This window comes from Cavia porcellus, unplaced genomic scaffold (assembly GCF_034190915.1).
Source record: "Cavia porcellus strain 051 isolate PalLab524CR breed Dunkin Hartley unplaced genomic scaffold, mCavPor4.1 scaffold_7, whole genome shotgun sequence".
NCBI lineage: Eukaryota > Metazoa > Chordata > Mammalia > Rodentia > Caviidae > Cavia > Cavia porcellus.
Window position 1 is genome coordinate 23,234,837 of NW_026947490.1, and position 136,697 is coordinate 23,371,533.

The following is a 136,697-nucleotide window of genomic DNA, read 5'->3' on the forward strand; positions in this document are numbered from 1 at the left end:
CAGATTTAACTAAGATCAGTCATGGTAAAACAGTATAAGTTATACGGGCTCCAGATTAAGTTAATGGGAAATTAAGGATGATTGCTGAACTACATCCTGTTCTTTTTGGGATAGCTGTCTGTGCCCTCAGATCTAGTACAACTAGAAAACTGGGACAGAATATAATCTAAGCAGACTGGTGTAAGTACTGTGGGTTTTGAATCTTGGTACACTATTAAGAATACCCGCTGCCTTTTTTAAAGACCATCCCTCCCCTTTCACTCCCCCAGGGTGTTCTGTGCATTCTTGGGTCTCACCACCTCCCTCAGTTTTTAGATTGGGGGGCCGCCTGCTACTTACCTAAGTGGTTCCTGTAGTGGTCCCCTCCTGGGCTTGATCTCAAGTTGCATTCCTTTACCTGTTAACACCTGTCTTTCCCACCTATCTGCAGGTGCTGGTCGAGTGGCCCCTATTACTCTCTGCTTCCCTGTCACACAGAGCATTGTTTGCTCATATTTGATTTTCGGTCTGTAAACCCTTTTTCAGGTTACTTATATTTCCTATAAAGAGCATCTCGGTGGACCCTGCCTCCTGATCTACTCTGCCTGTGTTTCTCTCTTTTTTCTTTTAGTGTATCAAGGCCATCTGTGTTAGACATTATAGCCAACTTTGCCTCATTTCTGTTGTGCCCTTTTTCTGCCATTAGTTGTCTGCTTTTCTTCTTCATTCTGTTTTCTGCTCCACACATTGAGGCCTCTCTGCCACTGTTCTTGGAATCCTGGTAATTTTCTCTCTCTCTCTTTAGAATGTCCTTCAGTATTCTCTACAGGGTTGGATTGGTGGTTGCGAATTCGCCCAGTTCTTCTTTGTCTTGGAAGCATCTTGTTTCTCCATTAATTTCTACAGACAATTTTTCAGGGTACATCACTCTGGGCTGGAGGTTAATTTCTTTCACGGCTTGGAATTCTCTGCTCCCAGCTCTTCTTGACTTGATGGTTTGGGTCAAGAAGTCTGCTATTATTCTGATGGGCCTTCCTCTATAGTTTATCTGTTTCTTGCCTCTAACAGCTTTTAATATTCTGTCCTTATACTGAATTTCTGGGATCTTGATTATTATATTCCTGAGTGTAGCTCTGTTTTGTTTGTAGGTGGCTGGAGCTCTATATGCCTCATTGGGGAGATACAGAATATTTCTCTGCCTCGTAATCCTGGAAAGGGTGACAACTCCCCAAGGGATGGCCACTCTGTTTTGTAGCCTCTGCCTCCCCTCTAATTCAGTCACAATGGGAAACACTCCTTCTCGCCCTCTAAAGACACATTACTGCCAGACAGCCTGGCCACAAGCTCAATAATGCCCTCCACTGGCCCGAGAGGGGACCTTGTATTATGCCACCCTCTGCGACCTGAACAACTTCTGCTACCGTAATGGCAACCTGATGTGCAGGCCCTGGAGCTCCTCCCTCCATCCCCAGGCCTGTGAGGTGACCCAAGCTCTTTGGCCCACTCCACACTGCCCTCCCACAGCACGGAGCCCCTTCCTGTTCTCTGTTGCCGTCTCCTCCTTCCTTCCCCATCACCCCTTCTCCCTCCTGCTCCTCCTCCACCCACCGTCGCCATTTTCCCACCTGCCCATCATCCCCATCTTGTGCCCCCTCCTGCTTGTTCCTATCTCTGTCCCAACCTCCTCCAAAATGTCACTCACCCCCACCTCTGCTTCCTGGCCACAAGGGGACAGGCACTGAAGACTTGGTCCATGCTCGTGTCCTTTGTGCCCTTTTTCCATTCCCATATCTCACAGCCCTTAGCAATCCACGTAATTACGTCAAAGAGCTCCGACTTGTGATTCATCCCTATGATTTCCTAATAGCTGTCTTTGCTTTAATAACAGGTTCTCCTTCCACAGATACAAGAGGTTTTATGCCTTCTGATATGCATTTCAAGAGATCTCTGTTAATTGACCTACAAAAGGATTCCCACTTTTTTTTATATTTATACTTTTGGATGTAAAAATGATAAAAGAATTATTACAATTCAAATTGGCCAGATATATTTAAGTGCACTCTGTGTGAGGTGTTTGTCTGTTAAGCTGTGTATGTTTCTATGTCTAAATTATACAGATTGTCTACATATGTTTCTTTGCCATATGTATGAAAAGCTATTTTTTTATTAGAGCTTCACAATTTTTCCTTTCCAATTTGTGGATCATTAGCTCAAAATTTAAAATGGATTTTACACCTAAAAGCATGCTTCCACCTCAGTAGCCAGCTGGTCAAAATGATGCTATAGCTGGGCATTTGGCTCAGTGGGATAAGCACCTTTCTGGCAAGTATCAGCTTGTGAGTTCAACCCCCAGTACCAAAAAAATGCTATGGTTGGTTGTGTAAATTTAATATATACTGTCATTTATCTCTCATGACTTAAGAGTCTCTCATTGTTCAAAAATAATATGTAAAATAATATGTTGTGATTGAGTTTTTTATAAGTCATTTAAAAATTAAAATTATAAAGATAATTAAACAAAATCCCTTGGGGTGGGAAGAGATTATTGGATAGAACTTCAATAGATAAATAAGAAAGCAGCTGCCTGAGAACATTTAACCAGTTCTTGCTCGTTAAATGGAGGCCCCAATGATCTCCATGGCCTTGTGTATGTACTGTAAAAGTATATCATTGTAATATGTTCACATTGGCCATCACCAAAAGAAACCACACAGCAAGATTTTTGATGTTAAGATGCTCTGATACAAAGATTTCATACGCCTATGACAGATTGTTGTTAACCTCATTGAGCATTAATATATGCATGCTTCCACATGTACCGGTCTTCCAAAAATGTAAAACAGAGATTGACTGACACAGTTTTGTTTCAGATTCAGACCACTGCCTGTAACAGAAGCTTATGAGATGCACATCCTACTAAAGGTCAGCAGGTTAGGTAAAACACGTCTCATGGGTTAGATAGGGATGATTAACTAAAGGGGAATCTTATGTCAAAATGTAAATGCAAATTGTTACAAAGTATCACAGCTGTCATGCCACAATATTATGCATGGTCTTGATTTCAACCTTTCTGTGAAAAATACAAAACTGTTAACACTCTACAGGGATTTAAGCACTAGAATATCCAGGATTGATGGAAATAACTATACTCACAGGGACTTCAGCTCAGTGGCACAAGTGCAAGCCGGACAAATGTGAGATCGTGAATTTGATCTCTAGTATCAAAGGAAGAAAAAGAAAGAAGAGTTTATTTTCTGTTCTAAGGGGCTTGATATTCAGATAAGATAGTACTGTTAACCTTACTGCCTTATTACGCTGAAATGTTAATAATCACTTCTTCTGGATTTTCAAAAACTGAGATTTGGGGATCAAAACTAAAGAGACAAATGGGGTAGGAGGACAGCCAATATTTTGGCTGCAGCCTTCTGAGGTCACTGAGGAGCCAGGATATCGGAGAACCTCAGCAGCAACATCCCATAACTCTGTGAGGACCTGGTCTTCTGATGCAGGAGACTGCGGAACCACAAAGGAATGTGATGCGATATATACAGTATCTCAGAGGGTCACGCACATGGCTCTGCACAGCGCCTCCCTTCAGCACCGACTTCCGGTTTCTTCCTGCAAACCCGAGGAGCTAACACGTAATCTTTCACACTAGGCGGGGGTTGCTGGTTCTCTGTCCCATGAATCCCATAAAACCACGCTCCAGCCTGGCAGGACGGAGAACAATCACGACAGGATCTTCAACTGGGTGCAAGCCTCCAGACCAGAGGCAATGATTTCCCAGAGCAGGAAACTTTGCATCCCCAGCCTCCTAAACCCCAACTGCTGCTCAGCTGTGCTATGCAGACTGGCCTCTCTGCACCCCATCTCTCTGCACAGTGCAGACGGGCTTCCAGGCCTCCTGCACAGCCCAGCTCCCAGCGCTCACGCATCCTGCGGTTCTCCCTGTCACTCATCCTCCAGCCACTCCTTTGGGCACCAGTTGACATCTGTGTTAGGCTGTGGGTCAGGGCTTTTGTTTATAAAGCGTCACCAGCTGCCGCCTCAGGACGCTTTTGCCCCCAAAAGTATAAATATGTTTTAGAGTATTTATTCTCACCATGGGTTGCACTGAAAGTGGTAAACCGGAAGTAACGCACTGGAATTCCATAACGTTTCCAGGGATTACAAAACTGAACTTTCTGGGCTGTGAAGAGGACGAGAGAGAGATCCCTACGCTTGTTACCACTCTCTGGCTCACAACTCCAACAGACTGAGAATCCTATGGAAAGGCTGCTTTGTTCTCTGTTACATAAATCTAACTCCTAGATTGCTTACTGGTAGGTACTTCCTCGGCGTGGTAGCAAAGCAAGAGCAAAGAAAGGAAATAGTCTTTATTTGGGGCAGAGGAGGGCTGCAGTAGACTGCAAGCGCCCTGGGGAAGGCACAGAAGCCCTGAGCTTTATCCAGGTGGAAGGGGGTGGAGTTAAGGGGCGGGCAGAGTGACGTTCTGACAGCTGATTGGGCGATGTTGGCGCCCATAGGAAAGCTGGGGGTTTAAGAACACAGAGGTCAGTGTTGAAGGGCGGCGCTGTCCAGTGCCGTGTGGGGCGGGCGCTGGGCTGAGCCTGGCAGTGCTTCCCGTGTGCGAAACCCATGATTCACCTTGAGCTGCCTACAGCTAAGGTAAAATCGACCCTCCCATGGGTAATATGTCTAAACCTCCCAGGAGTGAAAGGAACACAAGGACTCCAGGACGCAGGGAATGCCAGAATACCTGCCATAATACTTCTTCAGACCACATGGGATCCTCACAGCCTAAAATATATCTTTATTTTCATGCAAGCCCAGTGCAGGCTGACACTGCAAACTGGGAAAACTGTCTCTGTTCCTCAGGATGCAGAGGAGTAAAGGGAGAAGAAGAACACAGTTCCAGTCAAACCATGTGTGTCTAGAACGGGACAAACCAAACACAGTGCAAACCCACTTTCTCCTCTATGTTTTGTCCCAAGTGGGATTGTGTCCTAGACTGAAGCAGATCCAAAATGGCCTGTGGACTCCCTCTGCTTAGTCCAAATTACTGAAAGGGAACTTGGACCCCTTATAATACACTATTCCAGAGCCTCCCGTTAGAGCAGTCATCAGGTTGCTGGATAAAAGTCCAGGTAGGCGGATGGAGACCGGACCCATGGCTTCTTTCAAACCTCACACAGGTTTGGGCAGTCCATCAATCCTTTTCCACGTAAAGATAACCTCCCTGGATGTAAGAAAAAGAAACAACTCCAGTCATATGAAGGGCCCTGCTGTGAAGACTGATGCCAGAGGACCAGGTCTGGAGCTCAGCCAGTGGGTGCTGCCATTAAGGTGACTTAAGGTGAGGTCTGAGCTTCCATGTGTAACTGAGGAAGTTGGATCTGCAGGCGGCCTGGGAGACTAGTGATACCTGCATCCAGATTCCTATGAAAGGTGCCATGGGAAGGTGTTGGGCCTCCCCTTAGGAACCCACATGGTTAACTGGGGTGGGAGTGATGCACATGGAAAGGTCACCAGCACCCCAGCTCCCGTGTCTGCTGTCCCGAGCTGATGTTGGATGAGTCAGCAGCCTGCTGCCTTAAGGGCCCCAGTGACTGTGAGCCTGTGTGACATCAGTGAGATCTCAGGAGCTGTTCAGACACAGTTTAGAGACAGCTCTCAATAGTCCGGGCATTTTGGATGGGTGAGTTAAGTTGACCACAGTAGTTGTCACTGTAGCTGTCACATAAGGAGTATCCACAATACACTTTGTACCATGACTGTGTCAACTTAATTTGTCACCAGTAGTCAACGTGGGTCTGCAGGTTGAGCCGCCCTCCCACAGACTAAGGCAGAGTCTTTCTGTGTAGTTCAACTAAGTTTCACAATCACTGTGTGGCTCAGGTCAGCTTTAAACTGCAGGGAATTCTCCTGCCTCAAATTCTCAAGTTCAGGGTTTACACACATGTGCCAGCACCACCTCCTGGGCTCCCCTTGTCACTTTCTGGGCAGCTTACCTCACTGTAAGGAGCTGGGTTCCAGGTCCCCCTTCTTTCTTAGTTTTTTATTTTCCCATTACGAGGGGTTAAACACAAGGAGTACTGAACTATGTCCTCAGTCTGTTTACATTTTATTTTGGAATAGGACCTTACTAAATTGCCCGGATGGACATTAACTTGCAGTTCTCCGGCCTCAGCTTCTGACTGGCTAGGATTACAGGTGCGCACCATCGCACGCTTCCTCTCTGCCCCTGTGTGCTGTGTGCTCTTCCCGTACAATCTTCCCACTGCACCAGAGAGACTTGTTTAGGGTGAGAGCTCTCAAATCTTTACAGCTATAGAAGGTTTTCCACATCAAAGCCACTGATCAGAGACAAATAGGATCTTTTCACTCCACTAGCAGCTCAGTCCAAGAAAAAACTTCTTATAGAAAGACTCAAAGTCACTTTGTAAACCTCAGAAAAAATTTATACTAAGGCCACAAGAGGTGTCCCCAAAGTGGGTGTAGAGGTGGCCTTCGGGATTCAAAGGCCACTCCCAAGGATGGTGTAAGAAAGGAAGGTCTGACTGGGCATTTTGATGGTTCCAGGTGCACACAAATAATCCCAATCCTTGGGAGGTTGAGGCAGGCAGATTGTCAGGCATTTGAGATCAATCTGAGCTGCATAGTGAATTTAAGGACAGTATTATAGCTTGTGTCTCAGTGTTTCCCCAAAACCTCATGCAAGTCACAGATGGAGCTTTTCAAAGGTGACCGGGTCTTGAGTTTGTGATGCTGAGATCAAGTGTATGTGAAAACAAAACCAGTCCACTGAGGGGCTCGGCGTGGTTCTGCGTAGGAGTGAGCTTGCCCCTCCTTAGATGTGAGCGCTGCTGGCCTTGGCAGCCTGGACACAATATGCCAGGCAGAAAGAGGGCGCCTGTGTGTGATGACTGACCGCTGCTGTCCCTTGCATTTTGCTGTCCTTTTCTTCCCTTGGACCATCTCTTCTCTGCGGTGCCCCCCTCTGTGCCACCTGCCTTTGGGCCGTCAGGTCATGGGGTGAAACAGCCCCCAGGTGTCAGCCAATAAAGCTTTCCTGCTTCCATTTGGGTGCTGGGTACTTTGTCTCAGCAATAAGAAAAGTAACTGAGACTGCCAGCTTGAAATATGCAGGTAGACCCAGTGTGACAACAACAAAACCCACCTTTCCCTGCTTTTTTTTTTCTTTTTTCCTTAAATAAAATTAAAAAAAAAAAAAAAAAAAACCCAAACAAACAACACCAAATCAGGGGCCCACCGCAGGCAGGCTGGTAGGGGACTGGAGGAAACAGCCCCAGAAAAGAGGAGAAACCTCCAGAAGTAACTCCTGCCCCCAGCCCAAACGTCACTGAGTAGAGCTAGGCCTGGTGGACTTTGGTAACTTTCCGTAGACATAGGGGCGGGGCGGAGGCGTGTCCCGTGCTGCCAGCTCCAAGGCCCAGTAGATCTTCAATAGCTGACCTGTAGCTGCCAGCATCTCTACCCTGCAGGTCCCAGTCTGCAGAGCAGGAGCTGCAATGGAGTCCAAGTGGGATGCGCTGAGCACACTGGGGGCCATCACGGCCGCCTGGCTGCTGCTGCGGGGGACCTGGGGAGTGGCCCGCGCTGTGTACGTGTACCTGCTGCCCCAGGTCCGGAGGGGCAATGCTTGGCTCCGGGCACAGGGAGCCTGGGCAGGTAAGGGACCCGGGGTTCTCCTGAGGCTGTGCGGGTGGGGGCTGCAAGGTGGAGGACAGGTGACAGCTGACCCGTGGGAACCCCTCCTCCCAATACAGACAGTGGCCAAGGGACTCGAAGAAGCAAGAGAGCAAAAGGCTGGTGCTAGCAGGACAAGGGAGGCACAAAGTCTCCAACGCAGTCCAGGTGAGAGGAGCAGGTGGCAGAGAGGAGCCAGGTCAGAACAGGGGAGACCCCGCTGGTCACCCGTAAGGAGCACAGCTTACACGGGCCAAGCTGAGAGCCCAGCCCCAGAAGGCTGAGTCAGGAGCAACAAGTTGAGACTGAGGCCAGCCAGGCTGCATAGAGAGGCCCTGTCTGGAAAAATCGAAAGTAGTGGCTGGGACTGTGTGCAGATTCCAGGGGACAGCGAAGGTAATGAGCCCTAGCAATGAGGGCTCCGGCTGGAGCAGAAGTACCCACTCCAGGAGGGACCTCATGGAACTTAGGATGGGTCAGGACCCCCCAACAGGACCCACAGCGGGGAAGCTGCCCACCCTCTGCCCCCTCTTCTCTCTCCTAGTGGTGACAGGAGCCACCAGCGGCATTGGCAAGGCCTACGCACACGAGGTGAGTGGGGTGGTGGCTTCCGTGCTGATTTCCCTGTCACCAGCTGCCTGGGGAGAGCTAAGTGCCCCCTCACCCTCTCATCCCTCTCATTATTGCCTGGTTCATTCCTTCAAATCCTGTTTATTGACCACCTACTCTGTGCCAGGCATCTTCCTGGGCCTGGGGATGCAGCAGTGAGCACAAGAGAGTTTTTGCAAGAGTGCAAGTCCTGCCCTCGTGGAGCTTATCCTCCAGCCAGGGCAGAGGGGCATAAGCAAGGTCCGGCACATGGAGTGAGAGGTGGTGGTCAGGGAGAAGGAGACACTCAGGAAAGAGGATGGATCCCATCATTCTCAGGCTTGTGAAGCAGGCCTGAGTCCTCTTTTGTGAGTGGCGTTAGCTGTGCTGTCCTGGCTGCCTCCGTGTGCTGAAGCAGCTCAGAAGGGTGAGCATTTGGTGATGGTGACTGGGGGGAAGCCAGGAGTTCCACGGTGGCAGATCCAGCGAATGGGGTGGGTGAGGCAGTAGGGCAAGGGCTCCCCGAGTCTGCCTTTCCCCTGGATGGCACCCAGAGGGGCAGACACTGTATTCCTCCTCACACCCTGAGAGCCATGAGAGAGGACCTCCAGGGCTCTTCAGAGAGCAGCGGGAAGGCTGGGGTGAGTGTACTGGCAGCCAGGGGGGCACTCTGGGGAAGGCATTTTTACAAATGTCATCCTTGGCCTGGGATTTGTTCATACCTTATCTGTAACCATATGTCATGTGTGGATAGTGTTTGTTTGTTTTGTTTCTTTGTGTCTCTCATGGAGCCTTGTTTCTGTCCTTTTTTTGAGTCACTGTGTAGCTCAGGCTGACCTTGAACTCACTCTGTAGCCCAAGTTGGCCTTGAACTCTCAGAGATCCTCCTCCCTCAGCGCCCTGAGTGCTGGTGTTACAGAAATCCACCAGCACCTGGAGCAGTGTTAGCTCTTATTTTTGATGTTCTGCTCTGTTCTGCATTATTCTGTATTCTTGTGTTTTGTTTTGATGTGTTGTCTGTTTTTGACACAGGGTCTTGCTATGTATTTCAAGCAGGCCTTGAGCTCACTGTGTGGCCCCGGATGCTCCAATGCACAGTGATCCTCCTGTCTCAGCCTCCTAGTCCTTGGATTACAAGCATGGATCCTTATGCCCGGCCTCCTCTTCTGTTTCTGATCTCTATGCCCTTTCTTTTTCTTGCCTTCTCAAACTGACACGGAACCCAGTATGCTGTTGGAGAGGCTGTAAGAATGGCTATGTTGCATGGCTTTAAAAAGTCAGCAGGAGATTAGTTTCTTCTGTGACTGGTTCGTTTGGTAGGGGCTTTTCCGTAGGGAGGGCCCTCTGTACCTGGCTTCCTGAGGGTTTTCTTTAGGGATAGAAGTAGATTTTTGTGAACTCATTTTTTGTATCTTATGGGAAAATTGAGAGTAAATGACATTGCGGGATCCCTGTCTGTCTCTGTCTCTGTGTGATGACCAGAGTTAACCTCCCTTCCTCTCAAGAAGACAGCATGCGTTACTAAAATAAACTGGAGAATTTATTCTTCCTCACTGAAGCTTTATGTCTGCTGTCCAACACGTCCCCTTCTCTCCTCAGCCCTCAGCCCCGATTAACCACTCTCCTCTCCCCACGGCCAGAAGCTCAGCTCCCGCTGAACTGAGATCCTGCAGTGTTGGATTTTCTGTGCCTGGCTGACCTCACCTAACATAATGACCTTCGGGCTCCTCTCCCATGACGGTATTAGTCAGCGCTGTGACTGATGGACAACATTCCTGACACCCAGAGCTGAGAGGAGGAGAGATTTTTTTGACTATGGTTTCAGTTTTCTGGTTTCTTGCTCATTTCTGTTTTGAAACAGGGCTTCCTTTTGCACTCCAAGTTGGCCTTGAATGTACAGGGTAACCCGGGTGGCCTCGTGGTGAGCCTCCTGCTTCAGCCACCTGAGCGCTGAGATGACAGGAGGGCACCACTGTGCCCAGCTGGCTCCTGGTTTCCTGTGGGTCAGTGCATGACTGCCTGGCCCCAAAGCAGGGACAGCGTGGTGCGAGGGCCTGGGAGAGCAGAGCTGCTTAGTTCACAAAGGCTGGGAAGCGGAGCTCGGGGACAGCATCCACCAGACAGCAAGGGGCCAGGGACGGATATGGGGCGGAGTCACACCTGGGTGGCCGTGCAGACACACCCAGGAGTGTGCTACACCAGTCCCACATGTGGCCCCCAGGACACTTAAGGTGACTTCATTAACTTTCACCCCCACATTTCATCTCTAGTTAACCTGGCACCCAAATTCATCTCCTTAAACCATACTTGTCTCCAAATAACCCCTAAATTAGTAATTTCACCTCACACAGGGGACTATGCTGTGTGCAGCCAGAGCAGAGTAGTCCCTTCCCCAGAGTCTCAGCAGTCCTCGCATTTCCTATAAGTGCCAGTCCAAGGTCCCTGTTGAAAGCTGGGCAGGCTGGCACATGCCTGGACCCCAGCACTGGGAAACTGAGTCAAGATCACTGCGGATTTCAGGCCACTTGGGCTATGTCCTGAGTTCAAGGCCAGGCTGAGCTGCTAGCCAGGTCTCATCTCCAGCAAAGACAACACCACCAAAGCAAAGCCTCCTCCGACACTCAAGCACTGAATCGGTGTAAAATCGAGCATAGGTTACGTAATCTCAAAGTACAAGGTCTCACAGTGAACATATCCATTTCAACCAGGATTAGAAGAGGCTTGTTTAAAAATAATCAGACCAAAGCAAGACCAAAACCCAGCTGGACAAACCTTAAGTTCTGTAGCTCTAGAGCTGGTGTCTGGCGCTCATGGTTTTGAGATGTGAGTTTAAGGGGAGGGCTTGGGAGCAGCCTCAGCCTAGGGCTTTGTGGGTTGCTGCCCACACAACCTCTCTCTCTCTCAGCTGTACTCAGGATCTGCAGCTGTCCTTGAAAGATGTCTCACATTCCTGTCCCACACTCCTGTCCTCCAGCTCCCTGGATCCTGGCTTCCTTCCTACAGCTTCATACCCTGCCCTTTCAGGGCTCACTGCCTGGTCTCCCAAGCCTTCCTGAGAAACCTGGATGAAAACTCCCCTGACTCCACAGCTCATTCTGCATGCACCTATATCCAGCACAACATGGATGAAGTCTGCTTAGGGCAGTGGCCAGGCCCCCTTAGACCATGGCTGCAGCAGCCTCTAAAGGTCTAGATGGCTGATTTACAGTGAAAGAAGCCCTGGTTATAGGGATCTATCAGAGGAAGAGAGTCAGGATAAAGGACCTTTTGTTGAAATTCTGAGTGACAAGGCAGACATGGTTAGCTGCCTATGCTGATGAGAACAACCTAGACGGCGGGATGTGGTGCACAGGGGGACAAGAGCAAAGCTAGAGCATTGTCCTGGATCTGGCAGGAATGGAGGGCACTTGAGTGACCAGTGGAAGAGTGACAGCCACACATAGGCAGACTGCACAAGTTGGTTGTTAGCTGCAACCACTGTGCGCCATCACTGTGTGGGGACCAGTCTGTCCCACCCACTGCCCTGCTCTGTGAGGCCAACAAGGAAAGGCTGGCACCATCCTGCTGGTGCCAGTCACAAAGTGGGTGCTGGGCAAAGTATTTGATGAGTGAATGAAAGAATGAATGAAAGCTCTTGCACCATTAGCCTCTCAGATCCGTGGAGCTCTTGAGACCCTGGGGCAGAGCCTCCTTCACAGCTGAGGGACATCAGTCCCACCTCATGTCACCCTCAGAGTCCAGGCTGAGAGGGACAGTCAGGCACTGAGTGCACATCCCTTCCCCAATCACGTGTGTTTTCTAGCTCAGCATCAAGTGGATGGGGCTTCAGGGCAGAAGGACTAGAAGGTGCAAAGGCCCAGGAGCAGAAAAGGCAGGGGCTGCTGGGTGGGACCCCAGGAGTCAGGGCTGTGCCTGGCCTCTCACAGAAGGACACGTCAGGCGGTCCAGCTGAATATACCTGTTTTGTGGGTTTGTGGCAGGGTCCCTGGGGAGCCAGGGAAGGGGCAGGGTTGGGTTCTGGCTTTGCAGAGAGACCTCAGTGGTGGGGTGGAGAGTGTGGGGGAGGGGCTGAGCCGGGGGGGGGGGGACCCCAGGCCCTGTGGGTCACCAATCCTGCAGCAGGGAGCAGGTGCTCGCTAGGAACGTGGGAGTGAGGGAGCATAAAAACAGGGTCAGACACCCAAGTGGTGACAGGCAGAGTCTCCCTAAGACTCTGGGGGCCCTCAATCTCCTACGCAGATATCACCTCAGTCTGCCCACTGTGCCCAGAGCTGCCCTGCCTGGATTTTCCTCCTCCTCCACTTCTCTTCTCCTTTGTGCAGCTCTGTGACCCCGGGGCTCTAACAATGAGAGTCAAGATCAGGACGGAGTTAACTTTTGCTGACAGGGTGAAGGACAAGATGTGGGAAATAGTCTGGAGTAGTTGCACATACCTGGAATCACAGGTCTCTTGAAGGCAGAGGCAGGAGCATCCCAACATGAAACCAGGACTCAAAGACTGAGGGCCTGTATCTGAAAAAATAAAAAGGCTGACAGTGGAGCTCAGTGTGAAGGCCCTGGGTTCACCCCAGCTCCTGGTGCAGGGCTGGAGGGGTGCAGGCCTGATTAAGTGACTGAATTTCTGCAGCTGGCCAGGAGGGGGCTGGACATAGTCCTTATCAGTAGAAGCCACAGCAAGTTGGAGCAGGAGGCCAGGGAGATCGGTGAGTGCACAGCCTTTGAGGAAGCCCTGGGCTCCCTGGGCTGGGGTCAGGGGTGTGCCTGATGGCCGGAGGCTGCAGCTGGGAACACTGGAGCTGGGCAGGGACAGGGGCAAGGGCAGGGGCAGGGGCAGGGCCTGACCCCTCCCGCTCCCCAGAGCGGCTGCACGGCAGGTCCACGCGCATCATCCAGGCCGACTTCACCGGGGGCTTGGAGATCTACGGTGCCATCGAGGCAGGACTGCGGGGCCTGGAGATCGGAGTCCTGGGTGAGTCACCAGCCTGCTTCGCTCATCCGGAGCGCGCCGGGTGCCCTCCTGTGCCCACCCCGTGTCCCCGGGCTGTGAGGGACGCTGTGCGACCTCTTGTGCAGTGAACAATGTGGCCATGATGTACGGAGGCGGCGCCTCAACCTTTAGGAAGCTGCTGGACCTTGAGGACCTGGGCCAGGTGAGTCCGGGCTGCTGCGGCGCTCTGCTGCCCTCTGCTGGACGGGACGCAGAACACACCGGCGTCCCCAGCGCCAGTGCCAGGCTGCTCATTGCCTTGGCTGGAAAACTGTTTACAGCAAACACACTGTTTGTGCTTGAAAGAGGGGACCTTTTGCAGTTCTCAACCTGTACAACTGTAGGTTTTGAGCCTGGTTCTCACCTTTCATATTCCCGGGTGCTGACTGTAAAAAGGAGCCACAGGGGAAAACCAGAATGTGGATTCTCTAAATGAGGGGAGAGGAGAGATAGGAGAAAAAGAAAGAGAAACAGATAGACAGACAGGGAATGGCAGTGTCCTACATTGTCTCTGTGTGTGTCTGTGTTATTTACTGGACACTGAACCCAATGCCTTTGTTGCAGCTCCATCTGAAGCCCTGTTTTATTTTGAGACAGGGCCTCTAAGTCACTAAGGCCTCAGGCTGGTCTCGAACCTGTAGTCCTCGTGCCTCAGCCTCCCTGACTGCTACAGTTACAGGTTTCAGCCACTAAGTCTGGCTGCTTCCTAGTCAATTTTGCAATCAGCAAGCCTGTTCTCCAGCCTTAGTCTTCTCTTTGCAGTTGAGTCTGTCTGTTCTGCGTCCTTTGCGGTTTGCTAGCGACTGTGTTGAATCTGCAGCTCAGTGGGGAACAGCGGGCATCCTGACACCAGGAAACCTCCCGCCCCAGGAACACCGCGTGTCTCGCATCCAGCTCGGTCTCCTCAGTATGTTTTAGCGCTGTGTTCTGGTCCTGGGCTCTGCACGTCTTTCACCACCTTGAGTACTTTTTTTTCACTATTGTAAATGAAATTATGTTAATTCACTCTGTCACCTGTCTAGGGCCGGTGCATAGCAACACAGAAGACTTGGTTTGTGTTTTGTGGGAAGGTGAAAGTTTTTTGTGGGTTTTTGGGAGGTTCTCACTACATAGTTCAGCACGGCCTCAAACTCGAAGTGATTCTCTGGCCTCACCCTCCCAGGTGCCGGATTACAGCTGTGATTACATCACCAGGCCTGGACTTCTCACTTTCATGCCTTATGTTACTAATTTCAATCTTTTCTTTTTGTCAGAGAATCACTCTTCTGTTTCACTGTGTCTCTGTTAATTCCTCTCTTGTATTTTATTTGTATGATCTTGTATGAATTTTCTGTCTCCCGAGTTGTAGAATTCTCTTCTAGTCTAATGTGGCCCTTACAGTCACTATGTTTCTTCCCTAGCATGGCTTTTCTGAGTCTCATAATTGTGCTCTGTGGCATGTTAATTTTATTTTATTCCTTGTCATTTTATTTTTGTGGTTCTCTAAGTGTCTTCTCATTTCTGTGTGATTTTCTGTGATCACTGGTTGTTTGAGAGCTACTGGGGAGTTGCTTATGCATCTAGGAATTCATTCTTTTCTGAGATACGTGATTTACAAATATTTTCTACCATTTGGGGAGCTACTTTTTTCTCTGTTGGTTGGATCCTTTAATATACAAAAGCATTTTTATTTTGGAGACAAGGTCTTGTTATATAGCCCAGACTGGTCTTGAACCCGAGATAATCCTCCTTGTTCAGCCTGCTGAGGGCTGAAATAGTAGGTGTGTGCCACCATGCCTGAGCAAAGTTTTAAATTTTATTTGGCTGAGGTGGCCCATGCCTGTAATTCCAGCATTCTATGAGGCTGAAGTAGGAGGATTTCAAGTTTGAGGCCACACTGGGGAACATAGTAACTTAATGACAACCTTTTCAAAATTAAAAAAGAAGAAGGAGAAGGAGAAGAAAAAGAAGAAGAAAGAGGAGGAGGAGAAAAAGGAGAAGGAGGAGAAGGGAAAGAAGAAGAGGCTGGTACTGTAGCTCAGTGAGAAGGCGCTAAGTTGAATCCCCAGTGACACAGGCACACACCCCATACATGCGTGCACACACACACACACACACACACACACACCGGAACAGGCTCCCACCTGACCCTTCCTTTCCCTTGCCATGTACATGAGGGCTCGCATTCTCCAGCAGCCCTGAGTATGAGCCGGGTAAGTTATCTGTGGCAGTGCCAGCATGGGAACAGCTCAGTGCCCACCCACACTGACTGGGTAATAAAGCATACTGAATTCACATGGTGGAAAATTCCAGCAGTGAACCCCGGGGCCCTGTCACCCACAGTGGGAACAAGTCTCACAAATGCTATACCAGGAAGTCACCATGGTGAGGGGGTGAGGGCTCCAGGGGGCCCCTTCCCTAAGTCACCCGGTGAATGATTCTGGCTCTGTTGGAGTCAGGACACCGTCACCAGGGGAAGGGGCTCGGTGGGGATACAAGGGGTCCCCATCCGGCACAGGTCAGTATTTCATTTCTTCATCATGTCGAGGCTAAAGATTCATCTGGCCTCTTTTTTTTCTTTGAGAAAGTCTCAGTATGTACTAAAGGCTAGGCTTGAACTCAGGGGGACCCTCCTGCCTCAGCCTCCTGAATGCTGAGATTACATGTGTCACCACCACACCTGGCATATGCTCCTGTTTTAGAGTAAAGATTAGTTCACTTTGCTATGTATACATTTTCCTTGGTTTTTGTTTTTGTTTTCTGGTAGTAGGGATTGAGTGAAGGGGTGTTCTACCACTGAGCTGCACCCCAATCCTTTATAGTTTGACACATGTTCTCACTGAAACCACAATGTTGCCCGGGCTAGTCTTGAATTTGTGATCCTCTTGCCTCAGCCTCCCGAGTTGCGGAGATTTTGGCAAGCAGTATTCAAGTAGCTTTGAGCATCCTTGTGTGTGGGAATCTTAGGAGGCAGCTCATTGCTCCAAGTGGAGTTGAGAACTCCAAGGACGGGAGGTTTTTAAATTCTAATCAGAACTATTATTCTTAACAGTATATGTTCTAAATTTTAAAAATAAGAAAAACAGACAGACCTAGTGTCACATGCCTGTAATCCCAGTCCTGCAGATGATCTTGTCAAGACAACCTAGGCTACAGAGTAAGTTCAAGGCCAGCCAGGACTATATGGCAAGACCCTGTATTAGAAAGAAAGAAAGAAAGAAAGAAAGAAAGAAAGAAAGAAAGAAAGAAAGAAAGAAAGAAAGAAAGATTAAGCTAGGAAGACAGGAAACGTGGGAGGTGTGGGGGCTTGGGAAGCAGGTGGTGACGGGCTCCGTGTTCATCCCCAGAGTGTATCAGATATCATCAACTGCAACGTGATGTCGGTGGCACAGGTCAGTGGGGCCGGGAGGGCCGGGTCCAGTGGCACTGAGGCTGCCACCACCGGCGGTCTGCATCCTGGGAGCGAGGGTACCCAGGTCAGCCCCTGAGGGGACTGGGACAGCGCCTGGGTGAGGAGGGCCAGAGAAACACAGGCGCCTCCTCTTCCCACAGATGGTCCGCATCGTCCTGCCCCAGATGGTCAGCAGGTGAGAGCCGCTTGCTGTGGTCACGTTGGATTCCCCAACCCCGGCCTCCAGGCTGCCCACTCCCTACCCTCTGGGTTTCCAAGTCATCAGCCCAGGCTGACCTGGAGCTCTTCACCCTCCTGACTCAGCCTCAGGGCTCCCGGGATTTTGGGCATGCAGCACTGTGCCAGGTCGCAGTCCTCCCTCTCCTCAGCCCTTTGAGAGTAGGGTTCCAGCCGAGGGAGGGACAGTCACCCCGCCCCTTCTCCCGCGGGGCAGTGACCCTTCCAACACAGTTCCCTCCTCCAGGGGCAAAGGTATCATCATCAATGTGTCCTCCGTGACGGACTGCAGGAGCACCCCATTTCTTTCCCTGTACTCAGCTACTAAGGTAACAGAACCCCCAGACCCCAGGCGGAGGCGCCATCTCACCCCCAAGTGTTCCCGGACCCTGTGTCCTGGTGGGGAGATTGGGGTGGAAAGTTCGGGGGGTGGGCGCGGGGGGGGGGTGCCCTCCCTGGGCCGAGGTTGGTGCTCCTGGGTCCTCCTCTTCTCCCCCCCCCCCGCAGGCCTTTGTGCGAACCTTCTCGGAGGCGGTGTGTGCAGAGTACTTTCCTCAGGGTGTCACCATCCAGGTGCCCAAGGGATTCGCGGAGGTTCCAAGGACCGGGCTGGGGTAGCAGCTGTGGAGGAGAGGGCAGAGGAAGCAGGGTCAGAGAGATGTGGGACTCGGGGTTCCGTGGCCTAGTGGAGATCTGTGGGGTGTGTGGTCACACAGTTGTGGTCTCATCCTCACGGGGGCCGGGCCTGAGCATGAGGTATTGGGTCTAGATATCGGGAGGGGGATCTAAGTCTTAGGAGGCGGGGTCTGTGCCCCAGGGGACGGGGTCCAGGTCTTAGGAGGCGGGGTCCAGGACTCAAGGGCGTGTTTGGGTGGAGTCCAGTCCCTTTGGCAGGTCTACATTTGGAGCCCAGTCTACACCTTTGGTTGGGGCCTGGGTTTTGATGGAGGTACTTAGGGCAGGTCCACATCTAGGACAGCGAATAGGATTTGGGGTGCGAGACCCAGCTAACAGGACAGGTGGCTGGGTCTCTGGAAAGGGACAGCACTGTTTCTTGGACCCCTTGTCTCCTGTCCTGTAGACTGTGAGCCCCGTGTGGGTCTCCACAAACATGACCTCCAATGGGCGGACAAGTCGCCTCGTGAAGGACGCCGACGAGTTCGCCCAGGAGGCGCTAGACACACTGGGCCTCTCCTCCCACGTCTCTGGCTGCCTGAAGCATGCAGTGCAGGTGCCTCTCTGGCGGGCACTCCCTGCTCGGGCTGGGTGGGGAGGCGCAGGGGAGGCTGGGCTGACTCTGCCTCTCTCCTGCCCAGAGCTTCCTGCTGCCTTTTATCCTGCCCGCGTGGTTACTGCACAGTCGCTGGGTGATCAGCCTTCTGTCTGCAGGAAACAAGTCCAAACTTTTCCCTTCAGTTAAACCCCGGGGAACTTAGTGAAGATGGGTCCCAAGGTCTCCCGTGGGTGTAATGGAGCAGCAGGCTGCTGGACACCGCGCTCTGGGTGCCAGGGCAGCCTGGCTGTGCTCTGGCAGAAAGACGCAGTTTTCCATATGAGCTGTGGACAGCCAGACAGCCACCTGGTGATCTTTTTATAAAAGTTGTAGTGATTGTGCAGCCTAGAGAATATATCAAAAAGTCATAAATTACATTCATTAAAGGGGTGACTCTTATGTGGCTTTCTTAATAAAAGTAACTGTAGAACAGAGCCCCTCACTCCATATAAACACCTTTTCCTTCCTTCAATCCATCATGCACAATATAAACTTCAGCGAATCCGCACTCCCCAGGTAAAAAGGGACATGGAAAGGCTGGAATTCAGGGCCCAGTTCTTTTCCATCTTCTGAGCTTTCAGTCTGGGATTTTTGGTTTCTGAGACAGGGCCGGCTGTGGAGCCCAGGCTGGCCTCCACCTCACCCTGACCCTCCTGCTGAGCCTTCTGAGTGCGGGGATTACAGGTGGGCACCACCATGCCCTGCTTGCTTTGCATCTTGGGAGTGGGGAAAACCTAAATATTGAAGATTTAAAGCAACAACAAAAAGAGCCACTAATAAGCATTCACAGTGCAGGCTGAGTTAGCTGGAGAGTGCACTCTCCCTGCGGGGACTTTGACAGGCTCTGGAAAGGCAGATGGATGAGTGATGGGGAAAACCAGATGGGGCGGTGTTGGTGGTAGAATCTAGGTGGCCACTGTGTAATTTCTTTGGCTCTTCTGTAGCTCTGTAATGGTTTCTAATAAAGTGCTGGATGAGCAGGTCCTGGTGGTGCACAGCTGTAATCCCAGAACTGGGAAGGCTGAGGCAGGAGGGTTGCCACAAATTCAAGGCCAGAGTTGATACATAGTAAGTTCAAGGTTAGTCTGAACTATATAACAAGACCCTATTTCAAAAAAAAAAAAAAAGGAAAAAGCTAGGGGAAACCCAAGAATAATATAATATAATTTAGAAATCTACTGAAACTGCTTTAGAAATTGCTTAAGAAACTATGATTCACTCCAATATGATTGTGCATGCCCACCATTCCAGCACTCTGGAAGACTGGGAACTTCAGGGACTTAGCAAGATCCTGCTGCAAAATTTAAGTTAAATTAAATTTTAAAAGAGCTAGTGGGCAGGCATGGTGGCACCCGACTGTAATCGCAGTATTTGGCAGGCTGAGGTGGGAGGATCACTTTCAGTTGGAGGCCAGCAGGGCTCCATAGTGAGTGCAAGGCCATTCTGATCTGCATAGTGAGACCCTACCTCAGAAAGACAAAAAGTAAAAAAAAAAAAAAAAAGTAACTTTAAATACACAAAAGGGCTCAGTCTGCTCCCTCTGGTTTCAGTCCCATTACAGAAAAGGACCACGCTGTAGCAAAGTAAATGTTGGCAGAATCTCAGAGAAGATGTTTACAGTTTACATCATATTCAAGATGTTTGTCTCCTTAATACTTGAAGGACTTTTTAAATGATAAAGAAAAAGACCAAAGTCCCAATTTGTTTTCAAGACCCAAGAGAGCAGATAGTTTTAGAGAAAATCAGACAGCTATCCCTACCCGTTATGGAAAGCGCTCAGCCTCACTTGTGATGGAAACCTCCCCAGGCTGCAGTAGGGGGCACGCATGGCGTGGCTGAGGGCCTGGACCTGATGCCCAGGACAGGAGAAGGAGAGGAAAAGGAGGAGGGGAGGGGTGAGGACCCGGATGAAGACTATCTAAGGGTAGCATTGTTCACCCGTGGAATTGGCAGAGACTCCCATGCCTGAGGAGAGGCTCCAGTGCACTGCTGGGGCCACTGAGGCAGGAGAGTAGGGCAGGGCACACTCCCTGGAAAGTCCTAAGAACCCAGAGGACATGCACAGAACACAGGACCCAGGCCCCGCCCACTCCTGAGCCCTGAACCTGGAGCCAATCAGAAAGCGGTATTCTCAGTCCTCATTTGCATCTAGCTGGAGCCAAGAGAGCCTTCCACCGTGTGGATTCAAGGTGGTGGGTGGATGGGCAAATTATTGCTGAGACAAATGCCCCTGTGGCTTACTTGCATGAAGGAAAAGCTGATCCAGGAACTTTGGATACCAAAGAGCGATTCAGTAGAGAGCCCGGCCTGGTTGTGGGGATCTTCTTTCCTCAGCCTCCAAAGTGCTAGATTACAGATGTATGCTACTGTGCTCCGCTTTGTCCTGTAGAGTTTCCAAACGTACACCCTTGCCACCTGTTATGTATGTCCTGTCCATTTCTTTGTTCAAAATACTAAGAATCTGGAAAGGATTGTGCTTCCCCGCTCCCCCCCCCGTGCCCACCCCCATCCCTTCACCCCTACAGCTGACAGTGACACAGTCAGGTAACAGCATACCCTTGATGAGAAAAATCAGCAATACAGTTGAGCATTGACTTTTTTGGCTTCTTCCTTTTCTATAGTCCTAGGGATATGAATCCAGCGCCTTATACATGCTAGACAGATATTTTATCACCAAGTTACATCCCAGCCCTTTGTCTTTTTCTTTTTTATTGGTACCAGGGATCGAACTCATGATCACACACTTGCAAGACAGGCGCTTATGCCGCTGAGCTAAATCCCCAGCCCCCCAGTCCTTATATTTTATCTTGAAACACTGTCTCACTAAATTGGCTAGTCCTCGAACTTGCAATCTTCCTGCCTCAGCCTTCCAAGTAGCTGGGCTGACAATCAAGCAACACTATGCTGTGTTTGCTTTTACCTCTACAATTTGTTTCCAAGGACATATTCTAAGCTTCCACCTCACAGAGCACCTAAATGTAAGAAGATGTTGGGCAGAGTTGGGCATGGTAGTGCATGCTTATAATCCCAGGATCTGGGAGGCTGAGGTAGGAGGATCACCATGAGTTCAAGGCCAGCCTGAGCTACCTAGTGTGACCCCGTCTTGGTGGATGGAAAGGAAGCTCATATCTTTTTCCTGGAGGACATTGGAGAAAAGTAGATTTTTATTTTTAATTCATTTTATTGTCAGTACAAGGGATGAAATTCAGGGACTTTGCACTGAGTTGCATTCCCAGCCCTATCTTATTATTATCATTATTATTATTATTAATTTTATTATTGATTTTAAAGTCTCTTGCTGGGCTGATATTTGCAGTCCTCTTGCCTCAGCCTCCCAAGTGCTGGGATTTCAGGCATGGGCTACCTACCACACCAAGTTTAATCGAGTACTTTCCGATAATGCCATTGTGTCTTCTCTGTGGATTTATTAGCTGCGCCTCTTTGTCTGGGGATTGCTTTTAGACTGTAGTCTGTGTCTTTCCCTGAGGCCGCCTGCAAGGGGCGCAGCCAGCTCCCACCTGGGGTGAACTTGTCCGTCTCTCTCCTCCCCCTCTGGCTCTTCCCTGCACCTGCACATTAAAGGCCGCAGTATCGTCGATTCTTTTTGTTTGAACACATTTCTCTGAAACAGATATGAACAAGACAGCAGCATGTGGAGTCACCGGACGCCCTTCCTAGGCCCGGGGGCTTTCTGTAACCCTTGCCGTGCAGTTCCGCTGATGGTACATTCCTTAGCCTTTGCCATGTCTCAAAGAGCTACTTTGGCTCTCACTTAAAAATTTTTTTAACTTGTGGTGAAATGCACGCAACATAAAAATTATCATGTTAGGCCAGGTGTGGTGGCTCATGCCTGTAATCCCAGCACTCGGGAGGCTGAGGCAGGAGGATCATTTCGAGTTCAAGACCAGCCTGGGCTACAAAGTGAGCTCAAGACCAGCCTGAGCTACATAGAGAGACCCTGTCTCCAAAAGTCAAATATATATATATATATATATATATATATATATATATATATATATATTACCATGTTGCCCTCTTGTTCATGTATTTATTCTTGAGCCAAGATCTCGCTATGTACGAATCATGACTGACCTTGAACTTGTTTAACTGCCCGGCCTGGGTTCAAATTTAAACCCTCCTGCCTCAGCCTCCCAAGCACTAGGATCACAGGCCTGTGGGTCACCACATCCACTCATCATTTTAACCTTAAGTGCTGGATCAGTGGCCTTAATATCCGCACACTGTGGTACAACCAGCACCACATTCCATCTCCGGAGCTCTTTTCTTCCCACCAAGCTGAAAGTCTGTCACCAGCAAACACTCAGCTCTACCCCTCCCGTATTAACTTCCGGTCTCTATGAATTTTACCACTCTTGGTTCTTCATAGAAGTGGAATCACGTGAGATTTGTCCCTTAGGACTGACTTACTCACCTAGAATAACAGTTTTAGGGTTCATCCATGTATATTGTGTGTCAGAATTTCCTTCCTCCTTAAGATGGAATAATTTTTCCATTGTACAATTATATTCCAATTGCAAACAATGTTATTAATGGAATATTATTCAGCCTTAAAAAGGAAGGAAACCTTGAGATCATGCTCTTAAGTGAAACAAATGGGACACACACATGTAAATACTGCATTGTTTCTCTAGTGTGAGAAACCAAAAGTGTACATAAGGACCAAAGTGTATAACAGATATTGTGAAATAGGAAGAAAATGTTCAAATGGGGTGGGGAACAAGAAAAAGGTAGGGAGAAAGGGAGGAAGGGAGAGCTAAAAATGAGAAAAGAAGGAATAAATGAAAACAAAACTTTTGCAAATGAAAGGAAGAGGAGTTAAAGGGAGGGGAGGGGAATGGGGAAAAAAGAATCAAGATATATCACGTTCAGTTACAAATTCCCTATGATGAATGTGGCATTGTGTGCACCTCAAATGTACTGATAAACTTAATTAATTTGAAAAAGGAAGAAGATGGTAAAGAGCAGAGTGGAGGCCCCAGGTGAGACCAGACTGATTTGATGCTGAGACTAAGAACCTCCCAAGACAGAGGGTCCTGCAGAGGACTCCAGTGTCCCCTGACCTCCGGAACTTTCTAGAAGGGCTGCAGGGAGAAGTCAGGATTGGGGGCCTTGTGTGAATGCATGGCAGTACCCCTCTCTTCCTTCCAGAAGGTTCCTTCCCCAGAAGAGTGGCTTCCCCACAGCATGAAGTGCTGATCACCCTGCTGGGTTGGGGACCCTCTGCAGCAGGCTCAGGTCTCTGTACACCAATGTCCCCTCCCAGTGCCATCCAGTCACCTCCAGCTCCCAGCTCTGCTTGTCGATTGGCTCAGCGTGGCCCCCACCCAGGGTTCTGACCCCAGGCTGGCCTTGAATTCATTGCAATCCTCCTGTCTCAGCCTCCTGAGTGCTGGGATCGAGGGATACAACACTGCACCCAGCTCTAACATTTTTTTTTTTGGGGGGCAGGGCTGAGTTTGGAACCCAGGACCTTACACGCCAGGCAAACCACCTTCCCACCCAGCTCCAGCCAGCCTTGCTTTCACATATTTTGTTCTTCAGGTAGGAGGAGAGCTGGTCCTTTTCCTGCACCTGGGCCCAAAGTGAAGTCCAAACACTGATTAGAACCAGGAGACATGGCCAAGGCTGCCCGGGGCCCCCTAGCAAGTGCGCCTGCAACTTCCTAGCGACCTGTATTCATGTCCCAAGAAAAAGCTTTTTAAAGGTTTTAATCTCAGAAGCCACAAGGAGATGAAATGGAATATTAAAATTGTATTGAATTAATCTTTAAAAAAAGGCAGGAGAGGAACCAAACGAGCACAGAGAAAGTGTGAGATAGTGAACACACCTGTAGTTATTTCCACAATTACAGGTAAGGGTGAGGCATTATACACTCTGATTAAAAGGCAAGACTGGCCAGCTAAATAAAAGAGCAGGACCCGGCTGGGTGCTGTTTATAAGACTAACATAGCTGGGCGTGGTGGGGCATGCCCGTAACCTCAGCACTGTGGGACGCTGGGGCAGGAGAATCCCAAGTTTGAGCCTGGCCTGGCCAAGCTGATGCTTTAAAGAGACCCTGTCTCAAAATTTAAAAATAAATAAATAAAAATAAGAAGGTCTGGGGAGACAGCTCAAGACAAAGGCCTCGGGTTCAATCTGCAGTACCATCACCACCACAACAACAAAGCTGAAATATTACCGAATATTTTTTCTGACCATAACGGAAATCAAAAACATGAAGCCATCTCAAAAAACCACAAGAATTTGGAAAGTAAATAACCCAAGAGAGCAAAGAGGAAGTCAAAAGTAGGTCTGTAAGATTGAATAAGAAAGAAAGTATGTTGAAATACGGAACATGAGGGAGAGGAACCCTTAGAGGGACCCCAAGAGTCTGAAAGTGCTTCCGGTAAAAAAGAAGGGGGCTGGGGGAGAGTGGGCAGAGGCTGCCCGATTTCAGCAGGCCGGAGGCTCAGTTCAGGCTCCTCACAGCGCGGTTATACGTCATATTTCACTATGTAGCCCAGGCTGGCCTTGGGTTCACTGTGGGGCCCAAGCTGGCCTGGAACTCACAGCAGTCCTCTCCTCCTGTATCAGCCTCCCAAGCGTTGAAATCACAGCATCTGCCACTACACCTAGTGATTTTTGTTTGTGCAGAAAGAGGAAAGAAAGTGAGAAGGAGGAACAGAGAGGAAAGGAAGGGAGAAACTGGTAAAAGAAAGGTAAGTTAAATCCAAAATAAGTACAAGGAAATAATAAAGATCAGGGCAGAAATCAGTGAAATAGCCCTCATAGCCACTAAGAGGGCATCTCGGTGGCCAAGCACACGCTTAGCTCACTGAGTGCCCTGGGGCATCTCCAGCACCACTGAGAAACAAATAAATAAAACCCTGCGCTTTAAAATAATCTGCTGCGGTGTGCGTGCATGCCTGTAATTCTGGCACACAGGAGGCTGAAGCAGGAAGATCAAAATTCAATCCTGGTCTGGACAATGCAATGAGAACCTGTCTCAGAATAGAAATTTACTACAACTCAGATGTGGCTCCATGCAAATGTCCTGGGTTCAATCTTGGGTGCAAACACCAACACTGCTCCCAGAATTTTTTCATCCTAAACAGAAACCCCATACTCGTTCAGCAGTGACCCCCACCCCCTACTGCCCCAGCCCTCAGCAGCATCTAATCTATTCTCTTTGTGAATTTGTTCCAGGTACCTCCTAGAAATAGAATCACACAGTATTTGTCACTATAGAGCCCACGCTGGCCAGGAGCCATCCCGCCTCAGTTTCCCTGTGCTAAGATTACAGGCACGCACTGCCATGCCCGGCTCCATTTGTTTTTCATATTCTCCAGGGACAAGAATGCAAACATAAAAAAAAGGGGGGGGGGAATAAAAAAAAAAAAGAATGCAAACATACTGCAGATTAGCAAAGCAGAGCCAACCGCATACAATCATGAGAGGGCATCACCTGGACATGGAGTTTTACCTTAGAAGTTCAAGGTCATTTGAGCAATTAGGAAGCTAAGTAAACATTTATCTCACTAGCAGAATAAGGACAAAATAGTTTGCAGAAAAGTCATTTGGCAAAACTCACACTTCTGATAAAAATTCTCATCAAACTAGAAATGGAGCAGATCTCCTTTATCCTGGTACAGAGCAGCTATGAACAGCTTAGAGTTAGCGGGAACAAACTAGAGACTGAACGCTGGGCAGAAGACAAAGATTCTGCTTGGTTCACCCTTGTTATTGTTGTTGTTGTTACTGCTTTGATTTTTGAGACAAAATCTCGCTATGTAGCCCAGGCTGGCCTCGAACTCATGGCGATCCTCCTGCCTCCGCCTCCCAAGTGCTGAGATTACATGTGTACACTACCACACCTGGTAAGATGTCTACTCTTAACCCAGGATGCATCACAGAGTTCGGCCTGTGCCACAGAGCAGGGAAAGCTTGCACATCAGGCCGGAAAAAAGAGCATAGTCTTTGCTGGTAAAAGACAGAATAGTTTATTTAGAAGTCCTAAGGAAACTCCCCCAAAATACCCACAACTAGGAGTAAGAAGTGAATACATCAAAGTCACTGGACAGAAAGTCAATTTATAAAATGGATTTCTTTATATAAAAATAAATGATAAAATCAAATTCAAAAGGCAATATAATTCACAATATAAACCAAAAAATATAAAATGCTAGCAAACTTAACAGGAATTTTGAGGGGGAGTTTTTTGGAGACAAAGTCTCAATGTGTAGTCTCGGCTGGCTTCAGACTCACCAGGATCCTCCTGCCTCAGCCTCCTTCCTAAGTGCTGGGATTGCAGATGGGCACCACCATCCCTGGTTTAACAGGATTTTTATAATGAGACTTGTAACACTAAATGTGACTGTTATCGACAAATTAAAGATCTTATGAAATAGTTTTACTTTATTCTTAGATCAGAAAATGTATGGCCATCCTCCTGCCACAGCCTCCTAGGTGCTGGCATGTGCCACCACCCAGCGGCATGTATCCATCAAGGGACTTCTGCATTATGGTGGGATGGAGGAAGAAATGGTGTGAAGATGTGACCGGCGGTTAGGTCCCCTAGTGAGGAATGCACAGTCCTGTGGGAAGCTCTCACAGCTGTGCCATTAAAGACACAAAGCTGAAATAGCCAGCATGTGGCAGCGGAGACTCACTACCGCACCCGAAGCATCCGAGTGCCTTCCTGTGTGTTTACCAGATGTCTGTAAAGACATTTTTAGACTCTCCCTTTTTTTGCAGTGCTGGGCAAACACACCAGGTGCTCACACATCAGGCGGGGGTTTTACCCTTAAGCCACACCCAGCTGTAAAGAAATTTCCAAAATTCAGAGAACAGGAACAAACAGGGCCCCTGAACACTGACCCACAAGAGGATGCAAGTGGTCCAGGCAGGGGGTGAGCTCATAGCAGTCACCCCTTCCCTGGGAAGCCCCTGATTTCCAGACTGGTCAGGACCTCTGGGCCTCCCTGTACCCTCTGAGTTGCCCTGTCCAAGCTAGACCACTCTAGGTGATGGAAACGGCCCTCCCACCAGACCATCAGGCCCGTAAAGGTAGGGACCAGCTTTGAAGGTCACCACAGTGTCCCCAGAACCACCTCACGGAAGTCTGAGGACTTCTGTGAAGAGGATGGATGGGAAATGGAACGGGGTGGTGAGTGGACAGAACAGACGAATGGGTGGGTGGATGGATGGATGGATCAGTGAGTGGACGGATGGATGGAATGCATGAGCAGGTGAACAGATGGATAAAGAATGGATGGATATCCAGATACCTGAGTGGGTGGATGGGTGGGCGGATAGATGAAACGGATTCAGAGGAATAGAAAGAATGGGGGCACAGAGGGATCCTAAATGGGGGACAGGATGCAGAGTCCAGAGTAGGTGAGATTTCAGAGGCATAGAGAGGTAGTGAGGCTCAGAGGAGCACATTAGAAATAAGGGGGGATCCCCAAGATAGGGGCAAGGACCCAGGAAGGGAGGTAGAGATGGGGGAGGGGCCTCAGGGGACAAGTTGGGGTGCAGAGGGAGGTGGGGCCCGGCAGGGCGTCCAGGTTCATGGATGGGAGTGCAAGTTGCAGAGGGCCCGGGCACAGGCCCTGCTTGTTCCTGAACTGGCTGTGAATCACAGTGAGGCACAGGTGTCGCTGGGTACACAGCCCACACCACTCACCTTGGAAAATGACCTGGGCTGACCCACAGCCATCAGAAAGCCTAAGGGACCCAGAGGTGTCCAGATCCTCCCTCGGGCTGGGGATGGGACTGGGAGGCCCAGCGTGGAGGCATCCCAGCCTGCCCCATGCTGCTGTTTTCCAGAATTTTCTGTCTTTTAGATCCTAGCTACAGCTTCACCCTAGGTCCCATCTTCCCCACCCCCACTTCGGGCACTGGGGATCGAACCAAGGGCTTTATACTGAGTGACACCCCCAGCCCTCTTTTTTATTATTTGAGACAGGATCACACTAAGTAAGTTTCCCAGGCTGGACCCTAACTTGGAATCCTTCTGCCTCAACCTCCTGAGTCCTGGGATTACAGACATGCTCCACCGCATTTGGTGATGCTTCCTTTCTATCGTCAAACCACGGTGTCTGCCATGTACACATGTCCCATTGTGTTTGTCCCCATGTCCATTGGTGAGCTCTGCAGTTGTGTCCACTTTGGGCCCAGTGGGCAGTGGTGGATGGTCTGAGTCCATGAGCTGGCTGGGTGGAGGTCTGAATCCCAGCCTCGGCCTCCAGTATACTGAGTTCCCACAGGTGCCCAACCTCCCAGGGCTGCACGAGGAGCCTCTCCTCCTTGGATGGGGGACAATGACATGAGAGGCTTGGCATTTGGGACAGTCAGCCAGCACTTTCCCCAGAACAGCCACCTTGGAAATCTGTCCCAGAGCAGAAAAGGGTGGAGTTGGGATTTGAACCCACATCTGAGTCCAAATTGCTGTGAATCATCTTTCTGGTGCTTTCCATGGGGTCAAGACTCGTGGCAAAAGTCCACACCCGTGCCCTTGCCAAGGTCCCTGTCACAGGGAAGGGAGGCTGCTGCACCAGCCAGGACGTCTGGGGAGGGAAATCCTGCCTAGCCCTTGTCAGGTAAAAGACTTCCTATCTCTGAGCCTGAAAGTTTGTTAAGTGAATCCATGTGAACACGGTACTTGGTACTCAGTAAGCACCTAACTAATGCAGCCGTTAGGGTCTCGCATACCCCACCGACAGCTGTGCAAACTGAGGTGCGAAGCAAGGTAGAAGCTTCTCAGAGGCCCACGCTACAAAACACTCATGCTAGCTGCAAAGTGGAAACAACCTAAATGTTGTTGTCTACATGGTGAGTTCAAGGCCTGCCTGTTGGTGAGACCCTGTCTCAAAACAGTACAGAGAGAGTCGGGCGTGGTGGCTCACGCCTGCAATCCCAGCACTCGGGAGGCTGAGGCCGGAGGATCATTGCAAATTCGAGACCAGCCTGTGCCACAAAGTGAGCTCAAGGCCAGCCTGGACTGGATAGAGAGACTGTCTCAAAAAGACAAAAAAAAAAGTAAAAAGAGAAAGGAAGGAGGTTGGAGACAGGGCTCAGTTGGTAGAGCACCCTGGGATTCAATCTCAAGTATCACAAAAACATAAATAAAAGTAAGAATTCTTACACAGGGCTGCGGATGTAGCTTAGTGATACAGGCTTGCCTATTTAAAAAGAAAGGACTACTGAATGGTTCACTTTATTTATTCGCATTTGGGTTCTTGACACAGGTCTTTCTGTGTAGCTCAGGCTGTTCTTGGGCTCACGATGTAATCCAGGCTGGCCTCATACTCAGGGAGATCTCCTGCCTCAGCCTCCGGAGTGCTGGGATTAATAGGCTGGTGCCAGCACACTTTACTCCAGTGATTCACTTTAAGCAAATGGGTTCTCTGTTATGGAAATCATATTTTGATAAAGCTGGGTTTTGGGGGTTTTTGGTACCAGGAATCAGACTCAGGACCTTGTGCTTGCCAGGCAGGCGCTGCATTACTGAGCTATGACCCCAGTCCACAAAGCTGATTTTGAATGAGGGGTCACAATCTGAAAAGAACCCAGCAGATTACACCTGTAATTGTGCAAATTCCTACAAATCCTCTGCTGTTGTGCATATCAAAGACGCTGGAAGCGTCACCTTGCGGGGTAAAGCACAAAGACCAAAGATTGAAGATTGAAGATCGGAGGCTGATTCCCCCACGAGGAGAGGAATGGCAGCCCAGAGAGGGCCAACTTCCAGCCCAGGGCCACACAGCACAGCCCCGAGGCTCCACACGTGGGTGCCTGTGTGCGTGAGCTTCCAGCCACAGCCCCAGTGCTGACCCCTGGCTGCCTCCTCTTTCTGACTTCTCAGGGAGAAGAATAAAACACAACACAGGCCAGGAAGCATCCATCATGTGCTGTCCAGCGGAGGCCGGAGGGGCAGGGGTCAGCAGGGAGGTGACCTCCAGGTCTCCATGGGGACCAGGATCCGGCGGGGCTGGGGGTGAGAGCCTGAAAATTTTCCCACCCTGAGATTTTCCTGTGTCAACCCAGGAGGGCGCCCTGGATGCCACCGGCCCTACCCCCAACCTCCTTCCTCTCTTGACTCGGCTTCCCGCTGAGGATGGATGAGGAAGCCATGCCAAGCAGGAGCCCCCAGGCCCAGAGAAAGAGGACAATGTGACAGTGCCTGGCTCAGAGTGGCCAAGGCCCTGCCTCAGAGCCACACAGCCCCAGGGACCTGGTGCGAAGGGGCAGCTGAGAGCTTCTGGCCCTGTGCGGCCAGTGCTGGACCCAGGCCCGGCTGTGGGCGGTGAGGAGCGCTTGGCCCAGGGCCCTGTCCCCATCCTTCCTCCCCCACATGTGGGACTCAGCCCTTCCTAGTGTTAAATAGAAACCTCTTTATTCTAAGTATCGAACGTTCCTTAATACATTGGATCTGGGCCAGACCTTGAGGTGAGGGGGAGGGGGGCTGGGATATTTCTGTCCAGCCTTCCAGAACACCCGCCACCGCCATGGCCACCACCATCTCCACCGCCACCCTGGACCACGGAGAGGGAGGAGCCAGGCACAGTTCTGTGGCCTTGGGAAGTCTCTGCTCCCGCTGGCCTCTGTGTCCTTCTGTAGGGAAATTTGGGGAAGGGCAAGATGAACACTAAGGGTCCTGCCAGGCAAGGCTCTGTGTCCCAGGCACGGAGTCTCGGGGCAGAGGGCATCAGCAGCAAGTTGGAGACACCGAGGCACAGGGCTGGGAGCCGTTCAGCACTGGGCCCGGGGCCTCCGCGGCAACGGGGGCCGAGCACGCAGGGGCAGACAGGCCAAGCTGGGCCTGGCCAGCCGGGAGAGAGGCAGGCGGCCCAGCACCAGAGGGAGGCCAAGGCAGAAGGCCGGGCGAGGCACGGGGATGTCGGCGAAGAAAGCGTGGTCCCGAGAAGGCGGCAGCGCCCCGCCTTCGGACAGCTCCAGGTCCCGGGCCACGGCCAGGATCTCCTGCCGGGCAGCTGTGCTGTGCAGGCCTCGGATGTCAAGCAGGGCTGCCACGTGCTTCCGCCTGGGGACAGAGGACCCGACAGGTGCACGGCAGTCCTGGACCCACCTGAGCCCCTTTGTGCCACGTCTTCCCTCATCCCGGAGCCGGCTGGCCTGCCCGGATCCTCCTCTTACAATCTACTCCAGAGCCTTCCCCTCACCAGCGCTGGACCCTTTGCACCCCAAGTCTCAGCCTGTGATTAAATTACCCTTCAGTCTTCACCCCCAGTTTAGCTCAGTCGTCTCCTGACTTCCGCCTGGGTACCAGCACACCTACAGCACACTACAGCAAAGCCTTGGCCTCCCTCCGCCCTTTCCCACACGGCCCGGCCCGTGGTCACAGCTCAGGCAGAACGTCAACCAGCAGGAATGCCGGCACCCTGGGGACACCGTGGCTCTGAGATCCGGGCCTCCCAGAGGGTGACCCTGTTCCCCTGAATCAGACCTTCAACCACCGCCCCCCTCCCCAAGCCTAGAGCTGCTCCTGCCTCCGTCTCCATGCTGGGGTTTGTCCCCTGGTCTGGCTGCTGTCACCAACACCACCATCAGGCAGGCACAGATGGCAATGCAGGATGATGGTCCAGCATACAGTACTGGCTTTCCAGCCAGCCAGCTGCCTGGGTTCAGATCCCAGCACTGACCCTTGACTAACTGACAGCCACCTGCTGCAGGTGAGTTATTTGCATGTGGTTTCCAAAGTGGCTTGGATTTGACCCCGTAAGAGGTCGGCACACGAGATGCTTATTGACAGCTGGCTGTGATAAAACACACATGCAAGCCCAGCACTCTGAGAGGCTGAGGCAGGAGGATCCAAAGTTCAAACCTAGCCTGGGCAACTTAGTGAGACCGTGTTCCAAAATTTAAAAAAAAAGGAGCTGGGGATGTAGCTCAGGGTGAAGGCTCTGGGGTCAGTCCCCAGTGCTGGGGGAACAGTGCTTATTTAGGATGAAGGGCTTCAGCAGAACTGTCACCAATGACAACGATAAGGAATTCCCCAAGAATCCCACTAAGACATGCTGGTATCCCCGGGGCAGATGAGAAAATTGAGGCTCAGAATGTCACACAGAAAGGAAGCGGCCCTCAAGGGTCTGGATGGTGCCCACCACTGCCCCACTGCATGTGTGCCCCGTGCCCAGCGTGTCCCCACGTCCCCCAGGCTCCCTGCAGGGCCGGCCCTTCCTGCCGGGCAGCCTGTGCCCCCCCTGCCCCAGGCTTCCTGTGACTGCCTGTTTGTTTGTGAGCCCTGGTGGCGGTGGCGGCAGTGGTGGCGGCGGCCGCAGGAGAAGGAGGGAAATCGTATTAATAATGCCCTGGTTGCAGCAGGAAACGGCCGTCAGACACGCTCGCCGCCTACCGCCCTCGCCCAAGAGGCAGGAAACGGGACGGAGGCCAGGACCTTGGAGACCTGGCCGGCAAGCAGTGGGCATCAGGCCAGCTCTCACCTGATGTCAGGGTAGTCGCGCACCAGCACGGCCACCTCCACCTGGATGCTGGGCGTGTCCTCCAGCTGCAGCACCTCGGCCAGGTGTGGCACCACAGCATCCAGCCACGAGGCCTGGGACTCCTGCAGGAGGGTGCAGGACTCAGTCTGTGCTCCGTGCCCTCCCCAAATACCCCTCCACAAGAGGGGGGCCTCTGCCCATCTAGCTCCTGCTGGCCTGTTTCCCTATGAAAAGAGTCAGCTGAACATGTACAATAATCCTGGCACTCTGGGAGACTGAGGCAGGAGGATTCCAAATTCTAGCCCAGCCTGTGCAGTTTAGTGATTTGCTTGCCTCAATAATAACATGACTAGGAATACAGCTGCGTGTGAAGACCCTGGATTAAATTCTTAGTTAAAAAGAAGAAAAGAAGACACTGATTAGAGGTTATCCAGAATCGTCAGGTGCTTGAAGCAAAATCCGTAATATCTTCTTAGTCCTGCAGATAACTGAAGCTAGGCATCCTAAACTCAAAAACTACTGCAAGGTCACAAAATGTGTTGCCATCCTGGGGAACTGGAGAAAGTCTTTGCACTGTGAGCCCTGTCTTAAAACCACACGCAAACCCAGGGTTGTCTCAGAATGTTTCCAAAACAAAGAGGCCAGGGGAGAATGTGAAATAGCCGTACAGCAAGGGCCTTCCGGCCCTCCTGGTTGCAACTGTGTAGCAAAAAGACTTCTCTGTTTCAAGTTTTTGGATCAGGATCCTGAGTGATTGTTACATTTCAGTTTTTTAGGGCATGGGGGGATACTGGTGACTGAACCCAGGTCTTTGCACTGAGCTGCATCTACATCCTGGGCTTGAAGTTGCAGTCCTCCTGCCTCAGCCTTCCAGAATGCAGAGATTACAGGCATGTGCCACCATACCCGTTCTGCATTTAGCTTCAACTATGCTCATAAAAATAACAACTAACATTTATAGGTGGCAGCTTGGCAGGGTACCACCCAAGGGTTACAGCTTGGCTGTAACAGGAATTAAGAGATGGAATCCCCCAACCCCCACAGAGATCTTATTTAGGGGGCTGAATAAAACACCCAGCAGATGCTTTCCTAGAGAGAAAGCAGGATTTTCCGCGCCAAGGGTGGATCAGAGGGTCCTGGGCTGCTGTCCCCCAAAGCCAGAGGGTCAGGTCGCACTCACCAGCCGCCTGAACAGCCGCTGCAGCTGCGCCGCGTCCTCACGAAGTCTCCCTGCCATGCGGCTGCGAGTCCGCGCAGAGCGACAGCGCAGACGCCCGCGGAGCAGAGGCCGCACATACTCCACCAGCGCGCGCCGGTGCAGCTCGGCCACCAGCGTCTGGGGACCCCAGAGGGACGAGAGGGGGAGGTGAGCACTCCTGTGCCCACTACTCGCCCCGCCGGGCCGCAGGCTGACAGGCCGCGCGCAGCCGGTCACAGCCTCCTGTCTCTTCACCTTCTCTCTGGAGGACAGCAGCTGAACCCCAGGGGCTGACGCTCCCCATCCCCAGCCTTCAAGATCAAGAGGGCTTCCAGACTCCCACCCGTGATCCGGTCTACCCAGTGTCGCCCTGACTCTGCCGGCGGATTCCTCCTTCAGGCCGCCAAAGGATGCCCGTTTTAGCCTCCCCCATGGACTCCAGCATGGCCCTGCACCCCAGTTCCCAGGGGCGTGCCCCCCTCCCCGTAGACACCCCCCACACACAAAGTGCACAGGTCTCTGGTTCTGAGGGAGCAGCCGCAGCACGGGCCCCACCTCGGCCCCCCATTGCACCTGGTAAGGTTCGTCCTGCATCCTGCGCAGCGCCAGGGCCTGTGCGCCCAGGGTGCCCACGATGCTGTCCAGCGCCTCGGGGCTGCTCAGCCACTTCCGGCGCATCAACTTGTTGAAGTGCGGCTGGGGAGAGGGGAACACAGAGCACAGCCCGTCACAGCCTCCTGTCTCTTCACCTTCTCTCCGGAGGAGAGCAGCTGAGCCCCAGGGGCTGACCCTGGGGGGGGGGGGGCTCAGGGTCACCGCCCTGCCGTGCCCTGCCCTGCCCTGCCGGGTCTTGCGGCTGGCCCAGTGGAGAAATAAATGGTATCCAGACGGTGAAAATCCACAGCTGGCGGGGGCTGGGACTGCGGAGACCCGGTGAAGGTCACTGCTGGTCAAGTGACAGGAGAGCAAGGAAGCCTCCGATTTTAGATGGACACTTGGGTCTAAAGGCCAGGAAAAGGGTCACTGAGGCAGGCAGGACCATCTGCATAATCCTTCCAGCCGAGTGCAAAGTGAAACCATGGTAACCAAGTTTAGAAATTATTAAGAACTTCAAGACAGTGACAGCAGAGCATTTACCTACCCTGGGCCCTTCTTTTTTGTTTTGTTTTTTCTGTTGTTGTTTTTGTTTTTGTTTTTTTTTTTACAGGCTCTCACTATGCAGTTCAGACTGGCCTTGAACTCACTTTGTAACCCAAGTTGGCCTCAAACTCGCAGTGACCCTCCTGCCTCAGTCTCCCGAGAGCTGGGATCACAGGCGTGAGCAACCACACCTGGCTTCCAACCTTGGGCCTTTTAAAGTACGTGTTAGGGGACTTGGCGACCCAGAAGCCCAGGCTCAGTGTGGGCCCAGACGGGAGCGGGGTGGGCAGGAGGCCCCGCCTCACACCTGCCCTGGCTCCCAGGCCCAGGGAGAGAGCTTGGAGGGAGAAGTGAGACGTGAGAAGACAAGGCTGGAGCCTGCAGGGATTAGCGAGGCGGCTGGCAGAACACAGAGGAGAGGGGAGGAGAGAGGGTCGGAGTCACGGGAGGTGGCAGCCACCCGGGAGGGCGGGACCCGAGAAGAGCCTGCGGGGAGCAAAAGCCACAGCCAGCGCAGCCCTGCACCCACGCAGAGTTCCCCATCCCACGCGGCCCCGGGACCCTTTCCCACACTCGTCCTCACTGCAGTGAGTTTTCAGAACTTCCAAAAATGGGGGTTTTGTTTAAAAAAAAAAAAAGCTGGGCACGAAGTAATCTACAAAATGTTCCCCCTTTTCCAGGCACTGCCCCCCACTGCTGGCCTGACTTCCGGATGCCTGCCTGCGCATGCGCAGAAGCGCCTCAAACCTGCACCCACCTCCTCCGCGGGGTCTGAGCAGGCAAGGCTGGCAGTGCTGTCTGCTCTCCTGCGCTGTCTCTCTGTTTCTCCTTCTGTCCCGGTTGTCTCCCTAATCTCTCTCCTTCTCTCCCTGACTCACCTTATTCCTTCTCCTTCTCTCGCTCTCAACACAGAGTGGTTTATATTCGAGACTAGTTCTAGCCTTGGCCGGGTCTCACTGCCCTGCCTAACCCCAGTCCTGGCTAAACCCAGCCCAGGGTAAACCCATCTCCGAGGCGTGTGGGAAGCATTCAGCAAGTTGAGGTTCTCCCAGTTTCACGCCCTGCGTAAAGGACACGCTAAGTCTGTACCTGATGATATCAAGGAATCGGTGTCCCATTTGTTAGATATAAAATGACTTTGTTAAACACCTGCAATCCCAACGTTGAAGGAGGCCAAGGCAGGATTGCAAATTTGATGCCCACTTGGGCTAAATAATGAGTTTGAGGCTGGCCTGGGCTGCATTTAAGACTTCCCTCCGGGGGGGGGGCTGGGGATTTAGCTCAGCGGCATAAGCGCCTGCCTTGGAAGTAGGCAGTCGTGAGTTCAATCCCTGGTACCAGTAAAAAGGAAAAAGACAAAAAAAAAAAAAAAAAAGACTTCCCTCCGAAAAATGATGTAGTTGGTTATATATGCTTTAAAAAGATTTCTAGCGTGGTGTGGTGGCACATAGCTGTAATCCCAGCACTCGGGAGGCTGAGGCAGGAGGATTGCCAAAAATTCAAGGCCACTCTAGGCTACATAGTGAGTCCAGGCCAGCCTGAACTACATGGTGAGATCTTGTCTCAAAAAACAAAACAACAACAACAAAAAAAGTCTTGTCTTTTGGAGATAGACTGATAAAGGAAATGACAGGATTCTGTGGGGGAAGGCCAGGGGTCGACTCAGTGCAAGCCAAAGGTCCCATCCCCAGAGCCACACAAGAGACAAATAATTGGCAAGGTGGGGGAAGAAGACAAGACAGGCGAGATAACACAGGCTGGCCTGAGCCCTGCATGCGTGGGAGTCGTTGCGTCATTCTGGCTGCTTGGGGTTATGTATGCTTAAAGTTTTCCATAACAAAAAGTTATTTTAGAAAACTTCCACCAATTCCTGCACTTGAAGAGTTACCGTTCCACCAGGAGGACTCAGGTTTTAAATAACATTAAAAAGAGTTGAGGTTACAGCTCAGTGGGAGGGCACGTGCCTAGTGGGCTCCATCACTAGTGCCATGATAAAGACATGAGGACATAGATGGCAGGTGACAGAAAGTGCCATGGGAGATAAACAGCAGAAAGGCAGAAGGAAAGGCCTCCTCGGGCTTCTTTTTTAGAGACAAGTTCTCACTGGGTTGCTCAGGCTGACCCTGAACTGGGCTCAAGCAATCCTCTGCCTCAGCCTCCTGAGTATCTGGAACTACACGTGAATCTGTGTGACGTGGGATGATCAGGGATGGTCTCATTGAGAAAGTGACATTTCATTCACAACGTGAAAGATGTGAGACAGGGACTGAGGGGCATTTGGCAGAAGGACAGTGGCCCAAGAATGGCAGGTGCAAAGGCCTAGGGGCTGCTTGGCTTCAGTGGGTATGCAGGGAGCCGAAGGCTGAGAGGGGGCAGGGCAGGTATGCAGGGCCACAAGAACCAGGACAAGGACTCTGGCTTTTGTTCGGAGGATTCAAAGCAGGGAAAGGGGACCCTGGGCATAGATTTTGGGGACCTCAAGAGGACAAGGCTCCACTCCAGCCTCCACCCACTGATGGCTTTCTGTACTCCCCTTGGCCACCTTCTCTCTCCTTCCTCCTGTGCTCACCCCTGCCCCGTCACCCCTACTCAGCCTTTTTCCCAAACACTGAGACCAGGGCTGAGGAGACTGCAGGGCAGGATGCACCCCCTGTCCCGGGATGGCCCCACCCCAGCCCTTGCCTCACCTGCAGCTCCTGGAACAGCAGGTCGGCCAGAACTCGGTGGCACAGCCGGGTCACACGGTCCAGAGCGCTGGCCGAGGCTTCCCGGGCCGGCTCACTTTCGGGGGGCCCCACCCTGGCCAGCCGTTCTGCCAGAGCTCTGGGGGATCAAAGCAGAGCCAAAAGTCAGGGAACCCAAAGATCTCAGCCCAGCTCCCTGGACCACTGCCCCCTTCCACAGAGATCCGAAAGTGACGAAGGTCACAGGCCTGGGAAGCTATAGAGGCTGGAAAGTGACATGGGAAGGCGGGCCGATGCTGCATGGCTGCAGCCCCAGGACTCAGGTGGCTGAGGCAGAAGAAACCCCACAAGCTCAAGGACATCCTGAACCATACAGTGAGTTCAAGACCAATTTAAATAAACTACGTGGCAAGACGTTGTTTCAAAATAAAGAATTTCAGAGGATGGAGGGGGCGCTCCAGGATTTGCAGGTCAGGGAAGCCGTGGAATGTTCAGGGAAAGGAGGATGTTGAGGGATTGGAGATGTCTGGAGCCCAGGGTTCTGTGGGCTATTGGGAGAGGGGAGGGTCTCCAGGGAGTGGGGGGATGTTGGAAGATGTGGAGATGTCTAGGGGAGTCTAGGGTATTTGGGGGCACACAGGTCTCTGTGTGTGCGTGTGTGCCAGGCGTTGATATCTCTGCACCGAACAACAAGCCCAACCCTTTTAATTTTTTACTGTGGGATAGAGTCTCCATAAATCAATAAATTGCCCAATCTGGGCTGGAATTTTGACCCTCCTGCCACAGCCTCCCAGAGTGCTGAGAATACAGGTGTGCACCTGTATCTCTCTCTCTGTCTCTCTCTCTCCCTGTCTCTCTGTCTCTCTCTGTCTCTCTGTCCCTCTTTCTCTCTCTCTCTCTCTGTCTCTCTGTCTCTCTCTGTCTCTCTGTCTCTCTCTGTCTCTCTGTCTCTCTCTCTGTCTCTCTCTGTCTCTCTCTCTCTCTCTCTCTCTCTCTCTCTCTCTCTTTCTGTCTCTCTCTCTCTCTCTCTCTCTCTGGGGGACTGTGATGAGCCTTTCATTCTGTCTGTGGCTCTCCCCGTAGTCTGCATCTGTGAGATTCTGCCCTGGTCTCTCACTGTTGCGGGGAGGAGCTGTGTTCCCTGGACCCCGCTTCCCCTCACCTAAGGAAGCAGCCTTGGGCCCAGCAGGATGCTAACAGGAGGTGACACGTGTCCTGGAAATGTGGAACCAGTGTCCATCCATTGGGGACTAGTAAACAAATGACAAGCCTGCCAGGCAGCGGACTCCACATGGTTCCAACAGTAAAAGAAATGGGGAATTTTTCTCCGTGGTACGTACTGAGCCCCAGGCTCAGCCTAGAACGTGGATGCTAAGCATAATGGAAACTGTGGACGCTGCTAAGGGGGACAGGGAAGGAGCAGCCACAATGCTCTGTCAAACACAGCCAGCCCTGAGCATCCACAGCCTGAGCATCCACCGTGCTGCCTCTGTGGGCTCCAACCACCACTGACAAAATATTCAGGAAAAACCGCTTCTTTATCAACCATGCATGAATAAATTTGAAAAATGAAATTTAAAATAAATCCATACAAAGACAAAAAGAAAAACAATAATTCTTAGGATCACTGAGTCTGGCTTCTAGATTACTATAATTCTCCTTCCTCGTCCTTCTTATCTCTCTTGGGGTTTTGAGTCAGGGTCTGGCTGTGTAGTCCAGGCTGGCCTTGAACTCACTGTGGAGCCTCAAACTCACTGTGATCCTCCTGCCTCAGCCTCCTGACTGCTGCAATCACAGGTGGGCACCACTACACCTCGTCGCACTTCAATACTCTGATGCCAGTCCTAATCTTCCGTGATGGCACAGCTGTTTCTAGGACTCCGGGATTTCACCGAAGGCTGGCATGTGACAGGCACCTTCCCTGCTTCAGTTCTGTGATCCCCGCCCAGGAACCAACACCCCAATTCGGCTGCTCCCCTGCACCTCCTCAATGCAAGGGGGTTGCCTGTTGGTGCTCTTACCTCAGGGGGGGCCCGCAGTTGACCAGTGCGATGGTCCTGCTGATGTAGGTGTCAGATGGCAACTCCCGGATTCCTGGGTTCTCGTGGAATCGCTCCACGCGCTGCTGGAAGCTGGTGGAGGGGAAGGGACAGCTGGCAGGGTCCACACACTCCCCCACACACACCTCTACCTAGTTTTTTTCCTAGTACTGGGTGAAGTTGAACCCAAGGCACTGAGCTACATCCCCAGCCCTTTCAAAAACAATTTTTTTTTCTATTTTGTGATGTTCTCAGAAGGTCACTTAACTGCCCAGGCTAAGCTCGGTCTTGCAGTCCTGCCTCAGCCTCCCAGGTGCTGGGGGTCCAGGCTCGGGCCACGGTGCCCGGGTCCTGCTCGCCCTACCCTGATGCCCCCTCACCTCTCTGGCAGACCCTAGTCCCTGATACCCAACCCCCCCAGTGCCCCTCTGCCCGTACCTCTGCAGGAACTCCGCCAGCCCCCCCAGGCAGCAGTGTGCCATGCGCTCCCCTAACTCCTGGCTGATGCGGGGTGCTCGCTCCGTGTGCTCCTCCAGCAGCTGCACAGGGCAGGGGACAGGAGGTGAGGTATGGTGGGCTCCCAGTCCCATCAGGCCCGCTCCACCCCGCCCCATCCCCTCCTGGCCAGCAGGTCTCCCTTTACCCTCCACCTCCTACCTCACACACATCTTGGGCCAGGCTGCCTGGCCGGTCCTCCAGGTCCCCCCAGTGTTCCTCGTCCTCCTGCAGCACCCGAAGCAGGGCTGCCCGAGTCTGAGCCTGGAGGGAGAAGGAAGGCAGGCAGCATCAGGGCTGCGTGGGGTCTTTCTCCCTTTCTCCTGCCAGGATCCCCCCCCCCCGTCCAAAGTCCCCTAGCGGTCTAGGTTGTCCCTGACATGACACTATGACACTGAGAGACCAAAGCAGCAGCCCCTGGGTGCTCCTGAGTCTAGGGTTGGAGGCTTCCTCCGTCTAACAGCCACGGACTGGAAAGGTCTGCATCTCATGGCCGAATGATGCCAGACCCTGCCCCTAGGTCCTGCTGAACGACCAGTTTAAGATCATCAGATTCTGGGATAGGAGAACAGCAAAGGTTCAGGCATCTCTGATGCTCCGACCCAAGGGGTGGTCTTCAGTTCAGCAGTGTGTTGAGCTTATGCGTGTTCAATTTTCCAGGTTCTGGAGCAGCAAGGCCCAACACTCAGGAAATGCCACTGTAGCCCAGTGGGGCATGGTGAGCGAGCCACTCTGCTCAGGCATGACTGTGCCCATTCTGATGTCAAACATGTTTACTCTCAGCCCCTTGGGGGCAGATTTGCTTGAGGCTGATGCTGGGAGAGTTTGCACTGTGACTAGGTTCTCCTGCTCTAAGGGACCTTGACCAAGCATCCCTACTCCCCAGGGACAAGTGCTTGGGGTGCAACATGGGATACAGAAGTGACCAGTCTGGGTTCCTATGGTTCTGGCCTTTGGACAGAACTTAGAAGCTCACAGAGGGAAAGGGACAGAAAAATAGTGAAAAGAGGAGAGGGCCCCCCAAAACCACAGTGAGCCTTCTCGCTCTACAGATCACCTCTTGACCCCAAATCACAATGCTGAGTCCCAGGTACCTTGACATCTGTGACGCATTCATCCTCCAGACCCCGAAGAGTGCCAGGAGACAGAAGGGGTCCCAGCTCCCCATTCTCCAGAGCGACCATGTCCACCAGTCCTAGTACCTCCCTGGGGGAGGGGGTGAAAGACAAGGGAGGTCTTGAGGGAGGACTGGGTGATGGGACACATCCTTGTGCCCTCACACCCACTGTTTATCACCCTGGGCCACTCCCTTCCTCTCTCTGGGCCAGCTTTGCTCATCTGAGTGGAAATCTTTGGAATGGTGGCTCCCCTGGTTCCAGCTTTCTGAGTCACCTGATGGATGGTGTCCGGGCAAGACTTCAGGGTCAAGTTCAGTCTTGGTGATCTGACAGAAGGGACGCACCCATGACTGTCTTCCCCAGACAGAACTCCCTTCTGCCTCTGCTCCTCTGCCTTGGTGCCTCCCACCTTGTGCGGCCCCCATACTCTTCCTCTGCCTCTGTATACCTGAGCTGGGCACCCCTGTGCCTCCCAACCCTCACCCCACATTTGCCCATCATATCTGCTCCATCAGAAATGCCATCTCCTCACAAGTTGAACTCAACCCTGTCAAACAGCTCCAGGAAGCTGTCCAGACTCCCTGGCCTGCCTCCTCCTCTGCTGGATGGACCAACATCCTCAGTGACATGTGTGCCCCAATGGATCTATGGGGCTGGAGTTTTCCTGGTGACAACATCCTGACTTTGGTGGAGGAACCACCCATCCCCAGGCTCGCCAAGGTATGGTTCGGGTGTGGCCAAGCCCCTTGTTCCTGGAGTGGACCTGGGATCCAGGGGCAAGCTAGTCACCCCGTCCTGTTCACCAGTCACAGGAGGGGTATGTTTTAGGGTTAGAGGTTCCATAGATTCCAACCCTGGAAAGTCAAGGACCCAGAGGTTCTGGATGCTGCAATTACAGCATCTGAGGAGTCCACAGTGCAATGGTACTAAAACCAGAAGGGGCAGCAGGGTCAGGGCCTAGGACCCAAAGAGGTCAAGAGTCTGTGGGGGAATTGAAGGCCAGCTGGCATTTAGGGTCTAGAGCTGAAAGAATCATAAAGCCACCGTTTTAAGGTTGAAAGCATTAACAGCACTAATGCCCGTAGGTCCAGAGACAGAGCAGGGTAAGAGCTCAGGAGTTCTGAGGCTCAGCAATACCAAGGTTGAGCGTTAGCAGGACAGAGGTCCTAGCAGGGTCCTAACTCTAGGACAGGAGGTGGACATGCAGACTCTAGTTATGTGAAACCCTTGGTCTCCACCAAATGGGTCCACAGCACACAGCTGCCAAGACGGCCCCGGTGAACAGTGCTGAGATTTTGTTTGTTGGCTGGTTGTTTTTTATTGGGTGCTGAGATTTTAGAAGTGAGAGAATCAGTGGAGTCAGTGGTTCTAGGGCCGGAAGGGTAGAGAGTGCTACAGTTGGAAGACTCAGACTCTAAGATGGGAACTGTCTAATGCTCAGGTTCTAGATGCGGGGCAGGGGGATCCATGTGGCTCCGGAAATGGGAGGGTGAGCTGTGCTTAGAAACCAGAATTGCGGGTGCAGATAAGGCCGAGGTTCTGGGCCTGGAATACCCCTGAGGTTCTCTTAACTAGGTGGCAGTGGCCAGCACTGTGATTCGAGGGCTGTGACTATCACCCGTGCACTCACAGGACCGTTAAGGTCAAATAGAGTCAAGGTTCCGGGCCCCAAGGGTGGGCAGTTTCAGGGTTCCTGGGGTCTGCAGCGCTTGGGCTAGGGGTGAGGCTGGGGGCTCGAAGACCTGCCAGCAGCGGTCCCCGCTCACCTGGGGTACACTTGGTTGTGCCAGTACAGCAGCGCATAGCGGTCGGCCAGCGGCAGCCTGCGGCGGGCGGAGGCCCCCAGCCACTCGGCCAGCGCGCTGTGGTAGCCGCGCAGGTAGACGCCGAAGGCGCCCAGGCCGGCGGGGTAGGCGGGGGCCAGGCGGCCACGCACCACAGCCATGTCCTCCAGCAGCCGCGCGCGCAGCGCCTCCAGCTGCCCCGCCAGGCCCCCCGGCGCCCCGGGCGCAGCGGCTTCCAGGCGCTCGCGTGCCGCGCGCGCCACCGCCTCGGCCCAGCGCGCGCGCAGCTTGCGGGCCGCCCCGGGGCCCCGGCGCCCGTCGGCAGCCTCCTCCTGCACCAGCACCTGGCCCAGCTGCGCCACGGCGCCTGCGCCCGCGCCCTCTCCGGGCCCGGGCCCCGCCAGCGTCTCGCGCACCAGCGCCCACAGCTCGCGCTGCAGGGCCTCGTACAGCAGCGCCACGTCGCGCGCCCGGCGGCCCTCGGCCTGGGGGGGCCCCGGGGCGCCGCCGCCCGACGACGCCAGCTCCTCGGCCTCCAGCTCCAGGATGTGCTCGTCGGCGCGCGCCAGCTCGCGCTGCTGGATCAGGCTCAGGATCTCCAGCACTGCGGGGCGAGGCGAGGGTCAGCGCGGGCACCCCAGAGGGCACGGGCAGGGGAGAGTGGGAGGGTCACGGGATCAGGGCTGGGATCGGGCCGGGGACCCCAGGGAGAGAGGCGCAAGCGGAAAGAGGAGTCGAGGAGGGGTGCAGAGAAGAGAAGGGGGCAGGCGAGGGGGTGAGAGATGGGGAAGCTGAGGGCAGGTGACGGGGGCGGCAAGGCCAGGCGTGGGAGGGGAGTACGGGAGGGGACGTCCGAGCCAGAGGGGTGGAGGTGCGGGCAGGAGAGGGGAGGGAAGAACAGGGACGGCACAGGAGCTGGGGAGAGGCCGAGTAGGAGGCAGAGGCCAGCTGCTGCCGAGCAGGTGTCGGGACAGGGAGCAGGTGGGGGCACACGGCCTGGGGCTGGGGACTAAGTTAGGGTTAGGGAGTCGGGATAGCGGCACGAGCGGTGAGAAGAAGCAAGCAGGTGGGGTTCCAGGAGAGGAAGCTGCAGAGGCTGAGGCCGAGGGGGAGATCGGCCAGGTGAGGGAAGAGCGGGACCCTGGTGGGGGTGGGAGGCCAGAGATGGGGTCTAGGGTGGGATGGCGACAGCGGGGAGCTGGCGCTCGGGGAGGTCGGGCTGACCCGGAAAGGGACTTTGGGGTTGGGGAGGCCACAGCAAAGGCAGAAGGAGGGTCCCACGGCCCAGCGTTACCCTTGACACCTCCCCCGCCGCTTCCTCCCTGGCAGAGAGACTGTTTCCTGGCCAGCGCTATTTCTGCCCATCCGTTTCCAGAAGGCGGGGGTTCCAGTCACCCCCTCCTCACCTCCCCGAAGTGCCCTCCCAGTCCCTCGGGACCTGGAGCTGAAATAGCCTCTGGCCAGGATGTGGAGGGCATCAGAGGACAGAGGGGGTCCTGGAGGTGCCTGGGTCACCGGCTGCAAGGTGGGGGTTGGGACCGGGCTGGGGTGAGGGTGGTGTTTTGGAGATGCGGATAGGGCCAGGGTGGCGAGGGATGAGGTTGGTCGGGGACTAAGTTGAGTTGGCGACGTGCGGGGGTGATGCGTTTAGGTGACAGTGGAGGATGGGAAGGAGGCAGAGACTGGCGAGTGTGAGGCCACCCTCGCCCTCAGGGGTCGAGGTGGGAAGGGGGTAGGGCCTGCGGATTTGGACGGCGGGACTACAAGGGGGGAGGGGCTGAGCCCGGGAAGGAGCAGGATGGGACTAGGAGGGGGTGAGGGGGTCAAAGGTGGGTGCTGAGCCTGCCTGGGCTGGGGGGAGGAGTGAGACCAAAGGGGAGGGCATCGCTGGAGATAGGAGAAGCCTTCACAGAGCCAGGCACAGGTGGCCACGAGAGCCAGGTGGGTGGGGAGGAGCATGTGTGTGTCCCAGGACAGAGACTGAGGACAAGGTTGGGGTCCCTGTGGCGTAGGACAGAAAGGGCATTGAGGAGGACACTGAGGTGTGAAGTAGGAATGGCGTTAAGAATGGAGATGGGAGCTGGGCATGATTGCACACGCCTGTGATCCCAGCACTCTGGGAGGCTGAGGCAGGACGATCCGGGAGAGTTGAGGCCAGCCTGAACTGCATAGCAAGGTCCCTTCTCAAACCCCTCTCCCGCAAAAAAAAAAAAGAATGGAAATGGGATGGTGGTATAGGTTGAACTGTATCCCTCCCCCCAAAATATGTGAAGTTTGAACTTGCCAAATTTAGAATCTGATCCTAAGTAGGAGATACAGATCATAGGGTCATAAGCCTTAAACCAGGAAGTCCCATGTTCTTATAAAAAGGGGGAAGCGAGGTACAGAGACAGACACACACAGAAGATGGCATGAAGAGACCCTGGACAGTGCCACTGGAAGATGAAGGCTCAGAGTGATTCATCTACAAGCCAAGGAACATCAGTGCTAGCTGGCAAGCCGGGCATGGTGGTGCACTGTGGTCAGCACTTGAGAGGCTGAGGCAGGAGGATCCCCGTGAGTTTGAGGCCAACTTGAGCCATACAGTGAGTTCAAGGCCAGCCTGAACTACACAGTGAGACCTTGTCTCAACCAAAATGTAAGCAGCCCAGTGGGGACCCCTTCTGTTTCTCAGACAGAGACTCTCTTTCCCCGGTACGTATGTTCTGCTCTTAAAATATAAATAAATAAAATAAAGAGAAAGAAAACATGGCTGGCAGGCCACCAGAAGCATGAATAGAGGGACAGCTGACTTCAGGCTGCTGAATCAGTGGACAACACCTTCTGCTGTCCTAAGCCACCCCTTTAGGTACCTTTGTCACAGCCACCTAGGAAACCCAGCGGGGGGTGCCAGGCTGGGGGGGGGGGCGTCCAGCCCACAGGTGAAGTTCAGGGTGCGGGCCAGGGCTGGGCCTAGGACTGGGAGAGACTGAGGGTTCACAGTGGGACAGAGAAGGACTGGAGATGGAGGAGGAGATTGGGGCTGGAGCTCGAGATTGAAAGTGGGCGCCAGAAGTGGACAGAAGGGCATGGCTGGTGGGGCCGCACAGGGAGTTGAGTTCCAAATCCTGGGGGTCACATTGGAGTTTCACCTGGTGTTGGGCACACAGGTGAATGCACAGTGCAGGGGCTGGATGGGTGCCTGGTGGGGACAGAACCAGCGCTGTGACTCCTCCCGGCTGGGTCAGGGCCCTCACTCACCTGACAGTGGCTCCTTCATCTTCAGGGGCTCTGGGACCTTGGGTGGGGGCTCAGGAGCGGCCTCACCAGCAGGCACCACCCTCTCTGCCAGGGATGCACGCCGGGGCTTGGGCCCCCGCCCCAGCCGCAGGAAGGCCAGTCTCCGAGCCGCGGTATCCCCGGCCTCCTCGTCCCCGTGGGCCCGGGTCCCCTGAAAGCGGGCCAGCAGGCCGAAGTCTGCGGAGCTCCTCCGAATCCCTGGGCCCAGCACTCGGCCCAGGAAAGAGCGGGGTTGCCCATCCCCTGGGCTGTCTGTGCGTCGGCCTGTGGTCCAGCCCAGCCTGAAGGGGCCCAGGCCTGCCAGCTTCTCCAGGGTGGCTCGGCGGTGACAGGATGTTCCATTGGGCAGGGGTCCCAGTTCCCCGTGCTCTTCCTCCAGCCCTGGAGCTTCCTCAAAGGGGTTCCGAGATGACCTCAGGGGCAGAGTCCCTGCCCGGGGCACCTTAGAATCTGTCACCCTCAGGCTCTTCGGGATGGGCATTTTGCAGGTGGGCACCTGGGGGAAAAGAGACCATCAGTGGTGTGAGGGTGGTGGCTCTGCACTGTGGGCACTGGTCTGAGCGCCTAGGAACCCCTTCCCAGTATCCCCATCATCCTGCAAGGGGGCAGCTGCTGTCACCTCCCGTTCGTGTGGCACTGGAGACTGAACTCAGGGCTTTTTTATATGACGCCAGTCTTGCTCAATTGTCCTCCAAGCTTGAACTTCCAGTCCTCCTGCCTCAGTCTCCCGGAGCGCTAGGGTTACAGGTGCACACCATTGCACTGGCCATCACCATCGCCATCGCCATCGCCGTCACACTCGCTTCTTATCCCCGCTTTGCAGATGAGCACATGGGGACCAGGAAGGGCACCAGCATTTGTCTAAGGCCCCAGCATGGCACAGGAGCACAGCTAGGATTTGCAGCCAGACCCATGATTCCGGAGGAGCCGGGATTCTTCCCTGAGCTGAGCCCCACCCCATTACTCCCCACCACGGTCCACCACTGCGTAGCGCCTCTCTGTGTGCCCAGAGTATTAGTGACCACAGTCGATTGTGAAGAAATTGCCTCAGAGAGGAGGAGGCTGCTGGGAGGTGGCACAGCACACTAGGGGCAGACGCCACCTCCTAGCAAACACCTGCCTTTGCCCCATTGTCCCTATCCAGCTGATTCCCTCTCCCCTCTATCCCTCTCCTCTTTCACCCCAGCAGCAGAAGCCCAGTGAGCTGGGATGGAGAGGAGGATGGTGAGGGCCAGGGCAGGATGTTTCCTTTGGGTACCGGGAATCGAACTCGGGACCTTGACTTGCCAGGCAGGCAGGCGCTTATGCCACTGGGCTATATTCCTGGCCCTGGGGTTCCCTTTTGGTGGGATGAGGATTTCTGGAACTAGGTAGAGCTAGTTGGTGCCTTTGTAAGCATACTAAACACCATTGAAGTGCACGCTTCCGAAGGTTTGCGATGGTGGATTTTGTTACGTGTATTTTACCAAAATGCAAACAAATCAAAACCCCTACCAAGTCTACGGCCCACTTCTTTCTCTCTCCAACCATTGGTCCTGTCTTTCCTCCCTTTCCCTAGTGCCTAACCCCGACTGACCCCTGCGTATTCCCCTGCTTACCTCCTCTCTTGTCTCCAGCCCCTTCAGTCCTGTCCCCTTTACTCCACCTTTGAAGACTTCAATATAGCTCCTCCTGTCCTCCTGAGCCTCCCATGGCTCCCTAGGGCCCTTGGACACAAAGCTCAGGGCTCTCATCACAGCCCACGCGACCTGGGAGCTGTGCACCTCACCAGTTCTATCCCGCTGCCCCTCCTTCTGCCTCCAGGCTCCTCTGGGTTTTATGCCCCCCACAACCCCAACTAGGGATTGTTTTGTTTTTTATTTTGACACAGGGATTCACTAAGTTACTAAGTTGTTCAGGCTGAGTTTAAACGTGTGACCCTCTGGCCTCAGCCTCCCAGAGTGCTGGGATCACAGGTATGCACCGCCACACCCAGCTTGCCTGTCTTTGTAAGCAGAAGCCCGTTCTTTGGATTTGGGGACTCAGTCCCAGTGCGCCCTCCTCCAGGAAGCCCTCCCTGACCCTTCCAGGAGTCCTGGGCTCTCCCACCCCAGCCCTGCCTACTCTAGGTCATCTCTATCCTGGGACAGGTCTGTGTCCCACACCAGCATGGGAGCCCAAGAGGGCAGGGCTGGCGCTGTCTCAGCCACTGTTGTGTCCCTGGTTCCAAGCTCAGGACAGGCTCTCTGAGATGGGTGCTAAACAGGAAACAAAGGAAGGAAGGGGCCAGACAGTCCATTCCTTGGGTGGGGAGGAGGGCCAGTGGGTCCTGGGAGAGGTCACCAGGGAGCAGATCACACAGGACCCAAACCCCACAGCAGGCTTGGCTTTCTCCTGAGGCCACTGGAGGGCTGCGTTTGTTTATTAGTTTGCTTGAGGGCTGGGGATGTAGCTCAGCAGGCAAAGCGCCTGCCTATTTGTCTGTTTGTCTGTCTGCTTCGGTGCTGGGGATCAAACCAGGAACTCTAGTACTGAGCTACACCCCCAGACCTACTTCATTTTAAAAAAAGCAGTCCTCTACGCTGAGTGTGGTGGTGCACCCCTGTAATCTTAGCCCTTGGGCTGAGGCAGGAGGATCACAAATTCAAGCCCAGCCTGGGCAATTTAGTGAAAACAGAAACGAAAGTGTTGGGGATGTGGCTCAGTGCAGAGGCCCTGGGTTCAAACCTCTGCATCACCAAAAACCAACAGCGGATTGTCATGGGGCTCGCCTGTAATCCCAGCACTCGGGAAGCTGAGGCAGGAGCATTGCCACAAGTTTGAGGCTCCACAGTGAATTCAAGACCAGTCTGAGCTTCATAGCAGACAGCCTGACTACAAACAACCAAAAAAATAAACAGAGAGTGGGCAGTACACACCCCAGCTCTTATAATCCTAGCTGTTGCTGATGCAAAACTTTGCACTACATGCTTTTCTCCTGTTTCTTTTGTTTTGTGTACACTTCAGATGTACTGCAGCGCCCTGACGCCTCCCCCATCCCACAGCATGCAGCTTTATTCCAAGGGAACAGGCCTCTGCACCGTGCTGGCCACGTACCCAGCAGCTCCGCAGCCCCTGCCTGCATCGACTGGGTCCAGAGATGACGGACTGACCCATGTAGCTTCAGACTCTCCGTAAATGGTAGCATGGCAGCTTGACTTTTTTCTTTTTCCTTCTGCTCAATTGTGAACTTGTGAAATTTACCTATGTCAGTCTGTATGGCTCCGGTTGGTTTGTTTTATGGGCTGCATAGTATTCCCCTGTGTGACTAGGGTAAAACTGAGTAAATAAAATGTCCGAGGCTCACTGGGAGCCACAGGCTGGGCAGGTGAGGGCCAGGCCAGGGCAGTGTCTGAGGCTGAGTGAGGGCTGGAGCTGGCATCAAGAGCACCTCCTTCTGGAGCGACGCACCCCCTTTTTACCCATTTCAAGCTATACGCATCAGCTGTTGCTTCTCAGCCCTTCTGTTTCTAGAAACACCCTCTGACCCTCTCTCCAGTCGCCATGGTCCCCTGCTCCCCAGGGAGGCAGTCACCGGGGCAGCTCTTGCCTGTAGCTCCCCTCCACCTGTGGCTGTGTGTAGTCCTCACCCCCCCAACCCACACGCACCACGCTGTTCACACGCTGAATTTTCTGGCTTTGTCTCCCGACTTCCACAGGCCTCATCCTGCGAAGGACTCCTATGTCCCCCCAAAACTGTCACCACCCCACACCCCCTTCATTGAAAGCTCCAGTTTCCCTTCCACCGAAGCCCCTGCTGCCCAAGTTGGATATGCCACTTCCTCGAGCAGCCCCAGACATCCCCCCAATACACCCGATACCCCCAAACCATGCCCAGTGCTCCCCAAACCTGGCAGGAGCATTTGCCCCAAAGTGGCCCCGACCTCTTTCCCCTTCCTGGCTCCAGCACTCCCCTTGCAAGCTGCCCGCACATCCTGCCCCTCCAGTGCCCTCTCTGCCTCCCAGCGTCGGCCCCTGACTCACTTCCAGGAGCTCCTCACGCCCCTGCGCGGCGCCCCCCCAGGATGTCTCGGCTCCCCGCGCCTCCTCGCGCCTCCCCCCGCGGCCCCTCCTCCCCTTCCTCGCGGCTGCCAGCCTCCCTCCGCACAGTCTGGCCCCTCGCAGTCCCCAGCATCTGTACCCAAACGGTCCCTAGAAACTGCCTGTCCCCAAACGACTCCAGCCGGTACAGCCCCAACCTGGTCCTCACTCCGAGGAACACATCCCGTCCCCAGCCGGGCCCTGTCCAGCTCACGGCGGCCTCCAGTCCCAGCCTTGCCCAGCACCGTCCCTGAGACCCCAGCTCTGCGTCTGCACCCAGCTCTCAGGATGGAGCCAGCACTGGGTCCCTGCGGGCTCAGCTTTCCCAGCTGGATGCCCTGTCTCCCACTGTTCTGTGCCGTCCATAGTCCAAAGCCCCCCAGAGAGCCCCCCTACACTTGGCTGCTCCCCTGCACCGGCCTCGTGCTCCCACCTGCTGCTCCTGCCTGCCCTGGCACCAGCTGCGCCCCCAGGTGCCAGATGCAGCTTCTCCACTGCCCTGTCCGCCCCGTGCCTCCCGGGAGCCGGACTCAGGTCCCTGGGCCTCTTTTCCAAGGGGGTCTGGGTGTGAATCCTCCCGCCCGCCGCCTGCCGCAGCACACTCACCGCCTGTCTCTCTGTCCCCACTGAGGTCCTGTCCCCAGCCTACTTGGGCCAGGACTGCAGCGAGCTTGGGTCTGAGGAGGGAGGGCTTGGAGGAGCACAATTTCCTGTCAGGAAACCCCTCCCTCTCTGGGGCCAGGGGCGGGAAGGACTCATTATCTGTCTGCCCTTTGGGGCAGCCTGCGGTTGGGCTGGGTAGGACAAGGCCCACAGCGCTCCCCACCCTGCTCCAGGCCGGAATCGGCACCCGCCCCTGCCGGCTCTTCACGCCTTGAGAGGTGACAACGCCATCCTGGGAACCCCGGGCAAACACCCCTGCTGGACAGCAGCCCAGAACGGCCAGCAGCGCCAGGCTGAGACCTCCAGAGGGGTCTTCGGAGGAGCGCAGCTCTTTGCAGGGCCCTGCGTTGGAGATGAGACTTGGAAAGCCCGCTGGTTCAGAGGCTGGGGACCCAGAGGGAGTGAAAGAGGGCCGCAAGAAACCCTAAAAGCTCCGCTGGCCCCCCTTCTTTATCATTGCCAGGTCAGCACCATCATCTCCTCGCCCCACTGCTCACCGCCAGTTCCTTTCCAGCACCTTCTACAGCTTGAAATGACCAGGGGCTGTGTTTAACCCTCGCAAAGGGCCTCTGACTCTCCCGCTCCCAGGTCTGGCTCACCCATTACCTTAGCTCCAGGGGCAGTCCAGCCCATAGCAGGTGTTCAGTAAAGCCCTATGCACAGCTGGTCATACTGAGCACACCTGTGATTTTGGGAGGCTGAGGAAGGAGGATTTCAAATTTGAACTCAGCCTGGACAATTTAGTGACTTGGGGAGACTGTCTCCAAAAAAAAAAAAAAAGACTGAACACGTCCTGCCAGGGTGTAGCTGGTGATGCGGGAGGAAGCGGAGTGTGGCCGAGGCTGGGCATGTGGGGACGAGGTGGCAGCACTGGACGTGGGGGTTAGGATCACTTTAAAAGCTGGGTTTAGGCTCACAAGGCCCTTTGGGGTCCAGGCACAGCCTGTGTCCAGCCTGGATCTGGATTGCTGGCCCAGTAGCTGTGGGAACTAAGGCCAGAGGCTGAGGCCAGGAAATAAGTGGGTCAGGTTGTGCAAGGTCTGAAGGCCCCGGGGCCAAATCCTCAGGACAATGGGCCGTGGGGAGGGAGCTCCACAGTCTGGCCAGATGGGAGAGAGCAGGGCTGGCCTCAGCCTCCCCAGCAGTCTCTGGGGCACACTGGGCGCCCAGTGTGCTGTGACCAGTGACCAGTAACACTCAGCGCTGGGTGTAGGTACTCCGGGTGCACAGAGCTACATTCCCAGCTCTTTCTATTTATTTGCTCTGTTTCATTTTGCTTTTTTTGGAGATGAGGTCCTGATGTGTAGTTCTGACCTCGAAATCACCACGTAGCCCAGGCTGGCCTTGAGTTTGTAGTGATCTTCCTGACTCTGCCTCTAGAGTGTTGAGATTACAGATGTGCAAAACCATGCCTTGACATCGATATACACGCACCCATGTTTATAGCAGCACAATTTGTAACAGCCAGATCTTGGAAATAACCCAAGTGCCTGTCAACTGAGGAATGGATAAAAAAAGAGGTGGTATTTTTCTACAGTGGAGTACTACTCAGCCCTAAAGAATAAACTGGAGACTTTTATAGGCAAATAAATGCAACTTGAGACTATACTCATAAGTGAAATAAATAAGACACATGTGTAAACATTGCATTGTCTCATAAGTGTGAGAAGCTGAAAGAAACAACATATGTGCATGAGTATGTCTATGTATGTATATGTATACATACATACATATATGTATATGTCTATGTATACATATGTAAAGAAATAGTTAAGATAGTTACACTACTGATTTATCTGAGTTTGCAGAAGGGAAAGATTTGTGCTGGTGTTATTTGGATATTTGAAGGCAGATGTCTTGTGCTTTGGGTGAATGATTTGGGGTTAATGATGCATGATGTATATACCACTGTTGACCCCACTAACCTGTTTTGAAATTTTATTTTAGAAGTTTTTTTTCATTATTTTTATTTTTCTCCTTGAAATAAAATGGATTTGGAAAAAAAATAATAGTATTAGGGTTTGAACCCAGAGCCTTCACACTGAGTGACATGTTCTTTTCATTTTTTATTTTGAGAAAGGATCTTGCTAAATTGCTAAGTTACCCAGGCTGGCCTCAAACTCATGATACTTCTGCCTCAGCTTCCCAAGAAGCTAGGATGACAGCCAGGTGCCTCAATGTCCTGCTCGCCTTCCTTTCCTTTAATTTTTTTTGAGGTGAGACATCAGTCTTTTATTTTATTTTAGGTACCAGGAATTGAACTCACAACCTTGCACTTGCTAGGCAGGCATTGGGTCACTGAGCTATTTCATTCTAGATTTGTTTTGGTACCTGGGATCGAACTCACAGCCTCGTGCTTGCCAGGCAGACACCTATGCTGCTGAGCTAAATCCCCAGTCTTTTTTTTTTTTTGAGACAGGGTCCTAATATGCAGGTCAGGCCGGCCTTGAACTCTCTATAGCCTAGGCTAGTCTCGAACTTGCAACAGTTTTCTTGCCTCAGGCTCCTGAGTGCTGGGATTACAGGCAGGAATCACCATGCCTCGCTCCAACATATCATTCTTACCCCACAAATTTTGCCTTTTTAAATGTACGTTTCATAAGTCTTGGTGCACTCACAAGATTGTAGAAAGCATCACCACTAATTCCAGAACTTTTTATCACCCCAAAAAGAAACCCTGGACCCAGTATTTACACCCTGCCTGTCTTTCTCCGGGCCCCTGGAAACCACTAACGCACTCTTTGTCTCCATGAATTTGCCTATTCTAGATGTGTCATATAAACGTCTTTTTCATTTCATTGAGACAATCTGACTATGTAGTTCAGGCCGACCTCAAATTTGTGAGGATCCTCCTCCTGCCTCAGCCTACCCAGTGCTGGGATTACAGGCACATGCCATCATGCCCGGCTATGTCACACAAAGAATATCATGTAAATACCTTTGTGTGGCTTTCTCTCACTAAACTTAAGGTTTCCCCGGCCTATCTACTTCGCACCTCCTGCAATTCTTAACCTCCCTCCTTTTGGAAATGGGGTGGAGACTGCGCTGATTGAAAGGGAAGCAGGGGGAGCTCCGCGACTGTGTCCCTGGTGTGCAGAAAGGCAACCTGCTGCCCTCATGTGGTTTCTGAGAGAACTGCAGCAGTCCGCGGAGAGGCTGGGAAGGGTTTGGGGGCGACTCAGCCCGCATCTTACTCCCTTGGCTCCAGCCCTCACCCTGCAGAGACCTAGAGGGATCACAAAGTTTCTAGAATCCCATCCTGAACCCCTCCTCTCGTCCTCCGAAGAAACTCCTCTGGTTTCATTTGCTAAATAATCGCAATAATAAAGTTCTAATCCTCCTCCCCTCAACCCATGAAGCAATTTACATATATACTTCTGGATTTTTTGCATATCGAGGTTGCAGCTTTTATTCTTCGGAAACAGGAAACCATTGTGGTTAAGAGCCCAAGTGCTGGAGTTTGGGAGCAGGTGAGTTCAAATCCCAACCCTATCACTCACTAGCTTGGTCACTTTTCGAGTGTCACTCTTCTTCCTCGGGCCTCGGTTTCTTCTTCTGTGAATGGGTAAGCAAGGATGGTCCCTACCTCACGGGAAAGACCCCATGCTCAGAGCCCAATACAAGAGCCCCCTCCATGAATCCACGCAAATGATGGCCTCGACCTGCCGTAGGCTGATAAATACGGATTTGTAACCTTTGGCAAGTTCCAAGAAGCACGTGACCTCACCAGGGGCAATTTCAAGCACGGGTGAGTCTCTGAAGGCATTTTTGGGAAGCCATACACAGCAGCCCACCCTTCTATAGCAATTTCAGAAGGATACAAAAGATGCGCAGAAACTAAAGATCGCATATAACAGGAAGATGAAGCGAAATGACCAGGACGCGATGAGCGTATAGTACTTTTGTTTTAATATAATTTATTTCCTTGCATGGTTGCATACTTTAATTTTTAATCATGGTCATGAGTAACAACCAGTTCCAAAATTCCTGAGATTTTTAACATTCAGCTTTCCCGAGTTGGCCCGGCACCCTGCAGTTACCAACACCTGGTTTTCAGGCTGGGCTAGGAGGACGAGCAAATCCTCCAGCTGACGGCCAGGGCTCGGCCTCGCTCCGGGCCGGCGTGACTGAGGGGAAAGAGCCCTCAGGCTCCTCCTTCCTCCGCGCACTCCGGGCTCCAACACACGCTGGTCCCCGCGGCGCTGCCGGGGTGGCCCGGGCTGGGTCCCGCCCCGGATCTCCCCTCTCCGGGCTCTTGGTCTCCGTGTGGACTATGGGTCTCTGCCCCAGTCCAGGTCGCTTCTCCCTCTTTCTCCCCGCCGCCCCCTCCTTCTGTCCTTCTCGGCTCGTCTCTGTCCTTCGCCTCTCGGTCCATCTCTTTGTGTCTCTGCCAGCCCCGCTGTCCGTCCCTGCCTCTTTGTGTCTGTCTGCGTCTCTGCATCTCTTGCTGTCTTTCTGCGCCTCTCTGGCTGGCGCTCGGCCTCCGAGCGTCCCCGTTTCGCTCCCCTCCTCCCCGCCCCGACTTCGCCGTCCTGTGGGAACACGTTTCCCTCGGGCGCGCCCGGACCTGCCTCCGCCCACAGAGCCCCCGGCCCGCCCCGGCCTGCGCCTTTAAGAGCCGGCGGCGGGGGCGTGGTCTCCGAGGCCACGCCCCCGCCCTGACGTCCCTTCCTCCGCCGCCGCCCCGGCCGGCTCCGCGCCCCCTCCGCGCCCCCTCCGCCGCCACTGCCGCCGCCGCCGGCTGCCCCCATGGCGCCCCCGGGCCTCCCTGCACCGGGCCACTAGGACCCTCGGCGTCCCGTCCGGTCCCTGGCCCTGCCTGCTCCCGCGGCGCGGACTCCGGCGTCCGAGGCGCCCAGCTTTTGAGCTCGCGTCCCCGGGCCGGCGGGGGGGGGAGGGGACGAGAGGGGACCCCGGGATCCCCGCCCCCCCCACGCGCCCGCCCCTGTCCCCGGGACCCGGAGAAGATGTCTTCGCGGACGGCGCTCGCCCCGGGCAATGATCGCAACTCGGACACGGTGAGTGGGGCCCGGCCCCGTGGGAGCTCGGCTGGGTCGGCGCCGAAACCCGCACCCCGCGAGTCCCGACCCTGCTCCCGACCCGGCTCGCCAGCCCTTGACCCTTTCTGCACTTCCGGGCCTCCCCACCCCGCCCGGGCCGAGCCCTAGCGGCGCCCCTCGCCCGGACCCCTCCGTTCCCTCTGCAGACCGCTTCCGCCCGGTCCTCCAGGAAGCCCCCTCCCCACGCCCGGCCGCTCCCTTCCAGGCGTGCGCGCAGCCCCCTCCCCTCCGGCGTCCGCACCTCGGAGCTCGCCCCTTCCCGAATCGCGGGGCGCCTGACCCCCTAGGCCCGGCCCGGATCCCCTCCCAGCCAGGCCCGCCAGCCAGTCCTCCTTCTAGCCAGTGCCTCAGCGGCTCCCCAAGGGTGCTGGCTTCCCGGGGTGTCTTCCCTCGTGCCCCAGCCCGCTGCCCCTCCAGGATCCGACCGCGGGCAACCTCTCAGGAAGCTGGTGCCACCTTTCCTGGGCCCAGGGCCCTGCCCGGTTCTTCAGGGTCTCTCCACTCCTAGGCCTGGTCCTTATCTGCCAAGCAGTCCTGTCCTTGGATTTCTGCCACCCCAAGGCCCCCCAGATGCCACCCAGGCCCTCTCTGGTCTCTTCCTCTCCCAGGAAGCCTTGGCCTCCAACCAAGCTCCAGGCCCCCAGCCCAGGCTCGGATTTCTAGGTCCGGGACCAGTCTGACTGCAGGCCTCATCCTCCCTGTATCGATCCTCAGCTGCAGGCAAGCCCCCCTCCAGCCCCTTGGCCCTTCTTTAGGCCCCTTTCTCACTGGCCTCCGCCCCTTCCCCTAGTTGTGCAGGCCTCCATCCCTTCTTCTGTCCCAGGGCCTCCCTTCCCTGGCTGGGGTCTGGCCTCTCAAGGAAGCCCCCTCCTCAGCTCCAGAGGCCCTTCTACTGCCAGGAGACTCGCAGATCTGAAGCCCCTGGTCCCACCCTGGCTCTAAGTGCTCTCTGCTGTGGGGTCACTTTGCAGAAGCCTGCTCCTCAAGGTTCTAGGCCCCTGACCTCCCTCCAGGCTCCGCTCTGCACTGTCTGTACTACTCCTTGCCCCAGAAGCCCCTTCCCCCATACTGCCAAGCCGCAGCTCCCTCTCTGCTTCCAGCAGCTCCTAGAAGCCCCCTTCTCTGCCCCATGGGAGGACCTGAGTGCAGGCTCAGGCCCTGGCGGCCAAGGATTGCTGGCCTGTGATCTCCGCTGCCCTATGGCTGTGTCCCTTCCCAGGTTCCCAGCCCCCTGCCCTGTGTTGGTGCCCACAGCAATTCCAGCAAAACCCTCCCCGTACTCCTCCAGTAACTCCTGGTGCTCCTGAAGATCACCCACTGGCCATACCCAGCTCCTCTTCAGCTGGGGTCTGCTCCCTCCCTCAGGCCTTCTGCCAGGCCCCTGCCATGCCCCTTGATCACCTCCAACCCAGATCTCCATTGAGACATTTATCCTGCCCTTGATCTCGCTCCTGAGACCCCCGCCATTGTTACTGTTGGCCAGAAGTTTAATCTGGAGTCTTGAGTGGGACACTTCCCTTGCTCAATCACTAGAGGGAGGTACCAAGTAGGCTATGATCGTGGGTTCGAGTCCTGGTTCTGCATGCTAGTTTTGAGTTGTGTCCTCACCAATTGGTTCTCCATCTCTTAGCCTCAGTTTCCTGCCCTGGAAAGTAGGGGTGATCACTTGAGGCACTCAGAGGGTTACCCTAGACGATGTGGGCGAGGCCCGGCACAGAGGAAGCACTCCTCCAAGGCTGGCGGCTGTGTGACTGTGGTTGTGAGTCAGAAGGCTGCACGTTCGCGGCCTAGGGTTGTCATTAGTTGTGTGAGCTTGCTGAGCCTGCTGGAGTCTCAGTTTCCTTGACTCTCCATGGAGCTGATGATAGCACCTTCCTGCCAGGGACCTTTTCCGGAGATTACAGGTTATTATTGCTATTACTTTAATTGTTCAGACAAACTTGGGTTCAGATCAAGTTTCTGTTCCTCCCTAGCTGTGTGACTTAGAGCCAGTGACCTCACCTCTCTGGGCCTCTGTTTTCACATCTGTGAAATGGGGCTCACCCAAGGACTTCCTGTTCTTTTTGTTGTTAGAGTTTGGGCATTAAGGGAGATTTCAGCATGGGAATTGCTCACCTGGCCTGCCATTCTACTTCTCCATCTCTAGCTGGGTGTCACCTGTCTCCTTCTGGAATCAGAGCTTACAGCCCCTTCCTCTGCTACCTGGTTACTATGGTGATGGCCATCTAGGGGTATGCTTCCCAACCCCAGGTTCTAGGGGGCTCACCAGGGGGCTGCCCGCTCCCTCCATTCCCTAGCAACAAGCCTGGCGTTGGGGCGCCAGCCGGGCAGGAGAGATCCGGGCCAGCTGGTGGTGGTAGCCAATTTTAGCTCCTGCCCCCGGCCCCTAGGGGCTCTGTCACCCACTGCCCCAGCTGGCCCTTGCAAAGGTCTGGGATACACTCCCTGCAGGGGGGTGCCATGCCACCTCTCCCAGACCCCTGGTGCCACCGCCAGAGATTCTTCTGTGTGCCTTTATCTCAGTGGGGATCAGAGGCCTAATCTGCTGGGATCTCCCCACCCCTCCCCTAGGAGGAGGCCCCAGGGTGCCAGCAGCTATGGATTCAGAGTGAGCTCTGTCTGGAGCCAGTCGCCAAGGTTGGAATCCCAGGCCCTCTGCTCCATCCACCCTATGACCTTGACCCAGCCTTGGCCATGGGGGAGGTCTTTGGGGTCCCTGCCTGGCGAATGCACCTCAAAATTATGGACCCACACTGGAGCTTAGGATGGCAGGCATGTGCCTGGTGCCAGTAAGTGGCAACAGTGCAGTTCGTTCGTTACTAGCAGTAACGATGAATGTCTTAGAGACATTGCCTTCTTGTTTCTGCGAATGGACTCTGTGACCTTGACCAGGCACCTTCCCTTTCCAAGCCTCAGTTTCCCATCTGAAGTGTAGAGGTGCAGGCACCTCCTTCCCTGGGCACCCATGAGACTTAACTGCAAGCAAGGTGCTCACTGACACAGGACCTGGCCCGGTTCTCCTGCTGCTTTGTGGAGACAGTGTGCAAACGTGGGGCAGTGCCTCGGAACCGGCCTCAGCGTCCTGCCTATGAAGTGGGCACGTGGGAACAGCATGTGGACTGCACTTTGAATGTGGGTCGCCATCACTGCGAAGCCGCCTGGCACAGGTTCCCTTCGAGGGCCAGGCTTGGCGCTTGGGCTCCCTGGCCTTCTCTGTTCCTGGCCCTTTGTGTCCCACATCACAGCCCTGAGGAGGGCATGGGGGCGGCCCAGCCTGAGCAGAGCCGCGTTGGCTGGGACACTGGCACCCTGGGCCCCAGCCCTGAAAGGGAGGCACAGTCCCTGGGGCTCACAATCAGGACAGGGCAGGTGACCTGCGGGGGAGAGAGGCCCCGGAGGGACAAGACGGCAGGTTCAGGAGATTGGAGACGGGCTGGCTAGCGTGGGGGAAGGCAGAGGGATGGAGGGCAGCCAGGACAAGGCTGTTTCCCATGAGTCTGACCCTGGAAGGCTTGGTTCCAGGCTTTGGAGCAGAATATGGGGTAACAGTGATTGGAGTGTAGTAAGTCCCCCTTATCCGTGGGGAATACATTCTAAGAGCCCCAGGAGCAGCTTAAAACCAAATCTTATATATGGTCTTTTTTCCTATGCATTACTATCTGTGATTAGACTGAATTACAACCCTAGCGTTTTGGTTTTTTGTTTTTGTTTTTTATCCTTTTGAGACAGGGTCTCTCTGTGCAGTTCAGGGTGGTCTTTATAGCCCAGGCTGTTCTCAAACTCCCAACAATCCTCCTGCCTCAGCCTCGAGAGTGCTGGGATCACGGGCATGTGCTACCACGCCCAGCAATGCTAGCATTTTGGGAGGCTGAAATAGGAGGCTTGCAAGTTGGAACATAGCCTGAGCAACTTGGCAATTTAGCAAGACCCTGTCTCAAAGTGAAAAATAAAAAGAGGGTTGGGGATGTAGCTCAGTACCAATGGCCCTTGGTTCAATTCCCTATACCACAGAAATCTGTGTGTGTGTGTGTGTGTGTGTGTGTGTGTGTGTGTGTGTGTGTGTGTGAATTAGGTTTAGTAAGAAATTAACAATAACTAATATGTTTTAGGGCCACAGTTGATGAGGGTAACTGCTGAACGGTGGGGTGGGGTTATATCTGTAAAATCCTGGAGGTGGTCAGCTAGCTGGAATAGAATTGGGGGCTGGTGTGAGGATGAAACAGAATGTCGGGGTCCCTGACGGGAGGGGGTATTGGTCTGGATTGGGGTCACTCTGGATCAGGGCTGAAGTGAACAGCATTGCTGCAGAATCTGGGCCTGCAGGTTTTATTCCTGGAGCCCCTCTCCATAGAGAGATGGAGGGCCCAAAGGGCCAGGTCACAGAACTCTGTGGCTGGAGTTGGACAAGGATCCACAAAGGGCCCGATGGCCAGGGCCCCAAGGGAACTGCCCTGGCCCCCAAGGGTCCCTGGAGCTGGACAGGATGGCTCATGCCCATCTCCCCCGCCAGCATGGCACCTTGGGCAGTGGCCGATCATCAGACAAAGGGCCGTCCTGGTCCAGCCGCTCCCTTGGTGCCCGCTGCCGGAACTCCATCGCCTCCTGCCCTGAGGAGCAGCCCCACGTGGGCAACTACCGCTTGCTGAGGACCATCGGGAAGGGCAACTTTGCCAAGGTCAAGCTGGCCCGGCACATCCTCACAGGCCGGGAGGTGAGTGTGGGGCTCCGGGCTGGGGCAGTGTCACTAGAAGCCAGGGTTGCCCCTCACTGGCTTTGTGACCTCAAGTCCCTGAGTCTCAAAGGTTTTCCCCCAGACAACCCCAGTGGGAGAAGAACCACTGTGAGGGCTCCCTGAAATGTGTGGCAAACTTCAGGTCACATCAGAGACAGGGGTTGCGATTCTAAGAGGCCCTGGGTTTTAAGTGCACCTGCCCCCCAGTCCCCGTCAGGACTTCACTTGCTCAGAGTCCCCCAGTGATCTTGAGATCTAGGCTGGAGAATGACATTATGTTATCACAGGAAGGGCCCCGTGCAGACCCGGTGAGCCAGATAGGAGACTTTAGGTTTACACTTAAAGGGGAAAAGATGGGGGCTTCAGAGTTTCCTTTGCAGCCCCTTCAACTGGAAAAGATGACTAAGGCAGTTTCTCTGCCTCCCGGGGCTCTTTCCGTGCCCTTAGACTGTCTGTGCCAAGCACATAAAAGACACCAGGCCCCAATGCCTTTCTGGGCAAATTCTATTGATCATTCAAATGCTCGGCCAATTCTTTTGTTTTGATTATTTGTTTGTTTGAGAGAGGGTCTCGCTATGTAGTTCAGGCTGCCTTTGAATACACACCTCTCCTCCTGCCTCAGCCTCCCAAGTGCTGGGACTGTTGGCACGCACTGCCACATCCGGTGCCAATTCCTCCAGAGACTAAAAGAAAAAGGTTCACTGCCAACTGGTTTTTATTCCAGTTTAGTCATAAGAACAAACCAGGCAAGAAACAAAATTAAGGCCTGGCATGTCTATAATCCCAGCACTCAGGAGGCTGAGGCAAGGGGATCACTACAAGTGCAAGGCCAGCCAGGAATACCAAGTGAGTTCAAGGCCAGCCTGAACTGCACAGTGAGATCCCATCTCAAAAAGATAAAAAAAAAAAAAAAAATTTAAACCAGGTGCAGTGGCATAGGCCTATAATCCCAGCATTCTGGAGACTGAGGCAAGAGGATTTGTAAATTCAAGGCCAGCCTGAGCAGCTTAATATTTAGCAAGACCCTGTTTCAAAATAAAAAAATAACACACTCAGGAGGCTGAGACAAGGAGGATCACTGTGAGTTCAAGGCCACTGAACTACATTATAAGACCATGTGTCAGAAAACTATAAACAATAAATAAAATAAAACAATAAGAGAAACAAAATTTTGGGCCAGTCTTCCTTATGAACATAGATGCCAAGAAAAAATTTCTTTTTTTTGAGATGGGGGTTCACGGTTGCGCACACTGACCTCAAACCAAAAATTTGAAACAAAGTATTAGCAAATAAACTGGCAAATGGGTTAAAGCAAGCCCTGCGGGTGACAGAGCTGGGTTTGTCCCCAGAATGCAAAGTTCTTTCCATTTGACAATTTATGCATGCACTTCACCATGCTCACAGATTAGGAACGAAACCATATGATCGTTTCAATACTGGCATAAAATGTGTTTGACAAAATTTTTAAAAAATCCGTCGGTGAGAATCTGAGGAAGGCAAAGGGACCTCTCCCCCACAGGGAACCTGGCATTCGCCATATGTGGATCCTGCCTGGGATTCCAGAGGTTTCCAAGAAGCCTAGATCCTAAGGGAACAGGGCCCCCAGGGAGGAGTTTTTAATCCTGTGGATCCAGGGGCCCCAGGGGTGGTTCCAGAACCATAAGGCTGGATTAAGGCTTTTTTCCTTCACAGTACTGGGGTTCTCTATCACTGAGCTGTACCCTCTGCCCTTTCTGTTTTTTGTTTTGAGACAGGGTCTGGCTAATCACACAGGCTGGGCTTGAATGTGCTCTCCTCCTGCCTTGCCCGGCCTTCTGACTGCTTGTATTCTAGGCATGCTGTACTGCATCCAGATGGATTAAGACTTTTTAAAGCCTCTTGCTACTGGAAATCTACAAAGTGTCCAGTGCCTCAGTTTCCCCACTTGGGAACTTAGTGCCTCATTTTACAGCACTAAGAGGTCTCACTTGTAAAGCACACAAACCACAGCCTGACATTTAATGAATGCTCAGAAAATGTTAGCTAGTTACTATTTGCTGTTTCTAGTTTGCACGTTCAAAACAAAGGTGTGGTGGATAAATGAGCTGAGTTTTTCTCCCAAGGGAACCCCCTTGAGATCTTGGTCACCCCTGGCAAGTACAGTAGTGCACACCTGAAATCTTAGCTCCTTTGGAGGCTGAGGCAGGAGGATTACAAGTTTGAAGCCAGCCTGGGCAACTTAGTAACTTCAGGAGATCCTGTCTCTAAAAGGGGCTGGCAGTGTAGCTCAGTAGCAGAGCACCTGCCTCACGGGCACAAGAGCCTGAGTTCAATCCCCAGCACCCACCACAAAAAGATTTCAGTAGGCTTGCATTCACTGGAGCCCAGCAGCAGAGGCGCATGTGCAAAGGCCCAAGGGCAAATCGAGAGCTCTTCCAGGGGGACAAAAGGAGGGCATCCCTGGGCCATCTGAGCTGGGGGAATCCCAGGTCAAAGCCTATGAACCTCGACCTTTTCTTCCCCTCCTATCTCCTTTCCTTCCTCCTCCACCTCTAGGTCGCCATCAAGATCATTGATAAAACCCAGCTGAATCCCAGCAGCCTGCAGAAGGTGAGGCCCAGGGAGGGAGAGCCAGGGAACCAGCCTACCTAGACCCTCCTGCCTAGGCCCAGTTGGGGAGGGGATCCCCAAACCACTCACCATCATTCTGTCTTCCTTGCACAGCTCTTCCGGGAAGTTCGCATCATGAAGGGCCTAAACCACCCCAACATTGGTGAGAAGGGGTGGGGGCTCAAGCAGGCTGCTGACTGGAGCGCGAGGGAGGGGAGAGTCGGGTAGGGACAGGTTACAAGAGAGGGGCCTGGTTTCTCCCGAGTGCTGTCACAGCTGTGTCACCTTGAGCAAGTCACTTAACCTCTCTGGTCCTCCATTTCCTCCTCTGGGATTGAGGTTGATACAAGGACCTGTCTCGAGGTCAGAGTATTTGGGAGAATCGAATAAAAGCATGCAGCTAAAGCCTTCCCTCACAGCTAAACTGCAGCATCTGGTCTGGTTGTTTTGTGTACACACCTGGCATGGTGGCGTGTACCTATAATCCCAGCTCTCAGAAGTCTGAGGCAGGAGGATCCCCATGAGTTTAAGGCCAGCCTGAGCTACATAAGGAGTTCAAGGAGCAGCTTGGACCACATGACGAGAGCGTGTTTCCAAAAAAACAAAGAAAGAAAAAACCAGATTCAGGCTCCTGGCCTCACAGAGCTGACATGCTTGTGAGAAAATCCGTAGGGAAGGTGGCAAAGCGGGCAGAGCAATTTGGAACATCTCGGGTCGGTAGGGAGCCGGGGTGTCTTGGGCAGGGGTGGTGCTGGCGCGCAGAGGGTAGAGGGCTCCGCTCCTCCCCTAACGCTGCACCCTTTCCCTCCCTGGCGTGGCAGTGAAGCTCTTCGAGGTGATAGAGACCGAGAAGACACTGTATCTGGTGATGGAGTACGCAAGTGCGGGTGAGGCCTCCCCCTGCCCCCACCGCAGCCCCGCCCCCATCCCACGTCCCCTGCGCTGACACGCTCAGCCTCTGCCCCGCAGGAGAAGTGTTTGACTACCTCGTGTCCCACGGCCGCATGAAGGAGAAGGAAGCCAGAGCCAAGTTCCGACAGGTGAGGACCGAGGGCAGGGCGCCTGGATGTGGGATGTGGGTTCCCGGGTGCACCTGGGTGCACAGGTGCGGGGCTGGCCGGGTGGGCGGAGACCGGGGCGGCCAGGGCCCCGGAGCAGGAGGGTCAGGTTGGGAGTGGGTGTGAGTTTGTGAGACAGGAGGATGAGATGTGCAGGTGTGCCTGCAGGTGTAAGGCGATGGGGCGGGCAGGGCCCAGGTGTGGGAGGAAGCCGGGGTTGACCAGGGTCGGTCTGGGCTGCTGTGGCTGTCCTGACAGTAAGTGGGGACTGCAGGTCCATATCCAGACATATGATGTCCCGCTGCGAGTTCCAGGTGTGAGTGTTGGGACACCAGAGGTCCCCATGTCTTGGTTCTGAGGTCCCTGAGCAGGAGTCCCGCTGTCAGGGTGTGAGGGTGCTGGGTGTCCCAGCGGAGGTGTCTATCCATGTAGGTCCCACAATATCTACTGTCTTGCAGGGGGTTGTGAGGCCCCAGAGGCTCAGCCTGCACCTAGGGGAGGCCTGGGACCTCAGGCTCAGTGACATGTGGCTTCACAGGCCACCAAGGGAGGCCGAGGGCTGTGGGGCCACAAGTAACCCCTCCCTCCCCTCCACCAGATCGTATCGGCCGTGCACTATTGTCACCAGAAAAACATCGTACACAGGGACCTGAAGGTAAGCCCTGCCTGCCTCCCCAGCACCCAGGGCCCCTGGCTCCGTCCTGAGCTTCCGTGGCCACAGCAACAGTGGAGGAGTGGGTGGGGCGGGGGAAACGGAAGGAGCGGTGTCCTGGCATGGCCTGGCTGGTGTCGTGGGTGCCGGACAAGGACATTGGTAGTCTGTCTCTCTTGGCCTTCAGCCCTTGGCATTTTATAGGATTTGAAAACCCAGGGACACCACTGCAGGGCCTCAGAATCAGGGACCTTAGAACTTGAGAAGGACCTGGGGAGGATGGAGTCACTAGGGCCAGCAGGGGCTGAGCTGGGGCAGCCCCTGGGTGGCTCTTTCTCAGTTCCACCACAGGAGTCGGGCTTCTGAGATGAGCCTTGTCCCGGCGAATCAAATTGTCCCAAGTGTGGTCCTTGGTGAGCACCTACTGTGTGCTAGGCTGTGAACAAAGAGCACCTGCCTCGCTCTGTAGTGAAGGACCAGGTTTACTTTATTGTTTTAAAAAATTACTGGGCATGGTCAGGCAAGGCTGTGATTCCAGCCAGTGCGCTGGGAGGCTGAGGCAGGAGGATTGCAAGTTCAAATACAGCCTGAGCAACTTAGTGACTAAGTAAAGCCCTGTCTCAGAATAAAAAGAGGAAAGGGATATAGTTCAGTGTTAGGGCACTTGCCTGACATGCCTGAGGTTTGAGCCCCAGTACTGCCAAACAAGAAAAGTGCTGAAAGACTGAGGCAGGAGGGTCCCTGGAGCCCAGGAGCTCAAGAACAACCTGTGCGGCATAGCAAGGGCCCGTTTCAAGAAATAAAAACCAAGGGCCGAGGATAGAACTCAGCAGCACAAGTGCCTGCCTGACAAGTGTGAGATCATGAGTTCAATCCCAAGTACCAAAAAATAAAAAAAATAACCAAAGCTTTCTAATCAATTACAAACAGGTACTAATAATATTGTAAAATACAGTAAAAATGAATAGCAAGGAAAAGGGAATGAGGAACAAGTGTACAGGATGAAGACCTCATTTTTAGAACTATTAGATGCTAAAACCAAATTCAGAAGTCCCTGGCTCACTTTTGGAGGAGGCGCAGTGCCTACCTCTATGCCCATCAGGTGAGGGTGGATTGTGAGATTCACCTGCGGGCCACACGCCCCCTGGTGGAGCTCCTGGGACCCACTGAAATGAATTTGGGATCCTGTTAGCACCCCTGGGGACCTCCCGGGAGGCTGAGGCCACACTCTAGGAAGGGAAATGTCGCTAGCCCCGATGCTGTTGGATTCCGGTTTGGAGATGAACTGTGTGCAAGTTGTGCCTTTGTACATTTTCTCCCTTGTGGTGCACAAAGTAGGTGAGGCAGGAGGACCCCAAATTCTAGCCCAGCATGGACAACTTAGCAAGACCCTGTCTTAAAATGAAAATGAAAAAAGGCTGAGTTTGCAGCTCGGGACAAAAGCTTGCGTTCAAGCCCTTGTGTTAAAAAAAAAAAAAAAAGACAGGCCATGGAGACGCCTGGGCTGTTTGGTTTTAGCTCTGCCGCTTTGCAGTGAGATAGCTCCCCCAGCCTCAGTTTCCCCAGCTGCGCGAAGGCAGTGATGAGACTGTGTACCACCAGAAGTAAACAACACCTTGCGGCAACACTAGGCATGTGGTTAGCACCAGCCTCCTTCCATTCATGACATGATCACATGCATCTCACCCCATGACAGATGGGCAGCAGGGCAGGCTCTGTGGTGACCCAGTCACACACAGAGAGGTCTGGTAACCCAGCCAGAGTCACACAGCAGGCAGGCAGTAGAGCAGGAATTCTTCCAGAATCTGTGTTCTGTTGTTATGCTGGGAATTAAACCTACGGCCTTCAATCTGAGCTACATCCCCACCCTTTTTAAATTTATTTTATTTCAAGACAGGGCCTCACTAGTCACTTAAGTTACTCAGGGTTCAAACTTGAGATTCTCCTGCCTTGGCCTCCCAGTGTGCTGGGATTACAAGCATGCACCATCATACCTGGCTCAGAATCTGTACTCTTAACCTCATGATATGCAGCCTCTCAAAAATGCCAGGTATGGTGGTAGGTGCCTGCGGTCTCAGCCCTCAGGAGGCTAAAGCAAGAAGATTGCCACAAGTTTGAGGCCCACCGGGGCTACTTAGTGAATTCAAGGCCAACCTGAACTACATAGCAAAACCTTGTCTCAAAAACAAAGATGATGGTGCCCGCAGCCTCCCAGATGATAGGTGTACAAACAGAAGAAGCGGTTATTTTCATTTTTATGGCTCTTGAGAAATCCGTTTTTTGTTTTTTTGTTTTTTTGTTTTTTTTTCCTGCTGGGTAAACTGACGCTTAGAGAAGGTGCAGGAGCTGGCTGAAAAACCCAGGTCTGCAGAGCATATGTGGAAGCTAATGTCACACATTACTTTCCAGAAGCAAAATGTTGTCCTAGACTTGTTATGTGGCTTAACTCATTTCACTCTCAAACTACTGCATAAAGTAGGGACTAAAATTATTCCTGTTCTAGAAGAGCAGCCTGTGGCCCAGAGAGGTCAAGTCACTACCGGAGGTCACACAGCGGGTGCTGGCCCCAGGGGCCTGAGCTCACCCTCTGCCTCCTCCTGTGCCCCAGGCCGAGAACCTATTGCTGGATGCTGAGGCCAACATCAAGATCGCCGACTTCGGCTTCAGCAATGAGTTCACGCTGGGCTCGAAGCTGGACACGTTCTGCGGGAGCCCCCCATACGCCGCCCCAGAGCTGTTCCAGGGCAAGAAATACGACGGGCCGGAGGTGGACATCTGGAGCCTCGGTGTCATCCTCTACACCCTTGTCAGCGGCTCCCTGCCCTTCGATGGCCACAACCTCAAGGTGCCAGGCGGGCCCAGGGCCTGAGGTCACAGGGCAAGGAGTGGGCAGCACCCAGGTCCCCATGGCCATGAGCCAGCTGCATAGACAGTGCCAGGTTAGGGCCCAGGGTGTGACTGTAAGAGCTGAGGACTCGGGTTCCAGTCCTGCTGACTAACTCAGGAAGTATCTAGTGCCCTTCGATGGGCTCTGGTCCTGAGGCTTTGTATGAACAAGAGCATCCCAAGCTCCTCCTCTCCAGCGTACCAGTCCCTGGGTGGTCCTTGAAAACATTGTGCTAAACTGTGCATGGTGCTACATGCCTGTGACCCCAGCACTCTGGGAGGCTGAGGCAGGAGGATCTCAAGTTCAACTGAAGTTGAGCAGTATAGCCAATTAGTGAGACCTTGTCTTGAAATAAAAAGTAAAGGGCTGCAGATGTAGGTCAGGGTGAAGGCCCCGGGTTCAATCTCTAGGACTGAAAAAGAAAAAATAATAATAATTGCACTGATTGACAGAAGCCAGTGACAGAGGCCAGAGAGTGACTTCATGGCTCTGAAATGTGCCGAATAGACAGTTCCACAGAGACAGAAAGCAGGCCAGTGGTCACCTAGGGGCAGGGCTGGAGCTCACAGCTTCAGGGGCCCAAGCTTCCTGGGAGGTGGATGGAGAATGTGTTCAGATTGATTGCGGTGGTGATTGTGCAACTCAGAATCCACTCAGAATTGTGCATGCACAGCAGAAAAATTTCTGTCCTCACCGACTGACATTCCAGCAGTGGAACTGGGCAGGAACAGAATACATGAGCAAAGCTGACGGCAGACACTGGAAGCGGGTGGGATTTGTGAGGTGAGGGCGCTGGGGTTTTTTTTTCCCTCTTTGAACTTTTGGTTTTGAAATGCTGCCAAGCTACAGAAAAAATGGGGCTGGAACAGAACACCTGGGACCTTCCAGGCGGCTTGCGAGGGCTGATGTCAGCCACGGCACCCTGTCTCAGCGTGCGTGCGACGTCACACTATTTTTTTTTTTCTTTTTTCTTGGCAGCACTAAAGATTGAACAATCCAGGCCCTTCACGTTGAGCTATGTCCCCAGCCCTTTGTTTTTTTATTTTGAGTTGGTGTCTCACTAAATTGCCTAGGCTGGGTTGAAATTTGTAACCCTCCTGCGTCAGCCTCCCGGAGTGCTGGGATTAGAGGCTGCACCACCATGCCAAGTACTATTGTCCCAATTGATGGGTATTTGACAGCCGTGTCCCTAAAGGTTCCCGCCGGTTATCTTCTGAACCCAAAGCTCTTCCTGTGGCTGCACACACACAGGAAGTTCGGCGGCACACAGGAAGTACAGTGCTGTCCATGGCCTGGCCTCCACCCTGCCCAGGGCTTCCGTCCCTCGTCCTGGGAATATGTTTTGAGGCTGCTCTTGCTCCTGGCTGGGATGCACTTGACCTCCCAGGCAGACTCAGCCCTTCCTAGCTCCTCTCGTCCACCACTGCCTTTTGCAGCAGGGACATTTTGATGAGTCCAGGGTATCCCTCCCTGGCAGATTGGCTGAGTGTTTGGGGTATTCCAAAGCAGGGCTGCTCTGTGCCGCTCCCTGTGGCCCTGGAAGAGTGAAATCGGGAGATCGGGCTCTTCTTTGCTCAGCCTCAGACCCTTCTGTTGACCAGAGATTCCCACTTCACCGAGGCCATGTGCTACCCTGGCTTCCCACTGGCCGAGGGCAGCTAGGGCCAGTTCCAGCTCTGTCATTCCCTTTCTGGTTGACCATGGGCGAGTCCCTTACAGGTGCTGACATGAGGGGTGTCCCTGGCAGCCAGGCTGGGTGGTCAGGGCCTCCACCGAGGCTTGGCATCTGAAAGCAGTGTCACACTCAGAGCCGCTCCGGTGTTCCCAGCAGCAGCCCCTGGCTGCTGCTCATCAGCACATGACAGAGGCAGGTAGCATAGCTACTGCATGGACCAGCCCTGGGGCCCAGCTGCCTAGGTTCAAGCCCAGGCCCTGCAGCTTTCCAGCTATACAACCCCTTGGGCAAAAGCCCTCACCTAGAAAATGGGCCTGAGAGACACATACTTAAAAGTCATGAAAAGGCCTGTGAGGTCTGGGTCAGGAGGTGAGTTTGATATTCATGCTAAGTATTCACAGCCTTCCCCAGGTGCCCCCAGGCACATGGAGAAGAGGGCTCCCAGTCCAGAGCCTGATGATACCCCAAGGGACTACTGTCACCAGCTCAGTGTCCCCACCTGCTGTCTGTCCCTGCTCCCCCAACTTTATTTAGGTACAGGGCTACCCTGTTCCACCAGGCCTGGATCCTGGGGTCAGTTTTACTTTTCACAGCGCTGCCATGGTGTCTCATGAAAGACCCTTAAAAGCTCACAAAAGCTCACAGAGGTTCCGGGAGAATTGCAGCTCTTTAGGAAAGGCGCATTACAGGGGTGGTGGGCAAGATCCCCCCCCCCCATTCAGAAGCCTGGCTTGTTTGTGACAGTACTAAGAATCGAACCCAGGGCCTTTGCAATGAACTGTGACCCCAGCTCTTTGGTTTGGTTTGGTTATTTTGAGACAAGAGCTGGCTAAATTACCCAGTCTGGCCTCAAACTTCCAATCCTCCTGCCTTGGCCTCCCGGAATGCTGGGATGACAGACGTGCCACCATGATACATGGCTATAAACCTAGTATTTAAATAGTGCCCGCTTGGGGCCCAACTTGTGCTAAGCTTTTTGCAGATACAGACTGCAGTGCCCCAACAGCACCTGTGAAGAGGGACCTGCCGTCCCTATCGCAGATGAAGACTGAGGTCCTGGGTCCCTACACACTGGGCTCCTCCTCATCTGGCTGACTTCCTCCCTGGGGTTCCTCTGAATGGGAAGCTGTGGGGCTTCAGCAGCATAAGCGCTTAAAACTCTCTCAAAATTGCTATGTCTGTATCATGTTCCGATGATTGATTGATTGATTGATCGATTGATGGGGCTTTAGAGGTAGGGTCACACTGTGTAGTTTAGGCCGGGCCTGAACTCACTACATAGCCCAGGTGCACCTTGAATCTGCAGTGATCCTTCTGCCTCAGCCTCCCAAGCACTGAGATCACAAGCGTGTACCACCATGCCTGATTTCTAAGATGAGAAACTGAGGTCCAGTGAGAGGGTTGAGGTTTTGCCCCTTCATGGGGCCGTTGCTCTATGTCAGGTGGAGCACAAACATGCATGGTGGAAGGGACTGCCGGCAGGCCCCTCCCCCAGCAACATTGTCCCCTGCTGCAGGAGCTTCGGGAGCGCGTCCTCCGGGGAAAATACCGGGTCCCCTTCTACATGTCCACGGACTGCGAGAGCATCCTCCGCAGGTTCCTGGTGCTGAACCCAGCGAAACGCTGCACTCTAGAGGTGAGCCCTGGCCTCATACCCCCCAGGCTCTCCTTCCCCACCTCCCCTGAACGCTATCTGCACCCCCCACCAGCCTTCCTGTGCCTGCTGCCTGGAGCAGGCTGCTGGTGGCAAGGTGGCCTAGGTACCCTCCCAACACCCCAGCAGCCACACCCACTTCCTGCCAGGCAGTCATTAGCTGATGAGTGGGACAGCAGGAGGCAGAAGAGAAGGGTGGGCTGGCTCCGGGCCAGTGCCAGCTCACAGGAAGCCTCCATGTGGGGCTGCAAGGCCTTTGGGTGTCAGGCACAGTGTCGGACACCTGGGAGGTGGGGAACCCTGTATTTCTAGCTCCTGATTCCCATCTCCGATCCCTTCCCCCGTCCTGCAGCAAATCATGAAAGACAAATGGATCAACATCGGCTATGAGGGTGAGGAGCTGAAGCCATACACTGAGCCTGAGGAGGACTTTGGGGACACCAAGCGAATCGGTGAGGGTCAGGGGCTCCATGTCCATGAGCTGTGCCTCAGTAGAACTTGCTGGGGCTGCTAGAAAAGCCTGAGAAATTTGGCCTGCAAGCCCTGCGTGGTGGACACTTCTCTGCTTTGTGACTGGGCAAGCATCCTTTTGAGTTTCCAGGCCCTCCATGTCACATGGGGGTAGTCACAGAATCTGCCTCCTAGAGTTGTAGTGAGGACCGAACCCAGGGCTTAGCCCAGTTGCCTTAGCAAGTAACACAGTGCCCAAGTCAGTCTGGCTCCAACCTCCTGATAGGAATAGATTGAACAAAAAATGCATATACATTAAACCGTATGAATAGGCCTGTAAAAATACACATCAAAAATTGCCAATACCAGCAGTGTCCTATGGTTTAACCTAATAGTGATAGTTTATTCAGTCGTATAACTATCAAGGCCAAGGCACTTTCCCATGTAGCCTTTGCCCCATTTGCTTGCTAATAGCCTGGATGCCCAGTCTAGGTGCTTCCCTGATATTCATGTAAGAGGTGGCCATTGGCCATCCCTGAAGTAGCTAGGGATGAGACACTCTGATTGGCTAGTTTTGGGTCATAGGCCTCTCCAGAACCAATCATTGTGGCCTTGAATGAAATGCTCTCATTTACCAGATCTGGATCATATGCCTGCCCTGAACCAATCAGTGTGGCCTTGGGGGACGTAACACGCAGAATGGCTAGATGTGGGTCATATGCCTGCCCCTTGAGTAGAGCGGGCGAGGAGCATTCAACCTTAAAGGTGAATGAGGGGTCGATGGCAGAGAAAACGGGTACCCCACAGGCCAAAGAGCAGACTTCAGCAGCTACACGGACAGGGCAGAGGGAAGGGACTGGAGGGCTGAGCCTTCTCTCCATCCCGCCCAGAGGTGATGGTGGGGATGGGCTACACACGGGAAGAAATCAAAGAGGCCCTGACCAGCCAGAAGTACAACGAAGTGACCGCCACCTACCTCCTGCTGGGCAGGAAGACTGAGGTCAGCGGGCTTCTGGGACCCCCGGGAGGACAGGTGCCCTGGTGGAGGGAACACTTGAGGGATAGGGGTTTGAGGCCTTGTCTGTCATATGCTCACAGGAGGGTGGGGACCGGGGCACCCCAGGGCTGGCCCTGGCACGGGTGCGGGCACCCAGCGACACCACCAACGGCACGAGCTCCAGCAAAGGTACCAGCCACAGCAAAGGGCAGCGGAGCTCCTCTTCCACCTACCAGCGCCAGCGCAGGCACAGCGACTTCTGTGAGTGTCACCTCGGCCTGGCTCCCCAGCCCCACCTGGGCCCAGATCCGCTTTCCGGGCTGTCCCACGCCAGAGGCTGCAGCCCTGAGGAAGGGAGGAATGGCCTACAAAGAGGCACAGTGGTGCCTGGGATTCAGAGGCAGCTCAGTGAGGATTAAAGCTGGGACAGCAGCCAGAGCCAGAGCAGATGCTTTCTGTGTCTGGCTTCCTCTCTGCTTTCCTGGGTTTTCCTTTGTCTCTTTACTTAACTTGCTTTCTTTTCTTGATCTCATTCTACAAATTTTTTACATTTCAGTTTTAGAAACCACCCCAAATGGGCAAAATGACTTTAGTGTACTTTTCAGGCATAGAAATCTGATATCAGAGTCTAGTTTAGAATTAATCTACTATAACTGGGGCACAGAACATGGTACGAAGTAGCTGCTAAGAACCTGCCCTTTCACTTCTCTTCTACACTGAAGTAAGGGGAGGCCAGTCCTAGTGGAAGAAGGCTGGGAAGACAGTGGATTATATCCTACATTCTGCAACTAATAATCTGATCTACTGTAGAAAATGACCCCACTACTGCTGTGAATTAACCATGGAAACTTTTGAGGTCTGTTACTTACCACCTTCTCAAATGTTAATCCTCTTTGCTATTTTTTTTTCTTTTTTTGAGACAGGGTCTCGTTATGTAGCTCGTGCTGGCCTGTCCTCACTGTGTAGCCCTGGCTGGCCTTGAACTCACAGAGATCCTCTTCCCCAGCCCCTGAGTACTGGCACTACAGGTGTGCACCACCAGCCACCTTATTGGCACACATAAGGGGTTTAATTTGGTGGCTTTACAATAGTAACGAAGTTGCCAGCCCCTTGCCACCATCAGTGTTAGATTTTCGTTACCCCAAAAAGAAACACCACAGCCCTTAGCCATCAATTTCTAGTCCTCCGTCTGTCCCAGCCTCTGGCAGCCACTGACCTACTCTCTGCATTGTTTATCACGGATGTTTCATAGAAATGGAATGTGGCCTTTTACGGAAATCTCTAGGCTTATTTAGCCACTCCCTGTTAAGGGGCATTTAAATTAGTCCCAATCCCCACTCCCCAGTCCAGGGGAGAAGCCCGAGAGTGCATGGCACCTTAGCCCTGTACTTTTGAGACCAGATCTTGCTAAGGTGCTAACTGACTGGGCTGTTCCTCCTGCCTCAACCTTCCAGACTAGAGACTCCATCCTGACATTTTGTGTGGCACTTTCAGGCTGGTTTCTGTCCCATGCTGATTGTAGTTATCAGAATGACTCCAACCAGATGTGGTGGCACACACCTGTAAGCCCAACACAGGGTAGGCTGAGGCAGGAGGATCCCAGCGAATTTGAGGCCAGCTTGGGCTACAAAGTGAGTTCAAGGCCAGCCTGAACTGCATAGTGAAACTCTCTTAGACAGAAGAAGGAAAAAAAAAACAAAACAAAAAACAGCTCCTCCAAAATTGTAGCCCGGGTGAAGAGTTCTGAAGTTCCCAGGATGCCCCTGGTAGCTTCTAGCTGCCCAGGTGACAGCAACTATAACATTTTCTCCTTCTGCCAGGCGGCCCATCCCCAGCACCCCTGCACCCCAAGCGCAGCCCCACCAGCACGGGTGATGCAGAGCTGAAGGAAGAGCGGCTGCCCGGCCGGAAGGCGAGCTGCAGTGCGGCGGGCAGCGGAAGCCGGGGGCTGCCCCCCTCCAGCCCCATGGTCAGCAGTGCCCACAACCCTAATAAGGCAGAGATCCCCGAGCGGCGGAAGGACAGCACGAGCACCCCTGTGAGTGGCCAGGGTGGTTCCCGGCACCACCTGTCATGACTTAAGGACACTGCCATTCTCCAGGGTGTCAGCCGGGACTCTAGAATCCCTGGTCATTCAGCGGGCATTTATTGGGTGCTGGTTTTCTGTGCTGCAGCTTGATACCAGTGCACAAGTCAGGATCCGGTGTCAGAAACAGACAGGTAGGGGAGCACAGGAGTGCCGACAGGAAGGATTCCACACAGGGAGCTCGGGGCTTTCGGAATCATAGGAAGTCGCCAGAGTGGTGCTCTTGCCTGTCATCCTGGCACGCGAGAAGCTGAGGCAAGGGGATCGATCACTTCCAGTCTGCAGCTAACTTCAAGGCCAACCTGAACTGCATAGTGGGCCCTGTCCTCAACACACAACCTGCCAAAACGGAGAAAATTGGAGCCCCAAATGGTCCCTACTTGTGGAATTCTTGGTGTTTTAGTTGCTTGTTGGTTGGTTTGGTTGGTTTTGAGGGTTTTGATCGGTTTTTTTGGTTTTGTATTAAGAGAAAGGGTGTCACTATGTAGTTCAGGCTGGCCTTGACCTCACTATACAGCCCATGTTGACCTTGAATTCAAGACCTCTGCCTTCTGCCTCAGTCTCCTGAGTGCTGGGATTACCTGGCACACCCGCCTGGATATACACAGTGCCCGGCTGGCTTTTTTTCTTTTTGGCAGTGCTAGGGCTGGAAAGCCCAGGCCAGCACATGCTGTGCCACTGATCTGTACTCCCAACCCTCCTGCGGTGGAATTCTTGCAAACATTTAAGGAAGAAATAATTCTGGGGCTGGGGGCTGGGGCTGCAGCTCAGTGTAAAGTCCTTGCCCAGCATGTGTGAGGCCCTGGGTTCCAACCTCAGCATCACAAAAAGAAAAAATAAGAGAGAAAGAACAAACTTGTCTTTTCCTGATGCTGGGGATAGAACCTGGGGCCTCGCCAGTGTAATTCGAACCTCAGACAGACTTCAGAGAGCAGCGAGAGGAATCTCTTCCCCATACACAAGCCAGCACCACACTGGTTCTCCCCGGAACACACCGCCCAGGGTGGGGCTGCGGGGCTGAGCTGGCAGGGCTGGGGTAGGGCAACACCAAGGACGCCCCCCCACCCCACCCCCAGCATGGGGAGAGGCAGAGAGGCAGGAGGAGGGGCATTCACCGCAAGTGTTTGTTGAATGCACTGTGGTGTGAGGGGAGGAAAAAAGGGACAAGGATCTGCCTAGAAACCTCTTCTGGCCGCCCTCTCTGCTGTTACCCACCCGTCTCCCAACTCCGCCCAAGGGACCACAATCCCTGGGAACCTTTCAGGTCCCATCCTGCCCTGGGCCCACACACAGGCCTGACTCACTCCTGGGGTGCAGGTGGGGCTGGGGGAACAGGGCGTCTCCTCACCCCCACGCCTGTGTCCCCGCAGAACAACCTGCCCCCCAGCATGATGACCCGCAGGAACACCTACGTGTGCACGGAGCGCCCTGGGGCTGAGCGCCCATCCCTGCTGGCAAACGGCAAAGAAAATAGGTATGGGGTGGAATGAGGGGGAGAGGTGTGGGGGCAGGAACAAGCCTGCCTCACCTCGGCACCCCTGGAAAACGCTCCCCACTGAATGCACAAGTCAGCAGCCCAGGAAAGCAGGTGGCCCCGCTGCCCGCCCACCAGCCCTGGGAATCCAGGAGGAGTTTTGAATGGTCCATTTTTAGAACTCAAGAGAAGCCCCAGATTGTCACAGTTTACATATCCTCTGGCTGGGGGCCAGGTTTAAGGTCCCTCTGAGATGGCACAGGAGGGGACCAGATCAGGGGACAGAGCTCAGCACAAGTGCAAAGCAGTTCACCCCGAGAGGGTGGAGAAGGCACCCCAGGATCCAGCAGCAGGCACCCCAAAGTGCACCCAGGCACAGGGATCACCTGATAAACCTGGGTGGGTGGGGCGAGACAGGCTCGGAGTGGTGACAGTCGCGATTCCGTGCCACATCCGTGTGATCTATTAGCAGGCAGCTTTGGGCAAACCCCCAACCATTGCCTTCCCTGTGGTAGAATGGGACAGGGGCTGACTGTCCCTGGACCCCAGCAGGGGACCTAGGAGAGACTGGCATGGGGTCTGAGGACAGACGGAACTGGCGTTTTTGGTCCCTGAATGAAAACAGTGACAGTGGGCGTCCACCATGCGCCGGCCCTGTGTGCTTAGCTGGCTCAGTGCTTTTCACTCGCAGTGTCTCCACTTTTCAGCTGAAGACATGAGGCACAGAGAAGCTGAGAAACTTGTCCTAGGCTGCACAGCTGAGTCAGGGAGGAAAGATGGCCGACTTACTCCAGTCAGACTTTTGGGATGGTTTTTGGTTTCTTGTTTTTCTTAGTCCTAGGGACTGAACCCAAGGTTTTTGCACTTAGCTACATCCCCAGCTTTTTTTTTTTTTTTTTTTTTTTAAGTTAAAATGTGAGGTAGGGTTTCACTCAGTCACTAAATTGTCCAGGCTGGGCTTGATCTTGTATTCTTCCTGCCTCAGCCTCCCAGAGTGCTGGGATTACAGGCATGTGCCACCAGGCCTGCCTCAGAATCTGCATTTGTAGCCACTAGATTGTGTGGTTTGCCTGTGCCGCTCAGGAAACAGTGGGTCATTTACAGATTGAGCTGGAAGAATGAAGAGACCCCAAGGTACAGCAGTATAAGTGAAAGGGAGCTTTAGCCCCCTAGGACAGAGTCATGTGAGGGTAGACTGGTAGGTTTCTCCAGGTACCCAGGTGATCCTGCCAGTCTCAGTAAGAGGCTCCAGCTCTGCACTGCACCAGTTCCAGTGTGTCCCAGGCAGCCTGCAGTGCTGAAAGAGTAGAGGTAGGCAGCATTCTTTTTAAAGGTGTGGCCCAGAAATGGTTCAAAACATCTGTGTTCCCTATTGGGCAAAGCATAGTCACATGACTGGCCCAGCCACAAGGGAGGATGGGAAATGTAGTCTCTGGCTGGGGGCCATGTGCCTGGCTCACACTCTTAGGGATCTGGATACTCAGAGTAAAACAGAGAAAGGGTCTGGGTTTTCTCACTGAGATCAGGCTGTTCCTGGGGATGAAATGGAGGTCTCACTCACTATGGGGACTGGGTAGGTCAGGGGCTGGGATGGAAGGACCGTCACTACTCATGTAGCATCTTTAAAGAATTTAATGTTCATATTTGTTCCCTGAGTTTGAATGACAGGACAGGGGTGTCCCTGGAAACCTTCCCTGAGCCACTCTCAGTGAGCTTTGGATTGGAAGCAGCAGGGGTACAACCAAAAATTTATGTGAACCTATTCAGTTGTAGAGTCTAGAAAGAGGAGAGTTAGATGCTAGAACATGACAGTGCATCCCTGGAATCCCAGCACCCAGAAGGCTGAGGCAGGAGGCTCACCATGAGTTCTAGGCCAACACGGGCTACATCGTGAGTTCAAGGGCAACCTGAACTACATAGAGCAAGTCCCTGTCTCAAAAAAAAATTGAAATTGGAAAAAGAGTTGGAATAAGGGTAGAGGAAGGGGGGAGCAGGAAGAAGGATGAGTCGGTGAGATGCTGCTAGGTTCTGTAGGCACAGCCAGTACAGCGTACATGGCAGCCTGGGCCTGAGCTGGGGCTTCAGTGCTCAAGACAAGACAGTGAGTAACTGAGGGATGGGGACCCAGGTCTCCCTCAGGGCCTCACTCTGACTTGTCCTTCTCTGCCCACAGCTCAGGCACCCCACGGGTGCCCCCCGCCTCCCCCTCCAGTCACAGCCTGGCTCCCCCATCAGGGGAGCGGAGCCGCCTGGCACGTGGCTCCACCGTCCGCAGCACCTTCCATGGTGGCCAGGTCCGGGACCGGCGGGCGGGGGCCGGGGGTGGCGGGGGTGTGCAGAACGGGCCCCCCGCCTCTCCCACGCTGGCCCACGAGGCTGCACCCCTGCCCACCGGGCGGCCACGTACCACTACCAACCTCTTCACCAAGCTGACCTCCAAACTGACCCGACGGTAAGCATCAGGGGATAGGGACACCACAGGACGGGGCAGGGCAATGGCCCCACCTGTCCTCTGCTCTGCTCTGCTCTGCTGCTGTACCCTGATTTCTCCTCCTGCGCCTCTTCTCTTCTCCTCCTCCTCCTCCTCCTCCTCTTCCTCACGCTGCAGGGTTACCCTCGATCCCTCTAAACGGCAGAACTCTAACCGCTGTGTCTCGGGCGCCTCTCTGCCCCAGGGATCCAAGATCAGTAAGTCCCTTTCACTCTCTGTCACCACCTTCCTGTCTGCATGTGTGCGAATGCCCGAAAGCATGGGGGGGGGCTGCAGATATGAGCAACCTGTTATCCCCACTCCAGCCTCTTCACCGGGTAAAGATCTGTGTGTGAGGTCTGAGTGTTTATCTTCTCCCTTTATAAATAGTGGGGTGGCCGAAGTACAGCTTCTGGAACCACATAGTGGGCATCTGGAAACCAGCTGTGCTGAGGGACCTCAAACATGTCCTCTCTGAGCATTGCGTTCCGATTCTATACAACAGAACCTTCAGTGGGGGTTGCTTGGAGACTGAATGAGGTGATATGGACCAAGATGAGAATGCATCCTTGAAAAACACTTGATGAGTATATAATTTAGAAATAAACCAGGCACATACCCGTTACGCCAGCACTTGGGAAGCAGAGGTACAAGGATTGCCTGGAGTTCTAGGCCAGCCTGAACTACACAGCAAGACCCTGTGTCAAAAAACAATTTACTTGCTCTTTCTACCGATTGCCGTGATTCACTGGGCACTTACTGTGTGGCATTGTCCTAGCCATCACGGTGAACGTTTTAGTGCTTTAGCGATACAGATAGCCTGCTATGGCACGCGTACCATAGGTCCGCCACCACTGTCCTAGGTCCTGGACACGCTCCCCTTTCCACTCCCAGCAGAGCCAACCTTCTACTAGGGGACCCCCAGACAGTAAACAAGATGTGACTATCTGGGTGTCCCAAGGAGGTATCTACTGTTTAAACAAGGCTTGAGAGAGTGTGTGTGTGTTTGGGTGTGCACACTTGTGTGTCTCTTTGTTGCCCTTTCTGTATGTACGTCTGCCCACTCCCATCTTTCATCTTGCAAATTCCTCAGTATCTCTCCTGTGGCTTGCACTAACCATTTCACCATGAGCCCCTTCGGTGGATGGAGGGGAATGGGGTCCTCATCCACCCTCTGCAGATCCTGACTGAAAGTCTGGGTACTGGACTGAGGCTGTGGGGTGGGGGAGGCGGGTGGCCTCTGTCCACACTAGACACTCGATCTCCCTCCCCTGCCCTAGGGTCACAGACGAACCTGAGAGAATCGGGGGACCTGAGGTCACAAGGTGAGTGCACCTGCTACCCCACACCACCTGGTGCCCCATCACCCCCAGCAGCCCCTATCACTCTACTCACACCCTGAAGAGGGACCCATGTCTCCTTTTCTCCAAGACCAGCATCCTAAAATGCCCCATGACCCTCCCTGGCACACCAGCAATGATTCCTGTCCTTTCTACCCCCATCCCATCATCCTGAGCACCAGGTTCAGTGCACCGCCAACCCAGCGCCCCTTCCTGCTGGCACCCTCCTCCCTTCCATCTCTCTCCCTTTGAAGGATAAGCATTGCTGGTGGCTCTGGCCAAATAGTCCAGGCCAGACAAATATTTTAGGCTTTGAGAGTCCAACAGTCTCTGCCATTTAGAGCAACCATATTCAATACAAAAACAAACGGGTGTGGCTATATGCGAGTAAAACTCCATTACTAAAGCAGGCAGTGCCATAGTTCGTGCCAAGCCTTGCTTTAGTTTCACACTGTACCAGTTTAGAGACCCCAGTAGAGACCAGCGCCTTCCCAGGAGTTCCTGCAACTTCCCAGGAACGATTCTCATTGGCTGGGTGAAGTCACATGCTCATCTCTAAGCCAATGCCTATGGCCAAAAGGGTGAAGCGCTCTGATTGGTTAGATCTGATCATGTGTTCATTCTTGCCCCAATCCCAGAGGCCAGGGAAACAGACCATTGTCTTTGTCCAGAACAAAGTTACTACTCAGCCTTGGTAGTGAGGGGCAGCGTCATCACAGTCAAAAGCAGAGAGCCTAGATCAGAAGGCTTCTCAAGACGATGGATCTTTTATACAGGGCTGTACTGCACAGTGTAGAACATTTATCATTCCTGACCTAGATTGCACCCAGACTAATAAACACTTGGAAAGCCCCCGGAAATTTCCAAGCACCCCTTTGAACAAAGACAGTGCAGAGTCCAGGAGAGAATCCCTGGTCTCCCAAGGAAGAGACAATCTTCAGAAGGAAATGGACTCAGCTGCTCAGTAATATTCACAAATACGAGAGAAACTTCTCACACTAACCACGAGGCCAAGGCTGGCTGATCCCTGAGGTGGTTCAGCTGAAGCTCACTAGGGAAAATGACTTTGAAGGGAACAGCCTACTGTGTGTCCCAGGTGTGCCCCCAGCTCCCAGCCCGCCTTCCCATTTCCCCAGTCTCTGACCTCCCCTGTCTTCCTGCTCAGTGGCCATCTACCTTGGGATCAAGCGGAAACCGCCCCCCGGCTGCTCCGATTCCCCTGGAGTGTGAAGCTGACCAGCTCGCGCCCTCCCGAGGCCCTGATGGCAGCTCTGCGCCAGGCCACGGCGGCCGCCCGCTGCCGATGCCGCCAGCCACAGCCCTTCTTGCTGGCCTGCCTGCACGGGGGTGCGGGCGGGCCCGAGCCCCTGTCCCACTTCGAAGTGGAAGTCTGCCAACTGCCCCGGCCGGGCCTGCGGGGCGTGCTCTTCCGCCGCGTGGCGGGCACCGCCCTGGCCTTCCGCACCCTCGTCACCCGCATCTCCAACGACCTCGAGCTCTGAGCCTCCGTGGCCCGGGCTCCCTTTATTCTCTTCTGCTCTCTTCACTTCTGCAGGAGGAAGAGGGGACAGGGAGGGGATTCTCTCCCTTTTTGGTCGCCTTTGGTCTCCCTGGGTTAGCCTGGGAGCAGAGATTGTCCCCTCGGCTCTTCTCTAGGGCCTCCTGGCAGAATGGTGGGAGAGTTGGCGGTGGGAGCTGGCACCCTCCTGGAACCTCCATCTAGTCCTGTCCCCCTTGCCCTGCCGTGGAGCACCTGAAAAGACTTTGGGGACAGGCCAGGAGCAGGAAGGGAAACTGAAGAAACTTCCATTCCTCCCAACAGCTCAAGAAATTAGATCCTGGGCAGGGGCAGGGAAAGCTGCTGAGCCTAAAGACTAGTGAATTGGGGAACGGCAGTGGGGGGCCAGAGAGGCCAATTCTTCCCCTCCCACCCCCACCCCCCGTGCTCATGCCCCTCCTCTGCCCCAGGCTGGTATACGGGCACTTTGTACAAATCCTTGTAAATACCACCTGTCCCCCTCTGCAGAGGTCTCCCGAGGAGCTGCCGCTGTCACCTCCGGTTTTTAAGTTATTACCCCCACCCTTCTGTCGGCCCCTCACCTGCAGCCTGTCACCCAACAAACTTTGGAGAGGCCCCTACATCGGCCTGGGTCCTCCTGGCCTGCAGAGGAGGTGCTGACTTCGGCCTGTGCTGCTCCTACTAAGCCTCGGGGTGCTCTGCAGAACAGGAGTGGCGGGGGTGAGGGTCGAGGATGGTCATGGAAGAGGGAAGGACAGAACTCAGCCTCAGCAGCCAGGCCCCAGGTTCCTCCAGTGGGTCCCCTGTTCATCCACTCCCGCCGCCGTGTTACACTGGACTCTAGCCTCTTCCTACTCTAGTAGTACATTTATTCAATAAACAGTCATTGACCAGTGCCTACTCCGTGCCAGCCCCAGTACTGGACATGGAGACACAAGGAGCCCCTGTCTATGGAGGACAAGCACTAAAGAAGCCATTGTCCTGTGGAACCCAGAAGAAAAACGGGAGGGTTGGGAAAGAAACTAGTTGCTGATTGTGGATTTGGGTTTTGAAGGATAAAAAGGAGTTTCCCAGCCTTTGAGTGGAAACAAAAGCCACGACAGAAGTCGGAGTGCATCGTGTAACTTGAGAGAACTCGGTATGTAATCTCAGCATGGCTGCTGGGTTGGGCCTGTGTGAAGAATTAGCAAGAAAAATACTGTATGAAGACTAACAATCCTACACTGGCAAAGCAAAACAGTGTGTGCTGGCTTATGTTACAGTTTCAGGTATGCTTGGACTCAAGCATCCACCCCCCATCATCTTGATCAGTGTCATTCCAGTAGTTTCATCGGGAGTGACACCCACTGTGCCACTGTCCTATCCTTTAGTAGGTTCTGTCTCAGAAGTCCTCATCAATTTGTTGCCAAGCTCTAACGACCACTCTGATTGGCCCACATAAATCATGTGATTATCCCTGAGCCAATCACTGACTAGAGTGGCCAGACCCTTACCTATATCGTACTTGAGGTTTCCCCAAGAGTCAAGGCATCCAGGCCAAGAAGGGACACGGGTGCCAGACAGATTTCCACAGGGGAAGGCGGAGGTTGTCCACATAGGGCCTGGAGCCAAAGTGAGCACCCTAGGTGTTCTGAGTCGCAAAGGGACTGTGGGAGTTTTTGTGTGCGGGAGAGGCGAGTAGGGCTCCCAAGGCGTCCTCCATGCTGGGCCGGCCTAGTGTTTCCCTCCTGGAGTTCACAGCCCAGTGATTTAAGGCGAATACGTCCCCAGACCAACCATTCAGAGGTGGATCAGCACTACAGAAGGCTTCCTGGAGGAGGGGACTTGCATCCGAGGCAGTGGGCACTGCGTGCACAGTAACTGGAAGGATCACAGGTTCATCCGCAAATGGCGCATGATTCAGGATGAACGCAGAGTCACTGCAAAGTGTCAGGGGACCTTGAAGGGCGCAGAGAGAACCTGGATTTTCCTCCAGGGCCACTGGAGATCTATGACAAGGTGTGAGCAGGGAGGGACAGTATTCTGTTTTTGTTTCTCTGAAGATGAGCTCTCATTATGTACTTAAAGCTCACACTGGCCTCAAACTCGTTAAGATCCTCTTGCCTCAGCCTCCTGCGTGCTGGGATGACAGACGTGCTCCACCACATCCAGCAGAAAGGTTTTTTCCTATGTGCTGGTGGATGGGGGCAGGAAAGATGCCAGGATGCGATTCATGTGGACTTAAGTGACTTATGCAGCAGAATGTGGAGAATGTGTCACTAGCAGATACACAAGCTGCGGATTTGGCCGGCTTGGGGCTGTGCCTGCATGAGTGTGGTCTCGTGGCCTCTGGGCGTGGAGCTAGCAATAGCAATGGGCCTGCAGTAGCTGATAAAGCTGCTCCACAGCCTGCAATTGGTGATAAAGTTGTAAAGGACATCCTGGCGTCTTTCACTAGGGATCAAACCTGGGGTTCTCACACTGGGCTACATCCTCAGCCCTTTATTATCTTTTTACTTTGAGATGGGACCTTGACCTGTTTGGCTGAGTGGAGCCCCAAGCTTGGCTCAAACTTGTGGTCCTCCTGCCTCGGGCTCCAAGAGTGCTGAGATGACAGACTTGGGTCACCAAGGCTAGCTGGTCTTGTATCTTCTAACTTTCCTGTATTGGTGATCCTCAGAACTCTTGGGCACATCCTTGAGTCTGTATCTTCCCCTCCGTATAAGAAGATGGACTTTTTTTTTTGATGGACTTCTTGAGGGGGCTTAATCTGTCCCTTAAGAGTTTAACAAAGTCTCTACCAGGTTCCTTAGGCATCTGGCTTCCACTTTCTCTGGCCCACATTTCTGAAACTTGTGTCACTTTTTGGGCCCACCCAATATATCCTTACCTGGACCCCTTGACCACTTTGGCTGAGTGGAAGTTACTGACGCGTCCAGCAACAATAGGCATTTGGCTGCCGACTGACCACTGTGAGCTCTCATTCTTGGCTGCTCTGCCGTGATACCCTTCTGCTCTTTCCTGGGACCAAAATCCCCAAAAGACCCACCCTGGACTGTATAAGAATGCTCAGACCCATGCCCCAGACTCAGGAAAGGTCTGGGCTCCACAGTGAATTCAGGGGAAGCCTGGACTCCATAGTGAGACCCTGGATCCAAAAAAGGAAAAAAAAAAAATGCTGGCAGCGGTAGAGGATGTGGCAGGGTGAACAGGAGGAAGCCAGTGAAAAGCCTAACAATGGTGGAGGTGCTGAGATTCGGGGCCAGACTCAGGTGGGTTTGGGCCTCCTTTTCCCCTTTGTGGCCTGTATGTTTGAGATCTGAGATTGCCTGACTGAGAGCCGAAGTCAGAGAGGGCCCAGGCTTCGCTGTCTGATGGCGGGTGGCCCACAGCTGTCAGGGCTCAGATTCTTCCTCCAGCCTCATCGCAGGGATTAGTCTGTACTCTAACCTCATTTTAGAGAGAGGATAAAGCACATCTAGAAAGGGAAATCATTTTGAGGACACAGCCGCCAACTGCAAAAAACACGCTCCTCCTCTGCTCTCAGCGACTGTCACACACACAGCTAAGGCCACCATTGCTTTTATTCATTTATTGTTTTACGTGGAGAAGCCGCGGAGCTCCACGTGTGCTGGGGTGCTCCCCATTACCCTGAGCTCCTGTGGTGGGCAGGGCTCTGGAAATCAGAGTGGGAAAGAGGTTTTTTTATCAGCCAGAATTGAGAGGATGGAGTCCACTGGCTGGACTCTGAGAGATGGAGGAACTCAGAAAAGGGCCGATGTTAGGGGCTGGGGCCAGGGCAAGGGGTGCAGGGCCTGGTCTTCCCGTGGGCTGCGGCTCCTGCAGGTGACAGCAGCCAGGCTGGTGCCTACTTCTGGGCAGGGATCATGTCGTCGATGGACTGGCCCTTCTCCAGCTTCTTCTCCATCTCCACCATGAGCTTCACACCATCCACCACCAGCTGCACCTGTTCCACCTCAGACGAGCCCAGCCGATCTGCATTGGAGATGTCGAACACGGAGCCCACAGCAGCTGTGTCCACACCACCTGTGGGAGCAGAGGACAGGGCATGAGCAGGAGCACAGTGGCCAGGAGGTGCCCAGGACAACCTCGGCAGCCATGTGTATGCAGTTCCTGGCCCAGCAGGTTCGGCTGCACAGAAACTGGGTAATGGCTCTCTACTTGGCCCACCTGTCCAGCCTTAGCTATGATAGGTACTTCACTCACCAACCACTCAACATGAAAACACAGCAAAACACAGGGCTGTGATCCCAGCACTCTCAGGAAGCTGAGGCAGGAGGATCACACAGAGTTCAAGACCAGCTTGGGCTACATAGTTCAAGGCTGACCTGAACCACATAGTGAGATCCTGTCTCATAATACACATGCATACACAGAGAGAGAGAGGGAGAGAGAGAGAGAGAAAGGGAGGAGAGGGGGGAAGGGAGGGAAGGGAAGGCAATATGGCTACCAGAGGTTGAGTTCTGACCACACCTCATTTACAGATGGGGAAACTAAGGCCCCAAGAGAGATTAGGGGATGATATACTACTGAGATAGACATTCGTGCCCATTTTACAGGGAAAAAACTGAGTTTCACAGCAGGGCAGCCGTTATCCACTGCAACATTCAAGGGGATGCTCCACCCAACCTCACAGACTCTGGTCAGGAGAGGCCCCCGACACACCTGTGCCCCGCTTCTGCAGGCGCAGGCGGGTGAGAATCTCCTCGAACTTGGGGTGTTTGCTGAGGTGCGCCAGCTTCACGTGCACGCCGCCGCGCAGCCCAGTGCCCAGGTTAGACGGGCAGGTGAGCACGTAGCCCAGATGCTCATTCCACATGAAGGGGTGGCCAGCTTTCTTAAAGATCTCCTCGATCTGAGAGCCGGCGGAGGGAGGAAACAAAGGTTAGCACCAGCGGTCACCACAAAATATTGCCAGGTTCAAAGGGACAGGGCATGTGGACATAGATGGAGACCGTCTGGAGGGGTAGAGCTAAAGAGTGCGGACGGGGGAGAATCCAGGAGGGTCCTGCTGCACAGGAGGCGGGATTCTAAGGGGCGGGGCTTTCAGGGTGCCGGATTCTTATAGGCCAGCCTCGGGCATAGGGGTGGAGCCAATATTAGGGGCGGGGCCTTGGAATGGAGTGATTCTAAGAGCGGGGCTCAGGTTAGGGACCCGGTCTAGCATAGGAAGCAGGGGTCCTTTGGGAAGTGGCTTCTGGGGGCGGGCCTTCGGGGAGGGGCGGGGCTTGCGCGGGAGGGGCGTGTGCTCTAGAAGGCAGGGCACTCAGGTTTGGGGAGAGATTAGTAGTGCGGGGCAGATGCTCACCTTCTGCAGGCCCACACAGAAACGGCGGAAAACTTCCTTCATGTTGCCCCCCTTCTCCATGGAGATGACCCGGAGGTGGTCCTCCTCGTTCACCCACACCAGAAAGCTCTTGTTATCATTGTGCCTGGGGTGGGGGTGACAAGAGGGCAAGGAGTCAGTGCCCAAACATAACACCCCCCCCACCCCCGCTGCAGAAGGCTGGCCTGAGGGGCAGGAGATGAGTGGTTGGGTTTCCAAACAATCACAGAGAATTAAACCCGAAGACTTTGAAAGCCATGCCTCTGCACAACCCCCAGCCTGGGACAGAAGGCTTTTAAGGATTTAGTCTGGACAACATTACAGAGATTCTTGGGAGTGGGCTGTCACTCAGTGGTAGGCACTTGCCTAGCATGCAGGAGGCCGTGGGTTCCATCTTCAGCACCAAAAAATAAAAAGAAAATAACTAAAAGAAAATTACAGACTCCTGGCATCTCAGGCTCTGGCCCCCAGGAGCTTGATTTCAGAGTAGCTGAGCCTGAGTGACCCTACATCTGTAATACCCCAAATCCAAGTACCTGGGAAACAGGCTTAGAATCATAAAACATTAAAACCTAAAAGGGAGTTGTATGTGGTGGTGCAAGCTTGTAATCCCAGCACTCTGGGAAGTCAAGGCAGAAAGATCAAGATTCAAAGCCAGTCCGAGAAATTCAGTAATATAGGTGAGACCTTGTCTCAAAATTTAAAAATGAACAAAGTAAATTTTAAAAAGAGATGGGGAACCTAGCTGTAATCCCAGCGCTCGGGAGACTGAAGCAGGAGGATCACAGTGAGTTCAGTCATCCTGGACTCCATAGCCAGATTTTGTCTCAAAATAAAAAAGGGCTGAGGGTAAAGCTTAGTGTCAAGACCCTGGGTTCAATCCCCAGTACTGGGGGAGAAAATTTATTACATAAATTATTTAATCTTGGTAAGAATTCCAAGAGCCAAGAATTATTGTGATCCCTGCTGCATAGATGGAGAAACTGGCCAGCTTACCAAGGCCATGCAATTGAATAGCTTTTTTCCCCTCTTTTTTAATTTGAGACACTTTGAGACAGTCTTACATTGCCCAAACTGGTTTCAAAGTCCAGGGCTCAAGTGACCCTTTCACCTCAGTCTCCACAGTAGCCGGGATCACTGGAAGGTGCAGTCACACAGCCAGTAAGTGACAGAGCAGGGCTTGGGACCCGGGAGTCTGGTTCGCCTCAATTCTTTATTGCACTTCTCTGTTCCAAGTTTCGCAAAATATGACACGCAGACCACAAGACAGCAGGGTGCAGGGCAAGGTCATGATCTCCACTATGCCAGAGGCATGAAGACAGTCACAGGGGATGAGAAGACACTGCAGGAAAAGGAAACTGGGGGTGAAGGGCTCACCAGATGCCACGAGCGTCGGGCCAGTCTCGGGCCATGCCTGAGGCCAGCAGCAGTGGGGACACAGGCTTGTCGAACAGGAAGTGGTCATCAATAAGCTGCTGCTGCTCCTGCTCGGTCATGCTCTTCAGAGGGTAGTACTTGCCCTTGAATTCACCCGTCAGGCTGTTGAGGGCTGAGGGAGCGCACGGTGGGTGGTTAAGAGCCTGCCCCGGGTGTGGGGACCCTGAGCCTTTGGATATCCTGAAGGCACCTATGCTGTGAGTGTATAGACCTGGCCCCAATTTGATCCCTCCCTGGCTGCTCCTAAGGACAAACAGCAGACCCTTCTGTCCAGCCCTCCAGCAGGTGACAATGTGCAGTGTCTGCTGCTGACTAGTAACCACAGAGTCAGTCTCAGGCCTCTGGAGACCACTGGTAAATCCTACTCTAAAATACACCGCTATGCCAGGCATAGTGGCACAAACCTGTAATCCCCGAATTTGGGAGGCTGAGGCAGGAGGATTGCCACTAGTTCAAGCCCAGCCTGGGCTATACAATGAGTTTAAGGCCAGCCTGAAATACAAAGCAAGATAGTATCTCGAAAAACAACAACAAATAAATAAAATAGACTGCTATTTGTATATATTCATGTTTTAAATATGTGTATATGGAATAGATTTGTATGTATACAATAAGTATTCATGTAACATTTATACATTATATGTATTTTTTGTCTTTTTTGTTTATCGTTACTGGGAATTGAACTCATGACTGTGCTCTTGCAAGGCAAGCACTTATGCCACTGAGCTAAATCCCAGCCCCCCACCCCCCACCCCCGCTTTTTTTTTGTCTTTTAGAGACAGGGTCTCTCTATGCAGTTCAGGCTGGCCTTGAGCTCACTTTGTAGTGCAGGCTGGTCCTGAACTCCCAACGATCCTCCTGCCTCAGCCTCCCAAGTGCTGGGATTACAGACATGAGCCACCATGCCTGGCTACATTATGTGTATTTAACACATTGTAATATTGCTATTAAAATTTTTTTTAATTTTATATAGTTACAGGTGGGGTCTTCAGAGGTGCCTGGATCTAGAGTATGTGATGATGGGGTTAAAGGCATGTGAGTACTAGATCAGTCCAGTGATTGGTTTGGCACCTATCCTAAGCCCCATCGCCTAGATAAAACATAAAAGGAGCAGAAAGATGCTGCTAAGGTTGCTGAAGCCAGTGACTGTCACTAATCTGAGGCCAACCTGGGCTACATATTGAGATCAAGACCAGCCTGAACTATGTGGTGAGACCCCATCTTCACACACACACACACACACACACACACACACTCAAAGTAACTGAAACAGAATTTGGTACCAGAAGTGAGGTCGTTTCTGCGACTATACCTGACCATGTGGTTCAAAAGCTGTGGGAACTGGCTTATGGGAACAGTTAAGAAAGATTGGGGCTGGGGATTTAGCTCAGCGGCATAATCGCCTGCCTTGCAAGCGCATGGTTGTGAGTTCAATCCCCAGTACTGATAAAAAAAAAAATTTAAAAATTTTAAAAAAAAAGAAAGAAAGATTTAGAGATGCTAGCTAGAAAACAGTAGCCCTGGAGCGCCTGACACTGTACTTGTTGGAAAATTCTAGTCAGAGGTCAGAAAACCAAAATACTGCTAAAAATGCAGCTGGGAAAGACCAGGCTTAAGAAGTTTATGCTGAAAAACAAGGACTTTATTGGCCATTAGACTCCAGAACGTGTGTGTTATACACCTTAGCAAAGAGCTTGTCTACATTTTGTTCATATCCAGAGACTTTGCCCAAAACTAAGATAAAAAGTGACAGACTAATTAATCTTGCAGAAAAATAATTTCAAAGCAGTCTAATGTTGGGGCAGTGACATGGCTACTATGTGGGAATTTAGCCAGATTTATGTTAAAAATCAAGAACAAAGAGCTCAACAAAATAATTTAAAATGTTATAAATTTGTCCAAAGAAAAAGCACCAACACTACTGATTTCTCTGATTTGCTGAAGAGAAAGATTTGTACTGATACTGTTCAGACAATTGAAGGCAGATGTCTCGTGCTCTGGGTGAATGATCTGGAGATGACAATACACAGTACCATTGTTACCCCCTGATTTGTGTACTTTAAAATTTTGTTGTAGAGGGGCTGAGAATTTAACTCAGCAGCATAAGCACCTGCCTTGCAAGCAGGCGGTCGTGAGTTCAATCCCCAGTACCGATTTAAAAAAAAAAAAATTGCTGTAGTTTTTTTTCTTGTTCTTTTTTTTCTTTTTATCAATGAACAAAATAGGTTTTTAAAAAAAAAAGCACCATAAAACTGTAGAATACAAAGATAAAATAGAAGAAAACTTGATTGCTTAAAAAGATATGAAACATGGCTTCAATACATCACAAAAAGCATAAGACTCCACCTTTTACAGCCTCAAAATTGCAAAAGTAAAAAACTTTGCTTTAAGAAGAGAACCCCAAGAATGTGGTGCATGCCTGTAATCCCAGCACTCAGAAGGCTGAGATAGGAAAATCACCACAAGTTCAAGTCCAGCCTCTCAAAAAAGAGGTGGGGACAGGGCTGTAGCTCAGTGGCACCGCATTTGCCTGGAAAGCTTGAGGTCATGAGTTCGATTCCTGATACAAAAAAAGAAAAAATAGCGGCCCAGAAAAACATGTTCAGGGGGCTGGGGATTTAGCTCAGCGGCATAAGTACCTGCCTTGCGAGCAGGCAGTCGTGAGTTCCATCCCTGGTACCGGAAAAAAAAAAAAAAGAAAAGAAAAACATGTTCAAAAATAGCAGTAGTCTAGAAAAGTTGTTTTGCAAGATTTAATTCATAAGCACTCAACTTTTACAGCAAGAAAAAGAAAAAGAAACAAACAACTAAAAATGCCTGGCAGCAGGTACTGATTTTGGATGTGTGCAAAATGCAAGAGTTGTGAGGACAGAAAGACTTCCATCCAGATGTCAGAAAGCCCAGGAGGCCAGGCAGGGAGCCCCTGACAGGGTAACATACAAAGATGTAAATATAGAGCCCAAGATGCAGCAGGACCCCCAAAGTTCAAAGAGCCCAAAAATGTAGATCACCTGCCAGACTTAGAACTACAAGACTTCATGTCCGCCCTGTTAGGTTTTAGACCTGCTTCAATCCCATTTCTTTCTATCCCTCTGTTTATCCCTTTTTAAATCATAATGTCTATCTTGTAGCATTAAATGTTTGAAGTATTTAATTTTTTTGATACAGGAATTCATAGCTAAGAATTTGCCTTCAATCTCAAAAGCCTTTTAAACAGGCTTTTCAACAGTGCTAAAACTGTCAAGACCTTAGTAACCCCAGATAGATAACTGCCCTTTGTATGAAGAGATGTAGATGAGTCTTTGGGGGGTCAGGGGCAGAACGTGATGACCTGTGTCTAGATGCCCCCACCAAGGCCTCATGCAGCCATAGGTGGGGCTATTCAAGAAGTGACCGCATCCAGAGAGCCAGCAGTCTAGATAAAATATGAAAGGGCAGAACCAAGCAGCGAGGCGATTCCTTTGCTGCCTGTGGCTCTGCTGCCTTCCACCCGCCACACACTGTCTCTCCTCTGCAAGGCCCTGCCATGCCACCCTGGAGCCAGCCGACTACAGACTGAGACCTGCACCAACCGTCCGCCAAAATAAGCCTTCCCTCCATAACTCTGGGTGGTGGATATTTTCTCTCAGCAGCAACGACAAAAAGAAACAAGACAAATATACGTACATAACGCCCTGTGTTATGTGCTATCACAGCTACTGTATGAATATTAAAGTTTTCCTCCTCTCCTGTACCTGCGTGGCGGAGGAGACCCCACACAATGCTGGGCCATTCCTCCCGCGCCCAGCGCTGTCACCTCGACAGCTTAACATTGGCCATAGCGAGAGAATTTATGCCAGCGAAATTGGCTGTCACTGCGACTCAGGAATTTTTCCTCCTGGGGAGCGGCTGTTAAATATGTATCAGCACCAGGCTCCCTGCAGGTCCTGGTGCCCCTGCTCCCGGAGCACCCGCTCTGTCCCGACCCCAGCCCTGGGCCATGTCAGGGGCGCCCTTGGTCTCTGATCCCCCACTGCCTGCCCCGCTGAATCGGCAGCTGGAGGGGCCCACATCAGTATGAAACCCTTCCCTGGCTCCCCACACCGCGTGGCCCCAGCACCTCCGCCCTCCGCGGTCACACTGCCCCAGCCCGGCGGACTCCTGGCCGTTCCTGGCACACAGTGCCACCCCAGGGCCTGTGCACCTGCTGTTCCACCTGCTCCAGGTCCTTCCTCCCAGTGAAGTCTCAACACCCACTTATCAGGGGCTCCCCTTCCTGTTTCTCTGCCCCTATTCTTGGCTTCCTACCACTTTGGAACTACTAATTTCTTGGTGCGAGTTTCCTCTCTTCCCACCATGCTGAGAGCTCTGTGAGACCCGTCAATTCGCCCACCTTGTGCATCCCGGAGTGCCAGCGCCCTACCTATGACCAAGCCAACCTGAAATGTTTGCTGAATGAATGACTAACTGCGAGGACCAAGAGCAGCTGGGGGACTGCGGGACTTATCAGGACCCAAACATTCGAGCACCCACAATGTGCCTCGCAGGCTGTAGGTGTTTGGGAAACAGGAAGCGACAGGGACACACACACACACTCCCTGAGAGGAGGCACTCACCTTCTACAGACAGCTTCTCCACAGCGCGGCGCTCGCCACGGGAGCAGTGCGGAGGCAGCGTGTAGCCCTTGATGCTGCGCCCCGTACGCACGCGGCTGCTGAGCACGTAGTTGGGGTCCAGGTCGTCTCCGCCCTGGGGAGCACAGGCGTCAGGCTCGGGGACCCTGAGCATGCCGCCCAGCAAGCCTTCTGCCTCCTCCCAAGCCCTCAGAGCCTCCTCCCCAGATCCCAGATCTCCCACGGCCCCTCGGATCTACCCCAGCCCCAGGCTGCCCCCCCCTCTGACTTTGGTCACCTCCCACCCCTCCCCCCAGGTGTCCTGGCCCTGGAACCCACCACTTCCCCCTCCACTCTTTCCCCGCTCTGGTGTTTGAGACAGGGTCTCACCTTGTACTTCAGGCTACATGGATGTGGAGGCCAGGTCGTTTAGACTGGCCTCAAACTCATGATGATCTTCCTGCCTCAGCCTCCCAAGCATTTGGGATCGGCTCTTTTCTGGTTGCTTGTTTGGGTTTTTATTTCTCCAGATCTCCTTCCCATTCTTCTCTCCCCATCTCTGTTTCCCTCCATCTGGCTCATCTCTGAGCCTTCCCCTCCTGTCCCCCTCTCCTCCTCTAACTCTGCTCCTGTGACCTCTTCTCCATCCTCGGTCTCCACCCCTCACTGCTTCTGTGTCTCACCTTCCCCACACTCTTCCCACCTCCCCACCCTCCCAATCTCTGTGTCATTGCCTCTGTCCCCGGCCTGGGGGCCGCTGACCTTGAGGTTCTCGTGGTTGAGGTCAGTCTTGTGCTTATCAGTGGGTTTGAAGCCCCCATGCCGGTCCTGGATGATGGGGTCAAAGAGGTCCTTGAATACCGTGTAGGACTCCTCGTCGCCGGCCACGCAGCCCACAGTCATGATGAAAGGGTGACCTGGTGATGCAAGCTGAGGTCAGGGGTGCTGGCTCCCGGCGACTCAGCTGTGTGTGTGTGTGTCCAGCTCACAGGCTAGGGTGTGACTCTGTGATGGCCGTGGGTGCTGCCCACAGATGGCCAAAACAATAAAAATACAAAACCTGGGCACAGTGGTGCATATCTGTAACCCCTGCACTTGGGGAGGCTGAGGCAGGAGGATAGCAAGTTCAAACCTGGGCAACTAAGTGACTTAATGAGACCGTTTTGAAATAAAAATTTAAAAAGGGTTGGGGATGTAGCTCCATGTGAAGGCTCTGAGTTCAACCTCCAGTATGGAAAATAAGCAAACAATAAAAAAAATTTAAATTAGAAATTAAGGGCCAGGGACATAGCTCAACAGCATAAACTCCTGCCTGGAAAGCACAAGGTCCTGAGTTTGATTCCCGGTACCAAATAACATGAAATATAAATGAAAGGCCTGCTTATCAGCAGCAGGGGGAACAGGGGCCATGAGAGAGGGGCCCTTTTGGTCTCAGGCTATTGCAGCTGAGTAGGGTTAGGTTCTGGTCCCCTCTTCCAGGGGTCCTTTGAGAAAGCCCCTCGGGCTGGGGTCGTCCCTGGCCTTAAGGATCGTACACACCTGCCTCCAGGCTCAGCCCTGAGCCCTGGGGTACACAACTCCAATCTTCCCACACAGCTGCCCGTTTTTCAGATGAGGAAACTGAGGCTCAGGGCTTCCAAGAGGTCTCACATTATAACCACTCTCGTTTACAGGGTGGTTGACTGTGCACTGTCCCAAGCCTTCTGTGTCTCACCTCTGCCCCATGCTCACGGTTGCCATGGTACAGACAGAAGCTTGGGACCCCTCGGGATCCCAGTGGCCACCTCAGGTTCCTAAGGGCCACTGGGGCCCAACCTACCTGGGTTGTCCACGCCTGTCTGGATGACATCATCCAGGGTGAAGCCGGAGGGGGTCTCCTTGTCTCGCAGCTTGCTGTAGAGGGCAGGCGTCAGCACTTTGGCCATGTGGTTGTTGTGCTTGCTGAGGTCGGGGTACTCCTCCTCCGACTTGTAGTTCAGCTTGAACTTGTTGTGGGTGTTGCCGAAAGGCATGGCTGCAGTGGTGAGGGGACCTGAGGCGGGAGGAGCAAAGGGTCCTTCGTGAAGGGAGAGAGGAGCAAGAGAACCCAGCAAGGTTTGGGAGTCAGACAGGCTGTGGCCCTTTTTTTTTTTGTGACAGGGTCCCGCTGTGGGGCTCGGCTGGCCTTGAACTCACTCTGTAGCCCAGGCAGGGATCCTCCTGCCTCAGCCTCTCAAGTACTGCGGTTATTGGTGTGTGCCACTGCACATTGACAACCTGAAATTTTTTTTTCTAGTACCAGGAATTGAATTCATGACCTTGTGCTTGCCAAACAGGTGCTGTGCCACTAAGCTATACCCCCGGCCCAACAGCCTGAATTTTAATCCCAGCTCTCTTCTTACAACTAGCTGTGGCCTTGGGCAAGCTGCTGAACTGCTCTGTGTCTGTTTGTGCACCTGTGAAATGGGGACCAGGACAGCACTGGCCTCCTGGGAGTGCTGAAGGGTTCAACGAGTTGATGTGTGGAGCCTTGGCTCCCACAGGCCTCTGCTCAGCCAGGTCACTGCGGCCCCAGTTTCCCAGGCCCCGGGGAGGCAGAGGTGAGGTGTGGCTGGAAATGGGCGCATGAGCAGAGAAAGAACAGCTCTCCATCAAGGCTCCAGTCCAGGGGCCGCAGTTTGGGGGGAAAAAGGCTCAGCCAAACCAGCTTCAAATCCCACCTATGCCCTTTTCCTGCTGTGTGATGCCAGGCCGATCACTGGGCCTCTCTGGACCTCAGTTTCCTTGGAATCCAACCTTCCGAGCCAGGCAGCAGGAAAAGCTTTGCGAGGCTCGGCACCAGGGCAGCTGAGACGGGACCCTGGCTCCCATGTGGGGCCCCCTGGTGGCTGCTGCTCTGGTTGCTCTTATTTTTATTTATGGAATACCGGGCTTTGAACTCAGGGAGAACTGAGTTACACTCTGTTTTGTGTGTGTGTGTGTGTGTGTGTGTGTGTGTGTGTGTGTGTGTGTTTTCAAGACAGTGTCTCACTAAATTGCCAGGCTGTGTTTAAATTTGCAATCTTCTTGCCTCAGCCTCCTGAGTAACTGGGATTACAACTGTGTAATTACTAGGGATTAACACCTGGCTGTTACCATTTGTATTTACTACATCCAGAAAGAAGACGAAACTGTCCAGCAGAAAGGGTGGACAGTCCTGCCCAGCTCCAGGGATTATGGGAGGGAAATCAAGACCAAGGTGAGCTGAGGGCGGGGATAGGGTAGGGGGCAGGAGGACAGGGACCTGCCCAGACCTCCCAGCTGGGTCCAGGATGGCTATTTTTAGGGCTTGGCAGCCGCCTGCTACCCCGCCCCTGGCTGCCACCCCACCTCCTATTCCGGGTCGGCTTGCACCAAGTCAGCAGGAGGACAGGTGGGCTGGGGTGGCAGGGAGGACACACACCCCAGCCTCAGAGCTCAAGGACATCCTAGGTTTCCATCTTGGACCCCTTCCCTTCAGAGGGTGTCCCCACGCCCCTCCCTGCCAGGGACACCCCCATGGGAAGGCACTGAGCTTAAGTTAGTGACTCCCAAAGAAACACAAGCAGAAATAGCCCCAGAGCCATATAACGATCTCAGCTGCAACTCAGACCACAGAGAACAGTCACACGGTCACACCCCCAAGCTCAGGGACACACAGATAGAGGCACTCGTGAGAGCTTGGCAGGTCAGACACAAGGTCACAGGGACCCACAAGATCACACACACAAAGACCCCCCAACACCTGCAGACCCTGACAGGTGACACCTCCCACCACTGTGGCTCCCAGCTCCCCGTGACAAGCTATAATGCACAGGGGGCCTGGCCAGCCCGTCCCCAGCAGGAGGTGGCAGTCACACCAGCTGTCAAGAGCTCTGTGTCCATGATGGATAGTTCCCCTGTGCCCAGCCCTCTTGTGCTACAGGCAGGTCACAGTGGGTCTGGGCAAGCTCAAGGGTTGGGGGTTCCCGGGTAGACACCTCTGCGCAACACCGAGCACTGTGTGCAGGAGGCAAGTGAGACCACACACAGGTCCCCCCAGTGACGCACCAGCCCCCGACACCTTCAGGGACCCCAGCCATGGACACCACCAGATCCCCAGTCCCCAGGTAGTACCTGGCTGGGCTGTGCTGAAGGGGCTGTCTGTGTCCTGGAGGCGACGCTGACCCAGAGGGAGCGCCTGCAGCCCCGCCTTATATAGGGGGGCGCCTGGGCTGCACCATTGGCTGGAAGGGGCTGTCCCCAGGGAGGAGGCCCAGAAGGCAGCTGAACCTCATTGCCTGGGCACCGTGCCCACGCCAGACCCAGGCAGGCCTTGCGCCCAGCCCTATGGCCTTGTATGGGCCGCCGCAGGGGCTGGGCCCAGGCCCCCCCAGAGGGCTGGTTCCCCAAACAAGTGCTGAGTCGGGCTGGCGGGAACAGCTGGCCCCCCGCCGGGAACACGGGACAGGGGCTATAGGTGTCGTAGGCACGTAGAAGCCACCCTCCCCAGGCCCCTGGGTCTGTGGCAGCCACCAGCCTTTCCCTGGGCACTATCAACCCCCAAAAGCCTGTACCCCAGAACTCGGTCCTGGACTTCCCCACTTGCTGAGGGCCAGAACTCAGGAAACCTAGCAGTGACCCCAGGAGAACCAGGGCCAGGGCACCAGGGCCCAGAGAGGCTGTGTGACTTTGTCTCCTGTCACCTAGCCACAGGGAGGGCAGTGACCAAAGCCTATGCTGGAACCTAGGGCAGCCAATCCCAGCAGCCTGTCACCGGGGGTGCCCCTTCCTTCATGGACAGTTGAGGGGAAACTGAGGTAGGGCTGAGCTAGAGGGAATCGGACTCAAGGCTGCAGGCAGAGGTGACGGTTGCCTTCCCCTCCACTCGCCCTAGTGTCACAGGGTGACGGCCGCCTTGGAGGGGACAGGCAGGGCCTGGCCAGCTGGAAAGGAGCTATTTTCGGAGCACACTTCCCCGTCTCCTCTGTGGAGAGCAGGGGAGACTCAAGCACAGGGTGGGGGGCATAGCAGCAGGTGCTGGGGGTATCGCCACGTGTCCGGGTTAATTATAACTGGGCATCTCGGGTGTCCCCGGGCATTGGCTCCTTACAAGGGCAGCGTCAGGGTAGTGGCTGCACTCAGCCCCAGGGAGAGCCAGGGCGGGCGGACTGGAGCAGGCTGGGCAGAACAGGGGCCGCCGTGCCCCAGCTGTGACAGGCCTCAAAGGCAGAGAAGTGGGCTCTGCAGACCTGGGGCACCTCCTCGCTTTGGCCCCTCCTGGGGTTGCTCAGCTTTCAGCAGCTCCATGACTGGACCCCGTGTTTCCCTCAGGCAGGCGAGGACTCTTAGGGAGAGGGGAGCCCCTTCTCTGCTCCCTCAGAACCCCCGATTGGTGGGCAGGGGCAGGAAGGAGCGCTCTCAAAATGTCTGTGGGAGCTGGCTGTGGTGTGCCTGCTTGCCATCCCAGCACTCTGGAAGGCTGAGGCAGAAGGACCACAAGTTCAAGCACAACCCGGGCAACAAAGTCGCTGATCAAGACCCTGTCTCAAAATAAAAAATAAAAAGGACCAGGAATGTAGCTCTGGGTTCAAACTCCTGTTTTGAAAAACAAATTAAATATTTGTTTATTTATTTATTTAGAGACAGAGCCTCACTATGCAGCCCAGGCTGGCCTGGAACTCATAGCAATCCTCCTGCCTCAGCCTTCCAAGTGCCAGAATAACAGGCTTGGCCCACCACACTCAGCTTAATGAGGGTTTGTTGACTAAGGAAAAAAACAGTAGCCCTATCAGTCAGGAGACAGGAGCCACTATTCAACTTAGGCAGCAAAGACTTTGCCATGAGACAAATGGTACTTACAAAGCTAGGGAAGAGCCAGAGGAGCACCCCTCCACAGCACTCCGCTCCCTCTGGAAAAGCTACTTCTCAGCTCCTCCACCCCTTCCCCCACAGGAGGACGCACCACAGGATGTGGGTGCGGGTGACACCCTCTCCTCACCTTGTCAGTCAACTACAGAGCACTCCTGTATCTTCAGTGCTGTGCTAAGTAAGCGCTTACAGAGTACCTCACCTAACTCTCCCAACAAGAAAGCTCAGAATGGTTAAGCAACCTGCCCAAGGTCACACAGCTGGGAAGGAGCAGATCTGGGACTCAAATGGGCACAGAACTGCTGCAAATGGCTTCAGGCTCTGGTGAAAATAACTGCCAGGGTCTCAGCAGCATCCAGGTAGGCAGTCGGCCCAGGGTCCCTTTCCGGATCTCTGGAACTCAGTAATTTGCATCCACTTCCCCTTCCTTCTCATGCTCCCAGCAGTCTTGTTACCGGCATCAAAGGTCCAGGCTGTCCGCTGCTTGAAAGCCAAATTTCAGGAACCGAGGGAAAGCGGAGGAGACTCAGGCCCACCCAAGGGTCAGCACTTGGAGGATGAGGGGCTCCTGCCTCAAGGCTGTGCCTGGGGAACTCGGGTGCAGAGGGCTTTTCAGGGCAGGGAGGAGGCGCTGGAGACAGTCAGGAAGGCCACATGCTGCGCGGCGCCTGTCAGCCAGGGTGTGGGTGTCTTTTTTTTTCTCTCCTCTGGCTGGAACTTCACAATGAACCTCCAACTCCTGGGGCTATGTCTTGTATTTTCCTTAACACTGATACTGGGCTCAGCTCACAGGCAAGATACGCACATAGCGTTAGTACTGGAGACCAGGAGGGTACTGCAGAGGTTGCCAGTTGTTCTGGATTCTGTGAATCTCAAGGTCAGCAGCCAGGAGGGGAGGCAAAAGGGTCCATCCCTTACAGAACTCTGCCAGGGACAGGTCCCCCAAACAGCTTCCTCATCTTTGTTCATTCCGTAATACTTTTGTTTCGTTTGACACAAGGCCTCACTGAGCAAGCCAGGCTGGCCTTGAACTCATGGTGATCCTCCTGTCTCGGCCTCCTGAGTGCTGGGATTACAGGCATGCACCACTGCACCCAGGCTTTGTTCTTTAGACAAAGGCTGCTGAAGCGTATGCATAGGGAGGCCACATCCCCATAAAAGTTACACAAGAAGGAACCAAAGCAGAGGGCATCCAATTACAAAGTTCTGTGGGGAACACTGCCTCTCTTCAAATGGCTCTTCGGGTATGGAAGGTAAAAAAGAAAAAAGATTGTTCAGGATCGGTGAAAATGATCTTTTTCTTATCTTTCCAAAATTAAAGGCTCTTGTCAAGGTTGTCAGTGCCACTTTCTGCTCAAGTACCTGGTGTTCTGGCTTTTGCTTCTACTGACTTATCCTTATCATGTTATTTCCTGTGTTGGTTTCCTCCCCTCCTTTGTTTAACTGTTTGCCTTGCCAGCGGATTCATTCCACTCAAGTTCAAGAAGCTGTGGTCCTTACCCGGGTGTGGTGGCTCATGCCTGTAATCCCAGCACTTGGGAGGCTGAGGCAGGAGAATCGTTGCAAATTCGAGACTGGCCTGGGCTACAAAGTGAGCTCAAGGCCAGCCTGAACTGCATAGCAGAACCCTGTCTCACACACACACACACACACACACACACACACACACACACACACACACAAAGTTGTGGTCCTTGTTACCTCTTTCTACAATGCCCTTCAGAACAAGTGTTGACTTGGTAGTCATGAATTCCCTCACCTGTTCTTTGTCATAGAAGTATCTTACTTCTCCATCAATTTCACAAGATAATTTTGCAAGGTACCTCAACCTGGGTTGGAAGCTGTTTTCTTTTAGGGCTTGACATGCTTCACACCAAGCTCTCTGTGACTTGAAGGTTTGTGTTGAGAAGTCTGTGGTGATTCTGATGGGTTTTCCTTACCAGTGACTTGTTTCCTTTCTCTAACAGCTTTTAATATTCTGTTCCTGTGCTAAATTTCTGGGATCTTGACTATTATATGCTTTGGTGCAGAGGATTTTTTTTTTTTTTTTTTTTTTGATCATGGGGCTTTTGCTTCTAGAGGCAGAGAACTGTGCCAAAGAACCTTTCCTTCAAGACCTCCTGGCTCTATTTTGGCAGCACTGACACAAGTGACTCCATTTTGATTCTGATAGAATTTCTCCTTGTTTCTTTATCTAACAACGTTGAGAATCAGCCAAGCGTGGTTTGGATGGTCCCTGCTTGCCAGAATGGGTCTTTCCCCCTCCCCATATTAATGAGATCTGGTCCCCTATTGAAAGGAAAAGCTAGGCGTGGTGGTGCACAACTGTAATCCCAGAATGTGGGAGGCTGGGCCAGGAGAATCATGGTAAATTCAAGACCAGCCTGGGCTACACAGCATGAGCCAAGATCCTGTCTCAAAAAAAAAAAAAAAAAAAAAAAAAAAATTGGAAGGGAAGAGATAGAGGAAAAGAAATCAAAATCAAAGACGTTTTAGCCACACTGGATGGAGGAAGAGGTTTTGAAGCACTGGTTGCCTGCTACACTGACCTAGAGGCTGATGTGGAGTTTAACCCTATTTGATCAGTAGGTAATGGGTAGCATCTCAAACACACAGATTATTTTGTTTAGAGGTGAACAGCTGGAGGTTTGTTTTTGTTTTTTGTTTGGTTTTGGTTGTTGCTGTTGGGCACTGAACCCATGGCTTTAGCACTGAGCTACATTCCCAGCCCTTTGGAAAAAAATGTTTCTATGTGCGACAGGACAGTAAGAAATCACTAAATTACCCAGAGTGGGCTCAAGCTTTAATCCTCCTACGCCGGGCAACTCGTGTGCTGGAATTACAAGGGAGTGTCACCACAGCTGACTTGTATAGTGTAATGATTTAATGTTAGAATTATGCCTGATAGCCAGGCATGGTGGCACACACCCATAATCCCAGCTCTGAGGGAGGCTGAGGCAGGAGGATTGCATATTTGAGTCTTGCCTGGGCAATTTAGCATGACCTTGTCTCTAAAAAAAAATCTAGGGATGCAGGTGCCCTTATGGGACAAAAGACAAGGATTCTCAGGCCCAAACTCGTGATCTGACCTGTTACCCAGTTTCCCCCACTCACCCCGGCCGCTCCTCCTCATCACAAAGACCAAATGCGTTGTAACAGCAGGGGGCGCCGCGGCGGCCCCCGGAACCTAGGACAAAACGCTCGCACGCGAGTCTCCGAGATCGCAGAGCTCGCAGGGGAGCCTCCGCGGTGCCCTAGAAGCAGGACCCTCTCCGCCGTGCGTGACCCAGACCGGTTCTCTCCGTCAGGGCTGTACCCACGCCGGCTTTTCTTCCCCTCAGGCTAAAGCCTCTTCCCATTCTCTTCTCAAGTAAAGCTTTTGCCTGTAAATTCATACTATTGCTTCAGCTGTTTGTTTTGTGTTGTGTTTTGTTTTATTGTGGCACTGGAGGTTGAACCCAAGTTCTCATTGAGCTACATCCCCTGACTGTTTCTAATGTTTTTTATTTGTTTGTTTGTTTGTTGTTTCATTTTGAGATGGTCTTGCAAAATTACTAAATTGCCCAGGTAGGGCTCAGCTTTGCAGCTTCGTGCCTCAGCCTCCCACAGTGCTGGGATTACGGGCATGTGCACAGCCGGCCCGGCTGGCCGCTACAGTTCCATTTCCCGATTCCTGGAACAAGCCCGCGCTCGAGCCCCGCACCCGGCGCCGTCCGCCTGGCGCGGTGTCCCGCCCGCAGCCCCGCTGAGCCGCGGGGGCAGGAGGAGGGCGCCAGAGACAGAACGGCGTGGGGTGCCGGCGTCATGAAGACTCCCGGACAGGCACAGCCGGGCAGCACGGGGCGACTCAACACTTCCAGCCGGCAGGGTCCCCGAGAACCGCGCGCGGGTGCAGCGCCCCGCGGGGAAGGTCACGGGGAGGCGGCTCAGAATCACCCGAAGCGCGCTTCCAGCAGCAGCGAGGTGCGGAGCAGTCGCGAGGTGTGCGGAGTCACAGCGCCGCCACCAGGCCAATGACAAGCCACGCCAGCCAGCCGCCCAGGCCGGAGCTCATAGGGTCAACTGCAGGGTGACCTCAAGAGCTAGCAAGGGACAGCCGGCTCTGCATACTCACAGGGCAGCAGCTTCTGTTTACAGGTGACACGCGTTTGCCTCGTTCCTGGGATCCTCTGGGTAGTATTTATCCAGATGGCCCACTCTAGCCACACTCACCTTGCTTCGGCCCTCTTTTGCAGTGGTATGGTGGATTGAACTCCAGGGTCTTCCCACTGAGCTACGTCCCCAATCCTTTTCTATTTAATATTTTTTAAATTTTTGAGTTAAGCTTTCATAAATTGCCCAGGGACTTGAACTTGCATCCTCTTGACTCAGCCTCCTGAGTTCTTGGATTACAGTCCTATGCCCCCGTGTGGGGTCCATTTACTTGATGTTTGACCAAGCAGTTCCAGGTGTGAACATCTGTTAAGCAGCCATCTGTCATCAACATCTAACACACAGTGTCCTGTGTGTGACAGTGTCACAGTAGACTATCAATTCTTTTCCAGGCCTAGAATTTTAGCTGAAAACTCTCCAGCTATTGTGCAGCGCAGAGGACTTAGATGGAATTACAACTGAGTGACCCACTATGAAATAAAAGTAATTAAAAGAAGTGACGAGAGAGCCAAGCATGGTGGTGCACATCTATAAACCCAGTTACTTAAGAGGCTGAGCCAGGAAGATCACATCTTTAAAACCATACTGGACAGGCCAGGGATATAGCTCAGCAGCATAAATGCCTGCCTGGCAAGTACAAGGCTGTGAGTTCGATTTTTGGTATCCCTTAAAAACCTTTATTAAAAATAAAACTATAGGGGCTGGGGATTTAGCTCAGCGGCATAAGCGCCGGCCTTGAAAGCAGGCAGTCGTGAGTTCAATCCCTGGTACCGATAAAAACGAAAAAGCCAAAAAATAAATAAATAAATAAATAAAAAAATAAAACTATACTGGACAATTTAGTAAGACCCTGTCTCAAAACTAACATTTGTAGCCAGGTGTGATAGCACATGCTTGTAATTCCAGCACTCAGGAGGCTGAGGCAGGAGAGTTGCCACAAGTTCAAGAGCAGCCTGGGACAGCAAGACCTTGTCTCAAAAAAAAAGGTAGCTAGTACTCTTTTGTTTTAATCCGTAGTACTGAAAAAGAAGAAAAGAAATAGAGGAAGAAAAAACAAGAAGAGGAGAAGTAAGGAGAAAGCCAAACCAAATGAATACTCTCCAAATAAAAGACATTTCTCCTCAAAGGAGAGGCTGGGGCTGTTTTTCACCCTCAGAATCTCGCTTCACGCCAAGCACTACCATAGATGAACCATGCAAGGCTGAAATGGCTATTTGGGTCCCAAAGGACAGATAGACTCCCCCGTGCAACTTGCCAAGCAGTCAGTAGGTCCCCTGAGAGAGCAGAGGTGTTCCTTTCTTTCCACTAACAAAGGGTTTACAGGCAGCTGTGGGCACGAGGAGGCCAGGGGGAGCACCCTGAGACGGGAAAGCTCTCAGTGGGTGCTGGGCTGCCCCAGAAGTCCATCAGGGACCGCTCTTGCCACAGGGAGCCATCTTCTCCCAAACGATCATCTCTTCTCGAAATACAAGCCGCAGCCAAGCATGGTGGCTCATGCCTGTGATCGCAGCACTCGGGAGGCTGAGGCAGGAGGATCCTCGAGAGTTCGAGACCAGCCTGGGCTACAAAGTGAGCCCAAGGCCAGCCTGAACTGCATAGCGAGACCCTGTCTCAAAAAAAAAAGACAAAAAAAAAAAAAAAAAAAAAAAGAAATACAAACTGCAAACCGCCAGGGCCACTCCACCCAGCGGGACAGCATCGGGCTGGCCTTGGGTCAGCAGTGCCAGCCACTTAAAAGCCAATGTTCAAGGCGGAGGGACAGGTTAATTCAAGGACTGGTGATATTACAAGACAGAACAGCTCCTGCCTCAAAGCCCCATCTTGGGGAACCTGGAAGCACACAAGGCTGGTGCAGGACTGGGGATGCAGCCAGACAAAGCACAGGAAGCTGGGTGCCGAGCTGTGTTTTCTGTGTCCAGGGTGTGAGTCTCCTTTTTTATTCTCTGGAATCTCAAACTTCAAGCTCCTGGAGTTCCTGTTGTTCTCTAGACGGAACTATTTATAGCACTGAAGACTAAGGAAAGGCACCACACATGTCATCAGATGTCCTGGGTTCCATAAATTTTTTGTTTTGTTTTTTTGAGACAGGGTCTGGCTACGCAGTTCAGGCTGGCCTTGAGCTCACTTTGTAGCCCAGGCTGGTCTCGAACTTGTAGTGATCCTCCTGCCTCAGCCTCCCAAGTGCTGGGATTATAGGCATGAGCCATCACGCCCAGCTTTGGGTTTCATAAATTTAAAGAAAGATTTAGAAGCTGGGCTGAAGCAGGAGGATCACAAGTTCAAGGCCAGCTCAGGCAACATAGTGAGTTCGAGACCAACCTGAACTACGTAGCTATACCCTTCTCAACAAAAAAACAAACAAAAACCAACACACCAGTGGATGTGGAGCCGGCTGAGAGCTGGCCGACTTGGCTGGGTGCAAAGGAAAATGTCCGGGTTTCTTAGGGGCATCAGAATTGGTACTTGTGCTCTTTTCTGCCGTCAGTCAAAACAAGTCAGCCGGCCACACCCAAAGTCAGAGCCAAAGTGAAGATCTGTCTCCTCAATAAAGAGGATTTCATTTGTGTTTCTTCTTCTGCCTTCTCCTCCTTCTTCTTCCTCTTCTTTTTCAGCAGGGTCTCACCATGTAGCCCAGGCTGGCCTTGAACTCACGGCAACCCGCTCACCTCAGTCTCCCAAGTGCTAGGATTCCAGGCGTGTGCCACCACACCCAGTTCATTTGTGTTTCTAAGTGGACACACATTGTGTATTACAGACAGTCCTGTTAGTGGACATCACTTCTGGAAGGAGGCTGGACACTAGAACTGTATTTGTTTCAGGGAAGGGATTCTGAGGATCAAGAAGAGACAAAACTTACTTTTTGCACTCTGGTCTTTTATTCTATGTCAATTTCTTTTGTTTGGTTTTGTTTTTGGTTTTTTGACACCGGGGGTTGAACTCGCCACCTGACATTTGTCAGGCAGGCATGTGCTGCTGATCTATATCCCTGGCCCCAGTGTCAATATATTTTGTAACAGTGTATTGCTTATTAAATTCTTCTAAAAACTGTGATTGGTCAAGTGTGGTGATGCATACCTGTAACTCTAGCACTTAGGAGGCTGAAGCAGGAGGGTCACAAATTCAAATACTGTCTGTTCAAAATCCTGCCTCATAATAAAAAGAACAAAAAGCGCTATTGATGTCGCTCAGTGCAAAGGCCCTGGGTTCAATTCCACAAAAAAAAAAAAAAAAAAAAGTATCAACAGCAACAAAAATCCCTTGAGTGAAAACAGAAAAGCCCCCGTCTGCCCACACATTTTCCTGAGACACCAAACTCAGACATTAAGGGACAGGCTGGGGTGAACAACTTCTCTCTTTGCCTCGGTTTCCTCATCTTTAGATGGAGTGGCCAATATGCTTACCGCAGGGGACAGCTGTGTGGACTCAGGGATTCTGCTACTCCTTGACCGTGTGGCCTTACGCAAGCTACTTGTATTAGTCACTTTCGCATCTCTGGGGCTCAGTACCTGACACCTGAAACTTGAAGGAGGAGAGGCTTATTTCGGGTCCCAGCAGGCTTCAAGGTTGAAACCACAGGGTAAAAGGCCATAGTGAAAGAAAAACGTTCATGTCATGGCAGTCAGGAAATAGAGAGAGAACTGGAGATAGAAATACACTCCTCCAAGTCATGCCCCAATGACCAGCTCACACCAGCCAGGCCTAACCTCTGCACTTGAGAATTTGGGGTGACAGTCTAGATCTAAACAACAACATTCTGCCCGTGGTCTCCAAAAGACTCATGTCCAGTTCATGCAAAATGCATTCAGCCCATATCTAGAAGTCAACAAAGTTTTAACAGTTCCAGGATTGCCAGAAATTCCAAATCCAAAGTCTCCTCTGAGACTCAAGGCAAACTCTTAGCTGTGAGCCCCGTTAAAATAAAATTTAAAAAAAGGAAGTTAAAAGCTTCTAGTGTACAATGGCATGGGATAAACATTCCTGTTCCAAAACGGAGAAAAAGAGGAATAGAAAGGGACTGATCCAAAGCAATATCAAAACACAGCAAGACAAACATTAAATCCCGTATCTCCAATGCTTGAGGCAGGTTATGATGAGATGTGAATTCCAAAGGGCTTAGGCAGCCCTACTCCTGAAGCATTGCTGGTTGCAGCCCTCACTATCTCTCTCCCGAGCTGGTTTCACTCACTGCCTGCAGCCATCCTAAGCAGACATTCCACGTCCTTAGCATCTCCAGTTCCTGAGGTCTCCACTGCATCTTTGATTTTATTCTCACAGCTTCTCATTGCCCTTTCATGGATTCTTGGCAGGGACTGTGATCCTGTCACACATTTTTACCTGGCTTTCCAATCTGAGTGGAAACCTCTGTGACTCCATAACTATTGCATTCTGCATGCCTGAAAAACTGCTAGTGCACAGATAATGCCAACGTTGGCCCCCAGCTTGAACAGTAACTGGGCCCCCTTGGACCATGGCTATAGTGGCCTCTGAGTGCCTGGAAGACTGAATTTAGAGATGCATTTCCCAAGGCAGGCATCTCAGGGATTATTCTTTTGAAATGAATGATTTACAGCTCTGTATCCCTGAGCCTGAAATGGGTGGGGTCTTGTTGGTTTCTGAAATGCCTTGAAGGCATCTTTTCTCTTATCCCTGTGCAAATTTGACTTTTGACTTTTTTTTTTTTTTTTACAAAGGCTTGCTATGAGATTTGAAATTTGGGCTGGCTTTAAACTCATGCTGACCCTCCTGCCTCAGCTTTCCAAATGCTGGAATCACAAGCAAGTACCACCATACCCGTACAGGCTTCTTTTAATTTTGATTTGTTTTTTCAGTAACCATGCTGTCCATAGGCCCAAGATTGCAGGCAATTTCCCTATGACAAAACTTCAGACTTTTCAAATCATTCAAACCTGCCATTTGTTCCAGATTCTTATTGTGGACTGAGCTGAAAACAACCAACAGTACTCATGTTATAGCCTGAACATTGGGCTGCCCGAAATTCCTCCCACCAAATTAATTAGTCTCCTACCCTTAATGTTAGTCTCCTACAAATTCTCAGAACATGGGTACAATGTTGATGCATTTTATCCAAGAGTATAACACATATGACCTCTAGTCCAACTGCCAATGGAGTTCTCATTCCTAACTGAAACCTCCTGAGCCTGGGCTTTCCTATCTACATTCCTATCAGCATGATGGTCTTCTGATTTCTGACCAGAATCTCCCATCAGGGGAAGATGGGTTGGGGGGATGGGAAAAAAGAAGCAAGGTCTATCATGTATGGGCACAAATTCTCTATGATTAATGCTATCATTATGTTCATCTAAAAGGTACCAGTAAAAAAAAATGCAAGAGAGAGAGAGAGAATCTTTTATCCAGTTCATCTTAAGACTTCTCTAGCTGATATCTTCAGACTTTTCCAAACTCTTCCATGAACCAGTTCCAAAGGCTTCTTAATCACAGGGTCAGGTAGTGTCACAGCAAGGACACCACTCCTGGTACCAATCTTCTATATTAGTCACATTCCCACTGTTGGAAAAAATACATGACAGGGGCTGGGGATTTAGCTCAGCGGCATAAGCACCTGCCTTGCAAGCAGATGGTCATGAGTTCAATCCCCAGTAAAGATAAAAAAAAAAAAATGCATGACACCCACAATTTAAAAGTTCACTGTTGTAGTGGGTTTAGTCCATGGTTGTCAGGATCCAAGGCAGAAAGAGCACGGCAGAGACAACCAGTTTGTGCCACGGCGGCCAGGAAGCCAAAAGAGTGGGAGGAAGAACTGGGAACAGGTAAACATCCTTCCAAGGGGAAAGAAACCCCAGAGGCCCACTCCCTCTGCCCAGGCCCCAGCTCTGAACGTGAGACCTGGAGGGATACTCTAGACCTCTACCACAACACTACTCATCCCCTCTCTGTGCCTTGGGCTGTTTTCACCTGTGGAGTAGAGAGACCAGAGCACCCGTGTAAAGACTAACAGAAGTATTTTACAGAAAGGACTTGGCACAGGGTCTGTTCCAGGGGGAAACTCAGAAGTACCAGTCCTTGTTGGAGTTGCATAAAGGTACTTGGAACAGGCAGTGTTTACCTTAGCTAACTTTTTCTTCTTTTAATCTTTATCTCATTTAATCCTCAACTCAGTGGTGTGTTTTGCAGATAAGGAAACAGGCAGACTCAGGAAGAGGTCACCATTGTCCTAGATTACATGAAAGGAGGACAGCCAGGCCAGGATTTGAACCCAGATCTATCCCTTCCCTCACCCCCTGCCCATCCCCCACCCCACTACAAACACACATAGTGAGAACTGTGTGCTACCCTCTTAAACTTGGAGGAGGGCTCTTAATAATTCTCACAACATTACTGCTCCGAGACTGGTTTTACTCACCAGGAACCTAAGGCCCAGAGAGGTGCCCTCCTAGCTAGAGGTCACACAGCCAGAGGATGACTGAGCTAGGTAGGATCTGCTCCTGCACTGCCCGCCTCACCTGCTGCTTCATGCACCAACACGGAGGGAGCACAGTCGATCCTGGAAATACCGAGAGGAGTCAGAATGTGAATCTGAGATTTTTTCCATGATTCAATCAACACCTAAACTCGAGGGTGTCTTCTCTTTGCCCTGTGCTGGGTGGCACTGGGGACAGAACGGTGAGTGGCATGGCTTTGTCCCTGCCCCACCCTCCCAGGGAGCACACAATCCAGTGCCGGAGACCTGTCCCCAGGTGATATTAAGCCACAGAGAGAGCCCAATGCAGCAAGTCTGAGGAGCTTAGAGAGGCCTTCCTGGAGGAGAAGGCATCTGCGCTGGATTTAAATAGGGCAGTGGAGGACAGGTTGGCTGCCACGCAGGATGTGGCTAGAGACGCTGGCATTGGAAGCCGGGTCCACGGGCCAGCTGCGCCCTCTGCTGGAAGAGTCCTATAGTGCAGTAACCGCGGGTCGGGAGAGGTTCAAGTTCGCGTGAATTCCAGTTCTAGGAAACCGAAATTCTGCGAAGCCAGCTTTGGCTATTTCTCAATTCTAGGACTTGATTCATTCCGTCTGTCACCCCAAAAATGTCTTGAGCACCTTCGCTACGCCGGGCTTTGTTCTGCTGTTAAAGAATCACAGCTGACAATACAGAACCTCGCCCACAGGAACCACTGCAGTGGAGGGTAAAAGCAACCAATGACTATAGTAAGGCAGTCGCTAAGACTAAAACACACACATACACACTCACACACACACATACACACTCACACACTCACACGCACTAACCAATTCAATCTTCCCAGCCTTTGCCTATACCCATTTGAGAGATGAGGAAAATCTAGGTACAGAGAGATTAACCAACTTGCCTCAGGCAGCACAACCACTGAGTGCTGAAATCACACGGGAACCCAGAGCCCACTTCCTAGGCGTTATGTTCTCTCACCAACAATGTAATATGTGTATGTTATGTGATACAACATACTAGTGCAATGTGCTACATTAAGTTATTTCAAGGTCTGAAAACTTCGGTGGACAAAACGAAGCAGGACAAAACTGTTTTGTTAAGAAGGTCCCATGAAACGCAGAAGCAAGGAGCTGGGCTCGGTGGGTCAGGTCTGTAATCCTAGGATCTGGGAGGTTGAGGCAGAAAAATTGCAAGTTCCAGCCGCAGCCAGGGCAATTTATACACAGTGAGACCCCGACTCAAAAAATAAAAAGAGCTGGCGATGTAACTCAGGACGGAGCTCCCGGGGTCAGTCTCCAAAAGTGCAAAATAATAATTAATTATCTACTACATAGCGACGATCAGGGAAGACCTCTCGGAGAAGGAGACTTTGAGAAGAGACAGGACTAAGGAAGGGATCCGTAGAAGAGGGGCACAACGGGAGCAAAGGACCGTCGGTCCTGGACCCAAAGTTTTCAAGATTCCAAGTTTTTAAGATTGCAGCGCTGCAGTTTCCAACCTCCGGCTCGGATTCCAGGCTCCACCGAGAGGGCTCCAGTCAGGTTCTGCGATGCCTGGGGGTCGAGAAGCCGGCTTGGCTTTCCTAAGGCGGTGGGCGGGACCGACCTCACCTGTGGGCGTGGCCTATGGAAGCCACGCCCCGGAGGAGCAGCCAGGGCACAGACGCGGCGCGGCGGGGCGTGACGGGGCCGGCGGGGCCAGCGGGACGCGGTGCGCCGGCCGGGCCGAGCCGTGCGGGACCATCCGCAGCCAGGTGGGCGCTGCGGGAAGGGGCGCGAGGTCCTGGGGAGCCGCGGGGCGGTGGGGGTTGCAGCCCGGGCTCGGGCTGGGGCACCGACTGGGCTTGTTGCACCCGAGAGGAATCCTCACGCGGGGCGATGGGGTCAGGCCTTGGGGCGCAGGACGCCCCACGTCCCACTCTAGGAAACCCCAGGGTCTGGACAGCTGCTGTCCGCGGCCCTCCCAGAGCGCAGGTAAACAGGAGCGGGGTGGGGGAAGAGGTGCCCTGGAGGGTTGGCAAACGTCTGCCAGGCTGGGAGGCGGGGTGTGCGCTGCTGGCTGGCTGGGGTGAGGTGGCCTCGTTTGGGGGGGACCTGATGGAAACCTGCCAGGGATTGTGGAAGATGGTGTTTGAAATTCTGGGGTGTGTGCAGGACAGGGAGAGGGTGTCAGACTGTGACACTGTCGGTGTGACAGGGAGCTGGGCGCAGGTGTGACCTGTGAGAAGGAGCCGGGACAGAATGTCATGGGTGACCTGCTGCGTGTCTGTAGTGGACCTGTGTAGGTGCACCCATGCCTGTGTGCTGGGAGCTGGACTGTTTATAGGACTTTGTGTATGTGACACAGAGATCATGTGACCTTGGTCAGCTTTGGGCTTGAGGCTCAAGTGTACGTGTGGCTGTGTGGGTGACTAGTGGTAGCACTGCCCAAAGATTAGGTGTGTGCTGGAAAGTCTTTCTGCCAGGAGCATGGCACGTACTGGAGGGCTGTAGGGTGGCACTAGGTGGGTCAGCGATAAGTGCCTACAACGGACTTTCTGGTTGAGTATCACTGTGATGCTGCATGAGCCACCAGGGCTATCTAGAAGCTGGGCTGTGCCATGGGCCCATGTGTGGAAATGGGCTGGGTGACAGAGGTGTGGAGGTGTGCATGAGACTGTGGGGTGGTGAGATCTGGGTGACTGCTTTGGGAATGTGCAGTGGTGACTTGGTGTGGGGCTAAGTGTGGAAGATGGAGCCAGGTGTGGTGTCGCCCACCTGTAATCTGAGCATTAAGGAGGATGTCGAGTAAGAGGCCAGCATGGAGGCATGGAGGGGCTGGGGATTTAGCTCAGCGGCATAAGCGCCTGCAGGCAGTCATGAGTTGGGTCCCTGGTACCAAAAAAGACAAAAAAAAAAAAAAAAAAGAGGCCAGCATGGGCTTTATAGCAAAGTTGCATCTTTAAGGGGGGGGGGGGAGACACACAACTGAGTGATGCAGGGCTGGGGTTGTCCATGTGGATCCCAGGTGTCAACTATGGCTGACATTGTGTGTGACATGGTGGTGGTTGGGGGGGAGGTTGTTCCATGGCAACACTGGGCGATAGTGTTTGTAGTGCCAGGATGGCTCTTGATGACTGTCATTTATGCAGCTCGAGTGAGGTGCGACACAAACTTCTACAGAAAGGGCCCAGATCCATACAGTAGCTGCTTTCCAGCGATTCTGCTTAGACTTCTGGCTTGATGGTGTGGGAGCGAAGTGGATTCACTAGAAAGTGAATTTTGGTCTTTTCCTGGGCCACCAATATGTGTCACAGTCATTTCTCCTGATGCCAGGCAGTGGCCATGACACAGCTCCCATCCAGCCCGGGATCAGGAGGGGAAGCAACGAATACGATGCATTTTCAGGCTCGGATATTTTCAGTTCCTGTTGGGCTGTGGGGACAGGACTCTTCACAGTTGAAGAGCGTGTGTACACACATGTGTGTACCTGTGCACAGGGGAGCCATTTGTGGCCACTGATATCCAAGGTGTGGACACAGCTCCTGTGAAGCTGCCTGAGAAGCAGCTGGGTAGAGACAAGGACACCCACACATACCCACCAACAGTGTAAGGAGTCTAAGTTCCACCCACCTGCACGTGTGTGTCTGTGTGTGCACAGAGTAGGTGTGTGCATCCCTGCTGGCCAGGCCTGGGTGGAAATGATGGGTGTTAAAGAAAGCTGGAGCCTTCACAGGAAACCCTCGGTGTTTTGGAGGGGCTCAGGCTGCTTGGGGGTTGGCTGTTTCAGGGGTTCTTGTGAGTGAGTGAGTGTAGGGGAGAGAGTGGGGGATACCAGGGAGATGGTCCAGCCATGATGGGATTCAGTTATATTTTAGGAGGTAAGGGCTATGGGGGAGGTAAGTTTCTGTGTTGGCTTTTCTATCTTGTCTGTTTGTGTGTGGCAGAGTCTCACTACATAGTTCAGGCTGGCCTTGAACCCACGATGTAGCCCAGGCTGATTTAGAACTAGCAGAAATCGTCCTGCCTCAGCTTCCCAAATTCTAGGGTTACAGAATGTTCTATACCTGTCTGGCTTTTATTGCCAAGAGAATATATTTGTGTATTAGGCTGTATTTCCAAGAGAGAAGTGTACAGCTCTTTTCTGTTATTATTTCTGACAGGAAAATATCTGTGTATTCCTGGGCTGCTGTGTGGCATTAGATTGTATTTCTGGAAGGAAAATGTGGAAGTATATTAAGTTTATGTTGAACTGTTGTTGTTTTGAAGTATCAGGGATTGAACCCAGGGCCTGGTACATGCTAGTTGATCACTTTTCCCCAGAGCTACATCTCCAGTCCCTTTATTTTTTGTTTTGAGGATGAAGGTCTCCATAATTTGCCTGAGCTGGGTTCAAACTTGTAATCTTCTGCTTCAGCCCTCCAAGTAACTGATATTATAGGCAAATGCCACTATATCCAACATTAAGCTGTATTTTTTGCTCGTTTATTTTTTTGTTTTTTGAGACAGGGTTTCATTATGTAGTCCAAGTTGGCCTTGAACTCAGTATGTGTTCCAGGCTGGCAATGAACTCATGACAATTCTCCTGCCTCAGTTTCCCAAGTGCTGGGATTACAGGTGTGCACCACCACACCTGGCTAAGAGCAGTATTTTTGTTGTGTTGTTGTTGTTGTTTTGTATAGAGACAGGGTCTCGCTACATAGTTCAGATTGGCTTTGAACTTACTATGTAGCCCCTAAGGGCCTTGAACTCATAAGTTATTCCTGGCTCAGCCTCCTGAGTACTGGGATTTCAGGTATGTGCCACCACACTTGGTTTAAGTGCGATTGTTTTTGTTTTGTTTTGTTTTAAGAGCTGTATTTTTAAGAGAAGAAAGTATGGGTGTATTTCTAAGACAAAATGTGTATTATGTTGATTTCTTTTTCTTTTTCTTTTTTTTTTTTTTTTTTTTTTTTTTGGTACTGGGAATCGAACTCAGGACCTCACACATGCCAGGCAGGGGCCATGCTGTTGATTTATATCCCCAGCCTATGTTGAATTTCTAATGAGGGAAAGATGTGTGTGTAAGAGGTGCATTTCTGAGAGAGGTGCATTTTATGTTATGTCACTGAGGGTGTGTGGGTGTGTCTCTGAGGAGCCTAGGCGCCATGGAGGACCTCAAAGGCACCCTAGCTACGCATCTGACCAGGTCACCCACGCACAGCTACGCAAATCTCCCCCCCCCCCCCGCCGCCAGACCTCCACCCAATAGAAGGCTTCAGACCTTCAACTGTGCCGTGGGTGGGCCACGCCTGCCACACGTGTGCCCCAACAGGCTTTGGGCCAGGGGAGCAACCTGTGGTGGAGGGTGGAGCCCCTGTGCCCTCAGGGTCTGTCAGGCCCACAGCACGGGGAGCCTCCTCCTATCCCCCAACCTAGAGCCTCTCCGGCTTCCGAAGCCCAGCCCCTGGCCCTCCCCTAGTCCCCACCCTCAGTGGCCGGACTGGTTCCCAACAAAAGCACCCTAGGAATGAGCTCACGGGGAGGGAGGCGGCCGCCTCCACTCGCCCCGCCCCGCACGCCCAGCGGAGGAAGCGCTGCCCGCCCTCCCCTCCCACCGGACGGGGCGTCTGGGGACCTGGGGGTGGGGAGGGCCGCCTGGGTGAGGCGAGGCTGGTGGGGGCACCTGGAACCCGCTGCGTGCCCTCTTGGTTCACCCCACATAGAAGGATTTTGGAGTTGTGGTCAGGACAGCGCTGTTCCCAGAACCAACTCAGGTAGACTGGGATGTTCCCGGATGAGCGCTGGCGGGTCCAGGTGTGGGGCCAGGCAGCTGGCCGAGATGGACAGGGCGTGGTGGCAGGGGCGCGGCCTGGATGGGTGATAGGTGGGAAGCTGGAAGAGGGTCAGTTAGGGGTCCGCAGCTGGGAATGGGCTGGCCTCGTCCTGGCAATGACTCCTCCATCCCTGTGTCCCCCTCTCCAGGAGTAGCCATGTCGGTGCAGGTGGCAGCCCCCGGGGGCGCTGGGCTGGGCCCTGAGCGCCTGAACCCGGAGGAGCTGGTGCGGCAGACGCGCCAGGTAGTGCAGGGGCTGGAGGCGCTGCGGACGGAACACCGTACCCTGGCCGGGCACCTAGGCGAGGCGCTGGCCAGACAGGGCCCGGTGGCCAGCTCGGAGCTGCTGGAAGAGAAGCAGCAGGTGGTGAGCCACTCACTGGAGGCCATCGAGCTCGGGCTGGGTGAGGCCCAGGTATGAGTAGCCAGGTGGGGGAGCCCAGGTCTGGGGAAGGGAGTTGAGTCGTGGGAAGAGGGCAGCAAGCCTGGGCAGGAGGGGGTCTGGAAACAGAGGCCTAGAATGAGACTTCAGGCCAGAGATGGGGTCTCCAGGCAGCATTCTGGGGTGACTTTGTATGCGGTACTGAGGCTTGAACCCAACAGTGCTCTACTGCCAAGCTGTGTTCCCAGCCCTTGTTATATTTTTTCTCTTGAGATAGGGTCTCACCACATAACACAGGCAGGACTTGTACTGGCACCTCCTGCCTCAGCCTCCCAAAGTGCTGGGATTATGGGTGTGCACCACCATCCCCAGCTAGGTGCTTTTGTGTGTCCTAGGCATCCCCAAACCAGATGTACTCCTCACAGAATTGAGTGTCCTGGGTGGAACAGGAGTGACACCAGAGGGGTCCAGGGCCCCTAGGCATCCCTGGAGCCACACAGCAGTCTCTGCAGAATCTGGGGGTCCTGGATAGACGGGGTGCTATGGCCTGATGGGGGGCCTAGGCTAGGCCACGGCTGACTGGCTGGATTGGAACTGGTGGCTCCCCACACCCAAGGTGCTGCTGGCCCTGTCAGCACATGTGGGCGCACTGGAGGCCGAGAAGCAGCGGCTACGGGCCCAGGCCCGGAGGCTGGCGCAGGAGAACACATGGCTGCGAGAGGAGCTGCAGGAGACGAGGCAGCGGCTGTGGGCCAGTGAGGCAGCTGTGGCCCAGCTGGAGGAGGAGAAGAGCCACCTCCAGTTCCTGGGGCAGCTGCGGCAATACGACCCACCTGAGGAGAGCCAGGTGCTTCGGTGGAGTGGGGCAGGGCCCCTCAGACCCTTCTTAGCACCCTCCATCCCTAACCCTCCAGAGTCCCGACCCTCAGCCACTACAGGAGCTCAAATTGCCAGGCCCATCAGAACTCCAAAGGAACCCCTAAGCCTCTGAAACCAGAGCCTCCAGATCAGCAGCTCCCTGAAAGGGCTGGTCAGGTCCCCATCTCTGAGACAAGCCCCAGGCTCACAGCCCCCCATTCCTCTCCTCTACAGCGGCCAGAGTCGCCCCCTCGCAGAGACAGTCTGGCCTCCCTGTTCCCCAGCGAGGAGGAGAAAGGTGGGTATGCAGTGGTGCAGGACAGCAGACTGAGGCTGGCCCCCAACATCTCTGGGCCTTAGATGGGAGGAGGTCAGAAGGACCAAGCAGGTGGCTGGTGGCACCGAGGGAAGAGAGCAGGCAGGGAGGCGGTGGGCCCTATGACCTTGACCCTGCGAGCCAGGTGCCTCCTAATTCACTTCCCACCCGGCAGGTGGCCAGGGGTTTCTGTCCCTCTGCCAGGACACCTCCCACCAGCCAAGTACATGCCTGTGATTCCCATCTCATAAGTCAGAGCAGGAGCTGGGGCATGGTGGTCTTCACTTGTAATCCCAGCACTCTGGGAGGCTGAGGCAGGAAGATGGCAAACTTGAACCCAGCCTGGGCAACTCAGTGAGACCCATCACAAAAATATTGGGGGGGGGGGTAGTGCTGGGGACATAGCTCAGTGCAAGGTCCTATATTCAATGCTTAGAACAGAAAGCAAAGTCAATTCAGGCCCCCCAGTCCCAGCAAAGCTGCTATAGTGGACAGAAGCCAGCAGTGACCCAGTGCCACTTCCGCCAGGTCCCGAGGCAGCAGGGGTGGCGGCAGCACAACAGGGTGGCTACGAGATCCCTGCCCGACTTCGGACCCTGCACAACCTCGTGATCCAGTACGCGGCCCAGAGCCGCTACGAGGTTGCTGTGCCTCTGTGCCGCCAGGCCTTGGAAGATCTGGAACGCAGCTCAGGCCACTGTCACCCTGACGTGGCCACCATGCTCAACATCCTGGCCCTGGTATACCGGTGAGGACTGTACTTGGCTGGACAATGGACTGATGCTAATGACACTTGGGGGACCCTGATGTCCCCTCTTTCATTACAAAGCACCTGGGGTGGCCGTGGGATGGAGGATGGAATGGTAACAGGAAAGTGGGGGAGAGAGGGCTGGAGATCTAGGGGAGTGGCTGAGCCTGAGGCAGAAAATACTCAGAGCCAGGCATGGTGCAACCCCAGGCTGCAGCAGAAGGGGCACAAGTTCGGGTCCAGCCTGGGGGACTTAGCGAGACCCTGTCTCAAATAAGAGAGCTGGGATGTAGCTCACTGCAAAGACCCTGGGCTTAATCCCCAGTACGGCAGAACAAACTAGAGTGGGGTTCCCAACAGAGGTTTGTCCAAGTCTTGAGAGCTTTAAACTGGGCACCTAAGGCTGCCCAGCTTAGCCTGTGACCCCAGTATGGCCCACCCCCTCCACCCATGCCCTGCAGGGACCAGAACAAGTATAAGGAAGCCACTGACCTCCTCCACGATGCCCTGCAGATCCGGGAACAGACCCTGGGCCCGGAGCATCCTGCGGTAAGTGGGATTGTGGGAACAGGGCGGCCCACTCCTGCCCACCTCTAACCCCTGCTGGCCCCTCACCCACAGGTGGCTGCCACCCTCAACAACCTGGCGGTCCTCTACGGGAAGCGTGGGCGGTACCGGGAGGCGGAGCCCCTGTGCCAACGCGCCCTGGAGATCCGGGAGAAGGTGTGGCCCTTGTGCCCTACAGACCCTGGTCCACACAGGACCCTTGTCTTTGTCCTGGTCCCCCACACGGACCCTGGTGGTGCGTCTGGTCGTGAGCCCCCAGCTGCATGACCTGACACCCTTGAGCTTCTGAATTCCATGTGGTCTGATTCAGGCTGACCTTTCTTCCCCTCGTGTGCCTCAGCCCGACCAGCCCTGCCTTTCCAACTCCATGTGACCATTACGACCCCTACCTGATCTGTCCTTCTGACACAGTAACCCTAGGGTTTCTGGACCATGTGACCTCTGATCTCTGCACCCCCACCCCATGTTACTCTCCACATTGATGTGCCAACCCCAAACTCATGACCCCCACCATGGCACCAACAACATGTGGCCCAGTGACCCCTTATGACCCCAATCCCAGGTCCTGGGCGCCGACCACCCGGATGTAGCCAAGCAGCTCAACAACCTGGCCCTGCTCTGCCAGAACCAGGGCAAGTTTGAGGATGTGGAGCGGTACTTCGCAAGGGCCCTGAGCATTTATGAGGCCGTGGGGGGGCCCCACGACCCCAATGTGGCCAAGACCAAAAGCAACCTGGTAAGGCCCACAGGGTGCAAGTGGCTGACGGTTCCTGCCCCTGGGTATCCTGTGGAATGGGACAAGCACTGGGAGGGCAAGTCACCTGGGAGCTGTCCCAGCAGGGCACTGAGGACAGAGCACCAGGTGCAGAGCAAGCTAGCAAGGTGGCCAGGACAGTGCGGCCCAGATCTTTATTAGTTCACAATGGGTAGTCCCATCCTTAGCCCTTCACCCTCTGAGGTGGAGCTATGGTCACGACCAGCTGGCACAGGAGGAGACTGAGGCACTGAGGTGTGTCACTGGCCAATGGAGAAGAGCGACAGGAATCCACCTGCCCTGGTCCCTCAGGCACAGAGTCCAGCAAGGCTCCAGCCCACACGGGTGGGGTGTCTGCTGTAGGGGGTTAGGGAGCCTGGCTTCCCCCTGAGGAGGAGGTACTTGCTGGGCAGGGGTCCTGAGAGTCCTGAGAGGCCACAGTGCCCACCCTGCCCTCCATAGGCCTCTGCCTACCTGAAGCAGAACAAGTACCAGCAGGCCGAGGAGCTGTACAAGGAGATCCTCCGCCCTGAGGACCTGCGCGCCCCACTGGGTGAGCCACACCCTTCTTGCCGCCGCCCAAGGGGTTTCTGGGCCTTGTCCCCACCTCACATCGCCTTATGTTCCCTCAGGAGCTCCCAGCCCAGGCACAGCTAGTGATGGGAAACAGCAGGTGAGGAAGGGCTCAGCTTGGGCTCCGGGGTGGAAACTGATCGTGCCTAGGTGGTGGAACCGACCAGTGCCCCCCACACCATCCGCAGGCCCTGCCTCGGAGCAGCTCCTTCTCCAAGCTTCGGGAATCCATCCGGCGGGGCAGTGAGAAGCTGGTCTCCCGGCTCCGGGGCGAGGGCGCTTCAGGGGTGGCGGGGTGAGTGCTGCCTGAGGCCCAGAGAGCCCTGATATAGGCACAGTCTGCAGCACGTCCTGCTAAGGGGGCTCTTGTGTCCTCTCTGCAAGGGCGGGGCCCCACATTCCTGGGGCTCACATGTCTCTTCTTTGGCCCCTGCGCTGCAGGATGAAGAGAGCCATGTCACTCAACATGCTGAACATGGACGGGCGGGCTGCTGCAGGGACTCAGGTGAGGGGACATGTGGCCAGGCTGGGGTGGCACAGGCACAGGCCCAGCAGAGCTCTGCCTGCCCCTGCTCATCTCTGTGCTTGTCCCCAGCTACCCAGTCGACCCCTGGGTAAGGCCCCTCGGACCTTCAGCGCCAGCACCCAAGACCTGAGCCCCTGCTAAGGTGGATGGGACCAAGTCACTGCACTGCACTGCAGCTTCAGGAGTGGGTGGCATCCATCTTGTGCACACCATGGGCCCCTACAGTAGGCTTCCACCTGTCTACCCTTCCTGTGATTAAATTCTGTAGATGTGGCAATGAGGAATGTCCACCTGAGGGTTTCTGCCAGGACCGCCAAGCCCCAGTCAGGGGACCTCTGAGCCAGACAAGGCCTGGGAGACAAAAGGCCGGGCGTGGTGGGCACACTTGTAATCCTAGGCCTTGGAAGGCTGAGGCAGGAGGACTGCCTAGAATTCAGCCTAGGCCACATAGTGAGTTCAAGGTCAGTTTGGGCTACACAGTGAAACCCTGTCTCAAAAAAAAAAGTAGACTCAGAGTCACCTGGACGCCTCCGTGCTGCGCCTGCCCTCACAGCTGCTGAGCGATCTGCTCTATCCTCCGCAGCATCTCCTCTGACTCCAGCTGCTCCAGGCTAAGCAGGGACAGGCCCAGCTGGTCCTCCTGCAGAGGACAGGGAGGGAGGTGTCAGTGGGGACTCAGACAGCGGCTCCACAGCAGCCATCGGGCACCCACAATCTAAGACCTCAGGGCTAGGAGGAGCCAGGAAATGGGAATTTGGAAATGTGGTTAAAACCAGTATGCATCCTTGAAGCAGAAGAGAGCAAGGGACGGGGCAGCTCCCCAGCCTTCCCCACTCTTGGCTGGCGGGGCTGTGGCAAGGGGGTGGTGGCAGGCTCACCTGGTGGAAGGGCTGTGCCATCTGCCTCAGGAAGTACTTGGCCACCTGGACTCCCTCATCAACCGTGAGGTTGAGGTTGGCGTCGGTGAGGTGCTCCTGGATCCAGCGCGGCAGCTTCCCCCGTTTGTCTGCCCGGGCAAAGCGCTTGTGGCGAAAGGGAGACGGTGACAGGCTGTGGGCTAGGGAGCCCAGCTGTCCCTGCCCTCGAGCTGCCGGTCTTGGGAAGGTGGCTCAGGGCTCAGGCTCCTACCTTGTCGGCAAAGACCATGAGGCCGTAGTCTGTCTTGCCCCGGATGGCTCGGCCCACACACTGGGCCGCATGGCGCATGGCGTCGAAGGTGAGGAAGTCGTTCTCTCGGATCTGGAACTGGTCCCGCAGGTACTCCAGTCGCGCCTGCGGGTCGGGGCGAGGACTGGTGGGAAGCTGTCCTGCCCTCCCATGCCACCCTTACTTCCCGTTGTGGCTGTGTCTGGCCCAACACGCACCTTGAGGATGCGGCTCTGGGTGTAGACGTAGGGGACGCCAAACATGATGACAGCCCGCCCGTAGTGGTGCACTGCAGCAGAGGGCAGGGTTAGGGGCGAACGTGGTCCCTGCTGCTGTGCTGCAGGACCCCAGGGCAGAGGCCAGGCCCACTCACCAAAGTCGATGCCCTCGGACACCTTGCCACGGGCCACAGACAGCAGGATGGCCCCACGGCCATTCTCGCAGGCCTGGAGTGGGGAACAAAGTGCAGGCCATGTCGCCCTGCTCCGCCTCAGCATCTTGCATCCCCACCCCCATACCCACCTCCTGGTACTTCTCCAGGGCGACGCTGGTCTCAGCCCCATCCTGGGTCTCAATGAACAGCAGCTTGTTCCTCTGGATGTTTTCCAGGATACCCTGGGGAGGGACAGGACAGGGCGAGGCTGACAGGGCTCGGGAATAGCCGCCCTGACCAAGCCTGCCCTGCCACCCGCTCCGTATGAGGGCCGCCTCTCAGCCAGGGCCTGCCCAACTGAGTCACAGGGAAGGAAGGGATGGTGGCCCCAGTCACCAGGTCAGTGGGGCGGGCATATGGCCCAGGACAACCGGGCCTGGGGTTGTGGCTGACTGGGCCAGACAGTGCCTAAGAGAGGCTGCCGAGCTCACACCCAGCCCTGCAGCCATAGGGGCCAACTGGGGACCCCATGTGCATTCAGCAGCCAAGAGCCCTCTTAGTAAATGGCATGGAAGCAAGTGGGGCTACAAATGGAAAATGATGACCTCACCCCACTTTGCACCTTCCCAAGATGAGAGACAGGCCAGCAAGGGCCTCAGACTGCTGGGAGGAAACTCAGGGTTTTTTTCTTTTTTTTGGTTTGGTACCAGGGATTGAACTCACGACCTTGTTCTTGCTAAGCAGGCACTTGTACCCCTGAGCTAAACCCCAGGCTCCTAAAGTTGGGGTCTTAAGTGGGACACAAATGGCTCTTGGGCCCAGATGACCACGAGGAACCTCTTTCTCACTGTACAGAAAGAGCCCGTGTTTGGGGTGGGAGGGGCGCAATTCCCAGTCAGCCCCGAGGTCCCTGACGCCGGACCAGCCTGGTTCACCGGGCAGCCATGCAGGGCTTTGCCCTGCTGGAGGCTGGCACAGGAGCCAGAGATGGAGTCTCCAGCTGGGGTGACCCTGGCTGCGGAACACGTTCCCTAACAGCAGTGTGTCACACAAGCGGCACGTGCTGGGGCACAGGCACAGGGAACCCCAAAAGGACCACGGAATGGGGGTGCAGTTGCCTCTGTCAGAGCTCCAAATTTGGCGGGGCAGGGATGGAGGTGACTGCCACTAACTCCATGAATGGCTCACGTGTCCCAGACGCTGTCCCATCACGACATGCATCCACCACTGAGAAGACAAGCAGAGAAGACACCAGGGCCAGGGGAGGCTGCGCACCTGCTCGTACCAGGAGGCCACGGTGCTCTCCATGTACTGGTAGCTGGTGAAGAAGGCCACAATGCCGTCGGGGACCACGGCCGACATCTCCAGCAGGAGGTTCCCGTAGTTTCGGATCACCGCTGTGGGGTGGGGGTGGGGGGTTGGAACCTCTCCTGCCCGGGGCTTCCCCCCACTTCCTGACTTGAAATTGGGGTTCCCGCCACTCCACTGAGGCTGTGCAGAGAGCAGCTCCCACATACCCCACCCTCCTCCCAGGCCTCTGAAGATAGCAGTGGCTAAGTGACTTGTCACAGCCAATGACCTTGGGGGTGAGTACCCTTAATAGCCAGGCCACAATCCGCTGCAGTCACGTGAGGCCTGTCACTGTTCCCAGGCGCCCCACGACACACAGGCACCCAGAGCAAGGGAAAACTCTGTTAGGACCATTGGTGGCAGCATGACCCTGCCAATCTGACACCTCTCCTCTGGGGACCCACAAACGGCACCCCAGGCTTTGTACCAATATCTTCCCGGGTCTCGAATTTGGAGCTGATGGCCACCTGGTCATTCCCGCGGCCGATGATCTGGAGTGAGCAAAAGACCAGGATGAATAAAGCAGTAGCCTAGGCGCTGCCAACCTGCGCTCTGGCCACAAAGCGTCAGCGTCACTAGTGAGCCCTCAGCCACCTCTCACCTGCAGCATGTGCACAAATGACCAGGCTCAGAGTAGGTGGGTTACCTGCCCAAGGTCACACAGCAAATCAGCACCAGAGAGAATGGAACTTGAGCCTGGCCTTGGTCCTCACCCGCAGCCACGCTCCGGTCAACCAGGTCTCAGGCCAGCCAGTTCCTGAACACTGTCACCACCAGTCCACAGGTCCGGACAGCAATTCCAAAAAGCAGGAGCTCAGAAAACTTTTTCTTCTAAGCATGGCACAAAGCCAGTAAAAAAAAGCCTGCCCTAAGAGTGTAGCGGCCTGGCTCACCCCTCTGTGTGACCCTTCCAAAGTGCTGGTGACTTAGCCCTCCTCAGAGCCCTTTGAAACGTGGCCAGGCATAGTGTAATCCCAGCACTATTCCTAGCACTTAGGAGGCTAAGGCAGGAAAATCATTTTGTTGGAGGTCAGCCTGGGGTACATAGACAGTTCAAGATCAGTCTGTGCACTGAGATCCTGTCTCAAAAAACAAAACAAAAACCCCTTTGAAGAGGACTGTGGCCAGAGGGCTGCCCGGACCCCGCTGGGGTTGGGGGGCATACTGCTCAGCAGGCTCCTCTTTCTTTGCCAGGCCTGGGCAATGTGAGCATTTCACACCTTTATCTCTAAATCCTCTCCCAGGCCCCAGAGACCAGGTGACATTCCCACCTCACAGAGGAGCCCCCTTGGGCCCAGGAAGCCGAAGGCAGCCCCTCACCATCCTCCCACTCACCATGGGGCAGAGGCAGACCCGGGCCAACGTCATGGTGAAGGTTGCCATGGTGACGGGGTGGAAGTCCAAGATCTTGGGGTAGATGTCCAGCGGGGATAGTGTCTACAGTGGGGACAGCAGAGGGTTCTCAGCATCACTAGGCAGGGAGCAGGACCCCCATGGTGAAGGGTTGGGGACTTGGGGGAGAGGAAGGGTCCTCACCCCAGAGGTGATGATGACAGACTGGAAGCGCTCGAACACAGGTTTAATGGCCAGCGAGGCATCCATGCAGCTGCAGTAGCAGACACAGCATTGAGGCCCAAGCCAGGAGGCCAGAATGCCCCCAGGGCCACTCCCGCCCCCTCAGGCCGGGGTCCCACCTGAAGTGCAGGACAGGGTTGGCAATAGTCGGGGTCCTGTCGTCGAAGGGCTCAATGATGATGGTGAACCCTATGGGGCAGGAGAGGGCATCACTGTGACCACAACCACACCCAGCCCTCGTCCCGGTGAATACACAGGACTGAGCCCTGCCGCTCCAGCCTCCAACCCAGCCCTCGTCTTGAACGCACCCATCCCTGCCTGGTCTGCTCTGCAGCGCTCACCTCTGTGCACAGGTGCATGGGCAGCCAGGGCTCAGCTCCCATGCTCTGCCAGCATTCAGGGGGCATCCAGAGGACCCCAGGACCCCCACCACCCCAGTAACCAGGAGTACTGTGGCTGCGCTTGGAAAGCCACCTTAAGTCCATGGCTCCCCCTGCCCCAACTGGCTCTGTTCCTGAACAGCAGCCACAGAGACCCATGGGGTCCCCTCAGATCCTGCCTTTTCCTGTCCAGGGTTCCAGAATTGGCCTCCAGGTCCAGGATCCAGGGCCCAGCAGAGCACCCTCATCTCCACCTCGCTCCCCGCTGACCCTGTGCACAGCCTGGGGAGCGTCCCAGGGCAATCTGTTTGTTCAAAGGGACTTTGTTCAAACAGCCTCCTCCGGGCAGCCCAGGCCAGCCTGTGATTTTCTGTAACTGGTACCCGTATTTGTTTGAGTCCTTGTTACTGGTTCTCCCGCCTAGAACTTAACTTGCAAGAGGCTACAGGTGAGGGTGTTGGGTTTTGGGGATATTTTTGCAGCACTGGGCCTGCTGTGTCTGCTCAATGTTCAGCTGTACTTAATAAAATCAAGTCATCTGTCCGGGGCCTGTGCTGAGGACACAGTGTTGCTGGGCTGGCTATGGGGTAGGGAGGCCATCCATCCCCATCCAGCCGAGCTGGACAGAGCAGCCCGTGGGTCAGGGAGGAGGCCTCTCTGCTGAGCTGAGAAGGGAGGATGAGAGGACACAGCAGGGGATGACCAAGGTGGGAAGCCTGTTGCAGACAGGAAATGGGGAGGGAGAGTGACAAGGGAAGAGGAGGCAGCCACCAGAAAGGAGCACTGCGGATGGCCCAGGTGTGCGCGTGTGTGCACTTGTGTGCCTGAGCACACCTGTGTGACACAGCCTCCGTCCTCCCACCCACCTGACCTGGTTTCCTGGCTAGACCAGTAATCCGCAGGGATCAGACTGAGCTCCGTCAGCTTAACACTGAGGAGGGTACAGAGCCCTGACCACAGCTGCCCCCACTGCAGGCCAGAGCACCCTCTTCTGCTCCTCACCCCCAGGTCTCTTTCTTCTCCAAACAATCCCTTCCACTGGGCCCGTGGTCCCTTACCCTGCTCAGGTCCCTGCCTCCACCCGACTGCTACCTCCAGTCCCTAACATAGAATGCTTCTGACATACAAATCTGACCTGGGACTGCCCATGGCTCCCCAGCACCCTCGGGTGCAGGGTGGGCCAGGCCTGTGGCACCTTTCTACCCTGTCTCACACTGGGACCCACCTCACACTTCACTCTGCGGACCGAAGGAGCCTCTGGGAATACAAATTTGGGCACAAGGGTCACTCCCTCAAAGACATAAAATAGGACCAAACCTCAAGCCCATCCTACAGGGCCCCGCATGCCCAAGCCCCTGCTGTCAATGCTCTGGACACGGCCAGGGCCCCAGCTGCTGCCAGGGGTCGGCAGGGCAGGAGGTGGCAGGCTCACCCTTGGCATAGGTGCTGACGAGGGTGGCGAAGTTAGCGAGGAGGGTGAGTGGCGAGAAGTCGGCAAGGTCTGCGATCTCCAAGGTATGCAGGAGGGAGCGGAGGCGCTCAGCACAGAATCTGAGGTGGGGAGTGGCAAGACAGGGTGTAGAGGCGGCAGGATGGGGCCCTCACCCTCAGAGCACACGTCCATGGCCATGTCTCTCCTGTCATGGGGAGCTCTGTGAGACCAGTGATGGGGTGGCTCTTCCAGAAACTTCTGTGTCCCCACACTGTACAACTGCACACCACAGAACCCAGTACATGGTGGCACATACAGAGCAAGGATTCTACACCGGTCACGTGGTCACCTGTCACAAGTGCACAGGGTCTCACCCCAATAAGACACACGACCACTCCCAGAACCCCACGGTCACATTAGTCCTGCATGGCTTCCGGGCCACACGCTCACACCCAGAGCCTCCATGCTCCGTACTCTGAGAGGGACACAAACACACGCCCCCACACAGGAGCCATCCTCTCTGTCCCCAGGTTGGCTCAGGTGCCTCGGTCTCCCCCGGCTCTGCCCGCTGTCTGCCATCTCTATGTGGGGACAAAGCCATCTGCTCTGCTAGGCTGTGAGCCACATGCAGGCAGCCCTGGGCTGTCTGGGTCACTGCTGTGTCCCCAGAACATTGCAGGTGCTTGGACAACGTGTCATGAGTGTTTGAGGTCCTCTCTGCCCTCAAGTCTCCTACTGGGGTTGGGGACAGGCAAAGCCAGGTCATTCCACCGAGGGACAAGGCACTCAGGACCTCAGAGGCTGGCTCTGCTGGTTTCAGTCCCAAGTTCCCTGTCAGGGATGTGTGATGGTGGGATGTTCCTGCTAAGAACCCAGTCCCCTCATCCACAACCTGGGTCACCAAGCTGTCTGCCTTGCTGCCTTCTCATAAGCACCACAGGAAGCCGTGGGGTGAAGACGATGCGTCCCCACCCATGTGCAGGCAAGGTAGCGGAGGGAGAAGACCAAACCCCTGAAGCAGCAAAGCGCAGGTACAGAACCTGCCCCCTCCACCATAGTGGGGGTGCTGTGCTGGGGCCTGGTGGGGACGTCGGCGCTGGCCGGAGACCAATGCCAGGGTCCAGATGGCCTGAGGGCCCTGCTCGTGGCTTCTGTCAGGGCCTCCGCCCACAGGCCTGCCCAAGAGGACCAGCCAGGGCCCAATACAGGCCATCGCACCTGAGGGGCTTACGCTGGATGCACACGCGCTGGGCCAGGCTGCTGAGGAAGGCGGGGGGACTCTCCTGCACCACGTGCTGCACGCGCAGCCGCCACTTGACAAACTCCAGCAGCCGCCGCAGGAAGCCCAGGAAGTGCTCGGCCGTGCGGATGGAGCCAGGGACCGCCTCTGTGGGGAGACGGGGTCATCAGGCATCGGGGGAATGGGAGCAGGAGGTGCCGGGCAGTGGAGGTGGCGCTCACCCTGCAGCACCTCATCGGGCAGCACGGGGTTGGCCAGGTGGGCATCTGTCTCCCGGGCTACGCTGGCCTCCCGCAGCCCTTCTACCAGCCGCCGGTACTCATCCCGCAGCCGCTGCTCATCTGTCTCCTTGATCCTGCAGGGACATGAGTGTGGCTGGGATAGGCTGGTGACCTTGGAAAGGACACAGGGAGCAGCAGCAGAGTCCCAGGTGTCCCCCTGTGCCATACCTGAGCACCGTCTTCTGCAGGGTGTCCAGGTTGGCCTGGCATCGGTCGAGGGTGCGGCGAGTGAGGTTGACGCTCATGGAGTCGATGCAGACATTGTCTGGGGAAGGGAGGAAGCCGGGCTCAGGCAGGAGGGTGGGGAAGGGGCTAGGGTTATGTCACCGGTGCACCCTGGCTCCCTCCTTACCGATGTTGTGGGCCTCATCAAAGACCACGACGGCCTTGCGGGCCAGCTCCTTGGACACTAGGTCAGCAATCTTGGGGTCCAGGAGGTAGTGGTAGCTGTATACCACCACATTGGCGTGCAGGATCTGGAGGGTGGGAGGGCAGGTTGCCTTGGTCCGTCTGCCAGTGCCCACTTGGGTCCTGCCACTCTCCACTGCACAGAAGTAACACAAGGAAAGACAGGCACAGAGAGGCCCACACAGGCAAGGGACAAAAGCGGAGCCCCTTACCGAGTAGCGGGCCAGGAAGTATGGGCACCAACCCTGACGCTGCCCCAGAGCCTTCAGGTCATCAAGGTTATAGATGCCAGCAGGGAGGGGAACCTGGCGCCCATGGGCATCAAACTCCTGGGCAAGGCGAGAGGGTGGCAGAGATCAGGGAGGCTGGCTGGCCCCGTGCCTGGATCCCCAGCCCAGTCTGGCCCCTGACACCCCTGACACCTCATAGAAGCGGCAGTGGGGCATGCTGGTATCCTGCTGATACTGCGCGCGCACGTAGGAGGCTGTGAGGCTGTGGCATTTCCCGTCCACATCCTTCCCAAAGCGCAGAGGTGTCACCTGGGGGCACAGGGTCATCTTAGTGTGGAGACAGACTGCAATCCCAATTGTTCCTCCAAGCTGGGGACTCTATGCCTCACAGCTGGCTCGATGTGAAGCCAAATGGGTATTTAGTTTTGGTTTGGTTTTTTGTACCAGGAATCAAACTCAGGTCCTTGTGCTTTCCAGGCAGGAACATAGCCAGCTGGAATTTCTGGACAACAGAAGTTGTCCCATTATCAGTTAAGATACCCGGGTACTGAGAGACCTGAATGGAAGCAGCAAGACTCCACGCCTGGCAGGCTCAGTGTCCCATACCCAAAAAGCCTAACACCAGAAGTGTTTTGGATTTCAGATAGTTTCAGGTTCTAGAGTATTTGCATGCACATAATAAGATATCCTGGGGCTGGGGATATAGCTCAGTGACATAGTGCCTGCCTGGCAAGGTCCTTAGTTCAGTTTCCAATACCAAAAAAAAAAAAAAAAAATGCCCTGAGGCTGGAACCCAAGTCTAGACATAAAATTCATTTATGTTTCCCATTTACCATGTAGACCTAGCCTGAATATACACAGTATTTTGAGTGTGCCTGCATTTTGACTTTGTCACATGAGGTCAGAAGTGTGCTCCCCTTGTGGTGTCATGTTAGCCTTCAAAATATCAGATCCTAAATGGGCATGGTGGCACATATCTGTAATCCCAGAATTTAGAAGCTGTGCAAAAGCATCCCCCCAAGTTTGAAGCCAGCCTGGGTTACACAGTGAGTTGGAGGACAGCCTGAACTATACAGCAAGACCCTGTCTCAAAAAAACAAAATAAAGATTGAGATCTTGGAGAATTTTAGATTAGGAATTGTTTTTGAATGCTCAACCTGTATTTTTAAGACAGAAACTCTCAGGTCGGGGTACATCTTCGAGGCAGGCCACTTGCAAGGCACACAGAGGCCTGGGCCCACACCCAGCACTAAAAATAGTTTTAAAATTAATGCTCAAGGGACTGGGGTTTAGCTCAGTGGCATAAGCGCCTGCCTGGCAAACATGAAGTCATGAGTTCAATCCCTGGCACCAAAAATAAAAAAGGTAATGCTTGAAGAAACAGTCAAGTGGAAGTTGAGAATACTTCTTCCTGACGTGCCCAAACACATGGAGGTGCCCAAACACATGGAGCCTTGCTTGGCAAGGTCTAAGAGACAGACAGGCTTCCACCGTGCAGACTGAGAACAGTGCCCTTGACCTGCTCTGGACCCTCCTCCATGGCGCCATGTCATCACAGCCCAGGGCTGCCTTTCCATAGAGCAAAGCCTCTTCCTTCACTAAAGGGCAGCCGGGGGGGGGGGGGAGCCTGGAGATTTAGCTCAGCGGCATAAGCACCTGCCCTGCAAGCAGGCAGTCGTGAGTTCAATCCCTGGTACCGATAAAAACGAAAAAGAAAAAAAAAAAAAAAAGGGCAGCCTGGGGGCTGCAGACCCTCTACTCTGCCTTCTCCGGTTCATCAACCTTGGACATCTTTTCTTTTTATTATCAGCATCATCTGCATTATTTCTCAATGTTCTTATAAATAATGCAATGCACTAAGTATATTAGGAAATGTCAGCCACTTAGAACAGCACTTAGCTGGGCATGGTGGCGCACACCTGTAATCCCAGCACTTGGAAGGCTGAGGCAGGACTGCTGTGAATTTGAGAACAGCCTGGGCTACATAGTGAGACCTTGTCTCAAAAAAACAAAACAAAACAAAACAAAAAAAACGTACCTGGCACACAGTAAACACATTGGTTTGTAATGTAATTCAATAACTGTAATACTCTAGATCATATGTTATTATGGACAGAAATACATTAATTTTGTTTAAGACAAGGTCTCATTGTATAATTCAGGCTGCCCTTGAGCTCCTAAACTCCTGCCTCAGCCTCTCAGATGCTGGGATTAAGGACAAGTGCACTGTGCCTCGCTTCCTGGCTTCATGATAATTTCTAACATATTTAGCTCTTCATACATGCTAAGGCATTCAATTGCATCCCCTCAATCAGTCTCAACTTTATGAGGCAGAGCCTTAATTGTCCCCGACCTGCTTTTTTTTTTTTTTTTTTTTTTTTTTTTGGTACTTGGAATTGAACTTAGGACCTTGCACTTGCCAGGCAGGCACTGTGTTGTTGAGCTATATTCCTAGCCCCTAACTGTTCCCATTTTACAGAAGGGAAGACTAAAGCCCAGATAGCAGAAATCACATGTCCAAAAGTACACAGCTGATAAGTCTGAGTCAGGAAACCCGGCCTCAGGCCTCAGGCACTGCCTTTCAACCTCTCTCAGGCAGAGTAGGAGGGATCCCCGATGAAGGTGCACTCAGCAGGCCTTGAAGGATGAGTCAGAAATGACAGCGGAAAGGTAATTCGTGCATGACCACCCCCATCCCCAGGGGGCAAGGTCTGGGAATCTGGGATGTGTGACTGGGTGGAAGTTTTATCCACCCCAAGCCTAGGTCCAGGGGCGGGAGAGGGCGCTCACCTCGGGATGAATACACAGGTTCTTGCGGGAACTCAAAGCCAGCCCCAAAAATGACAGCTTCTCCCCCTCCTGCTTCTCGTAGAAGCTGAGCAACTTGCGCAGCTCTTCGATCACCTGCTCAAGTAGTGGTGAGAGGGACATGGCCTCAGTGGAAGCACAGATGCTTCGAGCCAGGCCACACCTCTTCTTTAAGGCCCCGACCCCTGAGGCCAGTAAGGGCTGCCACCAGGGACCAACACAAGAAGGGAGTGGACAGGGGATGGAGCATGGGATCCCAACTCACCTTCTCAATCTCAGGCACAGTCCTCGAGCAGTAGATGAGTTTGGTCACCTCCAGTGGATATGCCTGCCAGGGACAAGTGGCTCAGTCTCCATCAAGCTCCTTGCCATTTTCCCCTCCGTGGACACAGGGGTCACTCACCCGCTGGTAGGCCATGATCAGGGCTAGCAGAGACACTGTCTTCCCAGTACCTGAGGGCATCTCCAGGACTCCATGACCCTGTGTGTTGAAGCAAGAGGGACATGACCTAGGCTCTCAGAACCTCAGGGTCACAAACTCTGAGGACCGTTTCCCACACACCACCACCCAGGGACAGCAAGACAAAGGGGCAATTAAAAATCTGCACTCCAGTGGCATTGGGTTTGAATTCCATTTCTGCCACCGGGTCTTAAGCAAGTATCTTTAACTTGCTGGCCCACAGTATCCTCATCTCTAAAACAGCCCAAATAAGAAGTCCTTATTCATATGATGACTGGGAGGATGAACGTGAAATTGTGGGTACAATGTATGATATGATACCTGACAGGGAATCCTTTAACTTAGCAAAAATTCCCATAGTGCTGGGTGCAGTGGTATGGGTCAGTAATCCCAGCACTCCAGCCCTGCCTGAGCTGTTTAGCAGCTTAGTGAGACCCTGTCTCACAACTTTATTTATTTATATCTTTTTGAGACAGGGTTTTACAATACAGTTCAGACTGGCTTTGGGCTCACTCTGTAGCCCAGGCTGGTCTAGAACTTGCAAATAGTTTTCCTGCCTCAGCCTCTCAAGTGCTGGAATTACAGGAGTGCACCACCATGCCCAAATTTTAAAAAAGGGGTAGACATATAGCTCAGAGTGAAGGCTCTGGGTCTAATCCCCAGTACTGAAAAACAAACTTCCACAGAATTTATCCTGGGGGCTGTTTATATCAGTGTCTTTTAACCTCAGCTCTGCTGACATTTAGGGACAGAAAACACTTGGTCTAACTGTGGACCGTAGGATAATAGCTTCCACAGCCTGTGCCTACCTACCAACTGCCAGAAGCTCTGCCCCTACACTAGTGTGACAAGCATATCCCTGGCCACTGGCAAACATCCTTGGCCATCAAAATCACTCCTAGGTGAGAACTGCTGATTTCCTGTATGAACATGACCCTCAGAAGCTATCAAGTAAGTAGGCACTTGTCACTGTTCCCCAGTTTTCCTTTCTCTTATGTTCTTTAAAATGGTGCTAGGGATGGAACTTAGGGTCTGCTCCCATATGCTAGGGAGCGCAGAGTCATTACTATCAGCACTTTACAGGTTAAACGTTAGGAGATTTGCCTAAGGGTGCACAGCTAGGAATCTGGGGCTCCAGAATTCCAAGCCATGCAGGAGGCTTTAGAGCCCTTCTATTCCTAAGTGCTGGGAGACTGGATCTTGGAAAAACGTTAGCTACTGCTATTATTAGCCACTACTTTGGATAACGGTTGATTTTGGAGTCCTGGATTTCCAAGGCAGGATCAGTGTCCTTTCCCTTCTTTTTGTTTTTCCCTCAAACCCTCAAGGGTTTGAATCTAGAGCTCCAGTGACAGCTTTTTTTTTCTCCCTCCTGTTTTACTTTGCAACCAAATCTCGCTAAATCGCTAAATTGCCCAGGCTGATCTTGAACCTAGCGATCCTGCTTCCTCGTGTCTCCAACACTGTTATGATTACAGGTATGTGACACCCATACTCATCTCCAGGGCCTCAGACTTTTAAAACCCAGACGTGCCGCAGCCTCAGCTTTAGACCCACATGAGGAGGTGCCACCTGTCAGGCGGGTACTGCGGCCCGGGCCCCCACCTTGGCGTCCAGCGTGCGCTTGAGCTCAAGCATATAGGAGAACTGCTCCGGGTAGATGTAGTCGTACGGGAAGTAGACCAGCAGCCCGTCCACGTTGAGCCTGGCACGGTGTGCGAGTCAGTCCCGTCCCCTCTGCCCCTCTCAGCCTCCACAACCCTCCGCCCTCAGCCCCAAGTCCTCAAACTCCCCAAGGAGCCACTTCGGGTCCCCTCAGCGTCTCCCACTTCCGTCTGGGGCCGCCTCTCTGATCCCGGCAGCATGTTTACCCTACCCCTTCAGCCTCCCCTTGCTCCCCCGGCGTCCCGGGCACGCCCGCCCGTCCCCCCATCTTCCAGCCCCCTGCCGCCTTCCGGGCTTCCCCAGCCCCCTGCTCACTTCATGGCGGCCGCCGGCAGCGGCGTGCGGATCCCACAACTAGCTTTTCATGAATATTTAGTAAGGGGTAGGAATGTGGGCGTTCTCGAGGAGCTGCTCCACCTTCCCCATGATGCTATTGGCTGATGCTGTCCGTCACTCTGCCGGGGCGGAGCCAATCGGAATTTTGCGCGTGCGCAAAGAGACATAAGAGCAGCTCTGTGGGAGAGATTGTACTGGAGGCATAGCTGAGGATCACCGAGGAGAAAGAACCAAACATGTAAGGAAGAAAGCCGAGATAATCGATCCAATTCATCAACTCTTAATCTTCCTCTGTCTGCCTAGATTGAATAGTGAATAGACTCTAGGGGAGAATAAAAGGGAAATTGGGAACCTCTTTGGGGTATTCGAGTTAACGATGGAATTGCTTCATTGAAACATACATTTATAAAAAATGATTTAGGATTTAGTAGAATTTATAAATATTTCCTTCCATTTAACCTGTCAAGTGTGGTGACATATGCTTATAATCCCAGCACTCAGAAGGCTGAAGCAGGTGAATTGCCTCAAATTCAAGGCCAGCCTGGGCTACATAGTGAGTTCAAAGCAAGCCTGAACTACGTAGTGAGACCCTGCCTCAAAAACAAACGGGGCTGGGGATTTAGCTCAGCGGCATAAGCACCTTCCTTGCAAGTGTGCAGTCGTGAGTTCGATCCCTGGTACCGATAAAAACGAAAAATGCAAAAAAAAAAAAAAAAAAAGAAAAGAAAAACAAACAAAAGCCAGGTGTGGTGGCACATGCCTGTAATTCCAGCACACAGAAGGCTGAGGCAAGAGGATCTCCATGAGTTTTAAGCCAGTCTGGGCTCCAAAGTGAGTTCAAGGCCAGTCTGAATTGCATAGTGAAACTCTGTCTCAAAAAGACTAAAAAAAAAAAAAAAAGATAGTTATTCCTACAAATACAAATTCCCTATAATTAATGTGATCATTATGTATACCTAAATTGTACACCTACTATTTGCCAAACTCTGTGCCAAATCTCACAATGTTGTGCAGGCTGGCCTGGAACTCACAGCAATCTTTCTGCCTCAGCCTCCCAAGTGAGCCAAGTGTTTTAATCAGGCAGTAATAGAAAGGAAGTGTGGCTTTGTGGCTAAGGAGTGGGCTCTGGACCAGATCACATGGCCTATTAGCTTCCAGACCTCATTTAAAATACTCACTTTTCTGGGCTTCCACTCTCTCATCTGTGGAGTAGGAGCAATTAGGCTCTCCACAAAATATGTGACACATAGATTAATCCACATGAACCAATTAAAACCAGATGCCAAATAAAGTATGCATTCAATAAAGTACAGCTCTTAGGTCAAGTGTGGCGATGCATACCTATGATCCCAGCACTCAGGAGACTAAAACAGAGGATTGCCTGAAATTTGAGGCTGGCCTGGACTCCATAGCAAGACCTTGTCTCAAAATATCAAAAATAAAAGCTTGGTGTGGTGGTATAAGCCTGTAATCCAGCAGTCTAGAGGCTGAAGCAGGAGGACTGAAAGGAGTTCAAGGTCAACCCAGGCTACATGATAATTTTTTTTTAAAAGTTGAGGGATGTAATTCAGTGGCAGATTACTTGCCTGACACATAGAAGGTCCTTAGTTCAAACCCCTGCATTGCAAGAAAACAAAACAAAATATAGCAATCTTTTATTTGTCTGTTCAACAAATAGTCATGAACACAACCATGTTCCTGACCTTGTGCTGGACTCCTGAAACACAAAGGTGATCCTGACAGCCTTAGCTCCTGTCCTCGGAGAACAAGACTGTTGCAGTCAGGGGTTGCAAGGAGAACGATTACATAGGGGACACATAAGTTATAGTATTATTTATAATGGTCACCCAAGGAAACCAACGTCACCCAAGGAGTCAAATACAAAGACGATGCAAGAAATCTGTGCACAACACTAAAGACCTTAGAAAATCTGGCTGAGGGCCTGGATCCCATGGTAATAACCTGCTAAAAAGCTAGAGCCCATGACAATGACCCATGCAAGTCTACTTCATGGAGCTGAGCTGGGAAGGCCCAAAGGACAGTGGTAGAATCTACAAAGTCTATGCCAGTGGGGTGAAGGATCTGTGCCAGCAGACTGAGGGTTCTACAATGGAGCCAAGAAGCAACGCTCAAAATAAGAATGAGGGCCCCCCTGAAAAGTACCACAGTCATCCTCAGGGATAATGAAGTCCCTCCCGAGCTCCTCTAACGATGAGAACAGCCAAGTTCATATCGGGAAGCCAAAGTGACAGACCTCCTGGAGATTAAACAGCACACATCTTCCCCTCGAGAGCCAGGAAGCAAAGCTCAAAGTAAGGACAAAAGTGAACCGCAGCCATCCTCAGCAACAAAGTCCAGAGCTCCTCCCAGGATAACAGCCAAGTTCCTATCAGGGGAGCCAGCATGACAAGCTCCTCCAGAAGAACCAATGGCGCCAAACAACACTTAGGAGAACCCACAACACTACTCTTCCCCTCCAGGTCTCCTTTTTATGCTGGCAACAGTCCGCTGGTGGACCATCCACACTAAGCACCACGCTGATTCAATTCAATTGATAACTGGTGTTTAAGTTGATCACCAGTTATCAATCCACTATAAAGATTAAACCCATGGGAAACTACACGTAAAAGAAAAAGCACCATGATTCATTTCATTAGAACAGAAAAACTGAGTGAGCAGAGAGCATTTCCTGGGTCTCTCCCATGGTAAATCTAGATTTTGCTGCCTTCCCAAGTAAGAGTGGGGCACCCAAAGATAAGGACGAGCAGGTGGGGCTTAGCAGTTTGTGCAGGACGCTGCAGCATCAGGCTGAAGGGCTGGTTGGAAACCACAGCCAGGGACACCAGCAGGGATCAGTCATAGGGAGCCTTCTAGAAGTTTAGATTTAGACTTATGCATCTTGAGACCATTATGTTAAATGAAATAAATCAGACACGCAAGCATGTACAGCATATGGTTTCCTTTGTATGAATAATTTAATAGGAAAGAGGAGAGAGAGAGA

The 136,697-nt window shown here is 53.4% G+C and overlaps 7 protein-coding genes across 16 annotated transcripts; 4 read left to right on the forward strand and 3 right to left on the reverse strand.

Annotated features, from left to right (window-relative positions):
• The first annotated feature begins 7,430 nt into the window (after positions 1 to 7,430).
• LOC101787219 (very-long-chain 3-oxoacyl-CoA reductase-B-like) lies at positions 7,431 to 18,530 on the forward strand. Of its 3 annotated transcripts, none has more exons than XM_063252876.1 (11): positions 7,432 to 7,671; positions 8,234 to 8,280; positions 12,905 to 12,980; positions 13,136 to 13,246; positions 13,351 to 13,427; positions 16,591 to 16,635; positions 16,796 to 16,830; positions 17,119 to 17,200; positions 17,379 to 17,465; positions 17,953 to 18,102; positions 18,188 to 18,530. In XM_063252876.1, exons 1-11 carry the CDS (start codon positions 7,512 to 7,514, stop codon positions 18,305 to 18,307), a joined length of 990 nt encoding a protein of 329 aa, XP_063108946.1. In that variant the 5' UTR covers positions 7,432 to 7,511; the 3' UTR covers positions 18,308 to 18,530. The 3 variants fall into 3 exon arrangements, with proteins under 3 accessions (XP_063108947.1, XP_063108946.1, XP_013002349.1); XM_013146895.2 differs by having other exon boundaries at positions 7,434 to 7,671; positions 17,379 to 17,444; XM_063252877.1 differs by lacking the exon at positions 16,591 to 16,635 and having other exon boundaries at positions 7,431 to 7,671.
• Positions 18,531 to 30,519: 11,989 nt separating this feature from the next.
• Positions 30,520 to 51,819, reverse strand: Exoc3l2 (exocyst complex component 3 like 2). 2 transcript variants are annotated; one of them, XM_063252878.1, is made up of 12 exons: positions 51,675 to 51,819; positions 46,308 to 46,842; positions 43,050 to 43,671; positions 41,260 to 41,371; positions 40,328 to 40,429; positions 40,109 to 40,209; positions 39,653 to 39,763; positions 37,635 to 37,770; positions 34,381 to 34,503; positions 33,790 to 33,945; positions 32,610 to 32,731; positions 30,520 to 31,189 (listed from the first exon to the last, which is right to left on the reverse strand). In XM_063252878.1, exons 1-12 carry the CDS (start codon positions 51,699 to 51,701, stop codon positions 30,898 to 30,900), a joined length of 2,439 nt encoding a protein of 812 aa, XP_063108948.1. In that variant the 5' UTR covers positions 51,702 to 51,819; the 3' UTR covers positions 30,520 to 30,897. The 2 variants fall into 2 exon arrangements, with proteins under 2 accessions (XP_063108948.1, XP_063108949.1); XM_063252879.1 differs by lacking the exon at positions 51,675 to 51,819 and adding an exon at positions 51,012 to 51,170.
• Positions 41,636 to 51,035, forward strand: LOC134476865 (uncharacterized). 3 transcript variants are annotated; one of them, XM_063252881.1, is made up of 2 exons: positions 41,636 to 42,003; positions 49,332 to 51,035. In XM_063252881.1, exon 2 carries the CDS (start codon positions 49,869 to 49,871, stop codon positions 51,033 to 51,035), a length of 1,167 nt encoding a protein of 388 aa, XP_063108951.1. In that variant the 5' UTR covers positions 41,636 to 42,003; positions 49,332 to 49,868. The 3 variants fall into 3 exon arrangements, with proteins under 3 accessions (XP_063108951.1, XP_063108950.1, XP_063108952.1); XM_063252880.1 differs by lacking the exon at positions 41,636 to 42,003 and adding an exon at positions 43,551 to 43,689; XM_063252882.1 differs by lacking the exon at positions 41,636 to 42,003 and adding an exon at positions 43,991 to 44,189.
• A 3,915-nt stretch (positions 51,820 to 55,734) lies between the features above and the next one.
• Positions 55,735 to 82,609, forward strand: Mark4 (microtubule affinity regulating kinase 4). 2 transcript variants are annotated; one of them, XM_063252883.1, is made up of 18 exons: positions 55,735 to 56,086; positions 60,639 to 60,839; positions 63,396 to 63,449; positions 63,564 to 63,612; positions 64,271 to 64,336; positions 64,419 to 64,489; positions 65,106 to 65,162; positions 67,768 to 68,004; positions 71,238 to 71,357; positions 71,728 to 71,827; positions 72,716 to 72,825; positions 72,924 to 73,083; positions 74,643 to 74,860; positions 76,279 to 76,382; positions 78,556 to 78,834; positions 78,991 to 79,070; positions 80,133 to 80,177; positions 81,358 to 81,599. In XM_063252883.1, exons 1-18 carry the CDS (start codon positions 56,036 to 56,038, stop codon positions 81,420 to 81,422), a joined length of 2,067 nt encoding a protein of 688 aa, XP_063108953.1. In that variant the 5' UTR covers positions 55,735 to 56,035; the 3' UTR covers positions 81,423 to 81,599. The 2 variants fall into 2 exon arrangements, with proteins under 2 accessions (XP_063108953.1, XP_013002354.2); XM_013146900.3 differs by lacking the exon at positions 78,991 to 79,070 and having other exon boundaries at positions 81,358 to 82,609.
• Positions 82,610 to 85,256: 2,647 nt separating this feature from the next.
• Ckm (creatine kinase, M-type) lies at positions 85,257 to 97,381 on the reverse strand. Its single transcript, XM_003464577.5, has 8 exons — positions 97,180 to 97,381; positions 94,886 to 95,098; positions 93,829 to 93,983; positions 93,070 to 93,202; positions 88,415 to 88,586; positions 87,020 to 87,143; positions 86,377 to 86,566; positions 85,257 to 85,737 (listed from the first exon to the last, which is right to left on the reverse strand). The coding sequence occupies exons 2-8, from the start codon at positions 95,076 to 95,078 to the stop codon at positions 85,559 to 85,561; spliced, it is 1,146 nt and encodes a 381-aa protein (XP_003464625.1). The 5' UTR covers positions 95,079 to 95,098; positions 97,180 to 97,381; the 3' UTR covers positions 85,257 to 85,558.
• Positions 97,382 to 111,137: 13,756 nt separating this feature from the next.
• Klc3 (kinesin light chain 3) lies at positions 111,138 to 120,292 on the forward strand. Of its 3 annotated transcripts, none has more exons than XM_063252886.1 (13): positions 111,138 to 111,248; positions 115,438 to 115,703; positions 116,287 to 116,517; positions 116,763 to 116,826; positions 117,373 to 117,592; positions 118,054 to 118,141; positions 118,214 to 118,315; positions 118,722 to 118,895; positions 119,376 to 119,466; positions 119,546 to 119,586; positions 119,675 to 119,781; positions 119,928 to 119,991; positions 120,082 to 120,292. In XM_063252886.1, exons 2-13 carry the CDS (start codon positions 115,446 to 115,448, stop codon positions 120,151 to 120,153), a joined length of 1,512 nt encoding a protein of 503 aa, XP_063108956.1. In that variant the 5' UTR covers positions 111,138 to 111,248; positions 115,438 to 115,445; the 3' UTR covers positions 120,154 to 120,292. The 3 variants fall into 3 exon arrangements, with proteins under 3 accessions (XP_063108956.1, XP_063108955.1, XP_003464722.2); XM_003464674.4 differs by lacking the exon at positions 111,138 to 111,248 and adding an exon at positions 114,821 to 115,229; XM_063252885.1 differs by lacking the exons at positions 111,138 to 111,248; positions 119,675 to 119,781 and adding an exon at positions 114,818 to 115,229.
• On the reverse strand, positions 119,035 to 133,823 carry Ercc2 (ERCC excision repair 2, TFIIH core complex helicase subunit). 2 transcript variants are annotated; one of them, XM_013146902.2, is made up of 24 exons: positions 133,676 to 133,823; positions 133,301 to 133,400; positions 131,639 to 131,716; positions 131,501 to 131,563; positions 131,218 to 131,331; positions 128,620 to 128,736; positions 128,410 to 128,526; positions 128,142 to 128,265; positions 127,958 to 128,054; positions 127,730 to 127,863; positions 127,487 to 127,655; positions 126,269 to 126,387; positions 124,576 to 124,645; positions 124,418 to 124,487; positions 124,217 to 124,318; positions 123,309 to 123,372; positions 122,807 to 122,928; positions 121,681 to 121,773; positions 121,532 to 121,604; positions 121,377 to 121,447; positions 121,141 to 121,284; positions 120,891 to 121,034; positions 120,533 to 120,652; positions 119,035 to 119,916 (listed from the first exon to the last, which is right to left on the reverse strand). In XM_013146902.2, the coding sequence occupies exons 1-23, from the start codon at positions 133,678 to 133,680 to the stop codon at positions 120,560 to 120,562; spliced, it is 2,283 nt and encodes a 760-aa protein (XP_013002356.1). In that variant the 5' UTR covers positions 133,681 to 133,823; the 3' UTR covers positions 119,035 to 119,916; positions 120,533 to 120,559. The 2 variants fall into 2 exon arrangements, with proteins under 2 accessions (XP_013002356.1, XP_003464723.1); XM_003464675.4 differs by having other exon boundaries at positions 119,035 to 119,921.
• Between the last annotated feature and the right edge of the window lie 2,874 nt (positions 133,824 to 136,697).

Excerpts from the sequence above, each read along its gene's own strand:
- LOC101787219 (XM_063252876.1), top strand. The coding sequence starts at position 7,512 with ATGGAGTCCAAGTGGGATGCGCTGAGCACACTGGGGGCCATCACGGCC. Across the intron at positions 7,672-8,233 it reads GGCACAGGGAGCCTGGGCAG|TGGTGACAGGAGCCACCAGC; the intron begins GTAAGGGACCCG and ends TCTCTCTCCTAG. Across the intron at positions 18,103-18,187 it reads GCCTGAAGCATGCAGTGCAG|AGCTTCCTGCTGCCTTTTAT; the intron begins GTGCCTCTCTGG and ends TCTCCTGCCCAG.
- LOC134476865 (XM_063252881.1), top strand. The coding sequence starts at position 49,869 with ATGGTCCCCTGCTCCCCAGGGAGGCAGTCACCGGGGCAGCTCTTGCCT.
- Exoc3l2 (XM_063252878.1), bottom strand. The coding sequence starts at position 51,701 with ATGGGCTGGACTGCCCCTGGAGCTAAG. Across the intron at positions 43,672-46,307 it reads GATGAAGGAGCCACTGTCAG|TGCTGGAGATCCTGAGCCTG; the intron begins GTGAGTGAGGGC and ends CTCGCCCCGCAG. Across the intron at positions 40,210-40,327 it reads TGGCCCAAGATGTGTGTGAG|CTGCTGGAGGAGCACACGGA; the intron begins GTAGGAGGTGGA and ends TGCCCTGTGCAG.
- Mark4 (XM_013146900.3), top strand. The coding sequence starts at position 56,036 with ATGTCTTCGCGGACGGCGCTCGCCCCGGGCAATGATCGCAACTCGGAC. Across the intron at positions 63,613-64,270 it reads CCTAAACCACCCCAACATTG|TGAAGCTCTTCGAGGTGATA; the intron begins GTGAGAAGGGGT and ends CTGGCGTGGCAG. Across the intron at positions 64,490-65,105 it reads CCAGAGCCAAGTTCCGACAG|ATCGTATCGGCCGTGCACTA; the intron begins GTGAGGACCGAG and ends CCCCTCCACCAG.
- Ckm (XM_003464577.5), bottom strand. The coding sequence starts at position 95,078 with ATGCCTTTCGGCAACACCCACAACAAGTTCAAGCTGAACTACAAGTCG. Across the intron at positions 93,984-94,885 it reads GACAGGCGTGGACAACCCAG|GTCACCCTTTCATCATGACT; the intron begins GTAGGTTGGGCC and ends TTGCATCACCAG. Across the intron at positions 86,567-87,019 it reads TCTGTGTGGGCCTGCAGAAG|ATCGAGGAGATCTTTAAGAA; the intron begins GTGAGCATCTGC and ends GCCGGCTCTCAG.
- Klc3 (XM_003464674.4), top strand. The coding sequence starts at position 114,983 with ATGAGCTCACGGGGAGGGAGGCGGCCGCCTCCACTCGCCCCGCCCCGC. Across the intron at positions 115,704-116,286 it reads TCGGGCTGGGTGAGGCCCAG|GTGCTGCTGGCCCTGTCAGC; the intron begins GTATGAGTAGCC and ends CCCACACCCAAG. Across the intron at positions 118,896-119,375 it reads CCAAGACCAAAAGCAACCTG|GCCTCTGCCTACCTGAAGCA; the intron begins GTAAGGCCCACA and ends TGCCCTCCATAG.
- Ercc2 (XM_013146902.2), bottom strand. Across the intron at positions 131,332-131,500 it reads CTGTGCCTGAGATTGAGAAG|GTGATCGAAGAGCTGCGCAA; the intron begins GTGAGTTGGGAT and ends CTACTTGAGCAG. Across the intron at positions 121,605-121,680 it reads CCCTGGAGAAGTACCAGGAG|GCCTGCGAGAATGGCCGTGG; the intron begins GTGGGTATGGGG and ends TCCCCACTCCAG.